At 42.2% G+C, this 144179-nt stretch overlaps 8 protein-coding genes across 15 annotated transcripts in view; 7 read left to right on the plus strand and 1 right to left on the minus strand.

The window, feature by feature from the left end:
* Nucleotides 1-2594, plus strand: part of lap3 (leucine aminopeptidase 3) — a 5604-nt gene extending 3010 nt beyond the window's left edge. Inside the window, exons 6-13 of the mRNA XM_044027394.1 lie at nt 152-316; nt 426-584; nt 682-806; nt 1520-1608; nt 1713-1815; nt 1907-1986; nt 2058-2170; nt 2261-2594. Of these exons, the coding sequence (XP_043883329.1) occupies nt 152-316; nt 426-584; nt 682-806; nt 1520-1608; nt 1713-1815; nt 1907-1986; nt 2058-2170; nt 2261-2447 (1021 nt within the window). The 3' untranslated portion in view covers nt 2448-2594. The remainder of the gene's footprint in view (nt 1-151; nt 317-425; nt 585-681; nt 807-1519; nt 1609-1712; nt 1816-1906; nt 1987-2057; nt 2171-2260) is intronic.
* Nucleotides 2595-3626: 1032 nt separating this feature from the next.
* Nucleotides 3627-6332, plus strand: med28 (mediator complex subunit 28). Its single transcript, XM_044029050.1, has 4 exons — nt 3627-3795; nt 4396-4462; nt 5378-5490; nt 5951-6332. The coding sequence occupies exons 1-4, from the start codon at nt 3634-3636 to the stop codon at nt 6152-6154; spliced, it is 546 nt and encodes a 181-aa protein (XP_043884985.1). The 5' UTR covers nt 3627-3633; the 3' UTR covers nt 6155-6332.
* A 581-nt stretch (nt 6333-6913) lies between these two features.
* On the plus strand, nt 6914-18937 carry klhl2 (kelch-like family member 2). The gene is made up of 15 exons (XM_044029049.1): nt 6914-7687; nt 9275-9394; nt 9525-9631; nt 9802-9923; nt 11287-11449; nt 11609-11718; nt 12934-13050; nt 13233-13382; nt 13474-13591; nt 14754-14951; nt 15054-15155; nt 15745-15873; nt 16000-16140; nt 16213-16356; nt 17320-18937. The coding sequence occupies exons 1-15, from the start codon at nt 7620-7622 to the stop codon at nt 17346-17348; spliced, it is 1818 nt and encodes a 605-aa protein (XP_043884984.1). The 5' UTR covers nt 6914-7619; the 3' UTR covers nt 17349-18937.
* Nucleotides 18938-20337: 1400 nt separating this feature from the next.
* Nucleotides 20338-25934, plus strand: msmo1 (methylsterol monooxygenase 1). Its single transcript, XM_044027311.1, has 6 exons — nt 20338-20385; nt 21604-21897; nt 21987-22135; nt 22921-23047; nt 23141-23295; nt 25307-25934. The coding sequence occupies exons 2-6, from the start codon at nt 21643-21645 to the stop codon at nt 25494-25496; spliced, it is 876 nt and encodes a 291-aa protein (XP_043883246.1). The 5' UTR covers nt 20338-20385; nt 21604-21642; the 3' UTR covers nt 25497-25934.
* A 4285-nt stretch (nt 25935-30219) lies between these two features.
* On the plus strand, nt 30220-47413 carry cpe (carboxypeptidase E). The gene is made up of 9 exons (XM_044029070.1): nt 30220-30624; nt 41789-41985; nt 42081-42248; nt 42504-42621; nt 42934-43116; nt 44189-44328; nt 44689-44788; nt 45654-45772; nt 46247-47413. The coding sequence occupies exons 1-9, from the start codon at nt 30381-30383 to the stop codon at nt 46343-46345; spliced, it is 1368 nt and encodes a 455-aa protein (XP_043885005.1). The 5' UTR covers nt 30220-30380; the 3' UTR covers nt 46346-47413.
* A 1168-nt stretch (nt 47414-48581) lies between these two features.
* On the plus strand, nt 48582-53024 carry LOC122770861 (cytochrome P450 2U1). The gene is made up of 5 exons (XM_044028031.1): nt 48582-49105; nt 50154-50804; nt 51191-51352; nt 51496-51663; nt 51765-53024. Exons 1-5 carry the CDS (start codon nt 48691-48693, stop codon nt 51944-51946), a joined length of 1578 nt encoding a protein of 525 aa, XP_043883966.1. The 5' UTR covers nt 48582-48690; the 3' UTR covers nt 51947-53024.
* Nucleotides 53025-54443: 1419 nt separating this feature from the next.
* Nucleotides 54444-58599, plus strand: hadh (hydroxyacyl-CoA dehydrogenase). The gene is made up of 8 exons (XM_044028041.1): nt 54444-54656; nt 55789-55917; nt 56005-56162; nt 56461-56587; nt 57241-57330; nt 57408-57480; nt 57569-57685; nt 58338-58599. Exons 1-8 carry the CDS (start codon nt 54540-54542, stop codon nt 58454-58456), a joined length of 930 nt encoding a protein of 309 aa, XP_043883976.1. The 5' UTR covers nt 54444-54539; the 3' UTR covers nt 58457-58599.
* A 424-nt stretch (nt 58600-59023) lies between these two features.
* Nucleotides 59024-101410, minus strand: lef1 (lymphoid enhancer-binding factor 1). Of its 8 annotated transcripts, none has more exons than XM_044028040.1 (11): nt 100332-101410; nt 98548-98614; nt 97299-97426; nt 80003-80135; nt 74922-75012; nt 72784-72903; nt 71665-71827; nt 70757-70864; nt 68994-69036; nt 68208-68249; nt 59024-60522 (listed from the first exon to the last, which is right to left on the minus strand). In XM_044028040.1, exons 1-10 carry the CDS (start codon nt 100527-100529, stop codon nt 68215-68217), a joined length of 1086 nt encoding a protein of 361 aa, XP_043883975.1. In that variant the 5' UTR covers nt 100530-101410; the 3' UTR covers nt 59024-60522; nt 68208-68214. The 8 variants fall into 8 exon arrangements, with proteins under 8 accessions (XP_043883975.1, XP_043883973.1, XP_043883971.1 ...); XM_044028038.1 differs by having other exon boundaries at nt 71665-71836; XM_044028039.1 differs by having other exon boundaries at nt 60460-60522; nt 68994-69042.
* Nucleotides 101411-144179: the final 42769 nt, after the last annotated feature.

Below are 144179 nucleotides of genomic sequence, written 5' to 3' on the forward strand. Positions count from 1 at the left end.
GAACACTTTACCTTTGACTGACTCTTTTAAACACAGTCTGTTTAGACAAGCTTTTAATTGTCTGGTGGCTAGGGAAATTTTTCCAGTATAAAATGTTTTTCCGTTGTAGTTTTGTGTAACTGTGTGTTTGCATGTGTGTTATTATTCTTAGTGCTGACTTGGTCGGGTGGGAGAAAGGAGTCGCGTATGCAGAAGGTCAAAACCTGGCACGGCTGCTGATGGAAGCGCCAGCAAATCACATCACTCCTACTGTTTTCGCCAACACCATCGAAGAGAAACTAGCACCACACGCTGAGCGAGTCACGGTTAATAAGAGGTCGGTGCATCATCCCTTTCTAATAGACTCTTACAGTGTGACGGTTTCTAATTGACCTGTGAGACTCTGGGGAATGAATAATAAGAAAAGTGTGTGTGTGTTAATGCAGATCTGAGGCTTGGATAGAGGAGCAGAAGATGGGAGCATTTCTCAGTGTGTCCAGAGGTTCAGAGGAGCCCCCTGTCTTCCTGGAGCTTCATTACAATGGATCGTCTGACAGCACACAGGCCCCGCTGCTCTTAGTGGGCAAAGGCATCACCTTTGACACGTAAATCAGAATAATACATCCTTCTAGATCACTGTGATATGCAACGGATCGTACGAGAGTCAAATGAAACAGTCGTCTTCATGCTCTGTGTCTGCAGTGGTGGCATTTCTCTGAAGCCGTCTGCTTCTATGGATGCAATGAGAGCTGACATGGGCGGTGCTGCCACCGTGTGTGCTTCTATTGTCACAGCAGCGGCTCTGAAACTGCCAATCAACATTATTGGTGAGTTTCATGACATTAAATATCAATCCTACAGTTTTTTCTTTATATGATGTTAATGAAACCAAACCAATCATTTGGCTGATAGTCGATTTAATGTCTGTTTGTTTGTTTTTACAAATGGTGATTCAGCATTTCCAATGATTGTTTTCCTGTTTCTTTATTTTTATTATTAAATTATTAGGGCCCATGTTTCAGAAGAATTCAACATTTCATGTGTCAAAACATTTGGTTTGTTTTATAATATTCTTGTTTTTGTTGAAAAAAAAAAAAGACTTCTTTATTTCAGGACACAAAAAAATCACAAATGTATGAAATAAGCCTTTCTTTAACTTAACAATTAGAAGAATATTTCCATTATAACAAAGCCCTTGATGGTGAATGATTATATTATTTGCCAGTAGGATGATGAATTGTGGCTAAAGAGAAATACTGTAGGTGTCCATATGACATCCCATCGACATCCGGACAGCTGGAAGCCTCCACATCTTCCGACGCCGACTAAAAACACATTTCTTCCGACTCTACCTCGACTAAGACGACAAAAAAAAAAACTTGTACATCGCACTTATGACTAGCACTTCATAGTTTGTTCTACTTGAAGCTCTTACTTACTTCTAGCTCTTATTTGTACCCAAATGTTTAAATGCACTTTTGTAAGTCGCTTTGGATAAAAGCGTCTGCTAAATGACATGTAATGCGTATAATTCAATCAGGTCTGGCTCCGCTGTGTGAGAACATGCCCAGTGGGAAGGCCACCAAACCGGGTGACGTTGTAACCGCCAAGAATGGAAAAACAATTCAGGTGGGTGAACCTGGGACAAAATAGGACGGTTAGAGCGCCGTGATTTGACTGTATTTGCATGTTATTAGTATGTGTATTAGTATTAGTACTCTCTCCACACACAGGTTGATAACACAGACGCAGAGGGCAGACTGATTCTTGCTGACGCACTCTGTTATGGACACACCTTCAGCCCCAGAGCCATTGTTAATGTTGCTACACTAACAGGTGCGATTTTAAACTCTCTACTAAAATGTAATCCATGTGTTGATAATGACCTGTCAAAGAAGCACTATTTCTTTTTTTTTGTCTTTTTAAGGTGCAATGGATGTAGCACTTGGCTCAGCAGCAACTGGAGTCTTCACTAATTCTGACTGGCTGTGGGAGCAGCTTCACAAGGTGCTGTAAGCACATTAAACACACAGTGTCTCAGTCTCTCAGCTCCTGTATTGACTAAAGGTGTGTTGTAGGCCAGTGTTGTGACAGGTGACAGAGTGTGGCGGATGCCTCTGTTCCAGCACTACACCAAACAGGTGACTGAGTGCCAGCTGGCCGATCTCAACAACGTGGGCAAGTACAGCCGGTATGTATCTCATGACGCTCAGCAAGAGCCCGCCCGAGTCTCAGACGAGTCTATTTGCAGTTTTCTTTACGTGCGTTCATCTCTTTGCAGTTCCGGCGGAGCGTGCACAGCAGCCGCGTTCCTGAGAGAGTTTGTCACGGCTCCTCATTGGGCTCATTTGGACATCGCTGGTGTAATGAGTAATAAAGACGAAGTTCCCTATCTAAGGAAAGGCATGTCTGGAAGACCGACGCGTACACTGGTGGAGTTTGCAGCTGGACTGACGCAGCACAGCTGAGAGACGGATACAAAGTCTCCTAACACACAAGACTCTGGAACCATCATTTGGCAACGTTTTCTCTGTGATCTTTCCACAGAGAGATCGAGGGCCAAAGACCAAGGAGTCAAAGTCTTTGCAGAATTATTAATAAACACTATAATTTTCTTGGATGTTTGATGTTTACATACTGTAAATGCATATGTCCCTTTAATTTTATAGCCTTTCTACACAATTGTTTCTTTCTCTTTCAGTACATAGTGGGTTTTACCACAAGGCTAAGCTTTACAAGCATTTGATAATTTGATATCTCATTACAAAACTACCCTCTCATTGCTGCTGAAATGGTTATCATACACATGAGAAGATGGAATCCAGTCTTATGTAGCCACAAGAGCCTTAGTGCTGATGTGTGATGGTAACTGTGCTTTAAACCATCCCAGTGTTGTTGGATGGGGCCAAGGTTACGATGGGGAAACAATTTATTTGCCAAAATTGTTGCCACAAAGTTGAAACAAGCACTGTTACTGGAACTTGTATTAATTCACAAATAATTGAGGAAAACAATGCCCATTACAGCTTTCTAAATTCTAGAATAATAACATTAAATCATGTTTCTGTGTAGTACTTAATGACTGATTTTCTGCCATATGATTTTAGCTTCCATTACAAGTACACTGTTGTCCATTATGTGTAATGTAGAAGTGATTTAATTGACCAGAAAAGTTTGAGTCAAAAGCATTTGACTTAGGTCCTAAGAAGAGAGCCTCTTCCCCAAAAAATTCAGTAACCCCAATATTGAGTTTTAAAAATATCCTCATTTTTTAAAGCACTTATTTGTGGTTTTATGTTATTTCTGTGGATATCTTATTTTAACTTTAACCATCTACAATTCAGTTGCAGATATCTGTAGATATCTAAAATGACAAAACCCCATACACATGAATGGCATTCTGACTAGTAAAAACTGAATTGCAGTAGTTTTGACTAGTAAGAATGACGTCACAGATATCTGTAATTCCAGATAGTCAAACTTGGCCATTAAATGTTAAAACTTTCTTCCCTTGCAATAAAAGATATGAGACTGAGGAGATGACAGGATGAGAAGAACTGTAATGAAGAACTTTCAACGGTGGGGGGCAGCATTGCACGTCTCCGCATAAACCCCGCCGGAAGTTGTTATTATTATCAATGTTAGAAGAAGAAGATGGCGTCGTCTTTGAGTGGGATGTTTCCCGGTCAGCAGCCTCCGGGTGCTCATCCAGTCCCGGGTCCTAGTGGTCCGGGTCAGCCAGGCTTCCCCCCCGGTACCACTGCCCGGCCGCAGGGAACAAACACGCTGGTAGATGAACTGGAGGCTTCCTTCGAGGTAGGAGATCAACGTGCTGGCTCCCATTAGCTGTTTGTGCTAACCGCTAACAGCCAGGCTTTTAACAGTCACAACAGTAGCTGTTGTAAAGAATAAACACCTTTACTCACCCAGGAGACGATATGACACGTTTTATAGATTTAAAATATCAGTGTAATATGTAAGGAAATGTGTACGTGTCCTTTGTTTTACAGCAGCAATACAATCTGATAGGATTTGTACTTCATATATTTATATGAACTAGGAGATGCATTTATTAAGAGGTGTGCCCGTTGCATCTACAGTAATATCACAATTTGGCATTGGAGTGGAGTTAGTTTACAATTCCCTACATTTAGTTTTCCAAAGTAAATGTAAGTGGAGAAAGAGAGTATAAGAAGTATATTATTATATAAGATGTGATCCTTTATAAATTCATGGATGCCTTTAAAGTTGCAAACTAATGAACAACATACACAATAATGTACATCAGGGCACACGTGAAAATGCACCTGATTTTTTCATAGCTATGTGGAGAAAAGACTTAAGCAAGATTATTATTCACTCTCATAAACAAAGGCAGTTTTTGAAATAATGTTTGTCTCTGGGTTTGTTTCGTAGGCTTGTTTTGCATCCCTGGTCAGCCAAGACTACGTTAATGGAACAGACCAGGAGGAGATTCGAACAGGTGAGTGAAGCCCTAAAAAGAAAGAGTACACTTCTTTGTGTTTAATGAGTAAGAGACCAGATTGGGGCCCTATCCACAAACTCCAAACACAAGAAGAGGACAACGGCAAAGACAGCAAGAGAGGCGCTATTATGACATCATCACTTTCCCAGTGTGGTGGTGGTGCTTTGAGATTTTTCTCCTCTGGGACCTGTTCTCAACGGTGTACAGCCGTTTAGTACGGGAGAGGATACATGAGAATCAGAATTAGCCACTGAACATAACCAGAAACGCAGCAGTTGTTTGGTGGTTGGAAGAGTCTTGAGCAGCCCATGGCCAAGAGGAAAGGGATTGGATTTGTAACTGGCAGGCCACTGGTTCAAATCCAGAGCTGAGGTGCCCCAAGCAAAAGATCAGTGTTGCCCACTGTGTGTGTGTGTGTTCAATACTGGTGTGTTGAGAAAAAAAAGGATGGGTTAAATGCAGAGGTCACTAATTGGTGTGTGTGTGCAAAAATAACTCATTCCAACCATTGTCTGGTGATTAGGCTCCAGACATGATCCAAGTTTAGGGGTAGTTTGCCGTTCAGTGGGATATTGTCTGTGTAAGACACAATCACAGCAGCAGAAGAGAATTCAGGTGAGAGGGCGATTCCTGGCTTCTCACTAATTCACTTCCTGCCCATTCTCTTGATATGAGCTCACTGCAACATTATCCAGAGATTATACTTGGGACTCCCCAAAGATTGTCCAGAACAACATCTGCTGACACATTCACACATCTGGACAATCTCCAGAGAATCTCTGGAATTCAAAACCTGTCTTAACGTTACTACAATTTATTTTGTACATAGTCATGGAAAACATATATTAATGTTTTTAACATTTCAGTGATATTACTCAGTTGTGCCCTTTTTTATGTGTCTGTTAAATGCAGGTGTTGACCAGTGCATACAAAAGTTTCTGGACGTGGCTCGGCAGACGGAGTGCTTCTTCTTACAGAAAAGGCTTCAGTTGTCCGTGCAGAAACCAGAGCAGGTGGTGAAAGAGGTAAAATATTAGAGACTTCTTTGGTCGTCTCCATCTCCCAATTTCTACCCACTTTTCACCTTGAGCGTTTGTTTATTTAAAAAAAATGCTTGTGATGTGAACTAGGGCTGAACGATTTTGAATAAATATCTTATTGTGGGTTATTTTGACTGAAATTATTCTCATTTTTATTTGAATAACATTTAAAATGGTTGCTGTGTGATATTTTTGCCTAACAGTGAAAAACAAAGATGTTTTCGTCAGTCTGTAGTATATGATGTGTATAGGTCAGGACAATATTTAATCTAAAATGGTCATTTTTCACACATGATTTTTTTTGCCTCCTTCAATTTGAAAATTACAGCAAGCCGTATTGCAGTTTTCTGGGTCCTCATTTCTTAGACTTACAATCTGTGTTTATGGACTAGTTGTCCGTCTCATTTTGTCTCTTCTCACTTGCATTTTTTTTTTCTCACTCCAGGATGTGTCAGAGTTACGTAATGAGCTACAGCGGAAAGAAATGCTGGTTCAGAAGCACTTATCCAAATTGCACCACTGGCAACAAGTGCTCGAGGACGTGAGCGTTCAACATCGCAAACCCTCTGACCTTCCTCCTCCTGGACCACTGGCCTTCCTGGAGCAGGCCTCTGCTAGTCTGCCCCCCGCCCCTTTAAAACCAAACTAACACGCATAAACTCAAGGAAAGTACACACCCACACCACCATGTGCATCCTGTGAAGAGACAGGAGAACAGTTTGTTATATATTTAAACAGTATTGTGTTCCACGTATATATTCTTGCTGCCAACTCTTTTTTTTTTTAATGTAAAATAAAATACAATTTGTGAGTATTTTTAATCTGGACTGAAACATTACTTGTGCTTTTCTTGCTTTTGACATTTTTATTTGTGAAAACCAGTTACTGTACATAATGTAGTTATAGAAGACCTTGATCAAGTCAGTTTGATGCTATTGACAGGTTTTAGATCTTGAGTAGTATATTTAAGTCTGTTAGTGGGTGTATCTATTTTATATAAACTCACTTTGATCATTAAGAAAGTTTAAATATCTCTTTGTTAAAACTTTGAAGTGGAATCTTTATAGTGTCATGACACAGACGTGTTTATAGCAAAGCAATGCATCCGACAGCGTGCCGTCTCAAATACATTCAGTGTCTTCACACCATAACAGACTTGTTCCTCCAGCTTCACACCTAACGCCTGTCCACACTGTGACAGTACAGCCAAACACAATCCTAACAGACTTCTGCAGAGCGGCGTTCTTGACATAACAGAAATCAGTTTATTATATTTATTGTTGTTGTTTTTGATGATGTCTGAGTCAGCGTATTAAAGATATAGTAAGTCATAATATCACATCAAGATGTCTCCAATTCCCCTGAAATTATGTATTATTAGTCACAATTAAAATTGTAGATATATCAAACTGTAATTATAGATAGATATAGTAATAATGTTGTAGATTTAGGAATTGTATTGTGGATAGCCTATACAAATCATTGGAAAAGGAGATATAATTTGTCTTAGAAAGCTGGAATGAACAATGTATTATTATTATTGTTGTTGTTATTATTATTATTATTATTATTATTGTTCAGTCTTCCACAGCTAGAGGGAGCCAGTGTGTTCTTGAGGGAAGTCTTGTCTGCTCCCAGGACCGTCTTTGCAGTCATGTCCTTGTTTGTGCTGTTTAATCAGCGATTGGAAAAATAACAGGTAGTCTTGTTCGTCAGCCTTCACACACACACACACACACACACGGGAGAACAGAGGAGGAGTAGGTGGAGATGTTGTGGAGGAAAAGTAGAGCAGACATAAAATCTAAATAACCCTGGTTTGACTCAGCGGTCGGTTCAGGTCCTGTGCGGCTGACAGAAGCAGCAGTCGGCTGGGTGCAGCAGCAGCAGCAGCAGCAGCCGGACACACACACACACACACAGTCACCGCAGTCAGTCAGTGGAGTCTGTGAATGTGTTGATGACACACACTGTTGCTGTGTGTAGTGTCTGTCTGTCTGTCTGTCTGTCTGTGTGTGTGTGTGGGCTTCCGTCAGCTCCCCCCTCCGCCGCCTCTGGACTGATGCTCGCCTGAGTTTTGGACCCGGAGAAGAAGACTCTACTGTGGATATGGAATGGTGCATGCTGCTGGGCCAAGTGTGCAGCCTCTGAACACCACCACCATCATGGACAGTCACCCGCTGTGAGTGCACATTCATGTTTGTGTGTGTTGACGTTGCCCACTTGCTGCCTGACTGATGGTGCCGCATTGACAGAGGGGGACAGCCGGTGTGGCTGCTGCTCGGTGGCCGGGGGTGGAGGACTGGAGACCGGGGACTGACACAGAGCCTGTCGGTGCAGCAGCAGCAGCAGCAGGCTGTTTGATGCATGTTAGCTATGAATCCTTGTGTGTGTGTGTGTGCGTGATGCACATGATTCTGTTATGAGCAGCAGTGAACAGTGGATGTTTAGTTTCATAAAGTGGTGGAAATAAGTGCATGTACTAGTAATACTAAAACTATGTGTTATTGTTGTAATAATAATAATACATGATAACGGCTGCTCAATTTCTCAGTGTCAATACACAGTTGTTTTTTAAAGAATGTTTTTAAGAAAGGATCACAACTGAAATCTAATCAATTCTTCCTCCAATCAAATTTCATTTAAATCCTTTTCTTTTTGAGTTCTGCTGCTCACAGACACACGTGATCCATTTGTCTAACAGTTTTCAGAACAAAGTGCCAAAAGTGCTGCACAGGATCATTATAGAACAGAACCAGAACCTCCATTCAGGGACACAGCTGACAATACACTCAAGATCTCAGTATTATATAAAATCCATGTTTACATCTTTTAAGAGTCTTCCTTGTTATACTAATAATCACTACTTTACTTGAAGTTAACAAGTTTATTTAACACTTGGTTTCATATTAGACGTTCATACACAAAACAATCTTTATTATTACATATAACATTAATGGATAATAATCATAATAATTGCACATAGTCTGAATGAGTGTAAAAGACACTGAAGGCAGAGACAGAAATGTAAGTTTTATATCTAAAACTTACATTTAAAACCCTGGATCCACAGCTGTGGCAGTTGTGAGGATCAGGACTGTTTTGCAAACTGTGTCCTTACTGACCAAAATATATGGGAAGCAGCGCCAAGGCCAGAGTGTCCTGCAGGTGGTGCAGGTTATTTTAAAAGGTTAAAGATTAAACCTTGTGACACCAAACTGAGGTAATGCAGAGCTGCAACAATTTGTCAGTGGATTGAATATTCAACAATTTTACGAAGCAAACGGCACAAAAATGAAGTTTTAGATGAGACGTAGGAACAAGGATCCTCCAGACAATTATTTTATAAGACTGGGCTGATTTAGCTGATATTTTAGATCCCTGAGGTATTTACTAATTAATCAAATGGCCAGAACCAGTTGACACAATGAACCTGGGGCTCTGGGTTACCATGGCAGTTGCCTGCCAGTTGCCAGTTGCCTGCTTTACCTGACAATCAATAAATTGGCCTCTGATTGCATGTTTTTTTAATGTCATTTGGGGGGAGGAGCCCTTTAACCACTGTTGCAAATCAGACACAATGGATATTGAACTGCAGGTGCTCCTCCACATAAACCAGGTCCCACTGGTGATTAAAGTGAGTGTAAATCAAGTTTAGAGACATTGATGGAAGTTCTTTCCCCCTCAACAGTAACAGCGGTGGTGACGTGCGCTTTTCATACTAATTTTCATGTCCTGTGTGTGCTTCTGTCTGTGCTGTCCCTCGCAGGTGCACCAGACTTTGTCCACACAGTCTGGACAAAGAAGATGGCGTGGAAAGGCAAGGTCCCATCACTTTCAACCATCGACACATGAGGAAGGCGTTCAAAGTCATGAACGAGCTGCGCAGGTGAGACAATACGCTGTCATCGCTCCTTTGTCATCTCAAACCCTGGGGATGTTCCATTGTCTTGTCTTTAAATGAACACGTTTCTCTCTCTCTCTCTCTTTTTGTCTCCATGTCCGACATGTGAGCGCAGCCAGAATCTGTTGTGTGATGTGACCATCGTGGCAGAGGATGTAGAGATTGCTGCTCACAGAGTGGTTCTGGCTGCTGGGAGCCCTTACTTCCACGCCATGTTCACAGGTCAGTGAGGTCCTCCATCCCTGCTGAATAATGACATATGGATTTTTCTGTTTATTATTATTAGTGATGTCTATTTTTTTTATTTACTTCCTTTTATCTCCAATGACCGCAACACGACACAGTGTTTCTCTCTGTGGTGTTTGAAGGCTCATGTTTGTGTGCACTGACAGGGGAGATGGCGGAGAGTAGGGCCAAGCGAGTGAGGATAAAGGAGATGGATGGTTGGACTCTGGGCCTGCTGGTAGACTACATCTACACAGCAGAGATACAGGTCACAGAGGACAACGTGCAGGTAAGCACTCACATCTACAGTCTCTCAGAGGACACTCGTGTTTTTAACAGAAATATTGCAATAGTATAATGAAGTTACTGTAGGCAGGACAGTTTAAAATGTATGTTGTATGCCAGTTAAAAAAAATAAAGGTAGATGTTGTGACAAATAGTAGCAAATGACCCGAGGCAACCGCTCCAATTTCTGAAGTCTTTCATTGTATTTAATGTCAAGTCAGGTCAATGTTATTTATATAGCTCAACATCACAAACACAATTGCCCCAAAGGGCTTTACAGTGTGTACAGCAAGTGACAGCCTCTGTCCTTACTCCCTCACATGGAGTGAGGAAAAACCCTTGTACAGGGGAAAAATGGGAGAAACCAGACGAGGGATGTCTCCCCCAGGACAAACCCAGCAGATTACAAACAAACATCACGTTTACAAAGAGAGCCTCCTTTAGACGCTTTTCTTTTTTTTTTTTTGGTTGTATTTACAGCAGCATAGGGTTCATTTTCCACCGATGGTACCTGTATGCACATGCACGGCAGTTTAGGAGAACAGCCCCGAGAGCGCTCTCCTTCTGAACTGTTCTGTGACAGGTCCAAGTCCTCTGTAAGGCTGTAAACCCAGTCTGAAGGAGATGCTGAGGTTCAGTTTTCATTGTGCTAAAAGGTTATTGTGGCATTACTTATCAGTGACGCCCAAACTATCCTACCAACGTCACCTTTCATTCCAAAAGGAGTTGTAATGAAAGGTGCTAAATTGCAACTATACTGTATGCCACTCCACGTTTGGATTAATATGGTTACATAATGTCCCTGTCACATTAATGACCCAAAATTAATATTTTAGATCACAAATAGAGGGTTAAGGTCTACTTGACCTGAAGCTTGTCAGTTATGGGATTTTTCCAGGCAGCTCTTCTTAACACAGGCATAAAAAAAGAAGTCCACAGTCACACAGATATTCTCTCCTTTTGTACTAAACCTGTTAGTTTGCATAAGCGTGGTCTATCCTGCCCCAGCGACCTGTTTCAACTTGAAAATGGTACATTTCAGTCATTTTATTCTCTCTGCAAATCATTTCAGTTCATCACAACCAATTGCTGTTTATTAGAAATGTGTTTAAAAGAGGATAAGGAGTTAGCCAGTCTGATCTCGTCTGAGAAAGTCCTGTCCCTCCCTGTGGGACGTCCTGCAGGTCCCTGGCTGAGGACTTCATGCTCCTTGTTCATTAAAATCAGAAAATTCTAATTCTAAAATTAACCAGAGGCCAGTGTAGTGAAGCTGAAACAGATTAAAAACAAAACTAAAAGGATTTGAATTAATCTGCACTCCATATAGTTAACACGTGTGTGTGTGTGTGTGTGTGTGTGTGTGGCAGGCGTTGCTACCTGCTGCGGGCCTGTTGCAGCTGAATGAGGTGAAAAAGGCGTGTTGTGAGTTTCTGAGCTCTCAGCTTCATCCGTCCAACTGTCTGGGAATACGAGCCTTCGCTGACCTGCACGCCTGCTCTCAGCTTCTCACGCAGGCCAACAGCTACGCAGGTTTGTGTCTGTGTTTGAATGTGTGTACGGGAGAGAGCACCTGCTCTACATCGCTCTGCTGTGGGACAGAATGAGAACAGCTAGAATTAGGGCACAAATGTGGAAATTTAGAGCGAGAGAAAGTGTTCATCTGCTGTTTGTTTGTTTTTTTGGTGGCAGAACAACATTTCACTGAAGTGGTTGGGAGTGAAGAGTTTCTGAATTTAGGCATGGATCAAGTGTCCAGCCTCATCGCAAGTGACAAGCTCACCATTCCCACAGAAGAGAAGGTACACACACACACAGATATTTATATTATTAAATAATATTTTTATTCTTTTTAGCCTTATCTCTGACCTTAAAACCAGAACCACAAGTCAAATATGAGCTTTTAACTTAACCAGCTCCTCAGAAATGAGGCTCTTCCTCATTAGGACCAAGATTTTGGTCTCCATGAGGACTACTGGTCCTGACAAGGTCAGTGTTTATGCCAGAAAAAGGTCCTGAAGAGGGAAAGGTTTTTAAACGTGTTTATCGATGTAGGGGCCATGAATTAATTGCGTTAATAGTGTTTTTTCCATTATATTACGTGTGTAGTGATTGTTATTTTGGAATTGCTTGTTTTAGTGTTTAAATTAGTTTGGGATCACACTGGATAAGCGGGATAGCGAGTTACAGGTATATGAGCGGAGATATTAAACTAAGGAAATCACCTGCTTACCTGGCATGTTAAGAGAAGGAGCAGTGGTGATGAGCTGGGTCGCCTTATATTTTGTTGAGATCACTTTTTCTTTACTGTGATTATTTTAATTATGAGTTTATTAGAGCTCCAAGGATTATTTTCACAATCGAGTAATCTGTCAATTATTTTCTCGATTAATCAATTAATTGTTTGGCCCATAAAACATAAGAGAACTTTAAAACATGTTGATTGTGTTCGTCAAACCTTGAAATGATGATGTTCTCAAATGTCTTGTTTCGTCCACAAACCAAAATGATTCACTTTTAATGATTTCTTTGTTATCCAGAGCAAAGAAATAAAAGAAATACTCACATTTAAGAAGCTTAAACAATCGGAAATCTTGTTGTAATCATGAAAAAAGCTTCAAACCGATTAATCGATTATCAAAATAGTTGTCGATTCATTTAGTAATCGATTAATAATCGATTCATTGTTTCAGCTCTAGAGTTTATGCACACTATTACGACTCGGTTGAACTTGTTTTGAAGTCTCAGTTTTTTAATTATCTTTGTTTAGAGCAGTAGACAATCAGGCCCAACTTCAGCCACTCAGCGCCTCCTTTGTTCTTTTAAGTCACTGCAATTGATTTTTAACTTGTATGAAACAGAATAAAACACACCAGCAGCCACATGTGCACAAAAAAACAAGTAAAGAAAGGGGAATAAAAACACAAACGTGTTTGTGGTGGCACACCCTGGGAGAAAGAAAAAGAGGTCACTGATGCAGACAGTGTGCTTGTGTGTGGTTGTTGACTCTTGTGCAGGTTTTTGAAGCAGTCATCGCTTGGGTCAACCATGATAAAGATGTGCGTCAGGAACACTTGGCTCACCTGATGGAGCACGTCCGCCTGCCGCTTCTCTCCAGAGAGTATCTGGTGCAGGTATGTGCGGCTGCGTCTGCATGACTCTGATGCAACTCCTGGTTTTACTCAAATCAAACCGCTTCACACACAAACATTGGATGCAGTGTTTGTAAAATCGAACTGTTCAGTACAAAAGCTGCCTCGTCAGATTATACTGTATCGCTGTGAATCCTGCCACCTGATTGGTTCCTCTCTCACAGCGGGTGGAGGAGGAGTCTCTGATTAAGAACAGCAGTGCGTGTAAAGACTACCTGATTGAAGCCATGAAGTACCACCTGCTGCCCGCTGACCAGAGAGCTCTGATGAAGACTGCACGCACACGCATGAGGACGCCAGCCTGCTGTCCTAAGGTATGAACACAGTCACTTACTCGCAAGGTATAATCAAATATTGATCCTCAGCTTGTCATGCAGTGCCACTGCTGTTCGTGTTGGTTTTCAGGTGATGGTGGTGGTCGGAGGCCAGGCTCCCAAGGCCATCCGCAGCGTTGAATGTTACGATTTTGAGGAGCAGCGATGGTACCAGGTGGCTGAACTCCCCACCAGGAGGTGCAGGGCAGGTAGGAGCCATAAAAAAGCCTTAATCCCATAATCACATACAGTAGATTGGGAATAAACTCTCAACTAAAGAAAATTTAAAGAAAACATTAAAGAAAATGTTTTTAAATATAATAAAGAGTGAATACTTATGTTAACATGAACAGGTTTCAGGGAAATAACTATCAAAGCTGCAGTGGTTTATGTTGCTGTTATTATTTTACCCCTGTTTGGTCGATGGAACATTATTTGTATGCTGCATCTGAAAACTGGCTCAGTCAAGTAATTCTATTACCCTGAGGGATTGTTCGTGTATAAGCAGTGCAGGGGCAGGTGGGAGTTTTTTTTCTTCCATTCTTTTCCATTTTTGAGCAGTAAAATTCTCTAGTGAAACTTTGTGGTCAGTTCTTTGTGTTTTCAGTCATATTCCAACCTGTTAGTCGCTGCTCACTGTACGAGAGCAATGTTGCTGTTGTCTCTGTCTGTCTGTCTGGACTAAAAAAACAAATCACTTCCACTGTGCAGTGCAGAAATGTTGCTGGGCGAAAAGAAATCCAAACCCTGTGATACTGGGAAACACAGAGAGATTTGTGTGGAGCTGAGAGGCTTAAGTGACGTTGTGTGAACTCATTCGACAATAGTTTAATTGTAACATTGTTTATATTGGAAAGCTACATAGTATATCTGTACGAGGTGGTGGGAAATGTGTTAGAGTTTGTGTTGCACGAACAACAATATCCCTGTGTTTACCAGCGTCACACTGAATCAGAGACCTGAATCACATTTTTTAAAATTCACATTTCTGTTAGTGGGATCAAGACGGTCATATGACTTAGATTTATACATCTGAATGATATTAAAATGACTTAAAATCCACCTTTGCTGTGTAACATTTAGAAGACAATATGAATGTGAGGTTCTGTGTAAAAACAGCACTATTGGAATTGTTTTATTCAGAATAATCAGTCAAGAGTCAGATTATTGTTTACGCATATGTTTGTAGACGTTTGCCAGCAGATCACAACACAGTGTGAGATACAGAAGGATGCAAAGAACAACCTCATTATTAAACCTTGTCAGTGGGGAAGATGGTGATGTCTTTATAGGACACAACCAGGTGACATTGATCCCACCATCTTCACATCCTCCTCCTCCTCTTTTGTCCTGTTTATGTTGTGTCTGCAGGCGTGGTGTACGTGAGTGGCTGCGTGTACGCGGTGGGCGGCTTCAACGGTTCTCTGCGCGTAAGGACAGTTGACTGCTACGACCCGATGATGGACCGCTGGACCAGTGTGAGCAGCATGCAGGACCGGCGGTCCACGCTCGGCGCCGCCGTGCTCAATGGCCTCCTGTACGCCGTGGGAGGCTTCGATGGCAGCACAGGTGCATTTGTGCTTCAAAGGCGTCTTTAGAAACCAGAAAACATGTGATTGCTTATGTTGTTTTTTCCAACACATTTTCTGTGTGTGTTTTTTTTTGTTGCAGGTTTATCAACAGTTGAGGCGTATAACGCGAAAACAGACGAATGGTTTCATGTGTTACCCATGAGTACCCGGCGCAGCAGTGTGGGAGTGGGTGTCGTAAATGGTGAGTACAGTTCCCAGCAGCTAGATAAAGATAGAAAAGATGGTTAAAAATAATCTTCTTTCTTTATTTTGGTCTTGAGACAGAGGTGTTGAAACCATAAATGTAAATAAATGTAGAGACGGGAGTTGATGCTTTTGGTACAATGGTATATTTTTATTCCGCTAAATCTAATACTGTACATTGGTATGACTGTTTGTGTAGTTAATTCTGTGTATTCATCCAACAAATGCTGCTGTTAATGTTAGTAGAGATGAGTCTGTGATTCTTTTTCTTTGTAATTTGAAATCTATTATACATTGCAGGTGTAGTTTCCTCAAAAACCTAAGAATGATCAGTGTTTTTAACAGGACAGATTTGAAAGATAGCCACTGTATTGCTTTAACTTTTTACTTTATTTAAATCAGAAGTTTGCAGGTGTGTTTTTTTAATCACAGAATGCAGAAAAACGAGAGAAATTAAACAACATTTTGAAATACTGCAGGATCAACAATTCATACGCCCTCCATAGTCCTATAATAATGCATTTCTTATATTTTGTCCAGTGTTCTGCGTCTGAGTCAAAGTCATTGATGATATGTGTGTTGTTCAGGGATCCTATATGCAATAGGAGGTTATGATGGAGCCACCAGACAATGTCTGAGTACAGTGGAAGCTTACAACCCGAAAAACAACACGTGGAACTACATCGCTGAGATGGGCACAAGACGCAGTGGAGCAGGTGTGTGTGTGTGTGTGTGGTCTCACCAAAATAACAATATAAATACACAGAAACTAAAATGACTGAGACACATGAAGATTCATACTGTGCCAAATGACTTAAACTATGATTAACTTGTGTTCCCAGGTGTCGGTGTGTTAAAAGGTTTACTCTATGCTGTGGGGGGGCATGACGGTCCCTTAGTGAGGAAGAGCTGTGAAGTTTATGATCCGGCCTCAAACAGCTGGCGACAAGTAGCTGACATGAACATGTGTCGACGCAACGCAGGTGAGTCGTGCAGCCTGCGCAGCGGAAATCCTGCCGTGTCGCTCCATGAATCTTCACCACGTGTGTTTCCAGGTGTGTGCGCCGTAAACAACCTGCTCTACGTGGTGGGAGGCGACGACGGCAGCTGTAACTTGGCTTCGGTGGAGTTCTACAATCCCAACTCGGACAAGTGGACGCTGCTGCCGACCTGCATGAGCACGGGTCGCAGTTATGCAGGTGTGATCGCACACTGACACACACTGACACAACGGCGGGGGCTGTGTGTGATTGTAAACTGCTGTCGTTAAGTTCCAACAAGCTCCACTGATTTAACTTTAAATGTTTGGTATTTTTCTCTGGACAAATAGTTTACCCAACTCTGAAAATGTTTGATGGTGATAGTGATTAGTGTGAGCAAACACAGACTACAATGAGCAAAATGTGCTCTCTATTTATGTATTTACACATGTATTGTACGTGGGTGGGAACCCCAGGTCACTACCATCGTTTCCCTCATTCATTTGAGCAGTGCCATCAAGTAGTGACTCCCGGCGAGTGAAACTGGACTGCTAACATCAGAGCACCTTCAATTGTTCATTAAAATATGGATATTTGCCCTGGCGTATTGATTATGGTATTGGAAGAGGAAGGACAATGATGTATCACCAAACTGTGTGACTGAACTTTTTAAATGAATAGAACTTTGAGGGTAGGTCACACTAAATATTTAACACTTTGACCTGTATAAGATGTTTTTTTTTCTGAAAGATTTGTTATTTTAAAACTGCATACATAAAATAATTACACTGCATGGTCATTACAGCGTGGTTGAAAACAGCATCTAGTAGTGGCTTACGACTTTTGAACATAAATATACACGCTTTTGTTGTTGATGATGTTCACCTGAAACTGGTGAACTAAATGTGCATTAATTGAATGTATGACTAGGTTGTATGCAGGTTTTTATGTATGTGTGTTTAAATGTATGTGTATGACGTGCTGTCGAAACAAAGAATGGTTGATTTAGAGCAGTCAAATAGAGAAAAATGATGATTATACTGAACGTAGAAAGAGAAGAAAAGAAAGCTTTTGTTGTTGCACCATTTTGTGCTTTGATTTGCTTTTTATTTTGTGCTTTTTTAAAAACATCATTGGTGTCAATACTGATGCAGCATTCTGATCTTTTTTATCCACTCATAGGTGTGACTGTGATTGACAAGCCCTTATGACTGCTCTTAACACCTGCCACTGATTTGGAGCAGAGCGTATTCTCCTGCTGAATACTGATCTTGGATCTGTTTATGATGCCAGTGCGCGGATGTTTGGGCAGCACTAGCACAGGCACTTACACAGGTGAAGGAAACAAGGACAAGATTGTTGTTGTTGAAGATGCTGATGATGATGATGATTTTTGCACTTGCCTGAATGGGGGGAGCTGTAACGAGCGGGGAGAGATGGAACCTGTGGTTTGAATCCCCCGCTGGACGGACTGCGGCCGCGGCTGGACAAACCAGTTTGAAGCACCACTGTATCAATGCAGTGCCATTGAAATGCTACTGAAATTAAGCTACTGTAACTGCAACAGGTTACTTTAACATGAATATATGTTAACAGGATACAGCTCTGAGAAAGACCACTGATCTAATCCATGGGAGAGGAAGGCAGAAAAATGGACTGAAAATCTTTGTTTCTCCTTTGTTTTTATTCTTCTTTAGAAGTGTGTGTTTTTGAGTATGTGTGTGTGTGTGTGTGTGCGCGTGTGCGCGTGCGTGCTTGCCTTTTAAAGGTGCTCCACTGCTTGCACACGTGAACATGTGAGCATGTATGTTTGTGTGCATCTGTGTGGTGACGCCTGGTCCGACGCCGCATGAGCGCACTCTGTCTGACTTCTTGATCTTTACAGTTTTGCAGTGTTGCTGTTCAAGAGTGCCTGAAGTTACACCCTCCTCCTCCTCCTCTTCTCCTCCTCCTCCTCCTCTTCTTCTCCTTTGTTATGCCTTGAGTACTGTTACTGGACAGAGCACAGCTGAAAAAGAAAAAACGTTTTGAGAAGTGACGTTAGAGAAATGGGGAGTTTGGGTCGCTTTAGTCCGCATGAATTCAGAACAGCTACGTTAGAAGCAGATGCAGAAAATGTACTCTTTTTTTTTTCTCTCTCTTCCTTTAAACAAAGAAGGACTTTCATTGGAATTCTAACTCTTCTGGTAAAGGAGAAGCCTTGTTTAGTTTCTACCAAACACAGTTACAAAGGGCGAAGCTGTTGAAGAGTGAAACAGTTGGACGTATCAGTTCTTTGGCGTCACCTGGAAGCCGTCGTTACTGTGGTTTTAACCACAAATGACAACAACAGCCTGAACTCACTGCATGGTCCCTGTCTCTAACCTCTTATTCTTAAACAGTGCCCTCTTCTCTTTTGGTGTAGCAAGCCTATTAACTACTGCTACACCCTGACGTACTATGAATGTGCCAATTTTTAATGTATTCTTTTCTTTTCTGTCTCTCTTTATTACTCTACTAATCTGTTCTCTCTCTCCCTCTCTCTGGAAAGTGACCAAACCTACTCTTCATTTCTTTCTCTCTCTCTCCCTGTCTCTCTCTCTCTTCTGTCTCCTCTTATCTTGAAAATTGCTACAATAGTAACTGTTTTTGCTGTTTCTTGTCAGTGTATTGAGGAATGTCACGTAGGCTAATGACTTTGAAAATGTTTCATTACTTGTTTTATATTATCATTAATAAATATGCTTCTTGTATTTAAAGCTGTGAAATGATATAATCTGTTTTTAAAACTTTGCCAAATCAGTAAAACATTGAAATGGAATCTGTGTGTGATACATTAATAATTACTTCACCCCATGGAATGGGAGTGAAGTATTGGTTTTGGTGGCTCTGTGTGTCTGTCTGTGGCTCTGTGTGTCTGTCTGTGTGGCTCTGTGTGTGTCTGTCTGCTCTGTGTGTCTGTCTGTCTGTGGCTCTGTGTGTGTGTGTGTCTGTCTGTGGCTCTGTGTGTCTGTCTGTGGCACTGTGTGTCTGTGTATGTGTCTGTCTGTCTGTGGCTCTGTGTGTGTGTGTGTGTCTGTCTGTGGCACTGTGTGTCTGTCTGTGCTTCCGCACTTGCTTGCACTTGCCAACAGAGGGCGCCATAGGCTTGTTGTGTAGATGGGGTGAAGTCTGCCATCTCTGATTGCCTTGTTTTACTTGTGTTAAATAATCTGGGCATTTAAAGTGTCTGTACTCTGGATTTTGACTTTTGGACTATGGTCAAAAATGGTTGGTTTTATGTTAATGTTGTGTTTTCCTAATAAGTGTAAACCATGCACATGCCAGATTATAGCAAATTATAAAACTGCACCTGTAATCCCCATGCAGGTAACAAAACTAACAGTTGAGACACTGATACAATACACACATGCAAAGAAAGAGTACACATGTAAAATAAATGTAGACATTGTATGTATATACACTGGTCTTTGAGTACTGAGATATTCTACTCAAGTAAAAGTACCACTATTTTGATAACATTTTATTTACGTACAAGTAAAAGTACTGGTTTTAAAATGTACTCAAGTTAAAGTAAAAAAAAAAGTAGCTTGTTTAAAATGTACTCGGAGTAGAAGTTACTACACATCTCACATGTGAGAGCGTTTTTAATTAAAGTCAAACCTTTACAAATGAAAGTGTTGATATGTAAACACATAATGCATACGTCAAAAACACTGAGGTCATTATACTCGGCCTGTGAGGAACCTTGGAGTTATTTTTGACCAGGAAATGTCATTTGAACAGCCTTCTTCCACCTGCGGAACATTACGAAAACTAGAAACATTGTGTCCTTAAAGGACGCTGAAAAACTAGTTCATGCTTTTGTTAATCTAGATTAGATGACTGTAAAAATAAAATAAAATGGGGTAATTTGTTATAAACGGTTTACTTGTTAATGCCTCTTGAGTGAGTGGACATAGTAATCGATGTTTTATAGTGTGATTATGAGGCGAGGGACACACACACGTAACCACACCATCTCCTGCCTCAAACACTCCATTTAACGCCGCGAACGTTATGAAAGCACACGCGGCCCGTGATTGGCTGTTGCTATAGAGTTCTCCAGTCTCACTATCATCACTCCATCACGCGGACCAATCAGAGCGGCCGCTCAGCCCACTGACGTCAGTCTCCTTCTCCTCGGAGCCAATCACGTGGCTCGGTGTCACTGTACATTACCCGGTCTTCCGCCTCTGGCTCAGGTAGACGGGACGTTCTGCGGAAAAGGTGAGACTGTCTGCGGTTTTGTGCTAACTTTAACTGTGTAGCGACATTTACACACTGCGCTGCTAAATGTTCGTTTATTTGTCATTAGTTTGAAACAACAGAGGAGGTTTTTAATGGCTGGTGAATCCTGTAAAATGTGTTTGAGCGTGTGCTTTTGGTGACGTGACACCGCTTTACTTCATTAACACTTAATTAACACGAATAAGTGACGCATTTACCTTAATAAGAAACGAGCTATTTTAATGTAAGTGTCGCGTGGTTCACACACACACACACACACACACACACAGAGCAGGGGGTGAGATGTTTTATTTATTTATGTATTTTTTAACATTATTAATGTTTAACAACACTGTGTAGTTAACCCTTATGCTTTAATTAGCAGTTGTACATGTCATTTCTCTTATTAAATGATGTTTGTCAATGTTTGCTTGGTATATTTTTATGACAAAGTCAATTCTGCTCAAAAGTAGAATCTTGTAGTCTTGTAGAAAGTACCTTAAAGTATTTTTTTACCAGAAAATTACTTTGGTAAGTCACTTTTTTATTTCAGTATTACTTCAGTAAAAGTCTTAAAACCATTTACAGTATTTAAGTATCGCAATATATAAAATGTACTTAAATGTACTGTAAAAGTATTAAAAAAGTGAGGAGGTAGCTCAGTGGTAGGGCGAGTTGTCTTTCATCTGGAGGGTTGTGGGTTCAATTCCTGGCTCTGCTAGTCTATATGTGTCATTGAGCAAGACACATAACCCCATGCTGAAGCGGGTGAATGGGTATGAAAGATGTGTGAAAAGGTGTAAACTGTAGTGTAAATAAATACAGACCATAATACCAACTCTTCTTCAGATTTTATTTGGTAGTAACGAGTAACAAAGATTGTTAGAGGAAATGTAGTGGAGTAAAAGTAAAGGTTGCTAGAAAAATGAATAACAAAGTAAAATACAGATAAGTGGATTTTGTACTTAAGTACAGTAACAAAGTATTTGTACTTTGTTGCATTACAACGCTGTTTAAAAGCAATGTAAACTTGAGATGACGTAATAATCATTTCAACAAAGGTTGCATATGTAATGTTTAGTGTATACATTATTTTTATCAGAAACCTGTGTGCAGTGCAGTGTGGACACAGGCAAACCACAAGTCCTGTTAAATCAAAATTTGTTAAAAGTAATTTTGTGTGTAAATATTGAATAACTCTGTTCCTGTTTTCCTCAGTCTTCTCTCTGGACCTGCAGTCACCTCGCTCTGTCCATCATGACGGTGAACGGCACAGCAGACATCTTGAGCTCTGCGTACCTCGCAGTGGAGTACGTCGACGCAGTGTTACCTAAAAACCCCCTGCAGCCTTCCCTGGAGTACGCGTGGGGCTACATGCTGGACAACTACACCAAGTTTCAGATCGCAACCTGGGGGTCACTCATCGTCCACGAGTTCATCTATTTCCTGTTCTGCTTACCTGGTTTCCTCTTCCAGTTCCTGCCCTTTATGCAGAAATACAAGATCCAACCGGTTTGTGCATGTTTTCTGTTGTCTGGTTCAAAAAGATGTTATCTTTTGGTTTGAGCTTTAATTTCTAAGTCTTCCTTCTGTGCATGCAGGACAAGCCGGAGACGTGGGAGAAACAGTGGACATGTTTCAAGATGCTGCTCTTCAACCATTTCTTCATCCAGCTGCCTTTGATCTGTGGAACTTATTACTTCACTGAATTCTTCAACATCCCGTATGACTGGGACTCCATGCCTCGCTGGTCAGTTTGACGGCAGTAATACACACGTCAACACGTCGTTCACAAAAATACCATACCAATATACTGCAGGGAAGACACACATGGACATGAGGACATGGCATTGACTTACATTCATTTACTTTAACCTTAACCATAATTACTACTGGCCTAACCCTAACCTCAGCCAAACATAAATATGGGTAGGGCTGAACTATTAATCAAATTTTTTAATCGCAATAAGGCCCTCTGCAATTTTCAAATCACAGGAGGCACAAATATCAACTAACCATTTTATATTAAATATTGTCCTGACGTCTTTGTTTCTCACAGATCTGCACAAAGCATTTAAATAAAGTAACAATTTAAAATATTTTATTAAAATAAAAATTTGAATAATTATGTAAAAATGACCATTCCCTCTGATATCGCATTCTCTGTCAATATAATTGCAATTTATTCAAAAATCGTTATGAGGACGGATTTGGGTCCTCACAACATAAGGAATACCAGCTATACACTCACACACACTGGTTTGTGCAGGTATTGTTTCAAGGACTCACTTCCATTCATTCGGACAGCCAAAACAAATAATTATCCCGAACCTTAACCATATCCAGTTAATGCTTAACTCTAAACCTAAAGAAACCACCATTCAATAACTTTGTCTGAATATGTCAACCTGAAAACAAATAAGCAAATATTTAAAAAAAATAAAATAAATGCTCCTAATAAAAGCATTTTGAATTGAGCTAATGACTTTGTAGCCTCAGTGCTGTCTTATTCTTATTCTTAATTCTTACTTCCAGGCCGTATGTCCTGGCTCAGTGCTTTGGTTGTGCCGTGGTTGAGGACACCTGGCACTACTTCCTGCATCGCCTGCTGCATCACCGCAGGATCTACAAATACATCCACAAAGTCCACCATGAGTTCACAGTGAGTAAAAACAATCGATTTTTCTGGTTAATGTGTGAACAGGACAGTTGCTTATGAGATTATGTTGTAACGAGTGTCTCCGCTGTTCTTCAGTCTCCTTTTGGAATGCAGGCAGAATACGCCCACCCTGCTGAGACCCTCATCCTGGGCGCCGGCTTCTTCATTGGCATCATGATCTTCTGTAACCACGTGTTCTTCCTCTGGGCCTGGGTCTGCTTCCGTCTGCTCGAGACAATCGACGTCCACAGGTGGGCTACAGTTACAGTTCACACTCAACTAACTCACACTACAGCTAGTCTTCTGAGGTCGTCTATATTTGGACTGCCAAAACATGGTCAAGCATTATCCCTAACCAGTTAGTGACTGACCATAATTCAAATCTTAGCCCTACCTAAACTTAATCAGTTTCTCAGAAATGAGGTTCCACCTCAATATGTGTTGAGAATAACACAAAGGAAAGATGTCGCACCCACACGAGCTTAAAGCAATTACATCACTGCTTACAATAAACAGTGAACTGTATTCACTAACGATTAGTTTTCACCACTAGAGGGCGCCAGAGATCACCACATATTCCCATCAGATTGTACTATAAAGTGAAATTGAACCCTTACAGTTATGACGCTTTTCCACTTTTATATACTCATAATACAGACGTGCAGGGTTGTACATAATTATATTGTTTTTATTATTTATTTTAATTGTGATAATATTATATATTTTATTTATAGGCGCCTTTCCGCACTCAACAACACAGAATAATGAGTTTAGAAACACACACTAAAATGAGATTGAACAGGATTTTAAAGATTTTGAGTACCTTTGTTCAGGTGTGTTTATATAGTTGGTGAAAATGAAAAAAAAAATCCTCAGATTGCCTAAAAAGGATCAAAGATAATCTATATTGCACATTTTTACTATGTTATTATTATTATTGTTATTATTATTATTAATATAGCAATGGAAAAAAGCAGCGTAATTGCTCTGTGTTTTAAGGGTTAAACAGATGAGTTTTGAGTGAATGAGTTCCAGAGCTGGTGGTGAGACCATGGATGTATTATAAGAACTGGATAGAGCACCGCCCCCTCTGCTTAGAAGATAATGTTGTCATGGTGGCCACACGTGGTACTGCAACAAAAAATTTGAAAACTTTATGAGAAATGTAAATAAATGAAATAAATGGGTTTTCTTTTAAAATTTTTTAATATTACGACAAAACAGGTTTTAGGTTATTTATTCGTCGCTCATTATGATTTATTTTCAAATGTATTATTGAACGAGCTGCTGTGTGGATTCATACTGACATCGTGAACACGGGGCAGATGACGGTGTGATGCACTGAGATCTGCGCTCACTTCACCACTGATGTCTTATCGTCACTATCTGTTCATAAAGTTACTGATAAATTAGAGTGAAAGAATCTGGAGTTATAAAACTACTTTTAACACGTTGTTATTGTTCCTAATAATGTGATCATGAGTCTGCAGGTTTCCTGGCCTGACTTTATTTTAATATTATATATATATTATTATATTTACCATAAATTGTGCTTATAATGATAAGTTAGCTTTATTTGTAAACCACCTACAAAAACAGTTAGAATTTTGAACCAAAATATAAAGTATAGCAAAAAGACAAAAAATCATATTCATGGTTAATATTCAATGGAATTGTTTTTTAATCATCATAAAAGTACTATAATATAAAAGGACGATAAAAAAGGACTATAATTTATAAAATCCCTGAGTTCTGTGATAGCAACATTTTGATTATTAGCACACAGTATATCAGTGAATGGAAAATCAAGCAAAAAGCATCCAAGAAAACAACATGATGTAACAATTAGTAACAATCCTGTAACAACACATATAAACTAATAGACACGGTCATTTAATTGATCATTTTAACCTGTAATTACGTCATTATACTTTTCAGTTTACTGTATTCACTATTGTTGGTTTTGACATTCATTTATAAATCCATGGTTTGAAGCTGGACGTGGACGACTCGTTCACAGCGCCGAAAGGCATTATGGGAGTAACACTACTGAGCATGCTCTATGGGCCGCAGTGGGTGAGCAACTCCATAGGAATGACCGGTGCTCTATCCAGTTCTTATAATACATACATCATGGGTGAGACGAGCTGAGGGAGGCGTCAGTCAGGTGGATAAAGGAGGGTGATCTAAGGGTACGAGAGGGAGTGTCAACATTATAACATAGCTTACCTTTATTCCCCTCTTCTTGTCTCCCTGTGTCAGTGGGTATGACATTCCTCTGAACCCCCTCCACCTGATCCCGTTCTACGCTGGCGCTCGTTTCCACGACTTCCACCATATGAACTTCGTTGGGAACTACGCGTCGACGTTCACCTGGTGGGACAAGCTGCTGAACACGGACAACCAGTACAGCAAGCACATGCTGAAACAGGAGGAGAAGAAAGCACAGTAAAGCACTGGTCACACACAGTCACACACTTAGGTTATCGGGGGGGGGGGCAGGAGGGCGGCAGCGAGTCTCAGCGAGCACATAAACAGTTGCTGTTTTTCGTCCCAGTTCACTAAGTTAAACACACCCTGAAGGTTGTTTAAATTGATTTGATTCTGAATCAGACTGCCTGTTGTCTCCAGTCCACCCTCTGTGCCTTTATGCAAAGAGAATTGTTGCTGAATGCTTCTGTCAACAGCTGCTCACTGAATAAAAACCATCAACATCCTCCGACATGTGAAATGCTTCTTGTTTACCTCTGAATTTCTCAGCACTTTAATGCTTCCTTTTTACTCTTTTCATGAGGAAGTTTTCTAAACGCAGTGCTGACTTCTGAAACGAGTGATGAAAAGGGATTGGCCCCAGATGTTTAAGCCTTATTATTTTTTTTTTTTACAACTGTAACACAAATGAAAATGCTGTTTTAATTTTTACAAAAAGAAATCTTGAGCTTGTATTTTTTTGTTTTTTTTGTCATATTAGAATAAAATATTTTGAACAGGTGTTTGGTGGTGTTGAGTGGTTTTATTTAAATGTTAATGTGATGTTTAAGTGTGTCTGTTTTAATTGAACACACAAAGTATGGATTGTTTAGGTTGTTAAAAGTGTTGGACAGTAATGGTGTTTAAAGTAGTGATGTTAGTAGCTGTCAAAAAACAACAAATCTAAATAAAAGTCACATTTAAAATGAACCAAAAGACGACTATTGCATCTCATCAAGGCAAAAGCAACTTAATTTCCAGTCCAGGTTATTGATTATTGATTCATGTTGTTATCCAAAAAGCAAGTAAATGACCTGAGGGCCACATGAGGGGCCAGTCAAGTGAAAAAAGTCCCATAGAGAGGGAAAAACCAAGTAGGGTTGGGTGATGTAAACTCAAAATGATATCAAGATCATGCATTATGATATTGCATTGACAATTTTATTGATGATAGTTCACATAATTTCAAAATAAAAGTGTTTGCTTTCATATGGAACAATGTGTCTTATTGTATCGTATCTTATAGCTTATATCTTATCTCATTGTATCATATCGTATTATATCTTACATCTTATGTTATATCTTATCTTTTTGTATGGTATGGTATCATATCATATCGTATTATATTTTATATTATATCTTATTGCAGCGCATCATATCGTATCGTACCGTACCATATCACATCATATCATATGTATCGTAGCGTATTGTATCAAGTAAATAATAAAGGTAAATTCTGTCTGCAACTCTCCGTGTGGTAACGAACCATAGGACCAGGTGCATTCTGGTCCTTTACCAGTCATTGTATTGATGCCCACACTATGCAACAGCAATTATCAATACTAGCTACAAAATTAAGCAAAAATATAGCCAAAAGAATTACTAATAAATCCTTTCAAATATCTGATTATGGGAACAAATAATTTACAAAAATCGAGCATTTCTAATGAATTGAATCAAATAACATTTCAGTAGTTAAGTTAAAAGTTGATTTTCTGGTGTCAGAAAACACACACACAGCTGTAACCAGACATGAAGATAGTAATTATTTATTAATAGTACATTTCTTTACAGAGAAATCCAATGTACTTAACAACAGAGAAGGCAAAAAGATGTTTTTGTATCATATCTTCAGATGTGATGAAGCTTTATTCATTTTTGACGAACAGGTAGTTTGGCTGAGCTTAGCCATCCTTCATGAGCACACATACATGTACACAGAGAGTAGTTTCCCTCTGTCTCCTCCGTGCTGCTGCACTGTGTGGACACACCTATACAATCACATGCAGCTCACACAGCAGCAGCAGCAGCATCAAGCCAGACACCAGCAGACACTGCAAACAGGAAGTCTGGTATGCAGTAATGCTACAACTTCACAGTGACAGTTCTTTTTGGTGTACAGAGAACTTAAGAAACAAATAGATAAATATGCTATTGCAGGACTGACACTTATATCGTTTATTGACTTATCTGCCATCATTTGTTTTCCAAATAATCAATAAACTATTGAGAAACTATATGTGCAGGTAACAGGAGAACAAAAGCAACCAACAACAAAAGAAAAATACACAGAATCAGGGGAAGAATTTGTTTTAATTTCAAGTTTTGATGTGAGTCAGAAAAACAGTAGATTCATGAATATGACAGGTGAAATAAAAGTGACAATATACCGTTTTAATGTGAAAAAGCAGTGTTTACTTTGTTTTTGAATGTTTGGTTATGCTGTGTGTTTATTTTTCATTTACTATTTTACAGCGAACACCCATAAAGCAGGGGTCTGAAACGCAAATGACCTGAGGGCCACATGAGGGGCCAGTCAAGTGAAAAAAGTCCCATAGAGAGGGAAAAACCAAGTAGGGTTGGGTGATATAAACTCAAAATGATATCAAGATCATGCATCATGATATTGCATTGACAATTTTATTGATGATAGTTCACATAATTTCAAAATAAAAGTGTTTGCTTTCATATGGAACAATGTGTCTTATTGTATCGTATCTTATAGCTTATATCTTATATCTTATCTCATTGTATCATATCGTATTATATCTTGCATCTTATGTTATATCTTATCTTTTTGTATGGTATGGTATGGTATCGTATCATATCGTATTATATTTTATATTATATCTTATTGCATCATATCGTATTATATTTTATATTATATCTTATTGCATCATATCGTATTATATTTTATATTATATCTTATTGCAGCGCATCATATCGTATCGTACCGTACCATATCACATCATATCATATGTATCGTAGCGTATTGTATCAAGTAAATAATAAAGGTAAATTCTGTCTGCAACTCTCCGTGTGGTAAAGAACCATAGGACCAGGTGCATTCTGGTCCTTTACCAGTCATTGTATTGATGCCCACACTATGCAACAGCAATTATCAATACTAGCTACAAAATTAAGCAAAAATATAGCCAAAAGAATTACTAATAAATCCTTTCAAATATCTGATTATGGGAACAAATAATTTACAAAAATCGAGCATTTCTAATGAATTGAATCAAATAACATTTCAGTAGTTAAGTTAAAAGTTGATTTTCTGGTGTCAAAAAACACACACACAGCTGTAACCAGACATGAAGATAGTAATTATTTATTAATAGTACATTTCTTTACAGAGAAATCCAATGTACTTAACAACAGAGAAGGCAAAAAGATGTTTTTGTATCATATCTTCAGATGTGATGAAGCTTTATTCATTTTTGACGAACAGGTAGTTTGGCTGAGCTTAGCCATCCTTCATGAGCACACATACATGTACACAGAGAGTAGTTTCCCTCTGTCTCCTCCGTGCTGCTGCACTGTGTGGACACACCTATACAATCACATGCAGCTCACACAGCAGCAGCAGCAGCATCAAGCCAGACACCAGCAGACACTGCAAACAGGAAGTCTGGTATGCAGTAATGCTACAACTTCACAGTGACAGTTCTTTTTGGTGTACAGAGAACTTAAGAAACAAATAGATAAATATGCTATTGCAGGACTGACACTTATATCGTTTATTGACTTATCTGCCATCATTTGTTTTCCAAATAATCAATAAACTATTGAGAAACTATATGTGCAGGTAACAGGAGAACAAAAGCAACCAACAACAAAAGAAAAATACACAGAATCAGGGGAAGAATTTGTTTTAATTTCAAGTTTTGATGTGAGTCAGAAAAACAGTAGATTCATGAATATGACAGGTGAAATAAAAGTGACAATATACCGTTTTAATGTGAAAAAGCAGTGTTTACTTTGTTTTTGAATGTTTGGTTATGCTGTGTGTTTATTTTTCATTTACTATTTTACAGCGAACACCCATAAAGCAGGGGTCTGAAACGCAAATGACCTGAGGGCCACATGAGGGGCCAGTCAAGTGAAAAAAGTCCCATAGAGAGGGAAAAACCAAGTAGGGTTGGGTGATATAAACTCAAAATGATATCAAGATCATGCATCATGATATTGCAGTGACGATTTTATTGATGATAGTTCACGTAATTTCAAAATACAAGTGTTTGCGTTCATATGGAACAATGTGTCTTAGTGTATGGTATCTTATATCTTATATCTTATCTCATCGTATTGTATCGTATCGTATCATATTATATCTTACATCTTATGTTATAGCTTATCGTTTTGAATGGTATGGTATGGTATCGTATCATATCGTATTATATTTAATATTATATCTTATTGCAGCGCATCATATCATATCGTACCATATTACATCATATCATATGTATCATTGCATATTGTATCTTGTATCGTATCGTACCGTTATATTATCCATCATGCATCTTCTAGCACTTTATCCTCCATATGAGGGTTGTGGGGGGCACTGTGCCAATCTTAGCTGACATAGGGTGAATTATATTACATCACATTACATCACATTATATATTATGGATGATGGTAGATATCATGATGTCATTATAATATACAGTTTTATTTGGTTATTTTGTATTTTATGGCTTTCATGCTGTGTTATTATCATTATCATTATCATTATTATTTGATTCCATTGATATTTAATAAAGAACACGTCATAAAGCCCACCAAGCTGTAACTTTATATCTCACCTTAAGATTTAATAAATATAAGTCAGCTGACATTTTATTTTGAAAAGCGCAGCAGGATGTGTACATGTTGTGTGCGCTGTGTGTTGGCGCTGGAGGGAAACACGGAGTCTGCGCTCAGGTACAGCGGCAGTTACAGCAGCAGCAGCAGCAGCATCAGATCAGAGAGGAGCGGAGGAGAGGCAGCGATATTTATAGACTCCACTGAAGCTGCAGCACCGACATAACACCACCGCCTCACTACACACACACACACACACACAAATACAGGACGCGTCAAAATGAAGCTGTTCGTGTCGGTGCTTGTATTCGGGACCGCGGTGGTTTCCCTGGTCAGCAGCGCAGCAGGGACCGACGGCGAGATCTCCTTCGAGTATCACCGCTATGAGGAGCTGCGGAAGGCGCTGGTGTCCGTGTGGCTGCAGTGTCCGACCATCAGCCGCATCTACACCATCGGGGAGAGCTTCGAGGGCCGCGAGCTGCTGGTGCTGGAGATGTCCGACAACCCCGGGACGCACGAGCCTGGTCAGTTACACACACACGCGCACACACACACACACACACAATGCGGTGATAGTGTGCGCCCTCATCCCCGCTCCCTGCTCTCCTTCGTGGAAGTAAAAGCCATGTTCCACACGCTGTGATAACGCACCGCAGTTATCAGTCACGATGATGCTGAAATGTGCAGAAAGCGGCGCAGGTGTGTGTGTGTGTGTGTGTGTGTGTTGACTGCATTACATCAGAGGTATCTACATGACAGATCAGCCACGCAAAGCCGCCATTTTGATGCTTGATAAAGATCTTTTCGTGCTCATCCTGACTCATGATTGTGGGGAAATGTTCATGGCACAGCATGGCACGGCACGCCTCAGTGGGTAACGGTTTTTAATCAGATCAGCATAATATGAACCTGAACCTGCATGTGCTGGTGATAAGGGATCTGAATCGGTATCGGTCAGTATCGGTCCAAATCACAAGATCAGATATTGGACAGATAAAAATGTGAGAATCCAATATATCACGTGCTTCACTGTGCACAGCAGGGGTGTAACGGTACACTAAAGTCTCATTGTTAAGGGGCAAAATGAAAAAACTGTTTGTCTGTCAGAACGAACATACGTTTAATTAGTAAACAGTTTTAGCTGTCAGTATGAAACATACAAATAAAATGCATAAAAACGAAAAAATTACTGCTGCAATTCTCCAATAAATAAAATACTTCTTAAATAAAAGTTAAATTACAGCAGAGGGTCAGAGGTCGCAGGTACTGCAAGGTATATTTGGTCTCATTAGTCTTCCACCATGAGAGTGGATTGGAATCCAGTGAAATGAACCTGGAAGTGATCCCACACTTGGGCCGAGCCGGAGGCCAAATGGTCCGGGCCATATTAACACTATGTACGCCACATGTACGGGCCGCGGTCCACCTCTTTAACCACCCAGGAGTGCCTGTACGGTGACCGTTCGGTACAAATACGTGTATCGTTACACCCCTAATGCACAATAAAGGTAAACCAGCAAAAGCATTTTAGCTGAGTCATGTTTGGGCTGTTTATTTCTTCTTTTTTGGGAGAACAATATTTGTTCCACAGTTGGAGAATAATGTCTTTGTAATGACTAATGTGTTCAAATGACTGTATCAGTATAACTGTATAAGTTTTTGATATTGGTATCGGTTGTCGTCCAATGATGATACCACATGAATGAATGATGAGTTGTGGCTTAAGTCAACTCTGGACTGAACGGCAGAGTAGAAGATGGCACCTTATTTTCTGATGTGCAGCTGAAACACTGACCACAGGAAGTTCAAAGAGGAACTTTGAATGTGCAACTGCTTCTTATTTTTCTGTATAGTCAAACACCCAAAGACATACATTGTGCACTGTATAGCAAAAAAAAAACCCACCATGCAAGTTTTCTTTGACATTTGAGTCCAGACTCGATAAAAGGCAGACTGTAAATGCTGAACAGTTACTTGAAATTTTAATCAAAAATAGCAATACAATCATTTCTTCTGTAGACGTCTTGTTCTACAGACTGAAGAGAACATCTTTGTTTTATTCGAATGAAGATAATGATGTTAAAATGAGCATTGCCTCTGATATCGCAAATCATATCGCAATCACAATTAGATATTAATTCAAAACTGTTCAGCCCTACTGTAAATTCAAAAAACACTAAAAAAAACAGAAAAAAGCCCATTCTTCAATATCAATTTGTATATTAGGGGTGGGTCAAAATGTCAATTTAGTGATATATCATCGTCACTTGCCAGGCGTTACTTGTTCATGTCTCCTCATGGTGGCGCTGCCCAATTGAATGGCTGAAGAAGAGGGAGTTCACAGCGGGATAATAGTGGATAAAGCTATTTAAGAGATGCCCCATCCACGTTCAATACATAGACTTTATGCACTTTGTTCTCTATGTTGTGAATAAACAGAGAAAATCCTGCACCTTTAACGTCTGTTAACGTTTGTTTTCTTCAGTTAGACAGATATCGTGATGTATCGCTATATGATGGTCTTGCAATATAATCCCTGTATCGTGATATTATTGGTATCGTGAACCATGTATCGCGTATCGTATGTGCGACCATGCGGTAAACAGTCATTATGTTGCCTCGAGATTTGCAGTTTGTTGATGAAATTCACTGATGTTACCTACAAGCAGGCTCCTATTGGACGATAGCAGCTGTCACTCACACTGGTGTCCACACCACTCATATGAGCCACACTTTAGTGTCTATTATTTGTCTCTGAGTAGAAACATCATTTACAAAACTGACATCTTGTTCTTTTGAAGAAGACAAGTAAAACTAGTGATTAAGACCATTAACTCCAGTGGAGTCGCCCCCTGGTGGCTGTTGACTCCACTCCTACGTCTGGGTTGTCCTTAGCCAGCAAACCCAAAAACTGTGTTGACTCTTTGTTTGTTTTAATACAGTTTACACGAGCAACCTGGGAAGACTAGTACTGTAAGAATACACTGTGTTAGTAGAGAAAGCAACATTAAGGGATTAACTCGTAGTACATTAAATCTTTCAAATGAACCTTCATTTATGTTCAGGAATAGGTCGTGAGTTCTGTTCAACTGGCCTCAGGAAGTGCTTTAATTCCATCACAGTAATCCTGAGCCTGAGGCTTCGTAAGAAAGAAGAACCAAGGCCTGTAATTACTCTATACGTTGTTTACAGTGTCTTCTGTGGCATTTCCACTATATGTCTTTTTGGTAAAAAGGTGTATTTTCTTCTCCGGGAGTATTTGTGTTCATAACCGTGCTCCGCGGGCTGTGCGTGTTTTGGAGATCACATGATCACCGTCCTTATGACCATGCATACGTTCAAAATAAGCCTGTAATAGTGTGGTGGGTGTACGCAGGCATGAGTCACAGTAGCGATGTGGAGGACCTTATTACTACCAGATGAGTTTCCAAGCCGCTGTTTCACCATCAGGGAAGGCAACCCCCCTCTCTCCCCCCCCTCTCTCTCTCCAAGGAGGAGGAGGATGGTGAAAAGAGAGACAGAGACAGACAAGCTCCAGAGACAGAGAGGACAAATGAGAGGGAGAGAGAGAAGGAAGAAAAGGATGTTTTCAGAGGATTCACTGCAAGGACATGAAATGATGCATGTGTGTGTGAGACAAGCAGAATCAAACCTGCAGAGACATCTTTAAGGCGCCCCGTCTGCAATGTGTTACTTTTGATCTGGACCACTGGCTGAATGCTGTTAAGGAATCTCTCATGCAGGAAGTGCCATCTGAGCACACAAATACAGTGCAAAGGCTTGACCGGATATGGCAAAGAAGATGCAGCATTTAGATGTTTCCAAACAACAACAAACTAAAGTCAAAGTTCTCTCTTCTCTTTTGAAGAGTTGGTGGAGACCAAAACAGAGCCAAAATATCTATATCTATCAACTATGAATTGGTTCACAGCGATCAAACAACCCAAATTCAACTGTTTTAAGACCCCAATACTGTGATTTGAAGCATGCAGTGGCTTCTTTGTGATTTCAACGTGCATATTCTGTAAAAACGGAAAATTCTTTACCCGACTTGTTGGTTTTCTTGTGGCTGGTCACATATTTCACATTATTTTCTTAAATATTATGTGCATTACACTTGATTTTAAAAACATGGGAGACTACAGACTCAACAAACTTTCTAAAGCAGCTCATAGACTGTGCCATTTTTTCCATTTTTTGTAAACCTCCAGCTCAAATGCAGGCAATATAAGGCCAAAGCCCACGTTTCATGTGCCCACTATACGGTCCCATTCTCAAATGTGATACCCTCACAAGGGGCAACCAAATTTAGGAAATTTGACGTCAATTATTGACCTGTAGGTGTGCTGGCTAACCTTTTTTGTAGTCACTAAGTCACTAAGTCCATTTCAGTAATTACACATCTGTAATGTGTATAATGTCTTCTTTTCTGTTTTTGGTGTAAACGTTACAGCGCCACTTACAGGCCTGGCATATGTACTACAGCGTTTTGAGTCTGTGGACGGAGGCAAGTCCTGAAAACGATGCCGTGTTTACAGGTGTTTACATTTGGCCGTCTCTCCGTGTGGATGTGGCCTCAGTTTAGAATGTAAACTTCAGAGAGAGGAAATCTTTGTGCATAATCTTCAAGATGTCAAACAATGTTTTTCACATATTCACTAGATTACTTTTGTTACTTTATGCTTCACTTTTCCAACAGAAAAGCTGCACTTGTTCCTCCATGCATCTATCACGTTGTGTTACAGACTGCACCACTTTATTAGGTACACCACTTCAACTGCTTTTTAATGAGAATAAACTCATCGGCCAATCACGTGGCAGCAAAACAATACATTCAGGGACTTAGTGATGTTCAAACTGAGCAGCAGAATGCAGAAGAGAAGTGATTTAAGTGATTTTGAATGTGGCTTTGTTATGGTGCCAGGTGGTCTGAGGTCTGAGCAGTTTAGAAACTGTTGGGATTTGCACACACAACCATATTTGGCCCACGGTAAAACCAGAGCAGTTTTCTTTGTGCAAATGCTTTGTTGATGCCACAGTTTGGAGGACAACAGCCAGATCGGTTTGAAATGACAGAACGTCCAATAGACAGTAAACAGAATTGTATTTATTTTGACACTCTAGGTCTGCAGTCATAGTCTACGTAGCCTGAGCATGAACATGTGTCCTTCAGTTACACGTTAGGACTTGGCTGTCTGTATTTCTCATGAGAAACGAGATGTTAACATCTCACAGCTGGATCAGATTTAATTACACAAGAGCAAAAAAAACGGGGTCGTCCTCAGTGGATGTGGCTAAACGATTGTGACTCTCATGTCTGGAAGTATTTACAAGGCTTCTAATAGGACGAGAAATCCTATGGCTACGAAGTTTGCCTGAAGGTAAAACAGAAGAAGAAGAAAGAAATCATGTCAGTTTGAAGCACTGTTTCATTCAATATGCTGAGGACGATCTCATGTGGTGGAGACTGGACTGTTTTATCACACGACAGAAGAAGTATATAATCCCCAGCGAGCGTGCACACTCTGCTGCTTACACTTATATTTAATAACATATGGTTTATTGAATATTATACATATGTATATATATATATATATATATGTACAGTATATACATATATATATAGTATATAAATTAAAAATGAGACAATTTTTAGACAGAAAAATGGAGGCGCACAGACATAGATGTTGGAAGAGCATCGCTGTGAGGAGTCCAGTCTGCAGAGATAGTTGACTGGGAAGAGGAGATGGATGACAAGGGAGAATGAGAAGGAATGATGATTGAAAAAACGGCCGCTGTTTGGGAGCGTGATGGTGGCGCGAGTGAGCGAGAGGGAGGCGGCCGCGAGGATGTAGAGGGGAACAAGGGAGAGACGGGACGAGAGACGGAGAAAGGTCAACGCATCAGCCAGAAGTCATTTATTATACATCACACACCCGGCATGCATCTTCCTCTCTGCGTCGCAGCATCCTGTGAGACTTCTACGCATAATGACATGCTGTTGGCCTTAAGCCGACAGATACACAGCCAAGGTCCCGCCCCCTCTCATAGCCTTTCATCTGTTTTTTCCTCAGACGTTTTTGAGGGACTTTCTGTCAATTTTTGATCATTTTCATTTCCCAGTCATCTACTGCGTCTCCCCACAAGGCTTTGCAGTTGTTTAGTCCAACTTTAAAGTCTGTGTGTGTGTGTTTCACTTATTATTGTTTTCCTCTTTATAGGACGTTTTGTGGTATTAACACTTTTTAAAAGCGCAGAATCCTTCATGTGGACCAAAGCCTCATTACGGTGATTCTGGTTCATCTGTTTCCCATGCACATCAGGGAAATACGGTGGCGTCATGGAAACAGGGTGGCGTATGATGGAGGTCACCATAAAGAAGACAAATCTAAGGATTATTGCAAGGCTATGTAAAAGCCAAAATATTATACCCTTATACAAACACACTTATGGGTAGTGTTAAGTAAGTTCAGTTTCTGCCAATAAACCCATAACTGTTACGCACTGCACCTTTAAGGCTTTGGCTACAGACTGTCTTAATGAAAAGGAGCCAATGCAGAGTGTAGCTGCATGTGTGTGTGTGTGTGTGTGTGTGTGTGTGTGTGTGTGTGTGTGTGCGTGTGTGTGCGTGCGTGCGTGCGTGCGTGTGTGACAGAGAGAGTGTGTTTACTCAGCGTTTGAGTTGATCTGTCTCCGTGTACACCTGCCCCTGTCATGGTTGCCACGACAACTGAGAGCCCTCTAATGCGGCGCTTCCTTAATGACGTTGCAGCTGCGGTCGTTGTTACGTGGTCGTCTGGGAGAGCGCGCTGATCCCCTGTCACACAGGACAGAGTGGTTCATGAAATCATGATGAAGTGGGTTTGTTTTTTACATTGGTGTGTGAGTGCGGAGCAGGAATCAGCAGTGACTGAGCGACATCAGCCTCTCACACACAATCAGACACTCCCCACTAATGAGACACATTAAAGATCCAGACAAACGCAGAGGAAGTTGTATACAGTGCAGGAAAAGGGAGACAAGTTCTTTTTGTTTGGTTCTGTGTCGTCACCATTAAAACACACAAACTCAAATGACCTGAGGGGCCACTGAGCATCTAGTCTGGTCAGTAGGGGGCCGGTCAAGTGGAAAAAATCATCCACCAAGAGAATTATATCATGAATTTCAAAAAAAAGTGTTTGTTTTGTTTATTGAATGATATATAGTTCACAATAAAACTACTTCTGACATTGAATCAATCTCCAAATAGAAAAAAACAAATATAGAAATAACTCATAACTTGATATTAAATGGTGGACCACATGAAATTCAGTCCACAGACCTCTAGACCTGAGAACTCTAAGAATAAGAATGGGCAGTATAAAGTGTCTTATATCCGAGGCAATGATGAAATGTTTTTGTTTTTCATTTTCATTGAATTTAGCCTAGCCGACTAAACAGAGATCAAACAGTTTTCAAAGCATTTATTCTGACACTCTAAACTATAAAAGTCCACAAAAGTCAGTCTATGCATGCCACTGAAAAACAACACGTGTGTGAACACACTCAGGGTTATGGTACACTTTATAAAAACACAAAAAAAACATTTCCTGATTAAAACCAAGCTTTCATTGGAATGGTTTTATGCTTTAAAGTATAAAACCACTCCCAACTTGCTGTGGGACACACACCAGCTCACCAAGTTAGAATAATAATGAATAGAATGAACACTAAAAAAATAATATCAATTAGTAAATAGAACAAACCCACTAGATTATATAAAAAGTGCACATCCCATATTTTGGTTTGCCCTCTGACACGTGTTTAAAGCTGCAGTGAGTAACGTCTGGTGATGATGTGTCATTAGTTGTATTCCACATCCTTAATCTGTCAACAAATACTATCAGACCAGACTGAGGGAGTGTGTGTGTGTTGTTTGAAAAAACAAGACAATACAGTAAATGATGACTGAACTCTCATTAGGCCTCGCCTCAGCTTCTCTTCTTACCCAAACTTTAAACTTTAAACTTCCTTCCATCAGCGCCTACAGTTTATGCACAGGTCCATTCGTCGGTTCAAATCCCCACCCGGCCAAAAAAGGGCTGGGGTACCCCTGAGCAAGGTACCCAACCCCCATTGCTCCCCGGGCGCTACTCAGTGTGGCAGCCCACTGCTCCTAATTCTAGGATGGGTCAAAATGCAGAGAATAATTTCCCTAAGGGGATTAATAAAGTATCTAAAATGAAATTATACACATTCTTACATCTGTCTCTATGAGTGTCAACTGTTACACGTGTGTGAGGCTCGTGCAGCTCTGTGCTCTGTCACACACCAACACATGGACGTGTTTCTTAAAGGAGAAAGGAGAGCTCCCTCGCTGCTGAGCATCTGTCCAACAGCTTCCATCGCTGGAACTTAATTTAGCCAGCTGTGTGTGTGTCCGTGTGTGTGTGTATGTGTGTGTGTGTGTGTGGGCTTGACAGCTCTGTCAGGTTTCTGAAGTCTGTAAAAAACATTTACAAATGTTGGGACAGAAAGAGTTAATTGTAATCTTGAAATCATTAGTAGCAAGAGAAACCAGATTTAAAAATAACCCGACTACCAGATGTGCGCTGGTCAGCGTGTGTGTGCGTGCATGTGTGTGTGTGTGTGTGTGTGTGCGTGTGGTTGTACTCATTACCTTCTTAGTCATGAAGCCAGTGGAATTATTTCAGGACCTAAACACACAGCTAAAATCAAACCTGCTTAGCTCAGCTCAGTTATGTGCGTCCAACAACAACAACAACAACAACAACTTGGTAGTCCTGGTTAAAGTGACAGTCCAGGTTTTGAGGGAGGAGACAAGGTCAGCTGGTCGACCATCCTAACAGGCAGGTGGCAGTTTCTCTCCTGCTGTGTCCAAATCACGCGCTCTTCCCTCAGGCTAACACTGACAAAAAGCAAAGTGCCCGTGATGTCCCCGCTGCTCCTCTAATTTGACAATTTTCAGGTTTTTGTTGTTTTTGTAAATCTCATATAAACAATTTTCTAAAAACGGATTGTAGAAGTTACTTTTCTGTAGAATGAGAAATGCTGTGGGCCAATTTTATAACGGCATCTTCAAGCATCAGTCAATTTTAGCAGCTTCTTTCAGCGGGTCGCAGACGTCCTCTGTTGTCTTTCAGCCACAGAGAAGTCGCCGTCTCTGGTTTGAGTCCATGAAAAATGTCAATTTGGATTCAAAATACAATAAAAGGAAATCTCAGAAATCCTTGTGCTGCATGTTGGTGTACATTTCATGTTTAGAACGGAACAGCGTTTTCTTTAGTTGTCCTGTGTTGTTTTTCAGCCACTCGTCCCTGGTTTGTAGGCAGTCAAAAGAGTTATAGCACGGACTTTACGTTACTCGTCAGTTGCTTAGTTGACTTTAAGCCAGGCTAATTATGATGTGAAACAGATGTTGAGCTTTGGTCATTGCAATTAGACGCAGCTCTACAAAACATGCTGATATAAATAGCACTTATTAAACACGTCCATGAATGAGGGACGAAAGAGATGGAAAATAAAGCAGCTTGCATATGAACACATGGAGGCACATATTTGTGTTCACTCACCACAATCTGTACTTTCATTACAAAAATCATGATTCATCACTAACAGACACATACAGTATGTGTTGCCATGTTCCTCTATAGTGTAGTAATGAGTTACTCACATGCACAAGCATTTTTGGTATTTAAAGGATAAATATGTTCATTTTGGATGATAGATTTTATGGTTAAAAACAAACAAACTCCTTTTTATCACATGTAACAGGACTTCACATTGTTTTTGAAGGACGCTGACACAAGCAAGGCTAAGCTGGTGACTGATTTAGGGTTGAACGTGTCCCTGAGGATCCCTCACTCTGTCTCACCATGTCCTGAACTCTCTCTCTCTCTCTCTCTGATTTAGTCAAATCTGATCCTGGACCTGTCACTCCAGCAACATTCAAGCACAACAGTCTCTGTCGATGTCTCCCAACAATCCGAATCACTGTCTCTCAGTCATTGCGTTCCAAATAGAGTCGCAGCGTTCAATTGTGTTTACTTACTCCTTCCACTGATGACTCAGTGTGTGTGTGTGTGTGTGTGTGTGTGTGTGTGTGTGTGTGTGTGTGTGTCGCTGCTGAAGTGTGAAGGTCCAGTGTGCGTTTGTATCCAGGGTAACCTCACTGACCAATGAGAATGCTTTATCAGCGACACTCTCCTGGCCCAAAAGAGATAAAGGACATGTTGTTTCCATGGCAACGGACTCAAATGGCTTCTTCTGACAAAGAATATGACATTGCAGTGATGTCTCTGCCTGGGATTACCTGACCAGTTTTGTGCAGCTTAGCGTTGCATTGGTTTAGAATCAGCAAAGATACCTCGATTGTGACTTATGGCGTATTTCCACCGACTCTACTCACCTATGTTATAACTAATGCCAAAGAAGTAGGCTGAGAGCTGAGGGAGGGAGAGTGGTGTGGTAGTGAAATCTGACACCACGCTGCAGCTGCTAATGAGAGAGGAAAGATGACGGCGCTCAACAGCAGCTCCTGTTGGGGGAGGGGTCTGGGAAAACCAGTGTCAGACAAGAGAGTGACGTGAGAGTGAACCAGTCACAGTTTAACTGTGCTAAGACAGACAATCGGACAACTTGCCCAGCCCAAGTATACATGCGGAGTATACGTCTGACTCCGCCTCTGTAGGTGGCGCTGTACCTCTCTATAAGTTAGTGTGTGCTGAATCAGTTTGCTGTTGCCCTGTATGTCAGCGTTCAATGCACAGTGCTGTGGTTCTGTATGTTTCCTACTTTTCCTTCCTAAGTCCTGTCCTCACTCCGGTCCGACTAAGTGCATACATGCAAGAGTAATCGGACTATGAATCACATTATCCAGGGTATGTTAGTCCGACTAAGACTAGCTTGATTTTAGTCAGACTAACGTGTTCACATGACATTTAGAAAACCAGATTATTGTCTTAGTCCGACTTTTAATCCAAACACAGAAACATGGACTAAAATAGCCAATGGCAAAGGTTTAATACAGTCGCTGGTGTTTATCACAACATGATGTGTATACTTTAAAGTAAACCTGTGTAGATTTGCCCCTGGATCAACAAATACATACAGTATACATATTATGGGTTGGAATCATCAGTGATAAAGTGCGCAGTTATAGTGACGTATGATACAGTGACAACAGATGTCCAAGCATCTCTTGTCATTTCTGTCCTATAGAGCTGAAACAATTAATCGATTATTCATGGATTACTAAATTAATCGACAACTAGTTTGATAATCGATTCAAAGATTTCCGATTGTTTAAGCTTCTTAAATGTGAGTATTTTCTTCATTTCTTTGCTCTGCATAACAAAGAAATCATTTTGGTTTGTGGACAAAACGAGACATTTGAGAACATCATCATTTCCACGAACACATTTTTTAAGGTTTTCTGATATATTTCTGGTATTTGTCTATTTTCCGTTATTTAAATAATCAAAATTTAGACATTTGGGACGTCTGAATTGCGATGCATCCAAGAATAAATGTTTTTCCCCCACCCCTAATACATGAACACTGGAGAAATACACCTGGAAAAAGTGGTTTAGGGGTTTAGTTACACTTTAAAAACCTGCACAGATGACGGCTGAATACAATGTTAAAAGAGACGCAGTAACCCAGCAAGGTTCCCTCTGTCCCCTGCAGGTGAGCCGGAGTTCAAGTACATCGCCAACATGCACGGAAACGAGGCGGTGGGCAGAGAGCTGCTCATCTACCTGGCTCAGTACCTGTGCAACCAGTACCAGCAGGGCAACGAGACCATCATCGACCTCATTCACAACACCCGCATCCACCTCATGCCCTCCATGAACCCTGATGGCTTTGAGAAGGCCGCGTCGCAGGTGAGAGAAAACACACGCATGCACCAGCACACACACACACACACGCACACACACGCATGCACCAGCACAGTGTGACGCCGCTCTCCTGTTTGCAGCCCGGAGAGATCAAGGACTGGTTCGTGGGCCGCAGTAACGCACAGGGCGTGGACCTGAACCGCAACTTCCCTGATCTGGACCGCATCATATACGTCAATGAAAGAGAGGGCGGAGCCAACAACCACCTGCTGCAGAACATGAAGAAGGCTGTGGATGAAAACACCAAGGTACTGTAACAGGCACACATGTGAAGGAGGAGGCGTGGTCCCGTCTTTTAGCTTTTTTTGTATATTTTTTCTTGGCGTCAGCGTTTCCGTGGGTTTTGTTGGCACTGAGACAAAACATAAAATATGACCAGTGTTGTGTTTCAATGCTTTCTAAAGACATCTGCTGAGCGTAGCTGGGAAGTGGTAACGTTTCAGATGCTGACATGCATCTGCTTTTCATGTTTGAGTGTTTTATGATGTTTCCTTCTTTTGCAGCTGGCTCCAGAGACCAAGGCAGTGATCCACTGGATCATGGATATTCCTTTTGTCCTCTCAGCCAACCTGCACGGAGGAGACGTGGTGGCCAATTACCCGTACGACGAGACCCGCACTGGTACATGAACGTGCAGTATTGTGTGCTTTTGTGTTTGTAAATGACGTGTTTTTGTTGCCTTCGTGTTTCCGCGAGTTAATGAGAGAAATAACGACGTGGAACTGAAACATTTTATTAGTTTTCTTCGAACTCTAATTGAAATCAGATGGATTTTTCCTTCCTTTGCGTAATTGCCCAGAGTAAACACGGTGTGTTTGCACAGGCTTGGGTTCAGTGGACTACAGGTGCAGGTGCTCAGTTGTTCCGTGATCACAGACGCTGTCTAAACACTGCGTGCGTGTTTGTTCCTTTCCCGCTCACTTGTCCTTTAAGGATCCACTCACGAGTACAGCGCCAGTCCGGACGATGTGATGTTCAAGTCTCTCGCCAGAGCCTACTCTATTTACAACCCAGTCATGTCGGACCCACACCGGGCCCCGTGCCGTAAGAACGATGACGACTCCAGCTTCAAAGATGGCATCACTAACGGAGGGGCCTGGTACAGTGTCCCAGGAGGTGAGAGACAACCGTCAGTCTGGTGACGAAATAACTGTATTTAAATACGCAGCAAATGTTCTGTCTTTGGTTTTCTTTTTTACAGTGTTACACAAATCCATAATTACGTTTGAAACACTTTTCATGATTGGAAATGGAGCAGTGAAAAGAATCTAATTCTTATTTACGTCTGCCTCAACTTAAACTCAGAGAACCTTAGATGGTCGGTCACTTACAGTTAGCCACACCCTCGATTACATCATCAACAAAAAAACAAAACAAAACAGCCCATAAGTGTCCATTTTCAAGACCAAAACAACTCAAAATTTAAACATGCAGTCAAATTTCCAATGTATAATTTATCATTTGTTTCTTTTTATACATGTAACGTATGTACTGTTATTTTATCTTGTATTAATGTTTTCATAGTTTTTACCTGTTATGTATTTATTAGGCATACCTTCTATTTATATTGTACAACAGAGTATTTGTTTTATCTTTCGAGAATAGAGACATAATATTTGGAGAGTAAAGTCATAATTATTATTACAGCTAAATCTCAGATGATCAGCTGCAACCTTATATTATATATAAGGAAATCAGCGCCACATAATCAGTAACGTCAGGACATTGAAAAGAGTGTGTTTCCATGAAAGAATCACACACATCCTGTGAAAGAGGACGTGGTCGACTGCACGCCTGACACTGGTTACATCTGTGTTCTTTTCAAAGAGGTTTTGATGTTTCTCAAGAAACAATTAGACTGATAATGACTATAATTATTATACTATTATCATTTTTGGATCCAGAAGGAGTGGAACGAAGGCTGCCCTCCATATTAATATTAGGACTTTATTCTCAAAAACTCTTCAGTTTGGCCCTAATACTCCGTCATGATATTGCTCTTGAAAGCCCTGAGTATCAAATGCTGCAATCTTAACGTCATTGTGTTAGCGCTGTCTCACACACACACACACACACACAAACACACACAGTATATAACATACTCAGTAACATGTCTGTGTGTTACAGGCTCCCTTGTGTTCCTGAAGTCTTTCTTGCTCTCCTTCATTCTGTGTTTCTTTACAAACAGGAATGCAGGATTTCAACTACCTGAGCAGTAACTGCTTTGAGATCACACTGGAGCTCAGCTGTGATAAGTTCCCCAGTGAGGAGAAACTCAAGAACTACTGGGAGCAGAACCGCAACTCACTCGTCAACTACATTGAGCAGGTAGGCAGCAAAGCTGGACCATAAATAAACATTCTCATTCACTTTATTAGACGCAGCTGTCCCACAAATAGAACCAAGATGCTTCATATCCATTGATTTACAGGCTCATAGAGAAGCGATAGGCTAATAAATAAAAATAATAAAACGATAAGATGTTTGTTATTCTTTTGTTATTCATTTACACACATTAAAAATTTAAGTCAATAGAGTTTCATGACAGCATGTTTACTAAAGAGGACAGCACAGCCTGTGGTTACAAGTGTCAACAGTCAACAGTTCTTTTCACAATCACAATAACATGATCATTTGTGTGTGTGTGTGTGTGTGTGTGTGTGTGCGTGTGTGCGTGCGCGCGCGTAGGTTCATCGTGGAGTCAAAGGTTTTGTGCGTGACCTCCAGGGAAACGCCATTTCCAACGCCACCATCTCTGTGGAGGGTATTGACCATGACATGACAACAGGTATCACTGTCCATTGCAAAATAAGATACATTATATATATATATATATATATATATATATATATATATATATATATATATATATATATATATATATTATTACATATAGTATATATAATAATGTATCTTAAAGAACGGCACTTTATTCACACACTGCAGGCTGATACACAGCCTCTCTTATTATTGTGCGGCTCTCACAATAAGAGGAATAACTCTAAATATGCAGAGATATATTGTCTCAATAAAGCAAGCCCATCCTCTTGTCTATGTTGATAAGAGCATTAAAATGAGAATAACGGTACATTAAGAATAGATATAAATGTGAGATTAATCACGATTAAATATTTGAATCGTTTGACAGCACTAATAGATATGTAGTTTTATGGACTGGAGGTCTTAAGTGCTTCATGCAGTGGTGAGATGATGTAATACCGCCATCTTGTGGACATATTTGGCTTCTGCACCAGACCTATGTCTGAATTTTACCTACTGAGTAATTACAAAATATTATGTCAAAACTGTCACTGGTTATTCATAGCTGTGCATCTGCTGTAAGTTACATTTCTATGAATATCTAATTGCGATATGAGAGGGAATGCATGCATGACCTTTATAATGATTCTAATTTTCATTTGAATAGCATATTTAAAATGATTACTGTGTGATGTTTGTGCAGATCTGTGAGAAACAAAGATGTTTTCTTCACTCTGTGACAATATTAAAGCTCAAATTAGTTGTGGATGATGAAATATTGCGCTTCCCGCAATTTGAAATTTGCAGTGGGGCCACTTTTTGATAAGATTTAGATTCATTTTTCAGCCCTAAGTCACATTATATGTATTAATACCATGATCTGTATTTTGTAGCCAAAGATGGAGATTATTGGCGCTTACTGGCTCCTGGAAACTACAAAGTGGCAGCGTCTGCTCCAGGATATTTGACTGTTATCAAGAAGGTGGCTGTTCCCTACAGCCCTGCAACCAGGGTAAGATTCACAGACAAGTGCACCAGTCCAAATCCAAATGTGTGTGCTAGAGGACACCGTACTGTATCAGAGGAGATATTATATACTGTATTTGACTGGTGCTTGTACTGTTTACTTTGTTTTATATATATATGTATATATTTAATGTGATGTAAAGGCGTTCATATACTTTTAACAATATATTATATGAAGAACCATGCCATAAGAAAAAAGTAAAGGAAAATAGTTTTGAATCCCCTCTTTTCTTCTGTGTCTATTATCTTACACATTCCTCAGTTTATCTGGTCACCTTGTGTCTGGACTTACCTGTAGAAACATGGCAATGCAAGACAAAACAAACAAACAATGAAAACCAAGCAATTTATATTTCAAATTCTACACTTAAACAAACATATTAATGTGGTTAATAAAACACACACTGTGTGTAATCTGTTTGCCACGTCTGAGTCTATGTCCCTGCGGTTCTGTCCTCAGGTGGACTTTGAGCTGGAGTCTCTGATGGAGAGGAAGGAGGAGGAGCGGGAGGAGCTGATGGACTGGTGGAAGATGATGTCAGAGACACTGAACTTCTGAAATGTTTGTCTGCGTTCACACATCGATGTAATATATTCAACATTCTGTGTGCCCGTCCACTCTAAAAAAAAAGGAATATATTGTCTCTTGTTTTGCTCTCTTTTAATCATTATCCTAATTGATTATATTGTTATTAATGTATTAACGGGTTGCCTCATACTCCGCACACACACACACACACACACACACTGACGGACACAGGAGAACTATGAGGTAGTTTCACGACAATGAGATTGGTGTTTATTTCTGTGTTGTTGTGTTCTTTATCGTACATGTGATTGATCACCATGGCAACCCATCTATATAACCAATGAGTGACTGAGTAAATATGTATGTGACATCGCGACCACGCGGCTCTGTTCATAACAAGTCAGCATTTTCCTGTTTTAAATGTCTCTGTTTCTCCAGGTTTAGTAAAAATAATAATAATAATAATACACATACACACAACCATATTGCAACTGTAAACACACACACGATATACTCTACTCTACTCTACACTATTTCTCTGTTTCTTTCCTGTATTATAAAAGTATGACTATAGTTCTGAGATAGTCAGGGATATTAAAGACACTGTAAAACTATTATAAACACTATACTAGAAACAATCGACATGAACGAGTTAATTTCCCAGTATGTTATTGATGTTGAGATTTCTTTTTTTTAAACTTACTGCAGCACAGCATTGATTTTAGCACAAGGTGAATGATTCTAATATATATATATATATATATATATATAAATATACTGTATTTATTAAGAAGGTAAGTAGCAAGAACTGTCTGGTTTTTGTATCAAATAAAAAAAGACCATAATCTGTCCACCTCAGTCGACCCAAAGCTTTGTACTGTACGTGCACTACACACAGGGATTACTAGAGTTGCTTTTCAATGATAAATTAACACTTAACCTTCTGAGTGGACACTGTGTTTGGACGTCTGTGTGAATGCAGACCCCCGGGTTGAGATCATAGAAAGGATGTATTGAATGTATTGCTATAGAAACTGATACACAATGTAAAGATTGAACTGATCAATAAAACGGCCCCTCTATGTTGTCAGACTGCAACAGGGTTGTCTTTTGTTACCAGCACGACACACACAGAAGCTACTGTGACACATGCGGACGATGCAACATGAACATAAACACATACATCACAGCGGATCATCTGCCTCCATCACGTCCATGAACCTTCTCTGTGGTCTTCCCTTTTCCCCCCCTCATCTGTCAACCTGTGCATCACCACGGCAAACAGGAAGTTCCACCACCACCTTCACCTTGAACACCACACCACAGTTCCTCTCTATCATCAGCTCTCTCTGGATTCACAAAGACAGTGGACACTGCTGCTCACTGGTCTTCACTTCTTAACCGAGCTTCAACAACTCTTTCCCGCATCTTCATGATCAACTTTAACCTCTGCAGATCAACTGCCTGTCCACTCTTCATCGTCCTCAGAGCTGCCCTCACTTCCTCCTCACTAATCCTCTGCACCTCCTGAGGCACTATCTCACCTCCATCTGTCCTCCTCTCTCTCTCTTTCCTCATTCATCATCCTTAATAAACTCTAACCTCTGTCTCTCTCTGTCAAACCAATCAAAACAAGTCCTTTTGTCCTCCCTCAGTGTCCAGTCGCTCATACACTTCACTATCAGCCTTCTCCTTTGCCTCATGCCTAGACTCCCAGTACTTGTGCCTACTTTCTTCATGTCCCTGGCTGTCCCACTGTCTCTTTGCCGTCCTTTTTCTCTGAATACTCTGCTTTACTCCCTCATTCCATCTCCGAGTTTCCATGTCTTCTTTCCTCTGTCCAGACAGAAGATACAGAGAACACCTTGTTGGCTGTATCCCTCACCACTTTAGCTGCATGTTCCCAGTCATCTGTCCCTCACTGCCTCTCAGGCACAACCATTCTTCCACCATTTAATCCTTCACTTGCTTCCTCTCCTTAGTGTCCAAAGTCATCACCTTGCAGTCTCCTATCTCCTTCAGACTCCACCCTCATACAGTAGGTCACCCTGTGCTCCTCCCCCTTCCTGAAACATGTATTTACCACAGCCATTTCCACCCGTTTCATTTATTCTTCACTGACTTTGTTTTAGATTTGTGGACACAAACATAAGTGCAGCAAACACCAAACTATAACGGTGACACCTTTAAGACAAGTTTTGGGGCTAAACAAACCCAGTGGACACCGCTGTGTCAGCCAATAGGAAGACAGTAATGTAGACTCTGACCGTTCCACGACGTCACGTGAGTTTGTGTTGACTGGCTCGTCGTGTCAGGGCTTGCACGTGAAGCTTCAGAGTATTTTCGTTGAAATGTTTTGAACATGTGTTAACGCCATGTGTCCCCTGCTGGAGCACGTGAGCAGCTGTCTTCTCTCGCGCGTCAACATCGAAGCTGTGGTGCTTTTGTTGCTCGTCTATTATTTAGTCAAACGGTGTCGGGACCGGGACAATATTCCTCCAGGACCGAGACCTTGGCCGGTGGTGGGAAACTTCGGCGGCTTCCTCGTCCCGTCCGTCCTGCAGAGGAGGTTCAGGCGACACCGCGGCAGAGCCGAGGTGGAAAACCCCGTGGTCGCTTTGACGGAACACGCCAACGTTTACGGCAACGTGTTCAGCCTTTTTGCCGGGACTCAGCTGATCGTCGTGCTCAACGGTTATGAAGTGGTGAAAGATGCTCTTTCCAACCGTCCCGAGGAATTCTCTGACAGACCGGACATCCCTGCTGTCACCATCATGACCAAACGCAAAGGTAACACAGGCCTGCAACTACTTATTTATCCATCAATCGATCAAGAATCGGCTAATATGTTAAATTCTGTTATAATATTATATTCATTTTCTTGTATGGCTATTGGAGCAAGATCATCTGTTGATATTTTATAAATATTTTATATATATGTATATATATGTGTGTATATATATGTATGTGTGTATATATATATATATATACATATATATATGTATATATAATGTTTACAGTTATATTGTGAATTTCTAATGTCTTTCTATATTCTGTTTTTAAATATGTAATCTAACTGAAACTAACCCTAACTCAGAAAAATTCCCAGGTTCAGTTCAGTACACCTAGCTACCATAGCCACCTACTGACTGACCTACATAGCTGCCTACCTACAGACAGACAGACAGACTGACCCAATGACCAACCTGCCTTCCTATTGACCCAAGGTCTTACTACCTACTGACCAACCCACTGACTGACCTACCTAACCATTAATCATCTGAACCACCGACCGACTGACCCACCCACCCACCGACAGACAGTGGATATAAAAGTCCTCAGGCCCATTTTGAAATGCCAGGTTTTGTTTATTTAGATCCACCCAGATTATACATGATCACCATCTATTGAAGCAGTGAAGGGCAGTGGTTTGTGTTAATGTTAACGATCTAGTCTATAGATTAAGACATTACAATTGAACAGCACCACAAGAAAGTTCTCTAAAACAAAGTTGATCAATGCCTCTGACACCGTTTCAACTAAAACCGAACATTATAAGCAACTATAACCTATTCATTGTTGCTGTGCTGTTAATAAGTATGTTAATAAGTATTTGTCTAACCTTTAGACATACCATAGTACCAGGTTTGCGAGAAAAAATGAGTTTGGTATTTCTTTTCTTTATGTAACACTGATAACACTGAAAGGTTTCAAAGGCCAAGCAGTATTTTCCTACTGAAAGGCCTGTATCGTCAACTACAGGCTTTAGGGAAGTATTTGAGTCAACGATATACAAGTATATAACTGTATATTTGCTGTTTTCTTTTTTAAACTTAAGGGATAGTCTTTGCACCGTACGGGTCCACATGGAAAAAACAACGCAGGTTCTGCCACACCATGCTCCGAAACTTCGGCCTGGGGAAGTTGAGCGTTGAGCCTTGCATCCATCAAGGCCTAGCTACCATCAAAACAGAGCTGCTGCGGCTGAATGAGGAGTGTGGTGGCGCCGGTGTGGACCTTACTCCACTCATCCGTAATGCTGTGTCAAATGTCATCTGCTCAATGACTCTGGGTCAACGCTTCCATCATGAAGACCACGAGTTCCGCTTGTTGCTGGGCCTGATGGACCGCGGGCTGGAGATTTGCGTCAACAGCCCGGCGTTCCTCATCAACATCTTTCCGCTTCTCTACTATTTGCCTTTTGGGGTCTTCAGAGAGTTGAGGCAGGTGGAAAGAGACATCACAGTGTTTCTGAAGGACATTATTACCAAACACAGGGAAACCTTAGATCCTGAAAACCCGAGGGATTTTGTAGACATGTATTTATTGGAGATGATGTCGCAGCGAGCGGCTGGACAAGAGGACAGCAGCTTCACAGACGATTACCTCTTTTATATAGTTGGAGACCTCTTCATTGCTGGAACTGACACTACCTCTAATTCACTTCTGTGGATTCTGCTCTACATGGTTCTCTATCCTGATATTCAAGGTAAAGGAAGCAACAATCCATTCCGTTACTACAATGAATGTTAATGAAGCGCAGTGGAGTGTAGCACTGCCTCCAATATCTTACAATATGTATGAAATGATCAATTATTCTTAATTAGCTTTTCAGAAAGTTCCCAGTGTAGGTTTCCAGTAGAAATGCATGAAGTTTTGATGAATATTTTCATAACCAACCACTTCTTGTTTCATAATCATAGTGATTAGTGCATTAATACAAATTGTCTTTAAGTTAAGAACCATTTTTTGCTGGTTTTATTATTATTAATGATAATAATAACAATAATATTAATAAATAATAATAATAATAATTTATGAGGACATTTAAATGGAAGATGTGCTAAATGTTGCTTTGCTTTTTTTGGAACCAAGACAAGGTCCAGGCAGAGATTGATGAAGTGGTGGGGAAACATCGGGTCCCATCTCTGACTGATAAGGGAAGTTTGCCCTTCACTGAAGCCACTATCATGGAGGTGCAGAGATTAATGGTAGTGGTTCCTCTGGGTATTCCACACATGGCCTCCAAGACGACAGGTGAGTTGTACACAACCTTGTTTGTCAGACTCTGTCGATGTCAGACCTCTGAGATAAAGATAAAGATAATAAAGTTTTTGATCGTTTCAGAAGCTGATTCACTGAGTTAATGGTTCTGTGGTGTGTTGTATTTCCTTCATCAGAGTTCAGAGGCTACACTATTCCCAAAGGAACAGTTATTTTGCCCAATCTGTGGTCTGTCCACAGAGATCCCTCCGTGTGGGACGACCCAGACAGTTTCAACCCGGCACGTTTCTTGGATGATGATGGAAAGTTGTTCAGGAGAGAGTGCTTCATACCATTTGGGATTGGTATGTCATTGGGTCAAATGGCTAAAACCTTGATCTACAGATGAATCTTTATTTTGTCTGTGCGCCACAAGCTAATGACCCGTCCCCTGTGTGTCCCTCAGGACGTAGGGTGTGCATGGGTGAACAGCTGGCGAAGATGGAGCTGTTCCTGATGGTTACCTGCTTACTGCAGGCCTTCAAGTTCAGACTTCCTGAGGGAAAACCTCCTCCTCCACTTCACGGACGCTTTGGCCTCACACTGGCTCCCTGCCCGTTCACTGTGTGTGTGAGCACTCGTACTTGAAGACTTGAACTGATTTTACTCTAAAACCAGGTTTCCTTATGCAAATCCACTTGATAAAGGGCGGTGGATACGGTGATACGATTTGTTATCATGTCTGTATTATTATATTAATTTATCAATTTTAATTTTGTATATTTCACATCAGACATTCATTGTGCCTATAATATTTTAAAAGTAATGGTAAGTAATGACGATACATATTAGAAATGCTTGTCCAGTGTGATGTTTTATACTGATGTGTTACTTTTGCGAGGATAAAAGGAAATGTTCATCCGTATACCGTATATTATTATTTAATCCATCATCATCATCCTCCACTTATCCGGGGCCGGGTTTAATCCAATTAATTTTATTTGTACAGCGCTAAATCACAGTATAAATTATAACTGAGCACTTTACTTGGTAATGCCAAGACATTATGATATGATGGAGAGAAAGAGAAACAAGAAAATCACTAAACAACTGTAAGGAGGGAGAGAAGGAAGTGAGGAAACACTATCATGAAACTGAGGGAAAACTGGAGACTAAAACAGGAGGTAAACGAGAAATGAAGAACATAAGTAGTAACAGATGAAATGGAATGAAATAGATCAGTGTTTGTGAATCAGTGCTTCAAATAAGTGAGTAAACAAATAACCATGAATTTATGAGGTTAACGTCTGTTAGATTCCTTTGACTTTAGATAGAGAGCTGCTAACTGTCAGAATCATGATCACTTGACATGTAACAGTTTAAAAATACATTCCCTCACTGACAGTGACATGTAGATTGTTGGCAATCTCAGGTTAAATTATTTTAATGTAATTTGTTGATGTGTCTAGTTTTGTCCACATTTAAGAAGCTGAGACGATCAGAAATATTGTTTTAATTATGAAAAAAGCCTCAAATTGATTAGCAAAATGGTTGACGATTAATTTAGTAAGATTTCAGGCACAGAATTTTCCTTTCTTTACCCCGGCTCGGTCCATTCTGTCCGTTTGTGTTATTATATCTAATGTTTAAACGTCTTCTTCTCTGTTTTGTTTTTTGTAACGTCAAATAAAATGCATTGAATAAAGTTCTGTCCTGACATCTTTAAGCCCTGTTGTTGACGGGATTGTTTTTGAAAATTAAATACTATTAGATGGACTATACTGCACTGAGACCATGGTAGTTAAGAGCGATCGGTCAGACATTGAACAAGCCGTGATCGTGCAGCTATCACTGGGTGGAGACGGAGGAAGGCGCCGCTAGATCTGGAGCGAATGTCCATTGAATATCCAACCTGAAGCTGTGAAGTGAACCACCTGAGAAAATAACCAGCTCTCAAAGTGTCCACCCCACAACATAATCACATTGCTTCTTCTGACATTCTTTTGTCCCCCACCAGATCATTTGTTCATCACTGTTTTTTTTATTATTTTTTTTTTTTAGAATATTTTATTTTTTAGTTTTCAATTTCAAGATATACATGAGAACACACAACACGAAACCCCTTCCCCAACCCACCCACAAACTGGAAAGAGAGAGAGGGAGGAAAAAATAAATAGACAAATAAAATTAATAAATAATGAAAATAATATTAGTAATAATGATATTAAAAAAAAAATTATAATAAAATAAATAAATAAATAAATAAAATAAATAAATTTAAAAAAAAATACACTGTCGAGAGGCAAGGAAGACAACAGTATGTACTGACAACAAAGCGCTTGCAAAAAAAACTACAACCCGTCCACCATAGAAGCTGGCAATGTGTCCATATATGCTAAATAGGGCTGCCACATTTCTGTAAAAGTATTATAGTCATTCCTGAGTGTATATGTAATTTTTTCAAGTGGAACACAGCTATTCATTTCTGAAACCCATCTTCCTATAGAAAGCTGGGAGTCAGACTTCCATGTGATAGCAATGCACTTCCTGGCAACGCACAAGGCCAGTGAGAGGAACCTCTTTTGAGCTTTTCTTAATCGTGCATTAATATTTGTAGTATCTCCTAATAAGCAGGTTTGAGGATCTAATGGGAGATGAAGTCCTAGGAGTTTTGTCATAATGCCCGAGAAATCATGCCAGAATGTGTTAAGTTTTGTGCATAACCAAGTGCAGTGTAGGAATGAACCCTCTTCTATACTACATCTAAAGCACAGGTTGGATATCTCAGGTTTATATTTATGTAATTTCTGTGGCGTAAGATAGGTTTGTGTTTTTTTTATTATTAACCTCACGATGATGGCTAGCTGTCAATCAGTCTGTCAGACTCTGGGGGTGTCACTTTATCACAAAACACCAGCCACAGTTTATCATTGCACCTTATTTTATTTATATATTGTTTTAAGCATATAAGGGATTTAATGAGATGGCTAAAGATTCTCAGATGAGGCAGCTCTGGGCCCCCCCTGGCGACTCGGGGGGCATTCGCATAGTCCGCATATAGCAAACACACGGCTCTGGCTCCATGTAAACCTAACCTCAAAGTGACAAATACACATGTCTTACCCTGACCACCGGTAGAGGGCGCAGTAGGAAGTGTCGGGGGTGGAGAAGCGGAGTTCAACACAACATTAGCGGTGTTTCAGTAGCAGCCACTGTGCTCTAACACACACACACACACACCATGTCTTTCTTTAGCCACCACATCTGCAGAGGTATTTCGTCCTCGGCTGTGAGACATGTTGTTATTAAACATGTGACGATCATCGGAGGAGGACAGATGGGAGCAGGAATCGCTCAGGTAGGACACGAAACTCCCCCCCCCCCGGTGCTCTGACGTGCTTAGCTACATTAGCTAGTTAGCTTCGTTGTAAGTCACCAGGTGACAGTAGAAGTTTGATATTTGGAACAAACCAAACTAACCGCGTGTAACCGCCACACGTTCACCCAGTACACTTTGAACTTTTCAAAAAGAACTCATTAACTCTATGTCACGTGTCACAGCCTTACCGTGGTGTGCAGCTGTGTCCTTCTGTCCTTAGTGTCCTAATGTCTCCTCATGTTGTGGAGTTCATGTCCTTGTGGGGACCAGACCATTGAGTTACACACCACAGTTTGATCAGAAAACACTTCCTGTTCATGGAAAGTCACATCACAGGGATAGTGCGAGTTTATTATGTTTGGTTTAATATTTAATTAACTATTTCAGTCATTAAAACACGTGTTCAGCCTCTTAAATGTGAATAATGTCAGGTTTCTTTGCTCCACTTGATAAGGACATTATTAAAAGTGAGTGCATTTTGGTTTGTAAACAAATTATTCAAGAACATTATCAACGTTTTTCAACATTTTATGAGCCAAACAAGTACTCAATTAGTCAAGAAAATAATAGACAGATGAATCGATTATGAGAATAGGTGTCAGTTGCAGCTCTAATCCTTTTAAGACACAATAACCACACAGAATATACATTTTCCATTGTTCCTGCACTGATATTTTATTGTGCAACAGTTCAGTTTTCATTCATTGAACACAAGTATTTCCTTGTGATGGAATATAACCAGAGATTGCACATTAAGGGCTTGATTCAGATGCAGTACAATGGATTTCTTACGATTCACCACAAGGTGTCTCTCTCTGCATATTTGGTCTTTGTAAAGCAACGATTGGAGAATGTGACCTTTGTACATGAATGCAGTTCCATTATGCAAAAATGTTTACGTCTAGTGGTATAATTTTGAGTCCCATGCACTTTCTTCACTCAAAAATGAAGATTCCTATTTGTGAAAGGACTCAGTGCCGACAATATTATATGTAAACACAGACTGCAAGTTCATAAAGTGCTTGAACAAAGGAACATGTAGAATTAGAAAGATTTACGGTCACTGGAAAGGTTTTGGCTGCATTTAAATCAACTTGTTACCTTCCGGAAGGTTGCTGCATCAACCGGCCACTCGGTGACGCTGGTGGACACATCTGAGGACATCCTGAAAAAGTCTGTCAAAGGAATCGAAGGCAGCCTTAAAAGAGTGATCAAGAAGAAGTTTGCAGATAAGCCAGAGGTGAGAAATGTGGTAGATCAACACAAAATATGAAGTAGCAGTAAAGTGTGATTAATGGCCAGTGTTGTGTTTTTCATTCGTTTTCAGGCAGGTGAAGAGTTCATGCACAAAGTCCTGCAGAATGTGTCGACCTCGTCAGATGCCGGATCTGCTGCTCAGAGCTCAGATCTTGTGTTGGAGGCCATTGTGGAAAATCTGAAAATCAAACAGGATCTCTTTGGACATCTCGACAAGCTGGCACCAGAGTAAGCAGTGGCCTGTTTCTGTTTTATTCTTTTGAGTTAAAGTGTTAGAATAGACGTGTGAGAATCAGCAGCAGCATCAGCAGCAGCAGCAGCAGCAGCAGCAGCAGTCTCAAAGGATCACATTGATTTCTGTGTGGGTTGTTTCTATTTCAGTTATCAGTATTTAAGAACACTCAGAGGTATTAGTTACATTTGCACAATGAAAGGAAAAGTGCTGAAAGGCTCACATCTGCTTTAAGTATAAACTGCCGTCCATACTGATTCCTCATTACTGAATGCTGCTCACCATGTGTTTCAGACACACCATCTTTGCCAGCAACACATCCTCCCTGCCCATTTCTGACATCGCCAGCTCCACCAACAGGCTGGACCGATTTGGAGGCCTTCATTTCTTTAACCCTGTCCCTATGATGAAGCTTGTAGAGGTAAGAGACTGTTTGTTTGAGTTTGTGTACATAACAGAGAGGACACTGATGAACACCTCGCACTGCTTCCTGTGTGTAAATTTAAATGACACTATCCCTGTAATGAGATCTGTTCAAGCGTACACATACAGCACCAATGTAAGAACTGTCCGCAGCGACCGAAGGTAAGATGAAGTACCGTGTGCTGTTATGTCATAGAGGAACTGCCTGTGGGGAAACGGACAAAGAAAGGTAAGAATAGATTTAGAATAGAATAGATCAGGTTATAGCAAGTGGAAAATCAATAAGCAGTGTTATGTGGCTGTAATCCATCATGTGTGTCCTCATCGCGGTGAATCTTAAAAACAACTGATTGCAACATGTCTGTTGCCTTGTTTACACAAAGTAAGTGGCGCCAACATCGGTTTCAAGTGACGAGAGTAGGCGAAGAGAAGCCGAGTGAATCACATTGGAAATGTAAAGAGAGAAGTTGGAGCCAAAATGACGATTGTGCAGAAGATGAAAACATTAACCGACAGTAGAGACATTGTCAAAATGTGCTGGTTCACATTAATCCTAATTCAATCCAACAGAGAAAATTATAACATCCTTCAATAAAATGTATTCCATTATCTCGACGTTAAAAATGTGCATATATATTCATCTTTTCTCAGGTCATTGGAACCTCAGCAACAAGTCAAGAGACTTTTGATTCTCTCCTCAACTTCAGCAAAGCACTTGGAAAAACACCAGTGTCCTGCAAGGTAAGAGTCGCTGCCTGACGCGGTCTTTTTCAGACCATATCAGCCCACTGAGCAGTTTTCAACACATCTTTACTCAGGATACCCCGGGATTCATTGTGAACCGCCTGCTGGTTCCCTACATAATCGAGGCCATTCGCTTGCATGAGAGAGGTGAGTTCATCCACAGCAGTGGAAACACAAGACTGTGAAATGACGTAGACATGAAACATCAGAGCATTTTTCTTTTGTCTGTCCTCAGGTCATGGATCCAAAGAGGACATTGATGTCGCCATGAAACTTGGTGCTGGTTATCCCATGGGGCCGTTTGAGCTCTCAGACTATGTAGGACTAGACACTATGAAATTTATTATGGACGGTGAGTGAAGCATCCTGTAAACACAGGTTCACTTGTGACTTTAATCTGAAATGTCCAACGTCATTTGGACGTTGGACAGGTACAGTGTCTATTAGACACGGTCTGCGTCCCACGATGTTGAAAATTAACGTAATTTGTCTCACGCCGTATACACTGCTGCAGCGCTTCTTCATCCTCTGACCCCCAAATTCACTGGTTGCTGAACGGATGTGATGCGTCGCAAGACGAGGTTTTCTCACGGTGCCTCTCGCACGCAAATACACTGTTTATGTTGTAAACACAACAAACGGAGCAGTATTTCTACCAACTGAACAAACAGGAGCACGCTGGGCTTGCAAAGATTCTTTCAATGATGTAGTTAAGTGATATACGATGTGGCGTCAACGTGGTATGTTTTATTTTTCTACTTCCTCTGCTGAATTCTGCGTCCCCCAGAAATGGCAGTTCTGCGTATCCGCTCCGACGCACCGTCGTTTTTTATCAGGAGAAAATCATTGCACACAAGGCATTTAAGGAGCAATGCTGTCTGACTCCCTCTGTTCTACTACTTTTTACATGACATGAAAAACAAAAGTGAGGAAAACCCACTTTAAAAAAACATGTCTGTGATAATAAACCTAACTTTAAATTGTCTGTCACTGCGTTTTTGTAGGTTGGAGTGAAAAGGATCCTGACAACCCGCTCTTTGCCCAGAGTGAACTGCTGAACAAATTGGTGGCGGAAGGCAAATATGGCAAAAAGTCGGGAGAAGGATTCTACAAGTACAAGTGACGAGGAGTTTGGTTTGGACCGGTGTGACCGGAGAAGGTGCCTTTTGTGTTCAGGGTCTTTGTCCGTCAGTCCATTTTTCTCCACACATTAATTGAATAGCAACTTCATATGTGTAAAGAGATATTAAATAGATTTTTGAACTACTTGGTGTTTGTGTTCTTTGTAGGAATGACAGTTGATGCTTATGAATATAATGTCTCTCATATCCATTTCCTCCTCCAAAATGTCCTGTAATGCCATCGTGGACACCAGGTGGTGCTGTTGGACCTGAAATGAGACATTTAAGAGATTTTTCAGAGTCTCTTTTTTTTTTCTTTGATCTCGTCCCTTTCATCAATAATGTTTACATCATGAAACGTGGTCCGTGTCTGACAGTTGTTTACGTCATAGTATTCACCGTATTACCCAGTTGAAAGATGTTTATACTCAGACGATCATACCATAACGTGACTACGTCGCCGTAGCCCTGCGTGTTGTGTGCTTACGTCTTCAGCTTCCAGTTTTTACATCACTGATAATTAAAAGTGCTGCCTTGGATGTGACACTCTGAGCTCTGGTCTTTCCACCACACAAGTGATCACATGAGCCAATGGTGCCTTTTTATTTTTCTTTAAAAAAAAAAACAAAAACAAAAAAACCAAACAGTTCAAATATGACCACTTGGAAAGCAAAATGCTAAACCAAGATGACAGTGACCCAGAATATGATAATTAAAAAAAAAAAAGGAATTTATCAAGTAATACTAAAAGAGAGCATTAAAATCAAAATGTTACAGAGATGCTTGCATGGAATAAACATGGCTAAAGACACACTATTAGCTACCAGAGAGAGAGAAAAGACAAAAGGTCCATTGCAATAAAAGAAAGACTGCCAAGTGCTGGGGTAAATATATATATCTGCTTCATTTGTTGTGTTTTAGAACAATAAAATATAGGCCTCTGAGCGATCACTCCTGCCTTTGTCCTAATGTTGCCTGCAAAAATACCAAGAAAATTGACATATCCTGACAGTTTTTAAAAAGTACACATACTGAGCATTATTTTACATCTGAGCAAGACTCGAGGTCACTATTTGTTACAAATAGTTATCAAAAGAAGCCTTAAGTTTCAATTTTCTGCAAGACGCTTCAACAAGAAAAATGGCTTTCCTGTGTCCAAAGCTTATTTTCATATATACCACTATATAAAAAAACAATATTAAAAAAAACAAAACACTAAAATATACACCAAGAAACTGAAACAAGGTTCAAGATACAAAAAAAAAAAGCATTCAAAACAAGATTCAGTCTAAAAATGAAAAGCGACTTAAATTGTTGATCCTTTTGTGCACCAACTGGTCAGCAAACAAACTAAAATGCCGTCTCCAGGATGTTTCGCAGACGAGATGAGATTCCTCCGTCTTCCGTAGTGCAGTCTAAAAAGAGGTGTTTGGTCAATCGGGTAAAACCCCAAATGGTCTCAAAAAAATCCAGTGAGAGAGAAAGAGGAGCGGGCGGTGACGGTGTGAAGGTTGGCCCAATAAACTATACAAACCAACGGCGTTGACGAATAAGTTACAATAACTTAGAAACGTGTCGGGAGAGTTTGGGCAGTGCAGGGGAGAGAAAACAAACGTTTGTGTGCACACCAGAAATGCTGCTGTTTTTCAGTGCAGTGCCTTGGATTGCATTAAAAGTTGATTTGTGAAAGGAAAACGACAAAAACACAGGCGTCAAAATGTGATGTTTTCCGTGCGAGAACGTGTTTTTTTTTTGTTTTGTTTTCGTGAGGGTGCTCCTACTAATCGTGATTGTCTTGTTCAGCACAGCAGGCGCCTTCAGGAAGGGAGTAGTGTCAGAACAGTGAGGGGTTCTTGGTGGTGGCATGTGACTGGGATGAAGGAAAGGGTGTGGGGTTAGCCGGGGTGGGGTGGGGTGCAGTGGGTTGGGGGGGGGGTCCTCTGAGAACTGGAGGCTTCAGGTTGGAGATTTAAGGGTCTTCATGGAATCTAACAGGCCTCCATCTCTAGAAGAGGGCCTGTCGCTGCTGCCTTCGCTTTGCATGTGGAGAAATTGTTCCGCTTTCCTCCTGAAGGGAGGAAGAAAGAGAGAGAAAGAAAGAAAACAGAGAGTGGATTAATCAGCCAAAAATAACTAAGTAACTGTGTGTGTATACAAAGGAAAATCTGCTGAAAAACACAGGTCACATTCACGTCACAGTAACCAACACCAGACGAATGAAGATGACTCAGAGTGACTCAGTGTGTCTCACCACGCACACATTCCTCCTGCTTTCAGGGCGGGACAAATTACAATCATTACCATCAACATAATCAATCATCTGTTGTTTGTTCTCAACGCTACAGCTGATTGAAAGAGAGCCACACAGTGTCGGGTCCAGCACTGAGCTACAGAGAGGGGTGGAGGGCAGGGGGGAGGCGGGGTTATAGGTCAGTGACAGGATGTGGGCTGGTCTGGCTTTGATCTCGTCTAACGCGGTGGTTGCCGTGACCCAGCTGGCAACGCTACGCTCTTCTTTGCCCTCCCTTCTCTGACTCATTCCTCCTCTCAAGTCTCTTAAGGCAAACTTCCAATTGTGTCTCTTCTGGTTGACATTTAGGCTGCCAGCAGGTGGCCGACGAAGGGGGGGGGGGATAATCTGCACAATGACCCAGCTGCTAAAAACTTCATGACATTTCAGTGAGTAATTATCCGAGTGTCTGTGGTTCAGGTGTAAAAATGTCACTCGACTGCTCGATCCACTTCACAGGACTCTCCCTGTGACAGGAAGCTGCAAACGTGTTCTCTTGCCTCTCGTGATCTGGACTCTCGCTAACATAATAGAGTTACGTTAGTTATTGACAAGCCACGCAGAGTTATTTTAGACCAGAGCAGCATCAAAAAGAATCGGAGATCAAAGTGAAGCGGCACAGACAGAAAACTGAGAAGACGGACGTTTTGTAAGAAAAAGAAGAAGAGAAAATGGAAAAAGGGGAAAGAAAAAGGTTTTAGTTTGACTCTCCCTTGTGGCAAAGTCAAGAGTGTGTTATTGTAGGAGAGAAGTCTGCAGAGTCCTGCTGACTGCCGCCATCTTTACACTCACAACTCTAACACACAACCTGACAGTCGCACACACGCCATCCTGCAGACTGCTTTACCACATGTGGATAAAAGGGAACAGGACAGAGGAGAGCTGACCCTGAGCAGCAGAAACTGAAAGGACCAGAGAGAGAGCGACAGGGAGAGACAGGGAGAGAGAGAGCGACAGGGAGAGAGAGAGCGAGGCCCTGTCGCTTTTATTTACCTCTGCCGCTCTCCCTCTTTTTATCCCAGGATCTCAAAGCCAGCCCGCACGCCTGAGACTGCTCCCTGTTTCCTGGGGAGCATTTTTCCTCCCCCTGCCACAGACATGAAAAGCACTGGCCTTCCTGCCTGGGGAAGAGGCCCGAAGGGCTGCGGGTGAGAAGTGTGTGTGCGTGTGTGTGTGTGCATGTGTGTGTGTGTGTGTGTGTGCGTGTGTGTGCATGTAAAAAAAAAAGGCTAACAGCAGGGATGTGTGTTTGCGTGGTGGTCGGCAGCAGGCCAGCACTTCATAAGGTCCAGTCGACAAAAAAAAGCCTGAGATTCAGGAGCAACTTGACCTCCCTCTCCCTCTCCTCTCCTCTCCTCTCCCTCTCCTCTCCTCTCTCCTCTCCTCTCCTCTCTCTACATTAGTGTTCAGGAATGCCGGCTGGAGTTTTTTTTTGTGCAGGAAATGAAACGCTTCTCTGTTCAGACAGCTCGCAAAGGTTTAGTCTCCCCTTCGTCTCTTTCCTCCAATTCCTTTCCCTCTACAGAACAGGGGAGAAAGGGAAGGAGTCGGACAAGCTCTCGCTCCGGTTTTTGAAGTGTGGGAGGTTAAAATAACTGGCACGACCTCGCGTCTCAATCACCGCTTTCACCTCCCGCGCCAAATCAAAGAGTCTGCAGCTGGGGCCCTGCCTGCCTTACAGCCCCTTAACCTCCTCCACCACCAACCCAGCTCCTCAGCCCCTTCACTCACTCCCTCACACAGAGCACTGGGGTTTCTTTCGGTGTCATTAAAAAGGAAAACACCGCTGACAAATGACTCTAAAAATACGCGAGGGGAGAGAGGTGTCTGCTGCACGGGCAGGCGAGGTGCCAGAGAAGGAAAGAGCGATGGCAAATGAAGAGGAATGCAAGTGATTCACACTTTCATGAACCTGATGCAGCAGACGGTCACGTACACTAAAACATCCTGTCATTCACTCAGTCATTCAGGTGACGAGGATGTCGAGCTTGTTCAGGAGAAGCACAGAACGCCTCCAGTGTCGTCTTCAGCTCTCCTGACAGTGAATAATTACCATGCAGTTGTGAAAGAGTTGATGCTCGGGAATCACTCGCACGTTTGCCTTGTTGTTAACACCACTTATGGTTGTTGTCACACAGAGGAAACACCATTAACTGACTGTGATTCTCTCTTCACAGGACACCGATCGGTAATCTGGCCACAGGCAACTCCACTGTAGCCTGGAAAAATGGATTGTGGCTCGCTGCCTCACCAGTGGATAGTTATGGACATGATTTGAATGAGTTGAACTCAATTCAATTAAGGATTGTATTACTTAAACAAAGTAGTCTGAATGTTTGTGTGACCTCCGAGGGTCATCAACCCTCACAACATTCATTTAGTCATTTAATTAACACCTGAATTGAAAGGAAGATGAGTCAAAGTATTAGTTCACCAGTGAAGCTGCACACAATGATTATTTTCTTCATTCAGTGTTTGAAGAAAAATCCTAAATTAAGCCTCACAATTTCTCCAAAGTAATATTTTTCGATTGATCACCAACAGAAACGGCCAAAATAAAAGCAGCTGAAACCGATCAATGTTTGGCATTTTTGCTTGTTATAGTTGGATCGTTAAAAGTGTTGCATCATAACATTGAAGCACGTCAGGTCACTGACCGATCACTCTGGTGACACCTTTTAAAAATGAACTTATGTCTGTAACATACAAGACTTTGACAAATACGTTCACAAAATGCAGCTTTTTTTTAAATAATAGTGTTTTTAATCTCGTGTTTCCCCGATTCATCTTATATGTCACAGCTGACGGGGGCACAGCAACTCTATACGTCTCTATTAAGAGTTAGAGCTTTGTCTACACTTTCAACAGGGAAGCAGAGATCGTCCAGGTGTGTGTCATGTAGAGGCGACAGAAGTTACACACTGGAGCTTTAAAGACACCAGGGTAATAAAAAAAAAAGCACCTGGCAGAAAATGCAACGGCTTCAAAATGCTCTGCACTCTCAGCACTTTCTTGGCTCGAAGACATTCAACATAAAAGAAAATGACAATAAAATAAAAAAAAAAGCTTTGAAATCTTTAACCTCACATCAAAAAAAGAAAAAGAAGAAAAAGAAGAAGAAGAAAATCAGACTGGGATGTTGAATATTTCCCCTGAAGGATTTCACAAACTCAGACGTGAGTCAGGATGAGCTACAACTTAACGGGTGAAGAGGAAGACGAGGAAAGACGAGGAAAGACTTCAATATTGGAGAGTTGGAAAGGGTGGGGACTGGTTGTGGTCAAAGGGGGAGGGGAGGAGGGGGGGAGTCACTAAAAACCCCAAACCTCAGGCATGTGAGGGTGAGACTAGGGGAGCAGAGGAGGGTGTGGGAGGCAGGGGGAGGTGGTGGGGGCATTGCCCACATCTGAGGCGGCATCGCTGGGGGCCCAGGCAGCTGAAGTCTGGCCGTGTGCCCCCGCACAGCTCAGTCTGAGCCGCTGCAGGCTGGGGCTGATGGGGGTGAGGGTGGGGGTGGGGGGGGCCCTACACAATGACTGCTCCCTCTGCTGTGGTCTCGCTTCAAAGGCCTCCACCGCCACTCACATTCACCAGCAGGACAGAGGAGAGGAGCAGGGAGAGGAGTGAATGATGGAAATGAGAGCTGGGGCTGAGGTTTCGCCTCTTTTAACAATTGCCAGACTGACTGGGGCAAAAAAAATAAAAATATAAAAATAAATAAACACTGCTTTCCTCAAGCCCAGCTCTTCCTGTCTGCGCCCGTGTTACCTGCAGGGCCGTTTCTTTCACTGATAAGCATCTTGTGAGGGGAGCATTTTACAAGGCCACATATCTCTCGTCTCCTTCAAAACGGGGCTGCAATGCCTCGAGGAGCCACCGGGGTGAAGGGGCAGACAGAGAGAGAAAGGGAGGAAGTGAAGAAGACATTACAGAAAGCTGAGGAGACTGGACCCTCATACTGTTACTGCAGCTGCCCAAACTTCAACACAATAGACCCATGACTCAATCACAACAAACTCCCAGCCGCAGCCTAAACAACGGGGGCACTTCAGACTTGAAGAGGGTCGTACCTTCATCCCGACGTCTCCTCCTCTCTCGCGTTTCGTCAGGAGAGGACCGAGCTGTCGGTGTGACAGATTTGTACTTCCGAGCGAAAACTACATGCATAAACTGAAACTCTGCCACTCTCTGTACGTCCATACACTAGTGCTGAGAGCACAGAGAACGCTTTGTGGAGGTCAGAGTAGGAGAACAGGGGGGGGGAACCTTTCCAACTTCCATGTTCTCCCAACAGTAACATGATCCAGGGCGTCGCTCCGATTTAAGCTCAAATCTTTCTTTTCCACTTCCTTTTCATCATTTGTGTGTGTGTGTGGAGAAGTACTTGTTTTTAAAAACATCCTCTCTCTCATCTCCTCTGCGCCGCTCGCAGCAAGACCCTGAGTCTTCTTTTTTTGTCGCGATGATCCGGATTCCTTCCTCAATTATCCCAGGTCACTAATAAGGCAGGGTGTGGAGCCACTGGGCTGTGCCTCACTGGCCTGGAGGCTCAGAGCCAAATTGAAACGACTTGCGAAATCCAGGCAGACGCACAGAATCTCGCCTAATTGCGGCTGGAGTTTGTGGCTGGCTGCTCACGTGTGTGAAAGAGAGGAACGGGCAGAGTGATGGAGAGAGAGAGAGAGAGAGAGATGATGATGAGAGGCAACAAATATCCAGAAAAGCGAGATAAATAAGGGATGGAAACTGAAGGATGAGTGGCAGTTGAGTGAGATTGGGTAAACTCTGCAGTCTTGAGAATGAGAGATTTTCTTCTGGCCCCTTTTTTTGCTCTTCCTTTTCTCTCTCTCTCTTTCAAACACACACACACACACACACAATCCTTCCTCCTCGCTCATCAAAGTCTTTTGACAGCTGACTCCTGGCTGCACACATCAGACGGAGCAGAGCCGGCTCAACAGTGAGCGAGAGAAGCCACCAAAGATCATGCTACACTTTCTTTCAAGTTCCTGGACGAGGACATGTGGTCACATGTGACCCACGCTGCTCTTACAAAGACCAGTTTTTAAAATCCAAGATAACCTGAATCATTTCTACACACACACACAACAAAAGAGCACCTTCATAAGAGTCCGTGCTGGATGACTCATGCAGATTTATGGCAGTTTGCAAGTGTTTGCAACTCCATAGTCTCCACCAGAAGAATTAAAAAGCCACCTTTGTTTGGGAGCGTCTCCCCCCGTGAAGAAAGAAATGTGTAGCAGCTGGAACGGAAGAAAGCCTTGAGGGCATGTGTGTGTGTGTCGGCTGTGAATCAGTGGCCTGAGTCAGACGAAAGGTTTACACAGTGCAAAAGGAGGCAGAGGAGAAACAAAACAAAGACTTTGCACACACACACACACACAGTGATGATACGAGGAGTATCGGTGTGCATTTCGGGTCAGGGTGAGCAACAAGGGGCTGGAGCACGGAATTAAGAGAGAGGAAGAGACGCTGATCCTAATTTCACAATAAGAGTAATGACTTGTGCGAGTGCTGTTCCTCTGTGGTGAGAGCCAGCTGTGTGACATGCTCACGATAACAAAGACAACCAACGTCAAGCCATAAAACACTGCTCCACGACTCAGAAATACAAACCTCGGCCATAAAATGTGTTAATATGACAGCGTGCATGTGCGAGTATGAACGAGCTTTCCCACTCGTCAGAATGCTGCTGGTGTCTGTGACCGGTGCGTTTCATCCACATTCGCTCCCAGCTCCAATCAGAATGAGTGGGAACACAGGACCCATGTGAACGTGGCAATGTCTTCTTTGTTTGCTTCATTTTTGGCAGTGACTCAAATTCCAGGGTCATTTCTGGTGCAACACTAAGATTTGACAGTGTTCAGTATTTCATTTTTATTCATTTCACTTGATTAGGACCTTAAAAAGGTTGACACGCTGTTGAGTTTGAATACAGGACCAAAGTAAAAGATGTCGTCACTGACCTCCATCACGTTGTTTTGTTTGCAGCATTTGTGCAGGTTCATACCCAATCATTCTTCATCACAACTGTGCTAAAAGTGCTAAAAATTAAAAATCTACTGTGGCAAACGTTTTCCCGAGTTTGGAAAAACGCTTCCCTGAGAATGAACTCATTAACAACTGTCCGTCCAGACCTTTCACACAAGCCGGAGACAGATGGGGTCGAGGCAGCGACGGATGAAAAGAAAGAGACAAATAAGTTCATTTAAAGATGTTTTTGGCGTCTACACTGTGCTAACCTCAATCCAGCTCTTTGGGATCTGCATAAATTGAGGGCTTGGGGAGTTGTGGCAGTATCCTTGGTATTATGCATATTAGTTTAAGGCTGTCATTTAGAATCAGCAAGGGTGTCCATCCCGCTGCGGCTTGGAGCTGCTAATTATTGGATCAGAGATAAAGTGCTTTTTAGCGCTCGCTCGCTTTGCCTCGGCCTCTACGCTTTGAAACATAGGAGTGACAAAAACACACACACACACACACACACACACAGAGAAAAGAAAGAAAAGCTGCCCAACCAATTTTAGGTTCAGAGAAAGCCACTGGGTCAGGAATCGATCATGTGGAAAACCTTTGTCTGGTCGGGGTGATTTGGTCTTAAGACCAGATTTGTCACATCTGCCTGGCTTTCTCTCTGCTGCCGAAAGGGAGCGGAATAACAGGATGCGAGCAGACTCGCTGGGAGGGAGACGGAAGGGACGGAGATAGATGGAAGGCAAAAGATCCAGTGAACATAAGGACGATTGAAAGAGGGAATATAGACTTGCATATGTGCCACACATCAAGAAAAGTTAATCCTGTTAACGGCAGATGGACAGGTGACAGTTTGGTGAATCAATATATCTCTACATTTCTCACATGTTTCCATGACAAAGACACCACAGGAGTGTCTTTGTCATGGAGTCTTTTTAAGGTATAGCATCTCATTAAGTTGCTGCTGAGTCCTGTTCTGCGCCACAAAGATGCAGGAGGAGACAACACATGTAGTCCACATGCGGCCGAGCTGACGTCCTCGCCTCCACCCACAGTGGAAAAAAAAGGAGAACTGTTTTCAGATGTCTTATTTAGAAAAACACAGCGAGGACAACGCGTCTGATTTATTAAGAATATACATGAAGAAAACCTGCATTTTCATTTGGAGATTTTTCTGACACATGATGGAAAGAGAAAACAAAAAAAAATCTGACTTATTATCAACACACAGTGCTCAACACACACACACACACACACACACACCAGTGCCTTTTGTGCCGAGGCCTCTGAACAAACACTCCCTCTTGAGGCCTGAACAACACTGACACAATGACCATGGCAAGGTTAGGGTGGACCTTTTTAGGATTAGTCTGTGAGTACATCCTCTCGAGTCAGTGTTTAGCAGTTTGAAAAGACTTGACATATACTGAACTGGAGCAGACAGGAAGGGGAGAGAGGGTTTGTCTTACCATTTCCTCAGATGTACGCCGTTTTCATTCTCTGGCCTGTACCTGCAGAAAACGGCATCTTTTTTTAAAAAAGGATTTGAGGCTTTTGAACGGTATAGAACGTCACCATCACTTTTGGCCTACACAGTGTACAGACCAAGATATAAACTGACATTTCTCCTCCTAAGACCTAATTGTCAATGGATTACACTTGCAGTGCTGAGAGGAAGCTCAGCTAAACAAGGTCAGCAGAAAGACATAGTGTAGTGCAGCAAGCAAGCAAAGGATGCAAAGACTAGGATTGGTACGCAGTCATATACAATGGACAGACTAATCCCAAAGTAGGTGTAATATGAGGAGACGGGGATGAGACGGAGCCAAAAGACACACAGACGGACAAATCTGCCTGCACAGAACCAAGACGGTCTGCTGAAGCCAAAACAAGGACGGTAGGTGACATTAGTCTGGTGAGTGACTACCTCTACTCGTCAATGCCATAGACTGTACATAAAGTACACAAGTACCACAGGGGACCACTCGGTTTCAAGGGACGTTTACTTGATTTATAGCATCAGTTAATGGTCGTCCTCAATAGCACACTACTTTTATGTACAGTCTTCTATACTCTAAACCTAGAGAGTTGTTTTATTATATTATATGTGTATATATATATACATACATATATACATATCTCTTTTTACAGGAATGTCAAATAAGTTTACTGCTAAAATGACAATTGTAACTCACAACAAAAGAACAAAGAAAGAAAGAAAGAAAGAAGGCAAGAATGAACAAACTGTTGCTTACCTGTGGCCGTCTCCTGCATCTTCTCCCTCTTCCGCTTCTTCTTCTTCCCCTAAAAATATACAGAGGAACGCATAAAGTGTGGCTCCAGCACTCACGCTCACTAGACCACTCTGATATCCTGCTGCTGACTGCCATGTTCACTCATCCCCTGCTGGGCACCCAACCAGCATCCCTCGGACTCCGGACTCCACTGCAAACTGCCACGCTGAGAGGGACGGATCAACCACGAGGCCAATTTGACTCAAGTGCACTCGGCCCCCGTCTCCACTGCCATTAAATGACTTCCTGTCATTTCTGGGCCTTATTTCTCTGAGTCGTGACCATGCCGGGGCTGGAGAGTGGCTGCTTGCTCTGCTCTTGTGACCACTCTGCGTCAGATTTACATACTCCTTTTTATTAACATGAAGTGCAATTAAAAATGCTCACAATAATTGGGCTATAGCTCAATGACTGAAGAGTGCCACTCTTTTTCCAGCCAGGTGGTAGGAGTGTTTAAGGATTTATAGCTTATTCTAAATCCCCAGGGGGGAGACTATAGGTATAGATAGCAGCGGAGAGTAGCTCTAGTCAAATATGAGCACCACTTTGGTTTCCTGCTGCAAAGTCTGCTAATCCACTTATTCATGAGCTAATCTGCCTTCTACTGCTGCGGCAGACAGGGAAGAAGAGAGACTAAGTGAGAGTGGGTGAGAGAAAGGATGAGAGAGGGGGTACACGGGGAAAAACTATCAATGCTACATGCTCTCACTGCCAGTGCCTTGCCTATTTTGGTTGCTTCCATGCCTGATATGCTGCCTGTACACAGCAAGACTTTATTTGTGGGAGGGGTCACAGGAGAGCACTCACAGGGACACAAAATGTTTGTCATTTCCTTTTATCGTTACAGTACGTCAAGTAGAAAGTCCCTCCTCTGCTTTTTTTCTCTCCGTTACCCATCGAATACGTTTGCACTAACAAAGCTGCAAATGAAATGGGAACTGGGTTAACTGTCACTGTAGCTGACGCTGTGCAGCAGAGCTTCCCCTCAGCGAGGCGTTTCTTTGCAGCGGAGCGGCGGAGACAGAAGGAGGAGGGATGCTGTCGGCGTCCGAGGGGAGGCAGATAAACACCACAAAGCACTTTGGTGGTGGAGTGAATGTGAGTGCCGGAGCCACACTTTTAATAAAGGCTGGTGCTCTCTCACAGATTCATACACACCACACACACACACACACACACACACACACACACACGGGGACGGATTTTTGACACCTTCCAAACACATACATGAACACACACACACACACACACACAAACAGAGTGCATCTTTAATGCAGCTGAACCTCCTACATTAACACACATAATGCTGCTGCTGCTGCTGCTGCTGCTGCTGCTTCTTTATGCTGTATGTACGATCCTGCCTCCACAGCTCAGTCTAACATCTAAAGCTCCACAACGATGCAGAACATCAAAGACAAGCGCAGCCATTACCAGGCAATTTTCACTCACTGTGGCCAATAATAACGCCCGTGATGCTACAATCCATTTGAGTGTGGATGGTAATAAGAGGGTGAATCGCAGTGTTATGAATTACAAATTAGGCTGAAACAAAGGGTCCACAAATGGACCCTATTAGCATGGAGCGGACTAGTGTCAATTAAGTGTGTGTGTGATGATTGTGTTCCATTTTAAGAACACGTCATGCGACGCTGACATTAACAAACAATAACAACCAACAAACACACGCAGGCGCACCTCTGTCAGTCTGTTCTGTTGATACTTACATAGTTGTCTCGAGCGGACCAGCCTGGGTAGAGCTGCATGTGGAGCTGCCGTTCCTTGCGGGCTAACTCATAATACTTAGCTTGCTCTTCCCGAGATAAAGCATGCCACTGTTTCAGTCCAAGAAAGATTAGGGGGGGAAAAAATAGCATACAGTCAATCGTTGGCATGCAGTTGCACGTTTCCTGCGCAAAGAGAAGTGTGCTGGTGTTTCGCTAAAAGAAGAAAATCTGTTTCAACTTCCAAACGTTTGTTGTAGAAAAAAACTGGGGGATAAAAGCGAGACAAAGAAGAAGGGAAAACATGATGAAGAGATTAACATGCAAAAGAGTCGGAGGGAGAGAAGAGAAGGGGGAAAAAAACTTTTGATTTCATATCAAAACACTGGTTCCAATTTAGCAGCGCTTTTTATTCAAACTATGTCAGCAAGCAATTACCCTGTGCAGGCCACAAACTAGGCTTTGCTGTGGCTGGCTGCCTCGACCGCTGGGCCTATTCGTTAAGGCTTTTTAACATGGCTCTGTGGTTCCACTCTTTCCCCAATCCTCAAAAGGAACAAATTTTGTCATTTCAAACTGTGCCATTATCCAGGCATATTTTATTAAAGCCAATTTGATTAAATGTCAGTTAGATAGTCAGTTTGTAGCCGTGCCGCTAAGAGGCAAGTAATTGGCTCGGGGGATCGTTAAGATACTTCTCATGACTAGTTCTTAAAATACTGTATGATAATAGAGAGAGGAACCTTCAACCTTTGTGATCTCTTAAACTACGAGGAGTTCTGGAACTTTAAAGCCTCGGCTTGAACTGTGATCTACTGACCATTCAACCCAATCGATAAAAGAGCAGATTTAGAGCAGAAAGGGAGAAGGAGCTTGTTGTGAGAAGAGAGAAGAGCATCTATGTGACCTACCCTTCGTCCCAGGATCTGATTGATGGCGGCGCTCTCCTTCAGCGTGCACTCTGCGACCACGTTTGCACGCATCTCTTTCATGTAGAGCATGAAGGCGTTTAGTGGCTTCTTGATGTGCGGTCTTTTGGGCTCCTGCTCCTTTCTCTGGTCATGTTGAGATTTCCTGTAGTAACAAAATAAAAGAAAACAACAGGGATGCAAGTAAAGCACAGGTAGGAATGGAATGGGGTGGAATGAACCTTTATTTTTATCAGGATGTCAGACTGACATTAAAATTACAATCATAGTCAAAACAACCAGAACAAATTAAAAAGGAAAAGGGATGAGGCGGCAATAATTAGTCAGCGTTTATCTGTTAATTGAAGCACCTGCAACTCGTTACTCTATGAGTTTAGTCTGAAGATGATGAATACGAGGTTAGAGAAAGAGCGGTGGAACAGAGGGAAACTGTGACGGCTGCGATGGCAACAAGAGCAACAAGGGACTGGTTGCTGTCAGCCAACGGTGAGACGCGTGACTGGGGGAGCCACGCGATGGGCCCATTTCTTTAATCATGTGCAGCCCGACGACGTGCAGAGCCATTACTTCACCAGTAATGGCAAACAAACGTTTTCAGTTTACTGCAGATTAACCGCTTTCGACCAAATGTTCAAATACACACACACACTTAAAAAACGAACCCGCCCTCTAACAACCGCTCTCATACTCGTGCAGTGTTGGTATGAGTTGGCCATGAATAATGGAAGCATCAGATCCCCACTGCACACACTGTGGATGTGAATTCAGTTCATCCGAGCACTAATCTAGGACCTGTATCTGTGGCTGGCAGAGTGTGTTGTGATCCCTGAGGCCAAATGAAGCATAGGCCTGTTATCAGTGGAGCACGGGCCCTCGCTGCTTATCTGCTCACATCAAGGGAACAAGAACAAGGCTCTGACAGAGGGTTTGTTCAGCAATGGCCTGCCGCTGCCGCGGTGGTGGCAAAATTCCTGGAAGTATGTCGTCTAAGAACACTGCTGATTGAGGGCTGAAGGGTGAAGTAGTGGCTTGCAATTAAAAAAAAACAAAGTGAGTGAAAGAGAGTTTGATGAAAGCCATTTCTGTGCCTGTGGGACTCACATGTGCATGATGTCTGTGTCATGCGTTGGCTCTTGTTTGACCTGTGGGTTGACGATGGCCGGGTGGGGAATCCCTGTGGCGTGGGGACCTGGAGGGCCTGGGACCATGTGGTGTGAGAACCTGCAAAGATTACAGCAGAGGACATGCCCTTTAATTAAGCAGGCAGGTCTCCTGAAGGTCACTCCAGTGACAAAAAAATATCTTTAAGAAATATTTCCAGTGCCTCAAACTTAGAAAGACATTTATGAGAGGACAGTGGGAATGAAGTTCTAGTAGATCTAGATCCTTTGGCACTCATTTCCACCATGTTCATGCAATTTTAGTGGAATAATCTTGGGTTAAGCCAAAAGAAAATGACCAAAAACAACATAGTCGGTTATTCTTTTTACAAGGTTTAATAATTCATACACTTATTTAAGGTTAACTTCCAGCACTTTTTCACAGTTTCTCAGCGCCTCATGGCTGCAGAAAACAAAGTGAAAAAATGTTTCGTAATAGTATCGTAGTAATAGTATAAGCATCAGAAAGAATACAGAAGTTTTATGTTTCAAAATATGTCAATGTGTTTACACTTTAGGCTCCCTAACTTATTTTGTTTCTTCCTCTAATAAGCAAATTATTGAGTCAGCTCACTGTTTGCTGTGAAAGAAATAAAGGCTCTTTATCCAAAATACAAGCACTTTTTAAACCTTCAAAGGCAACACTCAAATTCAAGCATTTTTAAGGATTTCAAGCACCCGTGTGAATCCTGATTAGAAGTCGGAAAAAAATCGATGTTTGAGAAACTTCCTAGATGGAAAACGGGCTAGAATATATTTGAAGTAATAATATTGTTGGAGGTATAAGCAACAGAGCAGGAGGAGACCGCCTGGGCTTCAACTGTTGCCTGATGCTGCATCTTACATCTGGCCTCATTCAGTGTTATTACCCCTGAAGCCCTGTCTTTGCAAACATCACACTGACAGCAAAAAAGATAGTGAAGAAAAATAAAGAGAGACAGAAGGTAAAATATGCTGACAAACGGAAAAAAACAAAAAATAACAGCACAGGAAATGGAGGTAAAAGACACACACACACACACACACACACACACAAAAAAAGCCCTTCATAACATGGAGTGAGGCTCAGAGAGTGAAGTGCCTCCAAAAACCTTTGATGGGGGTTAAGCAGCCATATGGTTATTCAGGGGCACGTATGCGGTGATGTGTTTGACATGTGTGCTGGGCAAAAAAGACGAGCAGTGTGGATGAAGCTGCAGCGGCGCAGCAGGAACAGCCAGAGGCAGAACCTCCCTGTGATGGCTGCGGCTGCTGCTGCTGCGACTGCTGCTGCTGCTGCTGCTGCTGCTGCTGGCTAACTTGCCTCCATTCAGTGCACAAAGCAACTACAGTGTCAGTGTGTATCTGATGTGAAGACAGCAGAGTAATTGCTCCCCGTTTACATGAATCAACTGTGCGTGGTTTTGCCGTGTCTGTCTGATACCAGTTCCACAGGTAAAAAAAAACAACAACAACAACAACCCTGTTAAATCCTGGATTTAAACAGGTTTTCTTTTTTTTCTTTTTTCCTCAGAGTCAAATGACTCTGCAATGCACAAAGGTTTTTATCAGCTTCAGCTTTAATGAGACCCAGGCTGAAGCCAACACCGAAAGTAGCAATATAGTGAATAGCCACCAGGGGGTGACTCCGCTGGTTGCAAAAAAAAAGTCAGCCACAATTAAAGTCTATGGGAATATGACCATACCTCTCACTTCATTTATAACATCAGTAAATATTTCCATTATAGGTTTATGGTATCAATCGCTAGTTTCAGGTCGTCCTCTGTGATTGACAGCTGGTATCGCTCCATAGCAGCGTGGTACAGTAACACCATGAGAGTTCAGGTTCTAATGGGTGACGTCACGAAAAAGATACCAAACGTAACGACTGTAACGTGATCAATGAGCTCTACTGTGATGTTTTTGTTGTTGTTTTCTTCTCACACTCACACACACACACACACACACCATGGGAAAGACCAACCACTGGCAGTGGACATGGTGTTAATCACCTTTTTTTAGTGAGTTCACCTCAGTTTAAAAAACATATAACCCCGTACATACCGACTAACTTTAATGTGGAAGAGGCTTGAGACTCACCATCCCAGCGGTGGTGTGATCTGTCCGACTCCTCCAGGAGATAAGGAGTAGAAGTTGGTCATGTCTGGTCCAGGGTGATGCCTTGGCATTCCTGAAACACAATAATGGCACACAACGGTTAGGCTTCTCTACATCCACACAACTGCATTTTCATTTGAATCTGAATTATTATTATAATCCTAAATAACAAATGCATATCACGTAAGTACACTGTTTCACAAACTATTACTTATGTTAAACACCAATTGTGAAAAAGTAAGTACAAGTATTTTCTGTTATGAGATGAAGCAAAACTGAAAGAGAAACGATGCTTTTTCTCCACAGCTGATGAGTTATTGAGTCATAGATGATAAGAACCATTCAGGAAGTGAATGCAGGTAAAGTGCATCATTGTTTCCCTTGGCGCACATCCTGAATAAAACGCAACCTTGGGAGTTTTCAAGCTAAACTGGAGCTGTTTTTAAGGCTTTACATGCAGATCAGCCTGAGAAGCATCAGTACTGTACTGACAATAATGCATTTGAAGACCTGGATTCAAATACTTCAGGTCTAAGACTTGTCAAAGGGCTTGAACGTGGATCTTGACCTCACATTATCATCCACAGAGAGGGATGATATTTTCTCTACTTAGCTAGTTTCCTTCCAGTGTGGTTTAGTGTCCTTGAGCTGGTTAATTAAAGCTTTGTCTTTGTGCTGAGGCTGCGACTCTCCCTGTAGACGTGGGACTGACATTGTGGAACAGTCCGTGGATCTTCAGGACTAAGCTCCTCCATCTCCAGCTCATGTCACAGGGTCTCTTCAAGAGAATTTGACTATGTGCTTTTCTGTTTTGCAGTAACACCTATTCAATATTCATTTGAGAGCCATTTGTGGTCCAAATGGTTTGTAGAATGAGAAATTCTGTTCATAGACAAGTGGAGCATACCTACTGTACATGCACAAACACACACGCACAAAGAAAAGAGGGCAAATGCCTCTAGATTAGCACCATCTTCTAATCCCTGCTGGAACCAGCCTTTTCTCCCTGCCTCTGTCCTTTCTTTTTTCTTTCTCTCCAAGCTGTGGTCTGAAGGGGCCTCCCTACTCTGAGAGGCAAGGCGAGCAGGGGGCTTATATCTCCAAAGCCAGTGTTGCAGTGCTGGAATCACAGCGCGCACAGCACTACCCCCTGCCCACTAATCCACCACCGAACACTCCTTAGGGCCCTCCTGAGGGCAGAAGGGAAGGAGACAAGGGGTGAGGCGGCAAGGGAGGAGGAGAGAGACCCAGCGTGTTAACCTTGTCACTCATACCCCTAAGGTGCCTAATTACTCACTCCCCCCATTCACACGTTCCTGTTGACACCCGACAGCTCTTCACACGCGCGTTTCCTCTCAAAACAAACAACGCCGACATGATTTTCATTGTTAAATGTGGAAGTCATTTGTATTTAAATGAGTCTGCCTGTTTTAAACAATGTAAAGGTTAAAAAGTACGACGTTCCAAAGCCCCCCGTGTTGAACTTACGTCCTGCATTGCAGCCCCGTGCTCATAATGAAAAAATCCATGATTGTTTTTCATAATTAAGGAGCAGATCAAAGTCTGAGCCCACTAAGGAAGGGAGAGCATCGTTTGGTCGATATGATAGCGAGAGAGAAAAAGGGAGAGGGATTGACAGCAAGAAAGAGAATAAAGAAGGATTCATTTCAGGCATTTTTGGCTTAGCTTTGCTGGTGTACACATATAAATATGCCTAGGGAAATCATTTGCAGCTAATTCTGCAACTGCATGACTTGGACGCAGATTTCTGTTGGGCTATAAGTGCAAAGATCAAATATAGTAAGTAAAAGACCTCGAGGGGCTCCATCTGCTGTACACTGTTTGCCTGAAACTTGGTGGATCTCTGTGGATTAGCAAAAGAAGCACAACAAAATAAAATGGAAATCTTTCTTTTATGAATTGTACACTAGGGCTGTCACTTTTTTTTAATCCAAAATTTGGATACCCCGTTCGAATTTGAGGGAGAACATTCAAACGGTAACCTAAAAAACCTGTTCAATTTCAGAGTGAACTGCCTAGAAATGCATCAGACTGTCTGAGTTACAGCAGTTTTTTATGCCTTCTTTTGACAACAAGCTGAAAAGCAGCTTGTGGAAGTTTTTCGTACATAAAAACTGAACTCTTCTGTCAAATATGAATACAGTGAACAGCTAGTGGGGGGAGGTGTTCAGATTCATTCCTATGAGTAAAGTCACAACAGGTTGCTACATCTACACCCTAGATGCCAAAGAAACAAACACATCTGCGGATCCGGCCATCAGGTTCACCTGCGTCTGGCACAGACAATTTTACATGTCATTTTACATGTCATTTTACATGTCATTTAGCAGACGCTTTTATCCAAATATCCAAATTTTATCCATGTAAAATTTGTTCAAACTTCCAATGACCCTTCAACCTTACGTGACTAATAGTAAGAGAGTAAATCAGTACAAATGTCACCTTTGTGAGTGCCAGTGAGGGATGGGGAATTTTCAAATACCTAAGAAGAAGAACAAGCCTGTCATGTAAAATTTGTTCAAACTTCCATTTTTGACCCATGCTACTGAATACATGTACTTATCTCTCTACGTATAAATATCTATAAAAAGACTAGGAGCAAAAAAAACTTCAATTTTTGGAAAAAGTAACAGCCCTGTATTGTATTACTTGACAACGAGTTTCTAAAATCAAGTGAATGTATGCGTGCATACCATAGTTTCCTGCTTCCAGTAGAAAAAAACATTAAATGAAGTGTGTTTGGTGCATGATTCCTGAGGCATAATATGTGGAGCACAATTTCTTTAAATATCCCACTGCCTTCATATCACTTCACTTTGTGCTCAGTTCTGTTTTGTTATTTATAGACGGTCCCTCAGAACCTCGCTGCCTCCTCCTCATCATCTTCTTCATCATCATCATCGCCTACATTCTGTCTCGATTCCTCTCCTTCTTTTCAACTGTCAGCAGCCACGGGAGAAGAAAGTCTTGAGAAGAGATAAAGGTGTGGGACAAAACTATGGAGGGCCCCGTGTCTGTTCGCCTTCACAAGAAGCTGCCAAAGTCTCCAGCCGCGCCGTGCTGAGCAGCTCCTCTGCAGCTCCTCTGCAGCTCCTCAGCAGCTCCTCTGCAGCTCCTCTGCAGCTCCTCTGCAGCTGTCAGAGCTGCAGCTTGTTGTTGTTACGTAGAAGCAGAGAGTGCAGAGGGAGAGGGCAGCTTCAAATGACTTCCTGATTAGAGCGGACAGCAGGGATGACTTTTTTTGTTTTAAATGTGTCAATTGATTCCTGACAGGGTTGGTATGTAAAAAAAAACAAAACCCATAAACAACAACAAACTGGTTATTATTATTATTACAATAAAATCACATTTTATTTCTGACTACTTGGCCCAGTTTAAATCTGGTGGTACTGTTCATCTCAGTAAAGTAATACAGCACATTAGACAATTAACAACTGCTTTACTTTAGAGCTGCAACTAACGTTTATTTTCATAATCCATTAATCTGTCGATTATTTTCTCGATTAATCGGTTGGTCCATAAAATATCAGAAAACCTTAAAAAATGTTGATCGGTGTTCGTCAGACGTGGAAATGATGATGTTCTCAAATGTCTTGTTTTGTCCACAAACCAAAATGATTAACTTTTAATGATTTCTTTGTTATCCAGAGCAAAGAAATTAAGAAAATATTCACATTTAAGAAGCTTAAACTATCAGAAATCTTGTTTTAATCATGAAAAAAGCTTTAAACGGATTAATCGATTATCAAAATAGTTGTCGATTAATTTAGTAATTGATTAATAATCGCTTAATTGTTTCAGCTCTACTTTACTTTTTTCCTTCAGTGAAGATGCCAATTAAATTGTTAAAGATATTCACATACGTTGTTAGTATGGGATGGAAGAAGGAAAAACTACATAGTGGAAACACTGATCATATAGTTACTACACGGAGCTGGTGTCACATGTGAACTGAACAATCCACATTAAATAATCTTTAATCAAATTCAGTTTGATCATCTTCAGCTGTATTTATTCAATCATGGTGAAAGGGGCTCACGCAGCTCACCACGGTACAGTTTAGACTAGTAAACTCGCTTTAATGACAATATCTACATTGATAGAGTGCCATTAATCCAGAGCAATACAGTGCAACCCACCAATACTTTCAATGAAGAAGAAGAAGAAAGTGACACGGAACAGGACATCCATGATTTCATGGTGTTCTGCCTTGAAATCCTTATTTGTCCTAATGCACAGTACATTTAAATACAGTGTGTTGTGTTTTAAGATGAATCTCCGAGACAGTGGTTATTCTGGTATTCTTCACAACTTTTAACAGTTGAAACAGAAATAACCGCACAGCATACCAAACTGGACTGATCTGTGCCGCTTGGTGAAAACGGGGTTTAAGGTTTTATTCCCACCCCCAAATCTTCAGCCTCATTGATGGCGTAGAAAACCAGAGTGCTGATGACACTGCGTCAGCCGGCCTTGCATGTTCCCACGCCGCACACCTGACATGCAATCATCACAGCAGTCAACAGAAACGAGCCGCACTCCCCGATGATGTCGTAAAAACTATTTGTGCCAAATTATTTTCAGCAGGGACGGCACTCGGCAGACCGAGTAGATTTTCCTTCTCTTACTTACAACAAGCGGCTCAGATGTGACAGAACATCTTGTTCTACTACGACTTATAAACCAACCGGACAACAACAATCATTTATTTTACCATCACAGCAAACTGAATGATGTTTTGTGTAGAGCTGCAACTAACAATTCCTTTCATAATCGTTTAATCCGATCGATTATTTTCTCGATTAATCGTTTGGTCCAAGAGAATCTTAAAAAATGTTGATCGGTGTTCGTTAAACCTGGAAATGATGATGTTCTCAAATGTCTTGTTTTGTCCACAAACCAAAATGACTCACTTTTCATGATTTCTTTGTTATCCAGAGCAAAGAAATGAAGAAAATACTCACATTTAAGATTGAATGAAAGTTGTTGATTAATTGAGTAATCGATTCAGCTCTAGTTGTGTGTCATGTTTTTGTTCCTACCTTGTTTGTTGCTCGTGTCCTGGGGATGAAGGCCAGAATGAGATCCTGGAGCAAAGTGCTCGTCGCTGTACGTGATCAGCGGGGTGAGTGGGTGAACTGCATGGGACGGCTGCACCACGGGGACTTTGTTGGACTGTGGAGAAAAAAACCAAACCAAGGATGTTTAAAAACAGTAGAAAACAGTCATGTTTATACTTCAGCTGCATTATTCCATGCATAACATGGCTCCGTCCCCGGTCACATGATGTGGGGGCTGGTATGGTACACGGCGCCGGTGCTCTTCACCGACATTCTACTCATATGTCGGTGAAGCTTATCAATATTAATATTTTTCTCGGGTGACATGTGTCCAAACTTTGTTTAGCTTGGGTCGACAGAGTAAAAAACAAACAAACACCATTCCCTCAAGGAAAGATAAAAAAAAAAACATGTGAGAAAGGTGCATGAGCATGTTTGAGACGGCTAAAGAGGAAGATGCATGCAGAGCTGGAGTGCATAGTAGCGAGAAAGCAATAGAGCTAAGAGGAGAGTGAGAGAGAGAGAGAGAGAGAGAGAGAGGGAAAAAAAGACTCTCAGGGTAGAGTTAGAGAAGAGGTCTTAGGCGGGAGATCAAAGGCAGTCATTAGCTGGTGAATAAGGGGAGTTCATTACAGAGCAAGAGCCGGGGGAAGGAAAGATGAGGGATGGAGGAGGAGGAGGAGAAGAAGAAGAAGGGGGGTTGGCTTTGGAGAGAGAGAGAGGGCGCGAGAGAGACAGATGTCTGCAGTGGTACTTAATGCAGGAGTAGTCACCGACAGTGGTCCAGCCACGAGCCCTCCATACCTCGCTGACTCAGAGAGACCGGCCCTCCTGACAACTAAAATAGGCCGAGCCAGGCCCCAACTCCAACCCCCAGCCAACGGAGCTTACATGCTTCAGCAGCACTGAACACATGGTAATGCTTAGCCATGCTACATCTACTATTTACAATCTGAGCCCAGAGCTGAGCTGGAGTCAAAATATCACCTCCACAGGACACATGGCAGATAACCGCAGAGACACCGGTTCACCGGCGGGTGAAGCGTGTCTTACACCAAGTCACTTTGACTTCATGGAGATGTTAATCAAACGCTCCCACAGGAAGGTCACGTGATTAATAACGCCGTTAAAGATATACATCTCATTTCTAAACGTGAGGAGACAATGTTTCTTTATTAGCTCTCACTTCATTGTCCCAGCAGACATTCCTACGGTGCTAACCCGTCCACTCGTCCACCACACACACAAAATGCCCTGGACACAGGGATGGCTGGAATGTCGGAGTTTTCCCGGACCACTCGCAGACTGGCACAACTCTCAAATTAAGATCCTCCCTCCCTCCCTCCCTCCACCTTCTGGGAATGTCCTCACCAGGAACACAAAGAGCAGAATGTCGGCAGTGTTTCCAAAAACAAGCCGTGTCCACAACCACATGAAGCATCATCCACACTCCTAATCAGGCTGAGAATTCCATCTCCAGTTTCATGTTTGTCTCAAAGTCCATCGCCTGTTACCGTCCACGCCGCAAACACGCTCTGTTTCTCAGGAACAAAAGACAAATCCTGCCTGAGAACTAATTAAGCCATGATGCAGCAGCTTTTCACACTAGTCCAGGTGAGTTCTTTTTTTGACCCCAGCTAGCAAGAGTCAAAGGTGATGGGATAATCTGTGGGTGTGGGAGTGTCAGCTTCATCCTCATTAGTCAAGGCTGCTAACCCTAAAGGAGGACTAAGCAGGGCCGGGGCACAGGGACGTGCCTACACCAGGGGCTAAATGATAGCATTCTCACCCATATTATTTTACGCCTCTCCACTGCCATTTGTTATCCTTTGAGAATGAGATAAGAACCCGGGGGATTATCATTTCAGATGAAAGTCTTCTCCAAAGGACCAGAAAGAAACCAAGTTGAAACAAATGTTATTCTTTTGTGCTCATTTGCAACAAAAATAACAGTGATGTGAAAGAATTAAAGGTTATTGACTCCTCAGCACCTAATGAAGCTTGTCCTTTCAAATCTTTTTTTCCACCAAAACAAAAAAGGAAGAAACCAATAAAGACGTATGGCTATTTTGGTGCATATTTACAAACATTGCATGCTGTAACTAACCATGGTTTACCCGAGGAAGACGACAACAACAATTATCTGTAATTTAGCGTTCATTCAACCTTTAATCCCACACGTTATACATAGAATTTGAATGTGAAAAGTGTATTAGGGTTCAGTAAAAACCTAAGTACAGGTATAGGACAAAAAACACAGCTACACTCCGTTGACCACAGCCATGAGGGACTTTGTTATGTCATCACTGTCCTGATTTTAAAAGCCCTTGGTAGCAGCAGAAGTGCAGCCATATTGGAGGTCCCCTTCACAATACAGGAGAAATAATAGGCTTAGGAACTTTCTATTCATATTTTTCAGGGGGAGTGAAAGAGGAGAGGCAGCAGAGATTGAAAAGAGAACGTTCCATTTGGAATTCCATAACCAGGCTTGGCCAGTCCTTTGAAATAACCCCTCAGATGTGGTTTTAAGAGAAATTCATTGTGTGGAACCGGAGATGGCAGGGAGCCCTCCATGGAGGAGACGTACAGTGTGTTTCAGTACGGGGGAAGCCAGTGACTTGGCGCGCCGTCTCAAACTGGGGGTGGGGAAGAGAAATAGGACATTTGGTTTGTTTTGTTTTTGTGAGGACGGACGGACGGACCTCTGACGGCACACCAGCGTCTCTACGCTTGTATTATGTCAGATTCCACTATCATCCTGCAACGGTTGCAAAGAAGGAGCGTGTGTTTCAATATGTTGTAGTTGTATGGAACTACCCCCCAGCACGGCTTTTGTACTCCACTCAATTATACCACTTCTACAGAGTGGAGTGGAAAAAAGGGAAAGCGGGAATACACATTTTATAATAATCACTTCCCACTTCTGTAATTTATATGCAATGAGGACTCTCTCCGCCTGCAGCTACAACCAAGTGTGCAGAAAAACCACCATGTGAGGTGTGTCAAAAACAGCTGGGGAGACGGCGGCAGCTATGGATTCCCATGCAAATGCCCTTCTCACCCCAAAACCTAACCTCACCCACTCTGAGGATTTTCTGCACGAGAGGAAAAGGTTGCACCAAAAAACAGGAGAATTGAAAGAATCCAAGACAGAGGGCAAATAGTATCATCAATGGTTTGCTTCACATTTCAATAGAATGACGCGATTCCTACTTGAGGAAATCTTTTAAAATAGCAGTGAATCACGGGCCGAGAGCACACACCCTTTTACAATTGTTGAAATACCTTTGACTACCGTTTCCACTGAAAATAAGGCTCATAAAGACAAAGACTACTGGCAGAGCGCCTCTGTAAATACAGAGAGTTTGAGCATGAGGCTGGGGTGTGTCCACTGGTGAAATCCTACAGTCATCCTTAGACCAGGTGTTCACACTCAGGTGCATTTGTGTGCGAGTTGTTCAACCTTCTCCCAACAAACGTGAGCAAACATTTACAACACAGGACAGAGAAAAGGGACTGAATCTCACTCCCCTCCCCACCCTCGCTCTACCAAAACCAGTGGAGACCAACCTGAGGAAGCTTAAATAAATAACCAATTACCACTCACAGAGAGGTTGAACCCCACCAGCTTTGAGCAGAGTGCTAAAAATGGAATGTTTTATTGGCAGGACGGCCCCTCGGCCAGGGGGCTTAATGTAACGAAACCCAATTAATGGAGAAGAAAGCCAGGCCGGCAGCAAGCGGAGGAGCGCCACGCGCCCGGGGTAATGAGACGAACAAGTGAAGCCAACCACAGGGACACACGCGGAGGAGGCTATGGATAACAGCGAAAGCTTGCCCTGGAGAAAAACTTACATCTGTCACACCCCAAATCCAAAAGAATACCCCCCCCAACACACACACACACATTAGGGTGATGACGTGTTGAGGTCAGATGAATAAAATTGTGAATTATTGACATAGCTTCATTCAGCATACATCGTATACCGTAAATACAGTATTGTGGTTTTAGTGGTGACACAAACTTATTGTGCAAGAACAATCTCCCTCTGAACACCACGATGACACACACAGACACACACACACTAACCATATTATTAACACAAGCCACTGTATCAACACATATACAAACTACATGCATATAAAGTGCAGTCATGGTGCATGGTGAAGGGTTACACGACTGCAAAAACCTCTTAATTAAAGGTATTTAACACATACATGCCACGTATGAACAGAAAGGACATATTAACAGTATTAACTTTTTCCACCACCAACAAGCACAATTGACGAGGAGGATTACCCATCATCCTTCAGTTGGCATGAAGAGCGTGCGCTCCGAGCAAACCAATCGCGCGAGCTCTCACACTTGCATTCGCAACGTGCAAAGAGGATAATTTGTGTGAAATATGCCTACCCAGATGAAAAGACTTTATCCGCTTTTTAAAGTCATTTTTTTCCTGCGTCACAGTGCTATTAAAAAAACCTACGGAAGAGCAACAGATCATTAGAAATGAACCAGTTGTTATTTTCCTCTCCTGTTGAGCTACTGAAAAAAGAACATGGCTGCTTTAAAAACCTTTGTACTAAATGATTTATGACCAAATTATTGTTTTGACCAAAGAAAATAAAAGAAAACGCTTTTGTTTGAAGGTTGGTCAGCAGGTCAGGGATCACATGAGAAGACCAAAAAGCAGCAGTGTGTTAAGCACATACTTTGACATCAGGAGCTCTTAACCCCACGTCCAATCATTCCTAATGAAGACACTGATCATCCACTTGTGTCCCTCTGTCTGCCTGCAATAACCTCTCATCCTAAACTATCATATCTGTCACTGATGACACCATCAGTTCTGAGTGGATGTCTTCTACTCCACTGTTGGGTTTGCAAAGTGTGCATGAGTGCATGTGTGTGTGTGTGTGTGTGTGTGTGGCAGTGTGTTGGGGGTGGGGCCTCTGCTCTGGCAGCGCCCTGGGCGAACTGCTGGATGTTCACCTTGCAGCAGGGCACGGGGCTCATTATCACAGCAGGACCTGGTCACATCAAAGGACTGAGGAAAGGGCAAACATTCTGCTGAAGTGCCACTGTCAGCAGGCCTGTGAGCGCACACGCACGCACACACACACACACACACACACACAAAAGCCAGACTGCACACACACGAGCACCCACGAGGCATCTTCCCCTCCACGAAGAGCATGGCTGCTCGCTGTAGCATCATGGATCAGTGGAGACAATGATACGTGTGTAAGTAATAGTAACACCTCGGATGACACGAGTCTTACGGCGCTTTTCCATCATTCACTTCTAGCACGACTTGGCTCGGCTCTACTCAGTTTAGTACCAGGCCTTTACTTTCCATTACAGCATCTCTTTGATGTGCGCAGAGTCGTCACTGAACGCCTCACGCTCACGATCGCCGGCTTTCGGCAGTGCTGTCGCTAAATACACCAGACTCTAGAGCTGAAACAATTAATCGATGAATCGATTATTAAATGAATCGACAACTATATTGATAATCAATTAATTGGTTTGAAGCTTTTTTCATCATTAAAACAAGATTTCCGATAGTTTAAGCTTCTTAAATGTGAATGTTTTCTTAATTTCTTTGCTCTGGATAACAAAGAAATCATTAAAAGTGAATCATTTTGGTTTGTGGACAAAACAAGACATTTGAGAACATCATCATTTCCAGGTTTGACGAACACCGATCAACATTTTTTAAGATTTTCTGATATTTCATGGACCAAACGATTAATCGAGAACATAATCAACAGATTAGTCGATTATGAAAATAATCATTAGTTGCAGCTCTACCAGGCTGTTAAACACTGAGATTTTAGAAACTTCCTTGCTAAATGGGTTTGATTCTTGTGTCAGATGCTGCGCACATGACTCTTCCAGTGACAACACTCTCTGACCAATCAGTGGCCGGCAGTCTGTTGACGTCACATTTTAGTATCGGCTCAGCTCGCTTGGAACCTCACCAGAGCAGGTACTAAACCAGTACCAGGTACTAAACGAGTACCAGGTACTAAACGAGTACCAGGTACTACCACTGATGGAAAAGCAAAAGAAAAACTAAGCCAAGTCATGCTAGAACTATAGCTGCAACTAACGATTATTTTCATAATCGATTAATCGTTTGGTCGATAAAATGTCAGAAAACCTTAAAAATGTTTGTCAAACTTGGATATGATGACGTTCTCAAATGTCTTGTTTTGTCCACAAACCAAAATGATTCACTTTTAATGATTTCTTTGTTATCCAGAGCAAAGAAATGAAGAAAATATTCACATTTAAGAAGCTTAACAATCGGAAATCTTGTTTTAATCGTGAAAAAAGCTTCAAACCGATTATCAAAATAGTTGTCGATTAATTTAGTAATCGATTCATAATTTCAGCTCTAGCTAGAACTGTATCAGAAAAAGCATCATCACAGAACTAGTAACAGAATAAGTGGCTGATGTACAGAGTTTATCTCACCTACATTAGCCACTGTGTTACCATTCACTCTTCATCAGCTACATTTCTAATGTGTGAACTCAGCCTTTAAAACTGACCACAAGCAAAAAAAAAAAAAGGTTTACAGCTAAGTTTCTGCTCCCGCATCACTTGACATTGCTCTCAAGCAGCTATTTATGGCAACCCTGCTACTGCTTTCACACACTGCATGATTTTTCAATAGAAGCCAGCTCCAGTCTGCTGAGTAGCTGCGTTCATGCCAGGCAGCACGGTGGTGCCAGCATCCACACGAGGGCCCTGAGAGATGTACACAAATAAAAATGCAGCACAGGCTAAGTTTGTGTGGCTAGTGCACTGAAGCCTTAGCCCCCCCAAACAATATCAGAGACAGAAAGAACGAGGGTGAGAAAATGCAGCGCAGAATGGGGAGCTGATGGAGTTGCAGGACCAGGAGCTTCATGGATCCGTCGTACAAGAGGGGATTTGCCTGCTTCACCTAGATAGTGTCACCCCCCCAGCTCTCGCTCAGGTATTCTGGGTATGAATGGCTGTCAGTTTGGATTTGGGAGCTGAGCGTTGAGTGGGGGAAATAGAGTCTAGTGGGGGTCTTTGTGCATATCTACCTGTGGAGATGAGAGCTACAGACAATACACTACTCACTAAGCTCCATGCAGCTAGCTCCAAAGCAACACTGAGTGCACGGTGTAGCTACAGAAAGGAAGGGGTAAATGTTAGCACTGCAAACTAGCCAGGCGGCGGCAGCAGCAGCAGCAGCAGCAGAGGCAGCAGCAGCAGAGGCAGCAGCAGCAGAGGCAGCAGCAGAGGCAGCTTTTCAATGGCACACATGAGGAAAACATAGATGGGGAGGTGGTTTGAATGAGAGCGGCTTCTGCCTGAGCTGCAGACAGTACTGACCTAGTTTCCCTTCACACAGTAGCGCACTCACCTACATAGCTCATAAGAATAGAGCGAATAACAATATCGACAGCGTGAGCATGTGCCATTGATGACATAATGTTACATAACATTTCTAAAAGATAGTGTTTAGTATTGAGCTCATGTCATTTTGGCAAAACTGCGAGTGAGGAGAAGCCATTTTTGCCCCAAGTCGTTTCACACCTGTATCCTGTCCTTTATCCCAACCTTTGACCCTATGGTCACATGATCAGTGCTCAGCTCACCTCACTTGAGATTGCAATGTCTTCTACAGGATGCACACATATTTTCCTCTTCACGATCTTTTAACCTTCTTAGACATTTGCACTTGTGTTGTGTCACTGCTCTGATTCTACATATAATCAGTACACACAATACAATATAACATTAATGACGGCGAAACACACTGCAAACCATTCGGCTCATTCACATTATGGACCGTGCAACAATACCAGCAGCCCACTGTTTGGGTGTGATTCCACGTTTTAAGGGATTAACTGGTAAAGACTACCAACAACTGCCTTTCAGCCTGGAATTAGTCATTAATCAAACCCCACATTTAGGGTTTCTTCTTAGCCAGTCGCACACGCCCCTGCTAAGACCTGAATGGAAAGCACAAAGCTATTCAAATCTGATCCCCTCTGAACAAATGCCTTTTCTCCATGGCCACAGAAGCAGGGAGCACTTGAAGAACCTCTCCAAGGATCTGAACGGTCACGTGAAAACTCCACCCAATCAATTAGCTTTGTGGCAGGGTTTCATGGGTTTTAATACACACAAAACAATGTCCATGTACAACATGGCAACGGACGTCTGCTTATCCCTCGACACCTCTAAAGAAATGCTAATAGTGAATTTCAGGGACACAAAAGAAACTCCTTAGGTTCAGGGCAACATTATAGGGCACACTCCTGCACCTGAGGCCACATAATAAACACACAGACACACGTTAGCTGTGTGTTTACATAATTTTATCTTAAATGTTGGATTTAAATATTTAATATACTTTGAGTGTCAGTTTAGAAAACTGAAACAATTTGTTGATGAACTACAAACTACTGAAATACTCGTAATATATTTTCAGCAAAATTTAAATATGCTCCAAAAAATGGGTCTATTTCGTGTTATTTTTTCATAATAAATAATGGATAACCAACAAATAGATTTTTTTTATAAATATATAATATAAACCTGTATTACCAGGTTTATATAATAAGTTTCATTGACGGTACAATATGAGTCACGTATCTCTGTGTCTCATGGTTTAAATGACAAATTCTAAGGTTACTACGATGATCCACAGACATAAAAGTGGTCTGAGGATTTTTGAGAATTCAGGTCTGAACTCATTGGAAAAAAACAAGTGAAAAAAAAATGAAAGTTAAGAAGTAGAAGTCAGAACAAATTTGACTTAACTGTTGCTTCAGCGAAGAGGAGTGTCAGTGTTTTTAATTGGGAGAACAGATGTTTAAAAATAAAGCAGATTTTAAGGTTGAGGCAGCCTTGATGAGCACTTTCATATAAAATGATCAGTGTGCAGTGGGGGTGGACTGATTTGATGCTGATGCATTGTTTGATGACGGGCAGCTCAAAGTCGAGGATGCCTCTGTGATGTCTCTCCATTGGAGGACATGAAAAGCGTCACCTGGCCCTTGAGCTAAGGGTTATGACTGCTGGTGGATTTAAGGGCTCCTGCCGAGCCGGACGGTGGCTCCATTGAAGCCACATAATCCATTCAGCGTGACCTTTATATTTTTAGAGTGAGCTCCACTTCTCTGCCTGCCTCGTCAAAACTATAGCAGACGCCAAGGTGCTGATGAACGACGTATACTGCCGTGGCAGGCCGGCGTATGTGGTTTATTTCATGTGCATCACGGAAAAGAACTGCAAGCAAACCGTCCAATGATCAAAAGAAACCTGGAGCACAGGGCGAGCTCATCAGACGAGCAAACACGTTCTTGCTAGATATCTTTGTGGGTTTCATCATCCTGTATCAAGTGACTGCTGAGGAAAAAACAAAGCCTTGTTCTCATCCCTGTGACATCAGAGCGCACAGAGGGAATCATATATTTCCACTTAACTAGTGCAATAATGTGATTCTTCTGCAATCTAAATTATCATCCACTTAAATACTCTAGACGCATTAGGCACAAGCATCAAACTGCTACCACAACCTAGATTTGACTAAACTGGAAGCAAACATCAGTGGGATAAATCTCGTCAGAACGTCACATAAACACAAAAAGCACACGAGTGTGAACAGTTACATTGTTAAGACACTGAAACAGTCGCACGGATCAGAAGAACTGCAGCAGCAGGGAAAGAGCAGCATTCAGCTCTGCTGTTTTCCTTTGTGACTCGGGGCCACTGAGCTTTACTCCAGCCATAGTAAATTGGGCGCCTGGGGCAGGAGCCTTGGCCGGGCTTGCATTTCGGAGCCGACTGTGGAGGGGCATGAGGGACAGAGATATGGCACGAGAGGGGGACAACACGGCGGATGGTGGGGGAGGACTGGGAGCACAGTGGAGGTGACGTTACGCACATGTTTGAACACAAAAGGCAGCGGGCTCGTTAGTACACCGACTGCTAAGCTTCGTGGCATTCAGCACTTTTCAGTCTCTCTGTTCTCTCCATCCATTTCGTCATAAATATGGCTACATCTGCAAGTGTAATCACTCCATTGTACTCCGATTTTGTGCTCTGCTGGACAGCAGCATGGCAGTCTGCTTTTCACCACCTCTCCCTCAAGCCCCTCAAGTGCCCTCGTCTGTCCTGGCTACTCCTCTGCTGGTGAGGCCGGTGTGTCTCACAGATTACCGAGCTCCGGTCGCTCAGGTAACGAGAGTCACTAATCTGGCTGGGGTTGAATTACGCATAATTGCCTCGGCACCATGATTGATTTCAGCCCTGGAAAGGAAAAGACGACGGCGGCTCCCCCACCAAAAAAAAAAAAAAAAAAACACCCCCAACCTCACTCCCTGCCTCTCTCCAGCACTCACGAGCAGCAGCCAAGACTCTCCATCTAGTAGGAGGCAAGAGGCTTTGAAGAGATCAAAGCCAAGGCCGGGAGCAGTTGCGCGCCCTGGGAATACGGGAGAGAGGCTTTCTGCTCCTCAGCCCTATTTTCTAGCGTCATGTCGGATTGCAGCTGTATTGCATTTCGCCAGTTTTCTTAATGCTCTCGGTTTTGACTTTGACATCAGTGATCCCCCCTCGGTTTCTTCAAAAACAAGAGGGGGAGGAGGAGGAGGAGGGGAAAAAAAGAAAGTAAGGGAGGAAGAAAAGAGAGAGAGAGAGAGAGGGAAGGAAAGAAAAGAGGGGGAGTAAAGAGATCTACAGACTGATTTTTATTTTCACAACTCCATAATTGGCCAGTTCAAAGGAGAGGAGGGGAGAATGTAGCATTTGTTTTCAATTCTGCCGCCGATATGAAAGGAGCGACTGACTTTTATGGGTTTCCCAAAAATTAAAGACAGGCAGCGTTTTTCACAGTCAAAGAACAGGGTGTTTTTTATTGCCCAGACCACACAAAATGAACTGATAGCAAAGCCCTCCTCTTTTGTCCTCCCACACAAAATACAACAGTGTCGTGTAGCGCTGACATACACGCACATGCGAGTCTGCGTCTGATAGCCACTTAGCGTACGTGCTGGAAACGGCTCGGCAAAGGGAAAGTGGTTTGATGTGCGGAGGGAAAACACAAGAGGAAGCATGAAGAAAGAAAGAGTGTGAGCTATATCCATCTATTCATTTAACAGCTTGGCTAATAAAGCCTGGTGGCGAGAAGGCACCCTTTGTACTGTAACTATGCAGGCCTTATACCAACCTCCTACACTGGGGACCATTAATATTTCAGCGCTGTCAGATCCACATTGCATGTGAGCCTCTTTAGCACTCCCACCCACAGCAGAAAGAAATAATGAGCTTCTGAAAAAATATGAAACAGCAAGGAGAAGGAGGGAGGGCAAGCGCAAACCAGAGACTGACCAACTTCATACAACAGAGCTGCTATTGATCATAGCTCCATTTCTTAGCTGGACAAAGTGAGGGCTGTTTGAGCCTCTCTGAAGTCTGGATACAGCCGGCAGGATTTGCACCCATGTTTCACTCCTGTGGTCCTATTGTTCCCCGTGCTGCAGTTTACTAGCTGGAACACTGCTCATTTTTATATAGACCTACAAGCTGTCAGGGCGAAGTCAATAAAGCTATTCATATTTTATACTCAATTTACAGCTTTATCAGCAAACAGTGAGGCACTGTGATCGAGCTTCATGGAACTCGAGTTAAGCTTCACAAATCATGGCTTTACATCCAGACTGGCTCAGTTAAGTTAAGTTAAACTTGCGATTTAACAGCAAAGTAAACAAAGCTTTAAGGTGTGTTCAGAAATATGAATTGAGCTTCGCTCATTTGGCACAGTGGCCATAAACTCCACCGCAACATCATTGTAGAGAGTCATCCACAGTCTTTTCTAATTATGCATCGTCATAATAACGGTGAGCGTGACAACAGCTCCACAACAAATCGACAAAAACACTCCACTCATGCACACACCACGCCCCTCTAGTCTACATGTCTGAACCACCCTTACAGGAAGTCCACACCCAGGCCATTCAAACGGATTTGGGCATAAGGGACAACCTTGGCGAGGCTTTCCGCTGACCCCTGTAGATCAGCAGCAGGCTGTGAGTGAAGAGTGAAGCCCTCTGAGCAGGTGCTGTGGGCCTGAGCGACAGTCTCTTCATGGAAGCCTGACTGGCTGGCTCCAGGCAGCACTGCTTGATTGGTTAAGCTTCATCCAACTCAGTGGGTGGATGGGGAGCGGAGTGTCATCATCTATGAGTGCTGTGCTTTGAGCAGTTACATGCCCCAAAATTTGGATTTTAACTTCCTCCGTAGCTTAATTGTATCAAACAGTAGAATACAAAACTTTTGGTTTCTTTCTGACTGCTTGAGCTGCATGACATGGTGAAAAAATTTAATATTGTGACTATTTTTGACGGATGTGATTGAGATTTGATTCATTGATACATATGTATGTATGTATGTACGTATGTATATATATATATATATATATATATATATATACACATATATACACACATATATACACATATTCATACATATATACATATATATACACACACATATACACACACACACACTTTTGTGTGTGTGTGTATAAAATTATTTATAAACAAAAACATTTTCTTATCCCATAAGTGATGTTTGGGCCAGTGAAATCCTGCAGCACTGCACAATTCCATCATGATGCTATTAAGTCACATGTTTAATCTGAACTGAATAACTTAATTGTCTTTCGATTTGAATATTGCACTTTGTCAGATTGCGATTCTGACTATTTAGTGATTAATTGTGCAGCTTTACTGCTGACTTGTTATATTGACACTGCACTTTGTTTTTCTGTTTTTTTTGTCAGTCTCTATTTATTTAAAGCAACCAGTTCCCATGTATAGCAGATCTAGACCATAGCAGATGTGAATACATTGATGGATCCAGGTATATTTTTGCCTACTTTTCTTTAACATGGCCAACAATAGTGTGTTGGCCTTGGTGACAATATGCGCCAGTTATTGCGTTCAAAAAGGCAAATATCTTTTTACAGAATCAGTCAGCGTGCACATACACTACCAGGAAAACTAAATCAGTTTTGGTTACACAAGCACGCATATCTCTTTGTCCTGGTTGAGAATCACACTGCTCGGCTCCATTAGAAAAGATGAAACGCACAGATAAGGTGATTGCAACCACATGGCATCATTAGCACCGTGCATATGGACTAAACGTGTCAACCGGCATTACCAGACGGTGGAGGACAAGAAGAAACCTTGGCGTTAATGGTGCTGTTTATGAAAACAGTGAGACCCAGCGGCACTACAAAGAGCCAGAGACGCTGAGTGTTTCTTCTGTGTGAGGTCTCCGGTGATGTCCTTCATGTGTACACACATTCACAGCAGATGACATCAATGTCAGTGCGACTCTTTGATATGAACGCTGCCCGACTAAAGGAAAAACAATTCATTCGGTGAACAAGACACAGAACACGCAAGTATACGTCTACATTTTTACAATATTCACGCTGACTGAAGCGTACTAGAGACGTCTGACAGAAAATCAAACGTGCTGACAGTGTGATGATCATATGGTGCCCAGCTGCTTAGAGGCAAAATGTAATGTTCCAAGTGTAGTAAACTTCATAAAAGCATATCCACCCTGCTGTAAGACTACACGAGCGGCCATCTAGAACATTATGTGTACAGAAGGAAGGCTGTTGGTAAATGTAGTGTTCTCTTTAACAGGGATATTCCACGGTGGTGCTGGGGGCATGAGCTCAGGACACACATGGCACTGAGGGACACCAGAGCGGTCCTACCAAATCCCGTTAGGTAAGCCTGGGTTAGTGATTCCACGCTGCGAGACACTGGCTAGCAGATCCGTCACGTTCCCACTACATCAAAGAGAAGTGCAGCACTACGCCACCACCCCCAACACACACACACACACACACACACACACACAAACCCTCTTCCTTACTGTGAGGATCTGCAACCAAGGATCCAATGGGAAAAGAAGAGTGCACAGCGAAGGAGAGGGAGCTCTTTAAACTCCCCCCACAACAGCAGCAGCTAATTCTAGTTAAAAAAGGCAAAGATACAATCCATTTTTCTCTGTTCAAGCTGTTAGTTCAGACTGAAGAGCACCAACAAATCTTCACAGGTAAAAATAAAACAATATTCATGCTCTGTCTGTCTGCAAAACATCAACATTTCAGTCGCTGTGTTTTTATCTCGTCAACGAGGCATTTATGAATTTATTCAAAGGGTAGTTCAGGGGCTGTAAAACTGGAGATTTGTTTTAAATGTAAGGGTTCGAAAAACAAGAGTGTGAATTAATTTCAGGTCGTTTAAAAATATCCGTCTCCTGCGTGACGATCTTTATTTAGAAACTGTCATTTCCAAATCCCGGGGGCTAAGGGATGGGATCACGTGTCGGGAGATAAGACAAAGACAAACAAACCCATCAATGCAATCAACTTTGATTCTACACATCAAACCCTGGAGAGATGACATCCTAAAGGCTTTGAAAGATCACACTCCACCACCACTATGGGATGCATTATGACAACTCTGAGCAAAAGTGTAACAACAAGCACAGAACACTTTCTACTTAACTGAAATACGGAGATTTATATTCAACAGTAAGAAAAGATGTACTGTGTTCTCTCTGTCATCCGTCCAAATGCCCGACAATAAAACCTTTACAAGCTGTGGCGTGTTCTCAAGTAGTATAAGAGATAAAGGCAACGGAGGACGAACACGAGGTGAAAGGTCTTTGATGACGAAAAAAAACGCTAAAAACATGTCCGTTTGCCTTTAAAAACACTGGTGGTTTGTGTATGCAGACATGATAACATACTCTAATGTTTAGTTTGGAAACCAGACCAATCAGCAGGCACTGAGGCCCCTCCCATTCAGACAGATTAGACCGGGCCAATCACAACATTTATAGAAATTGTGGCAATGACAAACGAGTGCCACTGAAGCATTTCTGTACACAACAATCATGACGGTTGCATTATCGTCTTACATTCCTCAGAAATCAACACAACAACTACGTTTGTCTGGCAGTGACAAAACAGACAAACATCATCATCATTTCAAATGACATACAACGAGGCCCCACACACACACACACACACACACACACACACACACACACAAAGCCCTTTTGCTTCTTCAAGGAAGCAGGCACATTATAAAATGATGAAATGGTCTCAACGTTGAGCCCGCAGGCTCTGTATCCTGAAACAGCTGTAGGTTTAGGTAGACATCAGCATATTTATAACACACCCGTGGCTCTTTGAAGTGGTCAACTTTGTTTTAAATCCACTATAACCACACGGTAAATGAAACGGAACGCCATTGGGTATGTTGACACCAAAATCTCAGCTCTTACGACGGAGGTGACCTATCAGGCTGGAGGCACTGAAATCTGCTGACAATCAGCAACTCCCCACAGCTCCATCACGACTGGGCGGCATGTGCGGGAATGTCATGGTCAATGCAAATCAATCTAAACTGCTGGGATTGGGGGGGGGCGGCAGTGGGGCCAGGGATGGAAGAGAATGAAAGAGTGAATGTGCCTTTGATCTGAGTGAAAACCGATCCCAGGCCTGCAGATACTGTGGCTGCGACGGCCGGCAGCAGAGGCAGCAATCTGACATCAGTGAGAAAGCCACAACACTCATGTTCCATGATCCCTCCACCAAGCCTCGGCTCTTTTTATTGGATAAGTGAGAGAAACGTATATAAAATGACTACCGTTTTATTGGAGACGGGGCTGAGGCAAAATTGGGTGAAAGAAAAAAAAAAAAAAAAAAAAGCAGCCATGGTAAATGAAATGAAAGCAGGGATTTAAAAGTTTTGGCAGCGAGTACGCTGCCCCAACTGTCTGGCCTTATTCATCTGCAGTGAGGGGTAATTTCCTCTCATACAGTCAGCTGGTCTCCATACAGACCTCTGACAAGTTTTCACTGAGTATGATGGAATAATTGATAAAATTGAGCGGAAAATGCTCCATAAAAAGAGAATTTGGAGAGCACCGTACCTCACATTTCATAAACTATTGTACTGTATCTGTGAAGTGAGGAGAGCAAGTCATGAGCTAATCAGGATCACGTTTTCTCCAGAATGTCATATGCCCTCACCCTCTGCAGCGTAGCAGAGGGGAAAGCAATGCAACTTTAACATCATTCTGCGGCAGAGGTTGCGTATGAATGAAGATCCTTTACACACAGCATGTGGCATCTGCCCCCGACAATCACATCTGCCTCCAGAAAGTCAATTCTCACTCAAGAACTCACATTTTCCAAAACTTAACCCTGATGAAACGGATTCATATGCAGCGTACAGCCACAAAACAACCCAGGGCTTTTTGCTTTTCCTGCGCCGCGTGTGAGCGCTTCCTGTACGGAGACACCAATCCATGGCACACACTGAGGCCGGTTGTCTTCCCAAGTGTGATACCAGAGACATGGACAAAACAGGATTAGAGTGGACAGCTGCTAGAGTGCCCTGTGTTTTATGTCCGTCTTGAGAGGAGAAATTTGCAAGCGGGACAGACACAGGAAGCCGCCAGTGACAGACCTGCAGCTGGCCTGAAATTAATACCGTTACAGGGACGATTTCTACAACAACATACACCATTAGTACAAACTCCTCCTCCTCCTCCTCCTCCTCCTCAAAAGACGTGATGTTGCCTTAAGGCCTCCTCAGTCATGCTGGGCTTAGCAGAGGGCTTACTTAGGTCATTTAGACATAAGATTTTAACAAGATGAGAAATACTCTATAGATCATGCTTGTCTGCTTAACACTGAGGCAGTTTGTGCGCACAATGCTGGAACAAGACAGTACATCATTTAGATAAAATACCACTGATAAGTCAAGCTATTAACCCATTTTATTTATTTATTTTTTTTATGAATGAGAGAAAAATCATTTATCAAAATCAACGCTTGCTATAGATCCAAGTTTACAAGACTTTATCCAATACAGCAATCAGTGTACTGCAATTCTATGAAGGTTTGCGTTCCGTCTCTTCAGTGGCCTTATATCCAGAATGAAACCTGGCCGTAACAGGCGCAACATGAAATGTAATAACCACACAAAGCATGTCTGTTGTTTCAGAGCAGCAACTTTTAGCATCATTTTACCACAATTAACTGAAAATAACTACAGTGACGCTTCACACATACGTTCAATTTAACCGTTTCCGTGAAATGATAAAAAACTTCTAAATTTCACGTCACTAAATTAAACGGATAAACTATCGCATTAAAAAAGGAGAGATGGTACTGACCGTTCTGGGCATGGGGGGCGAGAGGGAGCCGTTGTTCATGTAGGAGTCATTGTTCATGTTACTCATCATGATGTAACCTGGGTAGGCTGGGTAAGGATGGCCTTTGCTGTACATGTCTTGATGTTTTCCTGAGAAGGAAACATAAGTCAGTTTACTGTGTATCTGCATGAGGCACCGAAATCTTCATTCACTTAAATAAACATTAATCAAATATGTCAAGAAATTTGCTTTACACAAAACAAAGACAAATCTTAAAATGCCACATTTCAAAATGTACATTGAGCAAGCAGGTCATAAAGAGATAAACACCAAAGTTGTGGCTGTTTTGATGCTGTAATAGTATCACTTTTCATTGCTTTAACCCGTGCCCTATTTTGTCGCAGCCTTTTGTTTGTGCCCTTTCTTCAAGTCTTGCAGAGGAGGGTTGCATTATACACAGGAACAATGGAAGCCCCTCTGTGCCAATTAGCACCAATTAGAAGAACATACAGACTGTGTCAAAACAGGAGACGCCCCAACTGTTCCTCTACGCCTTTGACCTGAGAGGGGGCAGCTTTGTGCGAGAGGCCTCTATACAGCGCCACTCGCCACTCAGCTGCACACTGTGTAATAAGGCCAGGGGCTTTGGGAGTGTTTGGAGTATACAAGTCTTGTTGTGAAGAAAGCCTGTGTTTGGTTTGAGAGGATCCTATTCATGAGTGAAAGGGGAACAAAGAGGAGACACACTCCACAGCCCTGTAATGATGACCTGCAGCAGTGGGGTCAGACTACAATAGTCACATAGCAAAGAGCGATGAGCGACAGCAACGTGTTGCATGTGACGGCGCAACCAGAGAGCGCTGTGTACAAATCGTTTACTGGAGTCAGTCGGATTTCAAAAGGAACACAGGAACCAAATGTACATTCTTTTCAGAAGACTATGAAGGTCACTGTAAATTAAAACACAAAGAAAAAAACCACACAATCAAGCATCCTTTGTTTTCTGCAGGTACCCTCATCTGTGAGGTTGGTAACAGGTAGCTGTGTCCATGAAGGTACAGCATGTCCTGACTAGACCTGGATCAGAGCTCATCTGTCTGAGAGCAACAGAAACACAGTCTCTGATAAGAGAAAAGAGTGTGACCGGAAAACAAGGAGGCGCTTTCCTCGCACTCGCCCCAACATTTATTCGAAAAAGTCAGTGTTTTTCACAGACTGTCCTAAAAAAGTGCTGATTGAACAAACTCTGGCTCATGGCTGCGTCACTTACCGTCTTCCTGATGGTCTCTGTGTTTTTCATGATATGAATCTTGTGGTACTTGGGACTGTCTAGCTGCCTGTTGGGAAAAGAAGAAGAAGAAATAACACGATGATGAATCGATTACAGTAGTATGGGTTTCACACACACACACACACACACCACTATCTATACAGGGGTGATGGAGCAGCCTGCATCAAAGCTTCAAAAGAACCACTTAATTAAGCTTCATGTCCTTAAGGAGCTCACAAATTAATTTGTTTTCTCTGCCATATAGGTCCACTCTCGTTTTCATCTCTAACCGCTCAAATTCTAATAAATAAGAGGCGTATTGATGTTATAAATTAAAGCCTCGCAAAAAAATGTATAAAAAAGGAGAAAACGCTGCGGACAGTATTTGATTAAAAAAAAATATTAAAAAAAAGACAAAAAGGAAAAATCCTCAGCACTTCACACCTCATTTCCTTTCTCCCTTTAAATCACAATTGGGACGAGGACCTCTTTTTTGGAGTTCACACGCCTCAGGGTGGCGTCAAGCTGAGCGAGGGAACTTCACTGGATTCCTAATTAACATTCAGCCTCCGACTCGTGCGTCTGTAGGACATTTCGGTGGCGAGTGTGTACAGTCTTGTTCAGGATGTGCCTAAAATTTCATTATCACTGCGGTTAATGATGAAGCAGCCGATTTAAGTTTGTGATGAGGAGAGCTGCAGCTCCTCATCCTGCAGGTCAGAGCACGGGAGAATGGATGCAACAAAAAAATTAAATTTGACTGATATTTCATAGCCTCTAGAGTCTCTGTGCATGCAAATAAAATGTTGTGACACAAGCACTGAATGTAAAGCACCATTTCAGAAACATTACAAATTAATTGACGTCTACATACACAATGAAATCAGTACATTTAACAATTAATATCTGCTTTATCTGATCAGAGAGGATAAAACAATTTAAAGAGTAAAATAAAAAAAAATATTCTCTGCCTAAAATAATTTACTGGCATCTGCAAATACGCATTAACTAATATAATAATAATTGGAATTAGCAGGAAACAAAAATGCAAAGACCACATCCTGAGGGAAAAATAATAATAATAATCAGATGGAGTCATTCAATTTCAATTGAATTCTTTTTTTTTACAAGCTTTGATGTAAATTAATAATCTTGTTTGTTATTAGGTTTTCAGCCATGTGTGCTGAACAGATTCATGTGCTTGTGTTTACAAGCACTGACGCTTTCATCGCACAGACAATGGCCTACTTCTCACAGGCAGCAGCACACAAGGCCCCACTTCTTACATCCCACAATATATTCTCCATATTTCTGCTGCAAATTCATCACAATGACTTCCTGAGATAAAGAGTAAAATTTAGGCCTCTATTGCTTCTGATGAATTGTATTTAAATGAGCATCTGTGTGGGTTCTATGAACATGTTGACATCAATAATTCTATTATTTTTCACACAAAATGCAGCAGAGTTGTACATGACCTAACTGGAGACACATGTGGAGGAAATGGTGCTTTATAATTTACATAATCCACTAAATACACAATATATTATCAGGGCCTATATATTTGTTTTTAAATTTAATTTCCTTTCTGCTGCAGAGTGTGCACATCATTTCTTTTTAATCACTGAAACATCCCTGAATGAAAAGCATGGATTTCAGTGGTGAACTGGCTGAAACAAGTTTGTTTGCAGACTCTCTGATGTTCAAAGTTCACAGTTGATTCTTCCTCATCACTCACCACCTGAGTGAAAACACACACACACACACACACACACGTTACTCACGTCGTGGCTGTTGCTGTTGGGGCTGCTCTCTGACTCGTTGACCAGAGAAGACTTGATGTCCGCGAGGTCTCCTTCCTCCTCCGAGTGGCTGAGCTCGGCGAAGATTTGCTCCTTCTGTGGGTCTCCTTCGTCTTTGAACGGGATCATTTCGTCCGTGGCGCACAGCTCCGGGTCTCCGCCGCCTGATAACTGTGGCATTTTTTTTACAAATAATTAATGTTTGTTTTTTTTTTTTACTTCAAAGAAACCGAGGACGGCGGCACACGTGAGGGGGGAAAAGTCCCGGTAAAATCCCCCACAAACGTCCTCTCTGTTCGGCCGAAGCGTCGACGGTGAGTCACTCGGAGAGGACGCGGCGTGCCAAACACGCAGCCGGTGCGTTTTTATGTGAAGCAACAGGAGAGGAGTCGCTGCTGTCTGTCTATCTGTCTGTCTGTCTGTCCGTCCGCCTCCCCTCGTGTTGATTAAAGCAAACTAAAAAACACTCAAAATGAGACACAGGAAGTCCGGTGTTCGCCTCAATGTCATGAGTAAAAAAAATAAAATAAAAAAAGAGACCCAAAAAAAAGAAAAGAAAACACGAGTTAAAATTTCATCACCGGTTTGTCAGTCAACACAAGTGACGACGGATACTGTGGTCCTGTCACAACAACAACAACAACAACAACAAGAAGACTCAAAAAAGTGCATCTATACAAGGATGTCGTCCTCTGCGGTCCACTCTGAAGAAGCTGCGTCGTCCCTGGAGGTGGAGGTGAAGAAGGAGGAAGAAGAGGGGGAAACTGCTGGAGGTGAAGAAGAGGCGACTGATGGATGAGCAGCAGTCACGGCGTTTTTATCAGTGAAGCGGCGACGCAGTGAGGTCGCGTTCACGCGACAGGAAACATCCTGAGAAGGGTTTCACGTGAAGAGTATGGAGACACGGAAAAGTCATAAAACAGTCACAAAAACAACAGAGAGAGCGCGAGACAGAGAGAGAGAGCGCGCGAGACAGAGAGAGAGATGCCGCCGTGGACTGACTTCACACTGCTCTCGTGCTGCTTCCACAGTGTAATGTAACCAGTGTGTTGAATGTGTGTGTGTGTGTGTGTGTTAGTAATGTAGCCGTGCTCCCTCCCTCCTCCTCCTCCTCTTCCTCTCTCTCTCCTCAGTCACTGGAAGGAAGGAGGAGATGAAAGAGAAGCCGAGGCTCTGATTGACACCGCACCGATTGACACTCCTCCTGAGGCTGAGGTTTATACACAACAAATGGACTCACAGACAGACAGACAGACAGACAGACACGAGGAGGAAGAGTGTGGAAACAATCACGGCAAATGAACTAGAAATTACAATATGAGTCAAAACAGAATAAATGGATTTTAATCTGTTGTATTTTTAGACAAACACGAGGATTAAAATAGAAATAAAAACTCACACAATATGACCAACCTCTAACATTCTCATGTGGACCTTTACTGTTTATTCATTACGTAAATGACATATTAACCCAACGTTATTTGCAATAGAATGTAATTCTTTTGTTGCAGTCTAAAAGAAAACAAAATGAAAACGTATATTATATGTAAACAAACAAACAAACAAACAGACGCCCTTCATGTTAGTTTAATACTTGTATTGTCAGCACGTGGCCTACGCACGTTAAAAGACAAACAGGCCGACAAGTATTTTAATTGAGGAAAAACAACACAGATGAACTGATGAGGTAAAATGACGTGATTAATTAAGAATGAACGCGTGTGAGAACTGGCCACAAGTATGAGGAAACACTGGCAGAGGAAACGGGGACAAGCGTGGAGTGAGTCTGATATTTTATTAGAAAAGACAGAAGAAAAAAGGCAAAAATGACATGTAAAGACAGCAGAGAGAGAGAGTGTGTGTGTGTGTGTGTGTGAGCGAGCACTGAGTGAGAGATTGCGTGAGAATCAAAGTTGGGATGTGGAGGCAGATCTTTATAAAGCGCGGAGGTGGGGTTAGCGGGGCGGAGCCGCGGCTCCCTTTGATCTTGCGGCGGCTGGCTCTTTCATCCCCGGCTCCCCTCCCCTCCAACCCACTCCCACCCTTACCCCCGCCCCGCTCCCCCCCAACAGCAGCAGCAGCAAACCAGCTCCCCCTCCTCTTCTCTCTTGCCTTTGTATGACTAAATTTGGTCCGAGTGTGGAGCCGTGCCAACATTTCCACGTGTGCGTTCATCCCAGCTGAGAAACAGAGAGAGAGAGGGGAGAGAGAGAGAGAGGAGGGAGAGAGAGAGAGAGAGAGGTTCTCTTCCGGTAAGGAGACAGTGAGGGGGGGGAAAAAAGATCAAAAGCTTTGGGGTTTTGGAAGCAGAGTGTGGATTCAAAAGAGCCGAGACTGGCTACATTCCAGAGTATAGCGGAAAGCGCGCGCACACGAGCACGCACTTGCGCGCACGCACGCGAGATACAGGCGCCAACACGCGCGCCAGCAGCACACACAGCAGCCGTGATGGAGAGAGAGAGAGAGAGAGAGAGTTAAAAAGATTTCACACAGGCGAAACCGAACAAACAAACCTTTCATTTCTGTAAAAAAAAAGAAAAAGAAACTTTCAAACATTACACTTAATGTTTCCAGTGTGATATAACTCATCATCTCTCACTGTTGTGCTTCCCACTTTGTAGAAAAGTGTCGTTCCACTTCATTACAGAGCTGTTTTAATTTAATTAGCTGACGCTTTTTTTTTTCTGGCACGATTTGAAATGATTTTACCTCCATCCACCACCTCCACCACCACCCTAAACCACGCTAATGGGAACAACCTGGTTTTCTTTGAATGTTTTTTTTCTGCATTCACCTTGGACATGGTTTTTTTTTTTTAAATAATAAATTGATAGAAAAGGGAAATCCAGGGCATTAAGGCCTGTTAAAGATACTAAAAAGAGACGGATCAGGCCTGCAGGGCCTGAGATAAGAGGTGAACACATCCAAACTGAGAGAAAAGACGGAAATTAAATGAGTCGTGTTTGCCTTTGGTTTATTGGCATCGTAATATATAATAATCATATTTAACTTTAATCGTAATGTTTTGTTTTCAGGGCAACTACTTCCAAACATAATCATCATCACCTTTTTAATTATTTTTGAACTAATTAAAAAATAAAATCACATGAAAGGATCCAGCTGTAATTCTCAATCAATTACAATCAATTTTAATATGCTCTTGTGTGTCATGCCTTGTCCTTATAGAACCTCTGCTCTTGTGTGGGACAACATTTATAACAGGGAAAGAAATTGAGTAAATGTGTGGAAGAACCACAGATGGACACATGTCCACTGCATGTGGTGCACATGGGCATTTTTATATTTCATGACAATTTCTATAAATGGTCAATTTCTTAAATTATAATGAAGACTAAACTCAACCTCAGACTGGCTGCTGGAATAACAATAACAAGAATATAAATACATTTAGTCGTGTTTCCCAATACTTTATCATCATTTTTAAATGTGCCAAACCAGTTAGTTTAATGGTTATTTCAATAATTCCTAATGCAAAAAAATAATAGAAAGTGCTCTACATGTGATAGTGGGTTCTTGCTTCTAGAAAACATAACCTCCTTGGTGGAGATAATTATTCCTAAACATGATTTATTTTTTTTACCTAAAAAGAATAAATCATGTTGTTGTTACGTTAAAATAAGTTATTTATCACGTGGAGGAGGAGCAAACCTAAAACTCTAGAAAATACATTTGGCTTTATTATGTTACCTGGAAGAAAAACCCACAGTTACTCCCTTTCACACTTGAACCCGGGCTCGGTGAGGGGAGGGACATTCAGTGGACTGCAATCTGTAACTTCACCAGTAGAGGCCACTAAATCCCACACACTCAACCTTTAAATGAATTCATTAAATGAATTAGTCTTTTATCAGTCCCGGAGGGGAAATTCCTTCTCTGCATTTAACCCATCCTCTACTCGAAACCTTCCCAGAATTAGAAGCAGCGGACAGCCCTGGGTGCCTTGCTCAGGGGTACCCCAGTGGGGACTTAAACGGGCAACCCTCCGGTTACAAGCCAAGTTCCCTTTCCACTTGGCCATGGGCTGCCCTATAAAGGGAATCTAATTTGAAATGATCAGTGCATTTTATGTTGTGGTCTGAATAAAGAAATACTGAAAGGGAATCTCAACAGGGGGCAGCACAATAATGGTATTGCTGTTTTTGCACATATTAAATTGAGTTTTATTGTTTTATTCCACTCGCTAAACGAATGAGAAAAATAAAGACGATCCATTTCACTTTGTTTCTAGAAACTTTCCTAAATAGCCTGAAAGTTAGCAGGAATTTCATATTCTGGTCTCTAAAGTAGACGTGCAGAGATTTATTATTTAATGTCTTCTGCTGCCTGGTGAGACTGAGACCACTGCAGAGAAAGAAGTCCATCCTCCTGATTAAAAGGCTGCGAGGAGGAGATCATTTGTTCACCATGGACACAACACTGACATGAACGTTTCACCGAGCGATATAGATTTTCCATTCCACTTTTTCATTTATTTAATGAGCGACGTTTGCTGCGGCGCTATGTCAGTAATAAATAAAAAAAAAGAAAAAAAAGATGATCCCAGTTTGGTTGAAGTCAATGACGAGGCAACAAACAACAGCCTGTCTAATGAAGCTGCCGTCACAACCACCTGAAACACTTTCTCTTGACATGAAAATACATTAGACTCTGCAGCAAGGTGCCGTGTATCACAGCTGTGGTCGTTAAAATAACCAGGAAAGTTGGTGTGGAGAGAAAAGAGAGAAAAGGGAAGAGGAGAGAGGGAAAAAACACAGAGCTACATTAGCATTTATCTCCTAATGAGTTCACAAGAGTGACCCCTCTGGATCTCACATAAAAAGGAAGATTTCCTGCTGCGCTGTGACCTGAATTCAGTTGTCTCTCACTTTGGATACTACATTTTGCATGTTGTATAAGGACGGGCTATATCGACACACAGGGCATAATTTATCACCAGCAGACCAGTCGTCAAAGTGAAGCTGGGAATAAATATGTGAATGGTTCACACATCGTGATGAGAGAGAGAAAGTTGATGAACAAGATGTATATCGAGCATATTTTGTTTCTCCTTCATTTGTAAAGTCTTTAGTTATAAAAGCAGACGGTAGAAATAGTGTCAGACAAAATGCTCTCTGTTGAAACAACATTCAGTCAAGGTCCTCGTCAGATCTATTATTGTCTCATCTTTTATCTGTTCTATTTTCGATGCGCAATACTTCAAACAGAAATTACCCTAATGATTTGCTACTCGCCCGTGTTGCCTGTGTGTTGTGTGTTAGATTCACTGTTTGTGACACCAGTCTGCTCAGTGTGTGTGTGTGTGAGGATGTGTCAGTATCCCAGTAAATGTACTCGCCAGGTGAGTTAAGGGGAGAAATCCCTAGTCATCTGTCTATTGCACCTGCTAGTCATTCATAACAACTTCCTTGATGTAGAAATTATAGCCCCGGCGCTCACAGCCGTCACCAAGAAAACGACAGGAAACAAACATCAAATTATGATGAAAAGAAGTGGCAATTAAAGCCAAGAAAACGTGCAAATCAAAAACGGGGGAGGTCTGAGGTGAGTGATTATTTGTGCTGCTCTTTGACTGGTAGATGATGACTCACCCTCTTTCAAGGGAGGGGGTGTCTGGGGGGTGAGTTGAAGGAAGAGAGGGGAAGGTGTATGAGTTGTTGATTTATGGCAACGCTGTCAGGAGGCCGTCTCAGACAAACTGTCTTTAAAATGAACTTATTAACTTAACTTGCTGTGTGCTGTATTTACACTACCTGCATTTTGGATGTGTGCAATTTGGACACTGGAGATGGTTGAGGACAGAGAAAGAGCAATAAAGGCAAAAGTCAGCAGATGTAAATAAATGTCATAAAGAGGCGTCTACAGCCATGATATTGGCTCTATGATGCAGGTGTTGTGAGGTGCTGATGTGTCTTCCCATGTGGTGAGAAGTGATTTAAGTTATGTTTTTCTGGCTTTGATTCACAGGCTGAAATATTAAAAGGTTAAATGATCTAAGGCTACGTTTAGATTACCATCCACATTTTTCAAGCCCAATTTAATTCGGATTTCATAACTACACATCTTGCATTTGATTTTGGTATTATTAATGTATTTGAAGTTGTGGATAAAAAGCAACAAGTCGTGGGGTCACGCAGAGGCATCTGAACTCCAGGGTTTCATGATTTGACCGGCAAAATGTTGACGTGTTGCAAACGGAAGCTCACACGTCACCTGACAAGCAATGTTCATGTGTATTGAAGAAGACCTGAAACTCCACAGGAAAATATTTACTCTATCTATCTATCTATCTATCTATCTATCTATCTATCTATCTATCTATCTATCTATCTATCTATCTATCTATCTATCATGGCAATAGACTTTCATTCAAACTGACTTCTTTGCCCCCTAGTGGCTAAATATACTCTTATTTCCTGGTTTGCTTCAGGAGGAAATTTAAAAACAACATTACATCCATTTGTATATACAGTCTATGGTTGTGGCCAACATTGTCATCCACAGAGTCACACTGCTGGGCTAGGGTAAAATGAATCACTGCTCATTTAAAACAATGCACTTGAAAAACAAGTTTCCTCAGGAGGATCAATTCCTCCACCCACTGTTGAGTTTCCCAAATCCAATCACGAGACTCCGTCTTCTGTCTTAGTCACAGAGAGATAAAGGGTGATTCATGCCAAATGGCACCTGACTCCACCCATCTATCTTCTCAAGTCAGCGATGATGACAGAAGAGAGAGAGAAGTGCTCAGAGAGAGTTGGGGATCACTTTTCCTCTGAGACTTGGCTCACGCTCACAGGCGAGCCGGTATTAACTTACACTCTCCACGCTGGAGGAAAACCAAGGAAGCTTGCATGCATGTGTGCCACACTACACACTACACAACACTACGCAACATCGGAGCAGCACACACATGCACACAATATTCCCCACTGTATCAGCTCACAGTCCACACCATGCACTTGTTCACAGGGTGATGCCTTCACTGCAGCCAAAAGAAAATTCCTCTGCTGCATGAAATATCATGAAAGGCAGTCTTTCTCGTGTGCGTGTGTGTGCGTGTGCGTGTGTGTGTGCGTGTGTGCGTGTGTGTCCTGCCGTCACCCCTGAAGATTAATGGGCAGATTAACACTTGGCTGACCTAAGGTGCCTCGAGGGAAAGTGACAGTGAGTGTTTACATAAAAACTTCACCCAGCTGGGACAACCACCTTCACCCGAATTTGCATATTGGCACCATGGCTTTCAGTTATTGATAGGGGCTGTCATTCAACGTGTGGGCGCGTCTGTGCGAAGAGTTCCAACAGACCACAACACAAAATGTAACGCCATGTTTACTGCAATATTTATGTAAGAAATGTAATGTATGCAAGTCATAAAATTACATCAGAGATGAAGGTAAATACTACAAAATGAAATACTGGCTTGACTGAAAACCATAGTACAGGCATTTTTTTCACAATTGAAATGTTTTTTGGGAGACAAAAACTTTATTCATGATTTGGTCTGTTGCACCACCCACCTCCTTCCACCCAGTAACACAGCTGGAAGCACTGTCAGCAAAGCTACACAGCGAGCTTCAACCATGGGTCAGAACCTCAAACACCTCTCAAAAATGTCTTGACCAGAGGAGAAGTGAAATGACGGTATGTAATATGCCAGTGTGGCTCATCTTCTCCATGACGGGGAAGCAAAACGGCGAGCTCCAGCTGAGGTTAGCTTCCACTTACTCTCTCATGTACATTGTCGCTGTATAATGTTTTTACAGTCCACTGTTGTCACGTCTCTCTCACACACAACAATGAACCAAGTAGGTCTTAAGTTTATTAAAATAAAACACATAGTGTGACATGTGTATGAACACAGTGTTCTCGTCCTCTTATAAGTGAAAGTTTAGTTTTACTTTCTCTGTGGGAGAGGGCAAACTCTCCCCTGGTGTAATTGATCAGGTTCGAGAGGCATGACAAGGCCCCTCTTTATTGCACAGGGTCTACATATGTCCAGAGGCTGGACAACACCAGCGACCAGCTGTCCTCCACTGTGGTGCGAGCTTCTGTCTTCAGGTCCAAAAGGGAAGTGGCCCCGTCCTCTCAGTATACACACAGCTACTCCTTTCATCCCACTGTGTTATTGGAGAAAGCACTGAAGAGCGCGTCAGGGCCTGCTGTGTCGGGGGGGGTCAGGGTTCAGCGCTGACCTGCTAAGAGGTCACGGGGCCCCCCATCCAGTCTGTAATCAAGCACACAGTACACCTCGCTGACCTCAGTCCTCCGTCTTTGCCCATCGCCCTGCCTCAGCCCGCGTCGGCTGCCTGAGATCAAACACGGACCTGCAGTATCTCTGGCCTTGTGTTATCAGCCTGAGTGTCTCATCACATCAACACACGGGGCCAAACAGTAAACACAGCCAGCCTGCTTTGCCTCTGTCTGTGTGTGTCTGTGTGTGTGTCAGTACTTGCGTGCATGACTGTTATCGTTCGACTCATTTATTTACATATTGTCAAATATAATTTAGATCGTAATTTTGCTTATCTTCCTTTTAATTTCCAAAGTGCTTTTTTTGGTCGTCGTTGTTTTTTTTAAGGGGGTGATAGAGACAACAGCCCCTTTCATGCCCCTAGTGGTCACTGTGGTGAAGATGCCACAACAGCGAGTGCTATGTTGTGTCATCACAAGCACAAAAAAAAAAAAACATGAAAGAGAATAACATTTGGATATAGGGGAAGATTTGCTTTGGAGGATGGAAGATGCTTCACCACAAATGCATGTTGAGTAAGAGAACCTGCAATGCAATGCTTCACCAGGTTGGAGGCTGACTTCCTGTGTGCAGCAACACCGTCAGGATATTAACTGTTAAAACCACTGGAGTGTGATATTCACTTGTGCTGATTGATTTGTTCTAGTCTCACAGAGGAAATGTCCACAATTCCCCGGAGTTGTTACTGGAGAGGAAAGCGTTTCCACACACACACACACACACACACACACATGCTGCCAATTTGACAGGTTTAGTTCGGCACCTTGGCTCGGCTCCTTTGTTGTATTTAAAAAGCATCCAATGATTGTTATTGTAGGCACTCTGGAACAGAGTGGGGGGAAACAACTAATTTCTTTCCTTTTTCTAAGGGTTTTCCCTCCACGTCTCCCAACATGAAGAAATTGCTGCAAATGAGTCATTTCTTCTTGGCAGGCCTCAGGCACAGGGGGAAAAAAGGAAAGAAAAGAATGGCCCATGTTCCTGGGTAGACAAAAGCAATCCCCTTATCCCGTCACTGTTTTAATTACTTCTGATAAAAGTGGTGATTACTGATACTGATATGTCTTAAATGATTATCTTTATTATTAACACATTAAAAACTGTGATCAGACACCATCATTTAAAAGTTCTGTCTGGAGTGAGTGAGTGAGTGAGTAAAGGTTTGGGTTTTTTTACTTCATGAGTGTGTTATTGTTCTTGTCGGCGTGTGAGGGGGATATCAAAGGCAGACTTCCACTCTCACTCACTGGCCTTCATTTTCTGGGCTGATTCCAAAGTGAAAAATGCCATATTTTTCGCCCCCTCCTCCCATTTCCTCTCTGAGCTCTGACATGTGGTTGCAGGTAATATTTCTCAAGCGCGACGTGTGCATCGCGGAGGGCACATGTGACGTCGCGTCTACTGTGAAGCTACAGCCCCGCCCTGTTTGTTTTGGGGCTTATTTTAATAGGGCGAGAAAATGTGGCACGGAGACTGTTTGAACTCCTGGCCCCAGTCTCGCCCCCGTCACAGACCAATTTCAGCCAAATTTGAAACAGTAAAATCCACGAGGATGTATAGTGAGGTAGCTGTGCCAAAAAGCCCCGTTTCCCCGCCTCGCCCTGCCATCTGCTTCATTAAGTGTGGTCACGAAAGGCCGGCGAGAGTGAGATTCAAGAAATGTGAGCGAAATGTCAGCCTCATTAAAGAGCCGTGTTCTGTAAACATTCATACTGTTTTAACAAATTGTCTTGTGTGTCATTAAAATACTTTGGTTAGAAGATAATTCATTCAGGGTATTGTTGATATTGTTCCAGTCTTTCTGCCCTCCTCACTGCTGTTACTGCCATTTACACTCTTGTGATTCATCTGACCCGCCCGGGCTTTGACTTCCAGTGATGCTCATAAACAAGCCTCCCTTGAGCGTTTCTCTGTTTTCATCTCCATCCAGTTTGACTGCCGCTTACATGTTGGATATATCTGGGGATGCCAGTACGGACGGGGGTCACGTTCTCAGGCACCACACTGTCAGACATAAAGACAAAAAGCCATGTCGAGTCCAGGGAGAAAACCTGGACAATAATTTAACGGAAACCGATCCTCCAGAGATTAATGTTCGCACATTTTCATCGACAGAAACTCCTCCCACCGCACATTAAAACATGGGAACGCTTCCTCTCTTTGTGCTCTGCCGCTGCTCCAGGTTCAAACCTAAAAGGCAACTTCTTTTTCAAGCCTTTGAACTTGATTTTTATGTTTTTCCTCGCTTTAGTCCAACACATTCGCAGGCTGTTGTTATGCTGATATAATCCCCCAGGATAAAACAATTGACTGATTAATCTGAAAAATGGAAGATGTGCATTTCTGTTTTAAGAGCGAATAAATGATTTAATAAATGATACCGTGTCTACACAAGTCTTCAGCCTGGTGTTTAGAGGAGTAGTGCAAGTCTTCACAGCTCTCCAGGACAAATGCTGTGTGTCAGTGCACGACACATGACGACCACATGAGCTCCTCAGAAAAGTCCATATTGGTCAGAAGCACCAAACAACTGCTTCTTTTCAGCGATATGAGAAACTATTCAATAAAAAAGAGAAGAAACTGTTTGATGATGAGAGAGTAAAGGGCGGGGAATTCTTTGTTCTTGCAATGAAGATAAATGTAATGATTTCTCTGACAAAAACATATAGTCTCAGCAGATGCCACAATCAAGACAAAGAGGAATTTTCGTCCAATTAAAACACTTTTTTTTGATGTATAATTAAAATATATAACATTTCAAGCATTGCAATGTGAAGAGGTCTACACTGAATCTGAGAAATATTTAAGATTCTTTAAAGGGAAGGAAACATGAACAAAAAGCTTTTTTTAATTTCTTGATTATGAACTAATATATTTCATAAAACTATATATATACGTATATATATATGTATATATATATATATATATATATATATATATATATATACGTATATATATATGTATATTGAGTGTGTTCACAGCATGCATGCAACAAAAACTGTGAAAATGCGCTCCATAAAAACAAAGCTCCTTGACCCCGCCTTTTTCCTTTCAGCAGATGATACTGCCTTAGCATACATTACACATGCATATTATGGTAACTAATCACGCTATTTGTGGGCCTGATTGCGGTGTTGCTCAAGACGAGGAGAGCAGGCGTTTCCTTTGTGCCAGAGCTAATGATGTCCCTTTGTGATAGGCCTGAGTGTGAGGGTTGAGGACACTGGTATAGACTCCAAGGAGCTGCTGTGTGGGTCTTAGTGTGAGTGGCAGCTGCAGTAATCCGCCCTTTGTGTCTTCAACAGGGCCCCACTGAGCTCCGCTGACAGGGACCGATGTTCCCGACTCCACCAGGCAGCCCAGATGGGCTGAATGACAGAGCGAGAGAGGGAGGGGGGGGGGGCGACATCGAGATAGAACGAGATGCGGCAGTAAGGATGTCGTGAACGCAAAGAAAGTGTAGGGTGAAAAATGTTGGGAAAATCTACACGGGAGCGTGAAGGAATGGCTGTCTGCTCGGGAAAGCCCTGTGACAGCTCTGTCTCTTCTACGACAGGACGCTTCAGTGGTTCGTTTGCCCTGCTATTGTTTTCGTCTGTTCCTTTGTGGTCACTCTGAAGTGTGCCTGAGTAAGTAAGGAGGAGGAACTCAGGGTGCAGCACAATTCAAATCCACCGTGGTGCACGACTGTAGGCGTAAACAAACACCCCCTGTTTCTGCCCTCGTCCTCGTCAGGGCTAAAAGTGTTTGTCTCATCTCGTCGCTGTCAGTGATGTGACGCGTATACTTCCTCCATGGCTTCAGCCTGTCAGTGAAGACTTGCACAGTGAGCTCCTGTCACGACCACATGCTGCACGACACAGCGTCACATGTAGAGATGCAGCTTGTCAACATAATCATCTATACAGTAGTAGCAGCAGCAGTAATGTAAAGACTACTTACAGCATCACATAATTACATGTTGGTATATTATTATCAGTGAAGAAAGGAGAGTACTTTGGTTTTTCTTTGGCAGAAACTGAATATATTACCCATATGTAGCGTATAATTCCTCACAAATAAAAACATCATTTGGCTTTTTGGCAGCTTTGGAATAAGCCTTTTATACTGCACTTTAGTAAAAGGTCATGCTTTGACAAAGTCCGCCATCGTGCGCCTCCATGTTCCTACAGCAGCCCAGACACACACAGTTCAGCTGCTGATGTTTTGACTCAAACAAAGAGCGGCTCTGTTCACGTGAACTCAGTGCATCAACAAAAACATAGTTTAATATGAATAGTATCTCTGGGAAACCTCATCAGACGATGGACAACCTGACTCACTCCTGTCTGGTATGAGAAGGCCACCGTAGTTTAATCACCGTTTTATTTCCATTAACAATAATGAAAACAGCTGAGAACAACAATGGTTTTTACCACTTCAGACAATTTTATAAAAAGGTAAAACTAAACTCAAAGACAGGTAAAAAACAGAAAATGATCCATTCTTACAGAAATGTACTTAAAACCCTTTAACACCTAAGCCTTTTATTTATTTTTTTGCTTATTTTAACCATAAAAGGCCAATTTTTCCAGAATAATGTGTGTTAAATTTGAAATGTGAACATTTTTCCAACTCTCTCCTCTCTGGTGACACAGACACTGATTTGGAGGAATTACCGTAATAACCACATGTTAGCTTTAAAGGGTTAAAACGAACCCACACCACTGCAGTAATAACAGCGTAATAACAGAGTTTTGTGTTCGAGGCTCTTTCTGTATGAGTAATATCAGATTTCGCGTTGACCAGTTGTCTTTTATAAGAAATATGAGTGAGTCATTCCGCTGAGTTGGCACATTAGACTTAGAGTTATTGTCAGAATGAAAATATGTTTTCAAAGGTTTGCAAAGATGAGATGATTCACTTTCCCTATAAAGAAGAGTTGTTCTGTTTATGAGTGATTTTCCAGTCATATATATATCGGTTGATCATCATGTGCAGCCATGAGTTGTACCGTATTTGTATCTGTCAAAATCCCGGGAGACCGTTCTCTGATCGCCGGTGACAATCGGTTAATGGTGTGAAGATGGTGGTCATGGGTCAGAGATCAGCAGACTCAAAGGACACTCAAGTAAACCTCGCTGTTTCCAAACAAACCGGCTCTTACTGCAACTGAGGCAACAGGTTTTAGATTTTGGGATGAATGCGCTCCTTATTTGAGACATCAAACAGAACATGAACCAATGAGCATTAGAGAGTGATCAAAACCATATTGATCTGCCGCTTTCTTCTTAATTTGTATTTAATCATTGGCTTGGCACCGAAAAAAAAGATTGTGTTTATGGGCTGCTAAAATCCATCATTAATTTCTTACAACCTAAACCCAGGACACACAACGGCGTAAATAATGTTAATCGCAGATGAAACCGTGTGATTTCACAGTCAACACTGCCTCAAAGAGCGTCGTATTTACCCCGGCTCCCACGACAAGCTGTTGAGCCTTTAAGTCTTGGTACTACACAGCGAGCAGAAGAAGTAATTGACGAGACTGAGTTGCATGAGCACAAATGGGAACTTCCTCAGATGTGTTTGGAAAATAATTGGGAGACAGAAGCAGCAAACAGCTTTAGAGGAGGGATGGGAGCCGGGTCAATGTGGACTCAAACAAAACAAATGCAGAATAAATAAGACGCCAATAGTGTGTGTTTGTGTGTGTGTGTGTGTGTGTGTGTGTGAACCACGCCCAAGGTAAATAAAATCCATTAAATAATCTATGTTCAGTACTGCCATGTAAATGAATGCTATTGGGATTGTTCTCAAGTAAAGCTTTGAATATAAAGGAATTAAAAGATATTAGAGAATTCTAACGACAATTTCTGCGATTTTCAAAAACAAAAGGAAAAAAAAAAAATCAAACGTACTGTATTTCAAACGTATCTCTCTTCCTGCACACACGTTTGCCTTTGTTGTCATGTGACACGCCGCACACACGTGTGCAGTGACAGATGTTTTAAATGACGGGTGGTGAATGAACCGAATCTGATGCTCCAAGTCTGGAGATTTCCTCAGTTCGAGAGCGGATTACAAACTGATGAGGTGCAAATCCATCTTTCTGTCTCTGGCTAATTGGCATGTCATAATTGCCACTCCACAAAACCCAGTGAAGTCTGGGCCCTTAACGTGTGAGACTGAGAGAGGCGTCTTTGCACAACCAAGCCTTCCAGTTTTTAATTTAGCAGAGGAAATGTGGCGTGTGTGTCTGTGTGTGTGTGTGTGTGTGTGTGTGTGAGAGAGAGAAAGGCTTGCAAATTCGCCAGTTCTGGAAAACATAAAAGCTTAGATCAGGGTTACAGTTCACGATAATTAAAAGCCATCAGCGTCCAGTAACTTGAAACATTCTGTAGATAAATGAGGATCTGAAGCTAACAAGACGACAAACAAGCAGCAGGAGAGGACGTCCACACACAGAAGCGCCCAACAAAACTTTCCAGGGAGTTTATACTAGTTTCACATAAGTCATATTTGAGCTTGGTCTCAAGAGCTGCTTCATGAAGATGATGAAATGGCCTTTTAAAGTACTCTCTGTGTAGCAAACACTTCAAGGGCTTCTTAGAACCCGCACCACTGCCTTGTATCACCCCAAGAGAGGCAGAGAAAAGCGGGCCAAAGAGAGAACGCGAGAGACGAGCGAGCAAGAGGGAGAATACTCTCTCAAACCCAAATGTAAAAGAGGCACAGGGGCTGAGATGAGTGGAGAAACCCTCACAGAGAAAAAGAAACTTAAAATGAAAGAGTGCAGGGCTCGAGAAGAGAGAGAAAAAAAACTTTTATTCTGAGCTGATCCTCAGATCAGATGAGATAAGAGCACACTAAGTTCAGTCTCTGCTTGCAGCTGAGTTCAGGCATTTCTTTTTCCAACTTACTCAATGTAGGACTAAAAGGAAGACCAGAGGAAGAAGGAGGCAAGAGCAGCGTGAGCGTGCCCACTAGCTTTTAGTCGGGAAGCCTAATGAGCTCCTGTGGGATGGGGGCCGGCTGTCAATCACCCTCATTCTTCTCTAACACTATGCCGTGTCATCCTGCATGTGCAGAACCAAGGGGCATGAAATAATTAGAAATGGCCAAGCAGTCGCAGAGTGACTCGGTGTCTCTGGCACAGGAAGGAAGTCACAGTGTGTCTCTCTCTCTCTCTCTTGTGCGAGGGGACGTTTGAATGTGTCGGATTATAGCGTTGGAAGACACCGTGCCCGCCCTCACAACAATGTGAGCGGTGACAATGAGGTAATAGAGTTACAGCGCGTTGCGTAATGTCCCCGCGATTTCTGAATTATTGTGACATTATACGCGATGAAAGAAGAAAGTTCAGCCTATGATGAAAGGCTGAGGGAGCGACGGAAAATATCACACCATCGTTCAGTCGATAGACGACAGAGCGTCACACCGACCGTTAAGCGCTCACGTCGTCGCCTATACGTCGATGAACATCTCTGTCCCGTCCGCATTTTTTAGCTTGACCTTCTTTTTTCTCCACCATGTTGTCAATAACAAGATGCATAAACGGAGGACGATGAAGCTGTGGGAGGGAGGTGGGGGTGACGGAGGGGAGCCAAAACAAAAAAACACGATGGAGGACTTAGCAACATCTGCATGTGAATAGATGCCGCCTTACAGCGGCAGCAGCAGAAAGGGCTTTATGTAATTGCTGATGAACAATGTCACACAACTGCCAGATTGGGGGAGGGATGGCTCAGAAGAGGGTCATGTGATGAGGACTATCTTTAAACCGGCAGCAGCAGCAGCAGCAGCAGCAGCAGCAGCGTTTGAGCCGTATGACTGTGCAAATCTACATGTCTCTGTAACACCTTCTCACACTGTTCTTCATGTATGTAAAGGTAAGCGGGAACACTGGGATTAAGCTCAGATTTCTGAGTTATTATTATTATTTATTTATTTATATAAGGGCTGTGTGGACACAGAAATGCGATTGTTAATTCTAATGTTTAAATATGTGGCCATGCAACACGGATGAGGACAGTCAGAGCTGAATCCACGCAGTTTTTTTCCCCTAAAAATAAACGACAAGAAAAGAGAGAGTCGTCCTCTCAAGCTCGTGTCAGCTTATGAAGTTCCTTAACTTCAGTTATCTCCAACATAAATAACAAGTGGTCCCACATACATGATGATGAAGTATTTGTGTACATCAGTGGTTTCTATTCCTATCAGTGAGACAAAAAAAACAAAAGCAAACGGCCTGATTACATTTTGAAACTGACATATAAATAGACATACAGTCAAATTAATTTATATAAATAAAGTTTATTTATTGTGTGTTGGGGTGAACACACTACATTAGGTTGGAGGCTGAAGGTCAATGTCTTACAGGGTACAGGAAAGTGTGAAAGGTTTGGGTACCACTGGTGTACATGATGATCTCTGATGACTTAGATTTGAATCAGATTGATGCTGCTAATGTGATCACAGGTTTGCTCTGTGTTTCTATGACGACAAACAAACAGGAGTGCTGCAACTGGGCAGTCATCGGTTGAATCTAGAGCAATTAAACAAAGAAACAATTCATCGATTATTAATCAATTACTAAATTAATCGGCAACTATTTTGATAATCGATTCATCGGTTTGAAGCTTTTTTCATGATTAAAACAAGTACTAAACGAGTATTTTCTTCATTTCTTTGCTCTGGATAACAAAGAAATCATCATTTCCAGGTTTGACGAACACCGATCAACATTTTTTAAGGTTTTCTGATATTTTATGGACCAAACGATTCATCGAGAAAATAATCGACAGATTAATCGATTATGAAAATAATCGTTAGTTGCAGCTCTAATCGAATCATTAATCTAATGAATAGATTTGACTAGAAAAATAAAGTGTAACTTTCAGGTTATCTTATGTTTCCATGAAATGTTGCTGTGAACAACCTCTAATGAGTGCAGTGTAGTTAAACGTCTTCTTTTGTCAAAAGGCTGTTTTGTGCTTCTGTGGAAGTCACGGATGTTATTTAGTGTCCAACAACGACTACTTTATCTACAAAACACAAATCATCCGTCTGATTCTGTCTACGTTACCTAAGCTGTCGATAGACCTTTTTAAACCTTCTGTACGCATGCAATTAGGACTGCAACTAACTAGTCAAACGAGTACTAGTTTAGTCCAGAAAATGACACCACCATGATGTTCTCAAATGTCTTTGTTTTGTCCACAAAGCAAAAATGATTCCGTGATTATTAGTGATGTTGTGATATGGAGCAAAGAAATCAGAGAACATTCACATTTAAGTGAAATTAACATACATTTTTAACACGTTCAGTTATTATAGAAAACACTCAGTTATCGACTATCATAATAGTTGTGTGTGAGGTTTGTAATTCAATAGTTTTGGTAAATACAAAGCTTAGATCAGGGTTACAGTTCAACATAATTCAAACCTGTTAATTAATCGATTCATTAAGTAATAGATTCATAATTGATAAATGGAATATTTGGTGCAGATAAGTTAGTGAAGACACAGTAATTCTAAGTATATGCAGTTAATTATTCTGATCATCTCCTTACGGTTGTCTCAGATGTGTTTCCTGGAGTTTCCACAGCAGCAGAGGTTGTGTGAGTCACGCGGGTTAATGGACGGTCTTTTCACCCGTTTATCCCCCGCGAGACGCCGCTAACATTCCAACTGTTAGCGAACCTGCCTTCCGTACCTCTCCTGACACAAAGCGAAGGGGTCAAAGGTTAATTACACGTCAATCTCTTTAACCAAAACACGGCATTGTATCCTCTTTGATTTTGTGTAAAAAGCTGGCAGGAAAAGGCGCGAGGGGAAGTGTGTGTGCCAGCGCTGGTGGGACGGGCAACGGCTCAGGAGACACAGTGAGGGTGTAGAGAACAGCCAAGGTTGACCTCAGAGGCGGGTCAGGAGAACTGGCCCAGGATCTGAGGCGGTGGTAGACACTGGAGAGCCGTGCTATCTGTGGGCCTGAAGCCAGCTGTGATCTCCTGCATTTCCCCGTCAGACAGTAATGCAGCAAGGCCGAGAGGAGAGGAGATGAAAGGGGAAGAAGGGGGAATAAAAGTGTGAAGGATGTCGTGTTTCCCACCAAAACACGACATCCTTCACAACTCCTCGTGATCTTGGTTCCATCAAGGTCCTCCAGAGCGTGTCATGGTCAAGGTCAAGGTCTGATTTTATTTATGATGTCTTCTCCCTTCAGGTGTCACCACAGCGGATCATCTGCCTCCACCGTGTCCTCTTCTGTCACACACACTGTCCTCATGGTCTGCTTCACAGCGTCCATGGACCTTCTCTGTGGTCTTCCTCTTTATAATAATCACTAGACCTCCTCCTGTACGTGATCGAACCATCTCCACCTTGCCTCTCTCTTACTTTATCTCCAATCTCTCCAAGCTCTCCTCGCTCTCTGGCACGTCATCTAACTTACTCCAGAACTCCTCTTTCTCTTCTGACTGACATCGCACCTTCACGTTCACTTTCAAACACTGCAAAAACTCTAAATCTTGTGAAGTATACTTTAATCATTTCTAGTCATCACACTTAATATAAGACAAAATAAAGAGTCAGATTTAAGTGAGATAAAGGAGCTTGTCTTTAGACCATGCATCTTGATTATCTTGTTAAGTGGAAAGTGGTTTTTTGAGTCACATCTCAGATGAAACAAGCTTTATGTCATAAAGTTTTTAAGTTTCTGTGTTATTTGTTTCAAGAAATACTTTTAAGTTGAATTGAGACAAAGGCTATTTTTCTTACGCTGCCGTCAGGAACTTCAAGACATTTTTTTCTTTCCAGTTTCTAATCTCATTTGAAGTAGGTGGTGGATTTAAATCTAGAACAGTGTCACAATTATAGTTACATTTGTTAAACACACTAGAAACAACATTATGAGAGACAAAACATCACAATACTAGTAAAATATAGCAGAAAATGTGTTTTTCCAGCTAATTTCAAGATCACTCTTATCTTGTAGGCCTTAAATATAATGTCTTATTTCAAGAAATCTTACCAAGAGAATTGTTTACTTATTACTTCTAACAATATCTTGTATTCATTTTTATATTCACCTCCACAACACTCTTCACAAGCTCTTCCTTCACGATCTCAACCTTGGTAGAAAAGTTTGAATCCACCTCTGATGCTCCTGGCCTTGCTTCCCTTACACACATAATATATCAGCCAGTTCAGTGCCGACATTTAACCCTTGGTGCTCACACGGCACAGATCAGAGCCAAGTGAACTTTGAACTTATTGACGTTTTTCCAAATTTCACCAATTCAACCCGATTCTTTTTTAAAAAAATAGTACTTTTTTTTCTCAGGTGTGTTTATATAGTTGATGTAATAAAGGTGACACCCCTGGCCTAGGTGTGTTCTAAGGCTTAAAGCCCCTCCCCGTCCTTCTGTCTGGCTGCCTCCTAACACACCCCCTCCCCCCCTCCTCTGCACCCTGTTGGTCAACACTGCTGGTGGTCCTAGTTAACCCGGGCCTCGACTCCAGTCCACTGTGCTGTGAAACGCAGAGAGAGTTTTGTGGAGCTTTTGTGGAACCCATTTAACATCGGTGTGAATCTAATGGACACTAGTTTATATTTAAGTAATGAACTACAGCTTTAAGTTAGTCGTCATTTAGGGCGAGTGGGTCCTGCACGTCCCTGAATACGGACACAACTCTACATTTTGGCTCCATCAACCAAAGAAATAGCTCTTTAACACTCTACTGCAGCCCCCACTCTCTTCTATTTCTTTCTCTCCCTTTCCAATTTCCCCTCTCGTCATTTCACCCATTTCTCTACTTCACTCCCTTTTTTCCTCAGCCACCGCCGTCCCCCAGGGGGTATGAGACAGACTGGGAGACTCGCCGTATGTGCCGCTGTCATGGCCTGAGCTCCCTGTTGGGGATCCTTTGATGGTGTCGAGGATTATTCATCCTGTTCGTTTGGCTGTATGTACCACTGTCACACACAGCAGCAGCAGCAGCAGCAGCGTGCATACACATACACATACAAAAATAACCACACCAATATTACCAAGTCAGGAATTTTCACTTTTTCTATTAACCCTCTTTGATGTTGGAACGGCTGTTTTTATTCTGAAGCTCATACTTGATATATGTAGTGTAACGCAAGCAAATGGAGGTTTGCTTTCAAATGTCTCACAGCATCATGACAATCTTTGTATCACTTCAATTCACCTTCATTGTCCCAGAGAGGAAAGTTGGCACAGGATGAAAAAAACAAACAAACAAAAATCTGACAAAAAGACAGAACAAAAATACATAATACTAAAAGCTAAAAGCATTTTTATGACGTGAACTTTGAACCTTTATTGCACTTAAAAGTGCAGTTGACTGAATCTGTGCCCGAGGGGAAGAGCTTCAAACTCAAAGTGTTGTCTTGATTAGTGCAGTCTATTACAGACCTGGTCTTGTGAAGGACGTGCTGCTGTAGATCACAGACGGGAATTTTTTTTTGTTACAGTAAGTAGATTTAATTGGCTACTAATGTGGGAACAATGAGTCTGACTAATTTCACTGATCCAAGACTTATCCAAGTCAAATTACCCGTGAAAAGACTGTGAGTGATCGCGCCTCTTTAGCCGTAGAGCCACAGTTTTGCCTTCCATCTCATTTCCATGTGTTGTTCATCATGTTATCACTCAAGGAGGTTAATATTTTTATAACAGTTTTATATAAAACATAATCAATAGGAAACTGTTGAAATACCATTTAATTCTTCTTCTCTGTCTGAAATGTGGCCTGTGAGTCAGTGCTTTTGCCCATTTTTCCCAAATAACTGTCAATATCTGGCAGTTATTTACAATAATACACAATTTAAAATGAAGAAAAACACAGTAGTTAAATTAAATTAAGTGTTAAATTAAAGTATAACACATATTTAAAGATAACATTTGGTTGAGTCTTTGTCTCAATGTCCAAAAATGTCCAACTTTTTCCGTTCGCACAAACCGCCGCGTAATTGTCGCGATGCAAAGTGCGCTTGTGCAAACGTGCGCGCCTGCGATGCGCTCGGTGTTAAAGGGTTAATAAATCTACTGCTGAAATCACTGTGGAATAGACTTTCAGAATGTGTCTGCATTAGCGTGGCCATTAAAACCACAGCAGAAGACAACGTTTGGATGAGCTTCACTTATAAATGCGTTTTGTTAGTCTATTCCTCATACGGCTGTAGATTAAGGGTTGACAAACATGAACCCTCTCAATGTCTGTCTTCATTTGTTTGATTTGCTAAGAATTTTGACATTAATTAATGGTCTTTTAACTCTTTCTTAACACACTTGGGTTTATTTACTTACATAAATAAAGGTTCAGACATCACAAATTACAATATTTTAAAGTTTCCTGTTCATTCAGACACACAGCAACTCCTGATTGTTGATCAAGGATCAGTCTGTCTGAGTGAGTGAGTGTGTGTGTGTGTGTGTGTGTGATGAGTGTCCAGGTATTACTAATGTTGTGGGGACCTAAACCTGTTTACACAGTCACATTATGGGGACAAAAAACAAGTCCCCATAACGTAAATTAATGCATTTTAAGGTGAAGATATGTTTTATGGTTAGGTTGAGGTTAGGGTCAGGGTCAGGATTAGGATTAGGCCAGTAGTAATTGTGGTTAAGGTGAGCGTAAGTCTCCAGGAAATGAATGTAAATCAATGCAATGTCCCCTCAAGTCATGAATGTTGAACATGAATGTGTGTGTGTGTGTGTGTGTGTGCTGGCTGCAGGGTGCGGCCGCTGGCAAACACACGATCGTTTCTCGCCCAGCGCTCCGCGTGCCAATCTTGAAGCCTGTCATTTTCTTTATCTCTTTTTTTTTAATCTTCTCTGTTCTTCACTTTCAGGTTCCCTCGAGGAATTCGGGAGCATCTCCTTAATGATCCTGAATGGTGCAACAGTGGCAGTCGTATGTGGGCTGCTGGCGTGTAGGCGATGGGAGCTGGAGCAGCGGAACTCCACAGCACCTCATTAGGCCCAGGACTCCCGAGCTGGAGCCACATTAAAGAGCAACCATGCCTTTCAACATGTGCTGGCTGGTCCGCCTTCCGCTTTCCCTGCTGCTGGAGCAGTCATTCACACTTTTAAATGCATCCACACATAAAACAAAAAGTAAGCTGGGATGATATATTGCCATTTCCTTGGTAAAAAAAAAAGAAGAAGAAGAAGAAGAAGAGAAGCGAGGATAACGGGGAGGATCTCATGTGATCAGTGGCGCTCACGTTTCATTTCAAACACCAGGAAAACAATGACAGCGGTGATGGATTTTCCTCATATTCTGATTTTCCGACGCAGACACTCCCTTTTTGTGTGCCGGCCAGGCGGGGATCACAATCATCCACTAAATCCCTCCACCTCTTCACACCCTTAACCCAAGTGGAGGGAGCTCCTCCTCCCTTTCTGAAGTTTGGCTTTGGAGGATTTCCAAGGTCATCCTCGTTGTTATCGTTGTCATATTGATGAGACGCTCGACAATGCCAACATGAGAGTTGTTCAGTTGCTTGAAAGAGTGACGGAGGTGGTTTGCTGAGAACTGCTGTGGGAATCTGTTACTGTTTCTTTACGATTTAAAGAGTTTCGCTGTAAACAAGCGACCATGAGAGAGATGTTTGGATGACAGGAAAAAAACACGTCTCTTTAAAGAGCTGAAATCAATATCCCATATAATCATAAACATGAGGCCACTAGAGAGTGATGCTCGTCTTGGGTTGGAAGGACATACATTAAATATGTCATATTACTGCAGTTTAATTACATCAGCTCTTTGCTGGGTGTGCCACAGAAGCCCAGACGAATATTTTGTTGAGGGTTAGAAGCAAGTTGTGATTTATAATGATAATATGATTAATGTTTCAGTTGAAGGCTGCAGTCTTTCATGGCGACAGTGACAACAAGCCTGAAGTCCGTCTGTTTGTGTCTTCGTCAAACAAAGAACTTTAAAGATGCACTTTAGACAAAAACAAGAATTTTCACCATGTTGAACAACATCATAAAAAATGCAGAAATAAAACGACAAAAAGCCCAAAAGGTTCCTCCCCTCATGTGAGTTCCTGTCACCAGTGACACAAGCAGTCACTTTCCTATTTTCACTGTATTTCATTTAAATTTCCATTCACTGTCTTAGAAATGAATATTTGATCTTTTCCCCCTGAACCTGTCACCGGCGGCCTTTGAAGCCGCGAGACTCTGCATTGTGTTTGTGACACTGCGGGAAATACAGGAGAAAAAGATCAAACTCCTTTCTGCGGAGAGAGAACATGAAAAGGTAAACACTGTGTCCTGGCGGTTTACCTGTTTAAAAGCCTTCTTTGTTTCACATGTTCAGACCATAAATGTTTGGGGGCAACAGTCTCATACAGTGTTTGCTTTTCTGGAAATGATTGTCTACTTTCATGTTGTTTTCTTACTCGGGCTGTGTTTGTTCTGTGAATGCTGCTTCGGTGTGCAGAAAAAACTTTTCTTTTTCTTTTTTTTTCCCCCTCTGAGATCTTCACTGTTATTTTGTTTATTTTGTGTTCTGCTGACATTTATAAGGGCGTCTGTGTGTGCGTTTGTTTTTGTGAACTCTTCAGGACCCTTTCCTGACAAATACTGACCTTTTTCAGGACCAGTACTCCTCGTGAGGACCAAATGAGGTAGAAACTCATTTCTGAGGTTCTACAGTGCAAATCTGTGTGTTCATTAGGACAGAAGTCCTCATGGAGACAAACCTGTGTGTGTGTGTGTGCAGTAGTAGTAGTAGCAACAGCAGCACTGGAGGACTGTGCAGTAGCAACTAGTGGAATTCCCCTTCCCTGACATCAAATGGAAAAAGAAGATATATGGGTTCTCACTGCTTTCCAATTAATACTTCACCTGCATCTACAATAAGAGGAAAAAAAAACAGAGCTGGGGACAGCCAGAGGTTGAAAGAAAGTCTGACACGGAGATGGAATGAGCTTTTTAAGTGTGTTCTGAAGTCTTGGATTCGCTCCCATGTTGCTCAGCGCACATGAAGCAAACATGCACTCGAAGGTGTGTAACAAAAATGTTGATTCTATGCTCCAGATTACACGTCTGTGTAAAAATGGTGGAACACATGATAAGCACAGTCTCATAAAAAAGTGGAAATTGAGGACCCTAGTTAGTCATAATTGGCTAATTTTGTTTGTAAGGTCATGATAGCACTTAAAGCCTCTCTGGATCCCTTCCCGCAAAAATGCAACATGCAACACAGGCAGCCCTCTTGTGTGCCAGTGAGCACTGATGTGCTTTCTGTTTCCATGCCAACTCACTTTCATCTTTCATCTTTCTTACCAGCTCATCCTACGCTTCAGATGAATTAGGTTTGTTACAAATTCTTTTGAAGTGCACACACAACCCCCTAATACCACCCCACTTCAGCGAAACAAAACAAAAACACTGAGGAGCTACAAATGTAAGCCAGTAATCTTGCTCGTTTCGGCTCCTTGGCTATAACCAATGGCACCGTGGACAGGATATTTCCACTTCATTTCAATTTGGAATATGTCCCTCGCTCCTTCTACCTTTTGGCTTTCATTTTCTGCTGTTGTGAGCTGCTCTGCACCACACAATTCATTTCCATTATGGAGACGCTCGCTGAGAGGCTTGCATTGTGGTTTGGTAATGATCTTCAATTACACTGATGCCAGTATCTGAGGGGTAAAAGGGAGGTGGGGGTCTCTTAAGGATCAAAGGTTCAGACCTTAAGAGGACTGCTGTGTCCTTGCACATGCATTTTCTCAAGATGCTGCAGTGAATTCTGCCTCCGGGTGCACAAAGCCAATTTCCAGGCCCAGGGCTGTGTGTGTGTGTGTGTGTGTGTGTGTGTGTGTGTGTGTGTGTGTGCGTGCGTGTGTGTGTCAGTAATAGAGGTTCTGGAAAGTGTGAAGGTCTGCAACGCTGCCGTTGATATCGACAATAGAAACATCAACTTTGCTTTCCTCCACTTATCATCGTTAGGGTTTCATTTAATATTTTATGCCTAAAAAACTATGATGAGATGGATTATTATGCAGATATATTGTTTTTGGTATTATGGCACAAAAGATGTGCTAGAAGTGTGTTTTAGTGGTGATGCTTTAATCTAAATCAAGTAAATATGGATGTATAATTGAAAGGTCATGAAAGGTCAAGACTCATTTGTTGTAAGGCTGCCCGTTTAATACCTCAATATTCTGCTTTGGGGTCGTTTGGTAAGAAATACTAGATCATGACAAATGGATTCCGTTTGTTTTGCTGATGTTTGCACAATTCATTCCCATGCTGTCTCTTTTACTGTCACATGCTGAATATGAAATGAAGCAGCTGAACATATTAGCAGTTGCACTTTTAACAATGATGTGTTTACAGCCTGATTTGTTGTCCCAAGGGCCTGGTAACTGGTTTTCATTACTTGGATGATTTCTTTTTATTCGAGTCTTGAAGTATTTAAGACAGTCAACACATGTTTTTTTCAGACTGTTGTAGATTTACAACATTAATACGCTGATAATTCGGCTAAAGTTTAGTTCTTACAATATGTCAGTCCCACTTTTGACTGGAACGACTGTCACAGTCATAACGATGTGACACACAATGATGCAATTTCACTTACACCCCCTTCCCGTCATCTTCTGTAAACTTTACACCTGTCTCAGCTGCGATATTTGTCCCTGACAACATCAAATGTATTTACAATATTGGGTCTTTTGAAGTACACTGGACTCAAGAAAAAGATAGAAAAATAAACAACATGCTTTCTGGAGTTTCACATCTTGGAAGAAACTGGGAAGATGTCTAGTCTAGGAAGGAAGATTCTTCTCATGGAGTGCAAAAGGAGAACAAGAACAAATGCGCAAGGAAAATTCAGTTTGCTAAGAATGTGTTTGTCTGCTTGCCAAAGAAGAAACATCACAGAACAAACCACTGCCTGAGAGACATCAGTCTTTCACTGACATCAGTGTCAAACGCCAACTTCATCAAAGTACTTTGCATCTTGGTTGTCATTTTTCTCACACTAGAAAGTACACAATCACGGAAACACAGTCACAGGAACACAATCACAGAAACACAGTCACAGGAACACAGTCACAGGAACACAATCACAGAAACACAGTCACAAACACAGTCACAGGAACAGAAACACAGTGTCACTGAAACACAATCACAGGAACACAGTCACAGAAACACAATCCACAGAAACACAGTCACACAACACACACACAGTCACAGGAACACAGTCACAGAAACACAGAAACACAGTCACATCACAGGAACACAGTCACAAACACAGTCACAGAAACACAATCACAGAACACAGTCACAGAACACAGTCACAGAAACACAGTCACAAACACAGTCACTGAAACACAATCACAGAACACAGTCACAGAAACATCACAAACACAGAACACAACCACAGAAACACAGTCACAGGAACACAATCAACAGTCACACAATCACAGAACACATCACAGAAACACAGTCACACACAGGAACACAGTCATCACAGAAAACACAGTCACAGAAACACAATCAGGAACACAGTCACAGAAACACAATCACAGAAACACAATCCACAGAAACACAGTCAACACAATCACAACACAGTCACAGGAACACAGTCACAGAAACACAGTCACAGAAACACAGTCACAGGAACACAGTCACACGAACACAGTCACAGAAACACAATCACACACAGTCACAGAAACACAGTCACTGAAACACACAGGAACACAGTGGAAACACAATCACAGAAACACAGTCAACACAACCACAGAAACACAACACAATCACAGGAACACAGTCAATCACAGAACACAGTCACAGACACAGTCACCAGGAACACAGTCACAGGAACACAGTCGGAACACAGTCACAGAGTCACAGAAACACAGTCACAGGAACACAGAAACACAATCACACAGTCCACAGAAACACAGTCACAGGAACACAGTCACGGAACACAGTCACAGAAACACAGTCCACAGGTCACAGTCACAGAAACACAATCACAGGAACACAGTCAGAAACACAGTCACAGGAACAGAAACACAGTCCAGAAACACAGTCACAGAAACACAGTCACTGAAACACAATCACAGGAACACAGTCACAGAAACACAATCACAGAAACAGTCACAGGAACACAATCACAGAAACACAGTCACAGAACACAATCAGGAACACAGTCACACCACAGAGGAACACAGTCACAGAAACACAGTCACAGAAACACAGTCACACAGGGAACACAGTCCACAGGAACACAGTCACTAACACAGTCCGCAGAAACAGTCACAGAAACACAATCACAGGAACATCACAGAAACACACAGGAACACAGTCACAACACAGTCACACGAACACAGTCACAGAAACACAGTCACAGGACACACAGGAACACAGTCACAGAAACACAGTCACAGAAACACAATCACAGGAACACAATCACAGGAACACAGTCACAGAAACACAGTCACACGAACGACAATGAAGACAATCATGAGGAAGCGACGTAAGACGTGAGATTATGACATCATTGTTTTTCCAAAGTAGTGCATTTATTGTCACCACCAGAAGCCTCAAACTCATGGCCCATGGGCCACACATAGCCCTCTGATCGATATCAAGTTAAAATGAGTCATTTCTGTATGTTTTTCTAATGACTAGATGCATCTTTTTTGGCATATTAAATATTAATGAATGCATATTAAAAGAAACACTTTTACTTTGAAATTCTCCATCCATCCATCCATCCATCCATCCATTATCTACTGCTATATCCTACAACGGAGGGTCCAACTTTATTTGTAAAGCACTTTAAAACAACCACAGTGGAGTAAAATGATGTACAGAATGATAAATAAAAGACATACAATAAATGCTCACACGAGGCAATGAAATATATATAAAAAAAGAATAAAATAAATAAAAAATGTCTGTGAAATATTGTCACAGATCTTGTTGTTGCAATATCACGATGGAATATTGTTGTATAATTTTAAGCTCGTGTCGCACACTCCTACTGAACAGTTGGGTTCACTTGATCGGCCCCTGCTGATGCTGACGTCGACACCAAAGCACCGCGCTTTGAGATTTTCCCACTCTGGGGATGAAACACACATACATCGAGATACTGAGACTCACTTTTTTGTGGACAGCCCCTTATAGACTTATTTCCCTATAATGTCAGTGTCAGTGATACATAAACACACAAGAGTATAGATGGGACCCATCACAGCGCTGCCAGTGTCTAAAGGAGATGAATATAATGTTGTCTAAAGACTGGCTCATGTGACACTTGGTCATGTCTGGTAGTTTATGGCAAAACACTGCAATTTCCTTGGTCAGCCTTTGAGAACTGGAATTTTCTTGATTGGGATATCATTTCTGAGGTTCAATTAATTCCAAGCTGATTTTGGAATACATTACAGGGAGACTGATTTATTTAGGTTAAGCTTCCATCGGTTCTGTGTGGAAGAGTAAGGCGGCTTTAACAGAATTATATTTTATACTACACAACTGCAAAATATTCTAGACCCTTGGAAAAAAAAAAAAACGTTAAAGGAGCATGAAAGGAGCCAAGGGTGATACTATAGCCCTACAACATTTGGTTAATTGGAGATTGGTCACGGGCTGTAATATTTGACTGTAATCTGAAAGGCCTGTGAAAGCAGTGCAGAGAGAGAGAGAGAGGGAGAGAGAGAGAGAGAGAGATCAGCACAAGCTGTGAGGAGCAGTCAGTGATAAGATTAAATCCATTCACATCCCATAATGAAAAACGAGCTGCAGTAGCTCCTTTTTTTAATTTTTTTTTTTATCAGCCTCATTTCCTACATCATCGCTCCTTCGGGTTGTTTTCATGTAAATAACTTAATGGTCACTCCACAACACGTGCAACAACACTTATATCCTCATGTAATATGCAACAACATACACTCACTATAGTGTGAAACACCAGGAGGAATCAGAGGTGGAGGAATTTACAGCGAAAACATCACTCCTGGCCTGATTTTCTCCCGTTCTGTTCCTCTGTGTAACCAAACTGACTCATTATGAACTTCAAAGACACAGATAGGAGTTTTAATTAAGAGAAATGCTGCGGAGCAGTGGAGATAAGCAACACCCCCACCACGAGTCCCCCCCCGCCCCCCCGCCCCCCCGCACCCTCTTCCACGCCCGTTACATCTCCACCCCTCAGCGCTCAGACAACATCATTAGGACAGTGCAGAGGGTGGGGATGCACAGCAGCCAACCGTCGTCCCACCGCACGGAACCAAAAGCGCGGCGTAGCTTCGGCGTGCTAATCCTCACATCACACGTGCTTTGTACTGATGTGGAGTGACACTATACGCATGTTTCAGCGCACACATGCAAACATAAACATGGGATTATCTGGCACCAGCAGGAGCAGCACCACTGCGGCCATGTGTGCAACTGCACCGCGGTTTACGAGGCAGAGCGGTGCAGCAGCGTCTCCCAGAGCGCCGTCGCTCTCTTTTCACTCCCTCGCCTTTGTTCAGATTACATAACGCTGGAAAAAGATCACGCTCGGTTCTTCTGTTCGGGATTATTTCAATTATTTCAAAATTGAATACCTTCAGGTTTGAACGTTCGATTAAACCAGACTAGGACGTTAATGATGGACTGATTAATCGTCACTGTGACTCCACTGAAGAAGAACTGAACTAGACACTTAATGGCGTGGATGAAAGTGAGGGAACTTAATTGGAAACTGTGTGAAATCTCACAACGCAACAGATTCAAGATCAAAACTTCAATGCATGTGACCTTTTAACATGAAAGCATTAACACATTAAAGGTCCAATGTGTAACATTTAGGTAAATGTATTAGACATATTTCTACAGCAGCCTGAGCATGTGTCTCTCTTTGAAGCACAACCAAGAAGACCTGGGTTCGTGACCCGGTTGGAACAAGAGTCTTTTGCATGTTCTCTGTGTGTGTATGTGGGTTTCCTCCACAGTCCACAAACAAGCAATATTTGGGGATGAGGCAAATTGGACACTCTAAATTGACTGTAGGTCGTTTGTCCCCTGCGATGGACTGACGATCTGTCCAGGTGTTGACCCCGCCTTTTCACCCTATGTCACCTGAGATTAGCACCGGCACCCCCTGTGACCCTCATGTGGAGGATAAAGCAGCAGAACGTGGATGTTATTAAATGTATGCACGATATAGCACCTTCAAATATAGAAAGGGCCATAACAATATAGGGCAGACCAACAAACAACAATAACAACAACAGCACCAGCAAACACACTTGAGGATCTGGAACTAGCTTTTTGTAACTTTAGTGATTTTTATTGATTACCAAAGTAACGAATTCATTAATTTTCTATCAATAAACTAATGAATCTACTCACTGTTGTGAACTCTGGGAGCTTGTGAGGGACATTTATCATTATTTTCTGATACTATCAGAGTTGAGACACCAACAGACTCTGTGGAGCTCATATGAGACTAAATGTTGTCAAAATGTACTGTCCATCCATTCATCCATCCATTTTCTACCGCTCTGTCCTCCACATGAGACAGATCGCCGTCAGGGAATCACATTGTTCAATCAATGGTAAAAACTATGTCGGTACGTCGTAATAAACATCCCGATCACGAGAGGATCTGAACAAGGGAAAATAAACATGTTGCCCTTACTTAAAGTGCCTTCCTACACTCAATCAGACAACAATCAAAACTAATCTTACATCACACTCTCTGCGCTGCCAAAGCAGGTGAGCTGTGCCTTTGCTAATGTCTCTCTCCCAGCGTTCAGGTGGATCCCCTCCTGTCTGAGCTCTCAAACCACCCGTACGCCTGCGGGCCCTCTGTGCGGCGGAGATCAGTAGCAGCAGAAAGAAATCTGCCCCCTCCTTGGGGGGAAGGCCTGATGTCGGAGAGATTAATTGCAGACTACGGAGCTGCAGCATGCTGGGAGCACACATTGCTTGCAGGCTCAAATATATTCATCTGCGTATACACACACACACACACACACACAAGCCCAAACTCCCTCTCTCCCCATCACAGGCAGGATCCATCAGCATGTTGAATCCCAGATGAACATCAAACCCCCTCCCAGAGGTGCTGCTCCTTTGTCTCCAGGTAGTGCTGCCTGGCGCTCTGCCCACCGCCTCCTGCTTTCATGTGGCCAAGGGAATTATCCTCCCTTTTGTGTGTGTGTGTGTGTGTGTATGGTTTGCACCCGAGTGTGACGCCTTCACAGATACTAGCTTTCATATCTATTTTCTGTTGTGGCAGCGGGCCAGCCAGCCACCTGTGAGGTAGGCTGTTTTCCTGGAGGCTCCTGAGCAAGGCAGAGCTGTGGCTGAGGCAGCAGCCAGCCCATGATTACGAGAAGAGCCGTCAGAGGAGGGACAGAACTCCCACACGGCTACACTCTAGTTAGTGGTGAAGGGTAAGGAAGCGGTTTGCCATGCATGTGTAGAGTGTGTGTATGTGTGTGCAAGTGCAGTAAATCACTGAGGCTTTTTTGTATCGTGCCCCTGAATCTACTGAAGTTTCTCTGTGCGCTCGAGCGAGGCCGTGTGTGTGTTTGCGTTTCCCCCCATGTTTGGTTTTATTTGTACAAGGAGAAAAATTGAAGGTACAAACCCACAGTGTGCCTCGCTGCTTATTTTGGGGAAACCTAACAACCGGCATTTCCCACTCATCAAAGAAAGCTGTATAATACTTGGTTTTGCCGTCTTCTGAGCGCGCTTTGTGGAGATCCCCATTGTGAATCCGGCTTAAATGCTTTTCCATCCCACAAACTCCTCATTGAGCAGAGCGGCTGACTGAACCTTGAAGATGGCTCTAGAGTCTCAGCGAACTTTTTGCAAGAAAGACCATCAGAGGCTTTGGCTGTGCAATTAAGAGTGTGCGCTCATGTGTGTCGGTATAAACACTGACTTTGTCAGGACCAGTAGTCCTCATGGAGATCAAAACCTGGTCCTAATGAGGCAGAACCTCATGTCGGAGGAACTGGTTAAGTTTGAGTTGTTGTCGGGTTAAGGTAATGTTGGTTTAGGTGAAACGGAAACTAAACAAAAACTGACTATAAAATCCTTCTTGCAAGTTCAGACCGTGTGTGACAGTCTCTTTGCTACTCAACATTTTTCTATTTACACACCTGTCTTAAGATGTGTGAAGTTTTTTTCCCCCCTGTTTTATGACTTCCAGTTGAAAACATGAAGTGCTTCATATTAACAAGTCATAAACGACTGGGCTGCAAATGAAGCCTTTACTGGCAGAGCATGTGACAATCCAGACTCTAGAATTCAGCAAAACCACCACACCTGTGATGTTTGTGTGTGCTCTCATTTTGGTTCAAACCCATCACTGTTATGTAGGGCCAGTCCTGCTCATATAGTACTTAGGGATGTATATCGATACTGATAATCCTTATCGGTACAAATACTTATCGATACTCTTATTGATACTACAACATGTCATTTTGCGTAAAAAATAAAGACGTTACAAGATGTTAAAAGATTCAATCTTTTTTTGATTACCACAAGGTAATATTAAAGCTTTAGCAGAACAGAACCTGTGCAGTTACAAATGCTTCTTGTTCACACAGCTTTTGTTAAAGAAAAGCAACAGGACAGCTAACAGTGCTCACACTGACTTCAAGTGGACTAACTGCTGCCTATTTACCTAAACCACTTGGATTCAACTGCAGCAAACGCCTGGAGAGACGACCCTGTGGCGTTCCTGCATTCTTTCTGCCGCCGTCTTCATTCGTCCGCCGATTGTGAATGGGGTCGTCTGCAATGTGGGCGGAGCTGTGGTAGCTGCTGCTTGGTTCAAGAACACAGGATAAACGTCAGTCAGTCAGTCAGTCATCATCTAACCGCTTTATCCTCCACCAGAGGGTCGCGGGCGGTGCTGTGCCAATCTCAGCTACATCGGGCGATAGGCCAGTCCATCGCAGGGCCACACACAGCTAGAGACAAACAACCATTCACTCTCACACTCACTTCTACGGTCAATTTAGAGTGTCCAATTTACCTAATCCCCACATTGCATGTTTTTGGACTGTGGGAGGAAGCCGGAGAACCCGGAGAGAACCCACGCACACACGGGGAGAACATGCAAACTCCATGCAGAAAGGCCCTTGTTCCAACCGGGGCTCGAACCCGGGTCTTCTCGCTGCAAGGCAAGAGTGCTATCCACTACACCACCGTGTGGCCCCAGGATAAACGTATTATAACATATATAAACTTACCGTGACTTGACGTCACCGAAACTAAACCCGGGTGCCGCTGCAGTCTTTAGCGTTAGCCGGGCTGCTAACTTTGTTATAGCAATCAAACATGCTTCATACTATGAGCGCACTCCAAGTGTTTGGTGATGAAAAAAAAAGTACTGATAACGGCACCGTTTGTCCAGAATCTTAACGGTACTCTGGTACCGACCCAATTAGGAACCAGCACCAAAAAGTACCGGTCCTCGGTATACATCCCTAATAGTAATACATATTGAAAATGATCAAATAAAACTTAACTATTATATAGTATTATAGGTATAAGTATCCAGTAGATGGCGCCCTAGGCAACTGCCTACTATATGGGCTATGCCTAATGACAGCATTTTGACATGGTTAGGACATTCTAGCAGGTCCTCACAACTTTAAATGGTTTTTTGAGGGTTAAGACTTGGTTTTAAGGTTAGGGTTAGAAATAGGGTAAAGCGGGAGAGAACGTGTGTGTGTGTGTGTGTGTGTGTGTGTGTGTGTTCGCCATGACATCCTGGTCCCACCGCAGTGCTAGTATGTTTATGCTGCAGCAGAATGTGCCTGCAGGATGAGCAGCAGGAGGCCTTTGTCTGCGGCGATTCACGCAGGAGGAGGCGAGACCTGTTTAGTCCTCCTTCACTCTTTAACTCTAGATCATTACGTCTGAGGGGAGCGCTTCATTTTTACACCTTTTTTTTTTGGAGAAAAGTGCACTTTTCTGCACAGTAGAACTGAATGTCTCCTCGTGTCACTGTGCACGACAACACAGACCCCTGTGCATATAAACAATCACCTGTTCTTCACCCATAAGGAAAAAAAAAATCTATTTTAAGATTTTGTAATATCACACCGGATGCGATGAGCTGGACACCTCATCACCTCAATGCCTAAAGTCAATATTTCTTCCAAAACAGAAATCCATTCTCCCACCCCTCAGTTTCCTTTGATGTGTGGGTGTCTTGGTCTTACATCAGACATCAGGGTCAAAGCCTGAAAAGGCAAGTCAATTTACAGGCAGAGATCAGAGGGAGAGGCTCTTCCTGCACAGGTAGAGCCAGCAGAGCCGGGGCGGCGGCAGCTCCACAGCCTCCTTGTATGTTTGAATTGAATGGAACAGACAGCTCGGCGAAAGCGGGTTCATTGTTGACTTCGTTGCGTCCATCGATTTATGAGCACGAGTGCAAACAGAGTCGACTGAGACGGTGTCTCCACCGGCAGCCATAAAGGTTTGCATGTCAGTACATCAAAGAACCAAGAGAGCGCGGCCCAACAATCAGTAAACTGCTTCACGGTATTAGACATTTTCCCGTGTGCCCTTATCGTCACGGTTCTTAAATGTCACTGCGTTCATTGAGATGAGAGAGAGCGATGATGGGAAGCGAGAGCGGTAGGTCTGAGTGGCAGGGTTCTACCTTCATGTAGCAAAGGGTGCACCACACAAATAAAGCAAATCTTGTTTACAAGCCCGTGGGTGTTTTTGGAATTTGAGTCTGACCAAAGTTGAGGTTTAACTTTTCGATTTGGATCTGCATGAGGACGATTCACACCACTGTAAGCAAGTGAAATCACATATAAAGTGTGTATTTTACACTTTGAGCTCACACGTATGTGTTTGTATGAGGAGTGGTCTAACATCAAATAAATGCAGGGACAAGTAATAATACAGTTCTTCTCAGAGGAATGCTTTAATGTAAAGCCACAGAAAACCAGGCTGTTTCACAGAGCTAATTTACTTTGACTGTTAAAAAAGATTTGATTTTTTTGACCAAATCACTGAAATGCTGTACAACATTGAACTTCTGTACACTATAGGCAACTCAATGACACACTTTTATTCATAATTTCACATATAACATTGTGTGCATAAAAGTCTCTCATTTTGAAAACAATGTCTCCACTTCTTAGGAGTCAAAATTCGTCTTTGTAAATAATATTATATAATATAACAAATTTATATCACTGTGCTATTTGGCGTGACGCAGACTATAGGCTAAATGAACGCAGCCATAAACAACTCTCCCTCAAACATAATGATCTGGCAGGCTCACACATCAAATACAAACCCGGATGAAAGACAGAAGCGGAGCACCTCCACCACAGCTCCTGTATGTGCCGTTACATGCAGCAAAGTTCATTAAGCTGAGCATGTGAGGAGAGATGAAGGCCCCTGCATTGGGGATTTCCCCCTGCTCGCAAACTGTCTCAACACGACTGCCAGTGTCTTTGAATACAGAGCAAATGCATGGCTGAGGGCGTATTTTCATCAGGCCTCAGATCCCAGATCCTGTCTTCTTTCCACACACACATGGAAGTTCCTTCTCTTTTCTAGTCTCTGTTTTTTTTTTAACTAGCATTCTAGTTAAACAGTACATACAGCGACTGAAATATGCCTTTGATAAGGACGAAGAATTGATTTATGGCCGTACTTTTATCATCGCTCCCTCATAACCTGCTGCCCCCAAGCACTGTATCCTGTGGAGAGGTTTTCGGGGAGGAAACCACCTGCTTTGATTTATAAACCCCATGGACTGAAAGTTGTTGTCAGGACTGCAGCGTGATAAATCCCTGACAGCTCGTCTCGTTTCAGTCATGCTGCCGGGCTCTGGCCAGTCCACACTCCAAATTATAGGTTCATACTTGAACACTTCCCTTAAATGAATAAAACTGCAAGTGAGGCAAGAACATGTCAGATCCATAAGGTGGCATATTATACAGGAGGAGAATGGGAAGGGTGTTAGCAGAGGAATAAATCAGCTGCACGTCACACACACGACACACATCGTCAAAAGTCAGAGAGTTTGGCTGTAAAACATTTTTCAGAAATTACTGTTGACGCATATGCTGTGTTTCCAGCATGGTACAGTCCTGGGTCCTGGGTGTGGACTGTGCCCAATGGCAGTGTAGCATTACGCATCACAACAGACAACAACACAACAACAGACAACAATGGAGGACATTCAGCATCTTTTTTTCCCCCCTTGCTCTGCTTGTTGCTTTTTGTCTCAACAAGTATGAGAACAGACTTTACACCGATCACAAGAGAGTGATGTTTTTCTGTCAGCCAATCAGCTGACGGTCGTGGGTGGAGCCGGGCTAGCTCCACTCTGACTGCACCATACCATTTTATTTTATGGTACCATTTTAAGGACAGGGTACCAGAGTAATATTCATTCAGACTGATGCAGGCCAAGTGACTTCTAGGTTTGTGAATAAAACAAACATGAAGAAAAAGCCACAACTTATAAGTAGAGTTGAGAAAATCTTCTTGGCCACGTATGTCTGACTCTGCCTACATTGAATCTGTTTTGCTGTTGACCTTTACGTCACAGAAAAATGAACTAGTGAACGCTGAGATGGATCGTGCTGTGGTTCTGTCTGTTTGGTACCAGCACGTCGGCTGAGAACTGAAAAACTATAAAATCAATTAAGATTATTGATAATTACAGGACCTTTCTGTTGAAATGTAAAGTTTTTTTTGTGTTTATTTGAAAGAAAAAACTTAACTCTTATCCTTCTTTGGTTGTTTTTAGTAACTGTTACACATCGTCTCCTTCTACTAGACCGGGGAGGAAATTTTGATGCGTGCGCAGAACAGCAATTGCGACTCTAGTAATCAGACTAAGCGCATAAATGCAGGAGTAATCAAACTATGACTATCACAAGTTCCAGGTATGTTAGTCTGGATTAAGACTAGCTTGATTTTTAGTCAGATTTACTTGACGTCAAGAAAACTGAATTATTGTCTTAATCCAACTAAAACGTGACTGTTAACATGCACGATAACACACTGAGTGTAAGTGGAAATGCTGAAGTAGTAACATATTTTCCCTGTTGTCATAGTAACACAAGTTCTTCCAATTCTTGAATGTTTACATTTTGATCCTTTGATATAAACTGTCTAATTCATCAATACATCATAACTCCTCATTAGGTCAACAGTTGTTTATTACCCAGCGCCACAGATGGGTCTTTTCTCCAGTGAAGCACAACGGCAATAATGCGACAGAGGCTTCCGATACACTGCGATCCGCATTGGATATGCGGGCCCGTCTCCTCGGGCGACGAGCCCGCCTCCATTGTTTCACAGCTATCTTGACGCCCACTGATCAGAATGGAGGCATACCGCAATGAACCCTGGGATCTGCGATGCTGCCACTGATAGGCGCAGCAGTGCTACAGATTCCATTAAGCTCCAAATTAAAGCAGGCACATCAAAGGGTTCTGTGAGCAGGCAGCATGGAGATGTGACAGGGAGAGGGGGAACGAGACTGAGTGAGGGGAGAATAAAGGGGGAAAGAAAGCCTCATTTACGCAATACCCGAACGTGACAGAACCTAATCCAAATCAATATCTGTGAGTGCTAGAGTGTTGTTACAATGCTAGTGTGGAACATATTAGTGGGAGATGAAAGCATCAAAGTGGTTAGTGAGATGAAATTATGTCTTTTATAGCACAAGAAATAATTGGAAAAAGATGAGGAGAGCTGGAATACATGACCACATGTGAAGTAGAAGCAGTAGCTTTCTTCAGAGACGTCTGCAGCTACAGTTTCAGTGAAACCTGAATGACAGCTCAAAAAGACTTTCTTTCCCACTTTGTCACTGATCACAAACACAAACAGATTATGATGACTTTCTACAGGCTACGACCTACAATGTGCATCATTTTGTTCTCTTGATATCTGAGAGGCTTTCTCTGCAGTGTCCTCACAACGCAGAAAACCACTGGGATCACATTGTCTCTCCAGATAATCTGTATTTATTTTTCTGTCCAGGGTGGAAAATCTGTAACAAATCCCTCCGGGGTTCTGTTAGTGATTTATCACTTTGAGATTCTCCTGGAGATGCAACTCGCGATTGGGCGAATGGCAAAGACTCTACGTGATGCCGCTTGCATAATTCCCAGGGTCGGTCCAGGAGCCTCAGCTGCTCAAACACACAGGGAACATCGGTGCGCGCTCCACGAGCCTCCGCCCATGGTGGCAAACAGCAAAAGCCGGGTGAAGAGGGGTAGCGGATGGGGGTTAGGAGGGTGTTTTTGTGGCCCTACAGCAGTCTGCCTGATTGCATCGCCACACAAGCGTGCCTTCAAAGCCTTCCCCTCCCTACCGCCCAGTCTGACCAGATAAGGGCCCCCTCACACTGTGGTTCAGCTAGGGGACAGGAAGACACACGGAGGGGTCAACGGTAGTGCCATCTGCTCCCCTTGTACAACAAACACTGTACATCTACAGCACGTCTTCAAATATCCTGTTGTGCATATGAACCGACGCCACAGACTGCCGCTTTGATCACTCTATGGGCTTTATATTGAGGCATATAGCGTGTAACGCATCCAGGATGTTTATCGTCTGCTCATACAAGTTTCATGAGGACGGAGTTGATTGAGTCAATATGTTTGTTTCTTTATGGGAAGCCTCGGCCAAATAATGGAGGACTGCCGCAGCACGGTGTTACAGTGATGTGGGTCACGATGAGTCCCGTGACGTCACATTCCTGCGCGTTACGAACTGCGAGCGCCGCGACAAGTGACACAACACACGAGACGTTGGAATGCGACTTAACTTACTCTGCAAATTCTAAAAAATGGAGGTGGGCGCCGCGTCGCTTGCCTTGCGGCGCTTGTTTTGCGTCATCGCGTCAACCCCAGCCCCACACCGCCACAGAATAGATGCACACAACGACCCGCACGTCTACAACCTCTGAGTGTACACATCAGCAGCTGTCACAGAGGTCAGATCATGTTTCACACACAAGCAGCCACACCAGTGCCTCCAGGTTCGCTGCTCACTAAGGCGGCTTTTACAAAAGTGTTTCATCTTTTTTCTTCTTCACTCATTCATGTCTCCTTCTCTTGTCTTCTTTGCCAGCGTACCTTAGCAGTACGGTGGCTCACAGTGCAGATTATCAAGCCAATCATCTGGCACTGTGTTCATTTAAATAGCTGCCAAGACATTCTAGTAACACACCTATGTTTCCCCGTCCTCTGTCTCCTGGCATTACCTGAATAGGTGCTTTCCACCTTTTTCTTTTTCTTTTTTTTTTTTTTACTCGGTAAGACCTGAGTGAGTTTGCTTCCCAACAGGGCCCCCCACAATCAGTAATCATTCTGAAAACTCCAATTACATATGTGGTTCCAACCATTTGATGAATGAATAGTTTACTTGCCAAGACAATAAAGGAGGCTGGATACAGTCACCAGGCTGGGCAATAAAAGCAGACAGTATCAAAGTGTTTAGTCGCTTTAAAGACAGGCATGAACTCAGGTCTAGAGTATGAGCTTTTCCCCCCCAAGCGTGAATCTCTGCAGGGAGTGAAACTGTGTCTCCTGGGACCTTGTCAAAATGCCAAAGAAACCAGAATCAACTTTGCAAAAGAGGAGAGAAGCCTGTAATACCTGGTCCAACACAACATGTGACGGATTCGCTTCAGACAAATGGTTCAAGAGTGAAAGGAATCATGTTTAGTAGTTTAGTAAAATCCTGCCTTATATTACAAACTGATGGGAGGAAATTTTGTTACGCTTGCATAATAACAAAAAAGAATCTTGAATCTTGAAATTGCCTCAAAGTGAAAGATTCCCTCTTCCAAATACCGTCGACAGAGAAAGACGGACAGATTTAATCCTTCTACCTTCTTCTATTTGGTTTGGTGAGGAGGGATAATGACAAGGAAGATCCAGAGGACTGGGCTCATCTCATGGAACCCCCCCCACACCCCCGCCCAAAAAAAATGACTAAGCCACATTATAATCCATGACACCACAAGGAGATGTGATGAAGAAACACATGGGAGAGCTGAACATATGGCTGTGAGAGAGACACAGAGAATCAGCGAGAACCGAGCGAGAGACCACATGCAGATGGAGCAGAACAATGACGCTCTTTCACTGGAGTTCAGTGATGAAGGGAAAATGAGAGGGCGGAGGATAGATGAAGGTAAAGTGTCAGTGCAGCTTCCACGTAGAGTATAAAAAAAGATCCAGGACCCCAGAGGACGACACAATCAATAACATGTACGTCACTGAGATCTTGAAAATCTTAGAATGTGGTAAGATCTGGTGGCTTTAGAGGACAATGTCAAGGCACTGATGAGTTGCAAAGATTTGGGTCAATAAAATTCATATTTATGTGTGATTCTTTCTTTCCACTGCTGTGAATCAAATATTGGGAGTTAGTTCATTCAAGTCTGCGTCACCGCAGAGGGATGAGAGGATACAGATGAATAAAGAGCTCCCTGGTTGGTGATATATAGTGAAGTTATATTGAAGTTTGAAAGGGCAGGAATGTTGTGGTTTTCCTCATCGTTTCATTCATCGTTTCTGCCACTTTTCCACGACAGTGATATATATCCATGTCTCAACTTTCACCAAGTGTAAAAAATCTTTAATGTGTTTCCATTCAGGTGTTTTTGAAGCACAAATCAAACATGCACATACGCGTGACACGTGTATGCACGGTGGACAGAATAAACGTATGTCTGTTAAACGGGGTGCACTTGTGTGTGTGTGTGTGTGCGTGCGGTGAAAGGGTGGAGCATTGAGCAGAGGCCCCTCCAGCCCAGACTTGAAAAGACATTCTTTCATCACTGCTAATCTCCTAAACATAAACATGAGAGCATCCACACAGCCTCTCTCTCTCTCTCTCTCTCTCTCTCAGGGCCAAAAGGGTGACCCTCCCGTGACTGGAGATGAGGGACAGCACGAGTCCAGAACTGTGTGTGCTTTTGGCTGTCGCAACTGCTATCAATCAACAAATCAGTTGTTGGTGAAGATGGTTTCAGATATTTGTTTGTGTTTTGTGTGTTCTTGTATTTGAGGACCAAAAATCACAAAAACCAGAAGGCTCAAACTTGGGACCATATGTGGACCACAGTGGCCCACCACTTAATATCCATCCATCCATTTTCTACCACTTCATCCTTCACATGAGGGTCTCAGCTGACACCGGGCAAAAGGCGGTGTACGCCCTGGACACGTTGCCAGTCCATCACAGGGAACAACCATCCACTCTCACACTCACACCTACAGAGTGTCCAATTTAAAAAATCCCCATATTGTATGTTTTTGGACTGGGAGGAAACCGGAGAACCCGGAGAAAACCCACACACACACAAGGAGAACAAAGAATTTTAGCAAAGTGAGCACATTTTGGCTGGTTCTCACTTAAAGGGCCACTTCACCCATAAAATATGTAGTTGTTTTTTTTACAAATTTCCAGAGATAAATGTGTTACTCGATCATCACACAGTGGATCTGAGATACGTGTCTCATTCCCACAACACCACAGGAAGTTGGGATTGAAAGAAATAAATAAAACTGACTTCAAACTCACTTCCTTCAAAAAGAATAAAAGCTCTACAGTACACTGCTCTCTGTATTGTGAGTGAATCAAACACATGTAGCAGCAGCATCATGATTTTAAAAACTGGACTCCAAACCAGGGCTCAGCTTTGACACATGAGACAGTTTCATCAGCAACAACCAACAATAGTTGTTTTTCCATAACAACTGTGCAAACCATAATTGCATGTGGTTTCACACCAGGAAAGATTATGTCATGAGCTCATAGTTGTGAGACTTGATGTGTGTGATCATCGGGTAACAAACAGATGGAGTCAGTGAGAAATGAAACTCAATCACTTGGGAAAGACTGTTCGCAGTTCTGTGTGTTTCTTTAAAAACACGGCAGGTTGAGATGCGAGCAAGCAAAGTGTCACTGGACGTGCTCCTCTCTATCATAGGGACACTCATTTTTGTTCTCAGGCCTGTGTGGCTGGCGTGAAATAAGCTCAGCTCACATGACACACACACACGCCTGCGTACACATACTGTACGCACAACTCCATCCCCTGTAGCATAGCATCATTCCCTGTGTACAAGCCAAAGCTGTTTTTTGCAAAGCATTTAAAAGATAAGGCCAGCCAGTTAATGCAGACATACTCCTGTAATCCACTTCACCCTCACCACCACCGCTCATTCCCCCCGTCTCTACGCTCGCCCCAACAGCTTCTCTGCACTTCAGCTGCATATCTGTGACAGATTAGGGCAGATCACCAAGGATTACCTCCAGCAGCCTCTACACGCTGACCATGAACACTGTCTCAACACAGAGGGAGAGCACGAGGACGATGGATTTCAATTTAATGTTGAATGGCTTCATTTTTCCTGATCAAATGTGAATCTTTTTCTCATATTTGTGTGTGTGTGTATGTGAGGAGTTGACGCGTGTCTGCTGCCTCAGTACCTGTCATTCCTTTGGGATGCTGCAGCGGCAGAGAGAATATAGGTCAGAACATATTTTTTCTTATTTTATTTACCTTTGACTGCTGGATAAAAGACACCGTCTACAGCCCCTGTGACTTTTACTGGGAACATGAGGAGCACTCATGTTGTCACAGGAGAAATCATTATTTTATTTTATTTTTTTATTCCAGGATGAACAACTTCATTTTCCTGCAGTGTATAATTCTAAGCATCCTCCGGTGGTCTGTGGGGGTACTGCACACAGGGAGGGATCATGCAGTGATGAGGTGATTTCTTGGATTTGATGTGTGAGAGATAGAAATGAATCAGACATACGGCCACAAATGGTTTTGGGCATTTTAAGGGCAACTTTTGGAGGAAACGCTTAATCTAGTTCTGCCTCACTTTCGGCGCTCGTTAGCTGTTAATCCACAGAGAATATATTACTCATTTACATTTAGAAGATAGCCTGAATACATTAGCTACATCCCTTATGATTATTCATATAACTACAGCACTTGACAGCAACAATCTGGATAACGATCAATATTGATGATTTTTTTATATGATTTCTATGATTGATGATTTTTCTATACATATGAGCACAGGTCTTGTCTTTGTGAATTTCTCTGTGAGATGAATAGAGTATCTATCTATCTATCGCATATTAATGCATCTTATACCAAACTGAAAAATAACATTTCAGTGGCACTCCTGGCACATTCTTTAATCTATGCTTGCACGAGTGGAAGCAAAAACATGTGTGCATGTGTGTGTGAGTAAATGATGGAGCAGGTGTGTGCAAGAAACACGGAGGGGTGGGGGAGGGGGGGCCGAGACCCCACCTGGACTCAGAACAAGCGGGGGCACTGGCTGGGGACGCGGACGCTACACACCGCACACTACAAAGGGCTGGCGGGGCGAGGTGCACTAATGCCATAACACAGCCAAAGTCCCATTGTTCTATTCCCGTTTCATCTCTCCTCCTTCTCTCCAAATATTTGGAAGAACACTCTGAATAACATAGCGGTACTGAGAATATTGCACTCTGTATATT

Source organism: Solea senegalensis, linkage group LG6, assembly GCF_019176455.1.
Source record: "Solea senegalensis isolate Sse05_10M linkage group LG6, IFAPA_SoseM_1, whole genome shotgun sequence".
Classification (NCBI taxonomy): domain Eukaryota; kingdom Metazoa; phylum Chordata; class Actinopteri; order Pleuronectiformes; family Soleidae; genus Solea; species Solea senegalensis.

What these genes read in the sequence shown, in the direction of transcription:
- msmo1 (XM_044027311.1), top strand. Translation starts at nt 21,643, where the DNA reads ATGACGGTGAACGGCACAGCAGACATCTTGAGCTCTGCGTACCTCGCA. An exon ending in TGGGACTCCATGCCTCGCTG is followed by an intron (nt 22,136 to 22,920) that starts GTCAGTTTGACG and finishes TCTTACTTCCAG; the next exon opens with GCCGTATGTCCTGGCTCAGT. An exon ending in GAGACAATCGACGTCCACAG is followed by an intron (nt 23,296 to 25,306) that starts GTGGGCTACAGT and finishes TCCCTGTGTCAG; the next exon opens with TGGGTATGACATTCCTCTGA.
- LOC122770861 (XM_044028031.1), top strand. Translation starts at nt 48,691, where the DNA reads ATGTGTCCCCTGCTGGAGCACGTGAGCAGCTGTCTTCTCTCGCGCGTC. An exon ending in CATCATGACCAAACGCAAAG is followed by an intron (nt 49,106 to 50,153) that starts GTAACACAGGCC and finishes TTTAAACTTAAG; the next exon opens with GGATAGTCTTTGCACCGTAC. An exon ending in CTTCATACCATTTGGGATTG is followed by an intron (nt 51,664 to 51,764) that starts GTATGTCATTGG and finishes TGTGTCCCTCAG; the next exon opens with GACGTAGGGTGTGCATGGGT.
- lef1 (XM_044028033.1), bottom strand. Translation starts at nt 100,529, where the DNA reads ATGCCACAGTTATCAGGCGGCGGAGACCCGGAGCTGTGCGCCACGGAC. An exon ending in GGACACGAGCAACAAACAAG is followed by an intron (nt 75,013 to 80,002) that starts GTAGGAACAAAA and finishes ATTGTGTTTCAG; the next exon opens with GAATGCCAAGGCATCACCCT. An exon ending in GACACAGACATCATGCACAT is followed by an intron (nt 71,837 to 72,783) that starts GTGAGTCCCACA and finishes TCTTTTATTTTG; the next exon opens with TTACTACAGGAAATCTCAAC.
- hadh (XM_044028041.1), top strand. Translation starts at nt 54,540, where the DNA reads ATGTCTTTCTTTAGCCACCACATCTGCAGAGGTATTTCGTCCTCGGCT. An exon ending in CTATGATGAAGCTTGTAGAG is followed by an intron (nt 56,588 to 57,240) that starts GTAAGAGACTGT and finishes ATCTTTTCTCAG; the next exon opens with GTCATTGGAACCTCAGCAAC. An exon ending in AAACACCAGTGTCCTGCAAG is followed by an intron (nt 57,331 to 57,407) that starts GTAAGAGTCGCT and finishes ATCTTTACTCAG; the next exon opens with GATACCCCGGGATTCATTGT.
- med28 (XM_044029050.1), top strand. Translation starts at nt 3,634, where the DNA reads ATGGCGTCGTCTTTGAGTGGGATGTTTCCCGGTCAGCAGCCTCCGGGT. An exon ending in AACTGGAGGCTTCCTTCGAG is followed by an intron (nt 3,796 to 4,395) that starts GTAGGAGATCAA and finishes TTTGTTTCGTAG; the next exon opens with GCTTGTTTTGCATCCCTGGT. An exon ending in CAGAGCAGGTGGTGAAAGAG is followed by an intron (nt 5,491 to 5,950) that starts GTAAAATATTAG and finishes TTCTCACTCCAG; the next exon opens with GATGTGTCAGAGTTACGTAA.
- klhl2 (XM_044029049.1), top strand. Translation starts at nt 7,620, where the DNA reads ATGGTGCATGCTGCTGGGCCAAGTGTGCAGCCTCTGAACACCACCACC. An exon ending in CTTCCACGCCATGTTCACAG is followed by an intron (nt 9,632 to 9,801) that starts GTCAGTGAGGTC and finishes GTGCACTGACAG; the next exon opens with GGGAGATGGCGGAGAGTAGG. An exon ending in CCAGAGAGTATCTGGTGCAG is followed by an intron (nt 13,051 to 13,232) that starts GTATGTGCGGCT and finishes CCTCTCTCACAG; the next exon opens with CGGGTGGAGGAGGAGTCTCT.
- cpe (XM_044029070.1), top strand. Translation starts at nt 30,381, where the DNA reads ATGAAGCTGTTCGTGTCGGTGCTTGTATTCGGGACCGCGGTGGTTTCC. An exon ending in CTGTGGATGAAAACACCAAG is followed by an intron (nt 42,249 to 42,503) that starts GTACTGTAACAG and finishes CTTCTTTTGCAG; the next exon opens with CTGGCTCCAGAGACCAAGGC. An exon ending in CCTACAGCCCTGCAACCAGG is followed by an intron (nt 45,773 to 46,246) that starts GTAAGATTCACA and finishes TTCTGTCCTCAG; the next exon opens with GTGGACTTTGAGCTGGAGTC.